Here is a 144179-nt window from a genome sequence, read left to right as displayed (position 1 = left end):
GTTCCCATTGTGGCCTGACTCTACATCGGGGAAGCCAAGCAGAGGCTTGGGGAATGCTTTGCAGAACACCTACACTCGGTTTGCACTAAACAACTGCACCTCCCAGTCACGCACCATTTCGACTTCCGCTCCCACTCCTCAGATGACATGTCCATCCTGGGCCTCCTGCAGTGCCACAATGATGCTACCGGAAGGTTGCAGGAACAGCAACTCATATTCCGCTTGGAAACCTTGCAGCCCAATGGTATCAATGTGGATTTCACAAGCTTCAAGATTTCCCCTCCCCAAAGCCAGCGCTGCTCATCCCCACCTCCCTAACCTGTACTTCCTCCCACCTATCCTCTCCTCTCACCTCAAGTCCCGACCCCCACATCTCCTACCTACTAACCTCATCCCACCCCCTTGACCTGTCCATTCTCCTTGACTGACCTATCCCCTCCCTACCTCCCCACCTACACTCCACTTTACTGGCTCCATCCCCACCTCTTTGACCTGTCTGTCTCCTCTCCACCAATCTTCTCCTCTATCCATCTTCTATCCACCTTCCCCCTCTCCCTATTTATTTCAGAACCCCCTTCCGCTCCCCTATTTCTGAAGAAGGGTCCGAAACGTCAGCTTTCCTGCTCCTCTGATGCTGCTTGGCCTGCTGTCTTCATCCAGCTCTGCACCTCGTTATCTCAGGCTAGTTTATTATATTTTTCTACAAATCTCCTGCAGTAATTATATAGTCCTAAGACTTGTGTCACCCCTTTAACAATAACTGTTTTTCTCATTTCCATTATTACAGTTTTCCTTTCTGTTGGAATGCTACAGCTCCCTTGCATCACTCTGTCATTGCCTGTTGGAATACAGCAGGGCGATTGTAGAATCCTGGTGGTGGTCTCATCCAGGTGTACTGTCGTCACCGACTGTAAAGGCAAATTTATATTGTTGTTCGGAGTCTGCAGGCATGGTTCAGAATGCACTTGCTATGTCCAGGACTGTCAAGGTCTCGGCATCTGGCCCTATGTTGTTCATTGTTGTGTTGGGTCTGCTGCTATAAGCACTATACTATCTGCATAATTGTTCAGGCTGGTGTCGTCTGTTGTCAGTCTCTTCACTACTGTTGCCGTTTAGAACTGGTTCGTAACTACTCTGTATCTGTTTGATATTGGTTTTGGTTTTTCCACTTCCAGTAAAGCCACCAGACTGAGACGACCAGAATATTATAACATTATTTTTTAGTTCATCTATTTACATGATTTTCTCTAAAATTCAGTATTTTTCAGATTCAGGTTGCTTCATTTGTGCTTGTTTTATCCAGCTCCAGCTCTCTATCCTGAGATTACTTCACCCAGTAACTACAAAATAATATCATACATTGACTCAAGATTTCTGAAAAATAAACAGTATCCATCCATTCCATGTCAAGCAGAATGGGTCAATTAGTATTGATCAAATATGGATTTAAAAGGGCTGGAGCATAAACTCCTGTCTGTAATTCCATCATTTGTCTTTCCTCCTCCTCCAACGAAATAAGCATATTATACTTGTAGCAAAGGAAAAACCTCTGTTTTTAAAACATTTACACACAGAGAATTGCATTTTCAACATTCCAGTGTCGCTATCACTTGGACATTTTTACGCCGAAGTACATTTACAATGAGGAAATCTTATCATCTGGAACTAAAGATACACTAGTGTGTTAAAACAGCGTTTACAAATCCACGCTGGCCAGGAAATAAAATTCCAAACATGATCATCTCAACACAAAATTACTGAGATTAAAGATTACCCAGGCCTCTTCCCTCCATCCAACCATTTTGGGTCAAATCCTTGATTATGGAATTCCCACAGTGTGCAAACAGGCCATTCGGCCCAGCAAGTTCTCAGCAACTATTTGAAGACATCCCACCCAGACATGTCGTCCTACCTTATACCTGAAACACTGCATTTCCCATGGCTAACGTATCTAACCTATGCATCCCTGAACACTATGAGCAGTTTGGCATGGCCAATCCACCTAAGTTGCACATCTTTGGACTGTGGGAGGAAACCAGACCACCCAGCAGAAACCCACACAGACACAGAGAGAATGTGCAAACTCCACACAGATTAGTGCTTTGCGTTTATTTTTCAAACACTGTCTACAGGATTGATCCAACAGCTCTACACTGCCAGGGTATCGGCTCAATATTTTGCTGCGCCTTTCCTTCGCACCTGGGTGGCTTTTCACCCTGGTGTCTTTTACGTGCTGTCCTCCATGCCCCTGTGGTTTTTCACCCCAGTATTTTAAGGACATCCTTTGAACTACCACACCTTTTGACTCTGCTTTCTCCATACTTGCTCCCATTTTTTTGTATTCTAATTTTAAACATGTTTACACACCGAGTGCCACACTGTCTAAAGGGTGGTACATCAAAATACTGAACCACTCTGCAGTCCATGGTATGTAGGTATCAGGCAGAACACCCTACTCACAGCAGTAAAACTTGTAGGAGTGAGTTTACGGAAGTAATAAATTTTCAGGAGACAACAGAATTCAAGCAAGTGATAATTTATTTCAAGCATCAACCAGTACAAAACAGAGAGAGGCCAAAGAATACCCCAAATTAGGCCTTAACATGAGGGTTTGATTACCCCCTTGATATTCAGCTCAGATTGGAGGAAAAGTCAATGACGCACCGATTTTAAATACAAGTAAATCGTCTTGTATACATTTTTTCTTATAACATTAACATGGCAGCCCTCCCCCTGTATACTACTGGTTAATTAGTGCTGGGTTGTTCAACTAAAATTGGGTTTCCAGTACATCATGTTAGTAATTGCTTGTTGCTGTGAATGATTGGGTCATTTTGGTATGTGGGAAATTAAAATCTCCGCGGTAGCTTGTGACCTTTTATCTCTCAACTATATTGTCTGTCTGCTATCTTGTACACGGCTATAACAGTGACTTCTTTTAGATTTCATACTGTTCCAACTGGCTTAGCAGCTGTCCTTGAGAAGATATGGGGAGGCCCCTCTCCATTACTCGTAATTTGTTCTTAAACCTTGCTTTCTAATATTTTGTTTAGTGATTTATATGTGCGTGTTAAATAATTTATTTGGTAATTGTATTTGTTAGTCCTAACAGGGTCCATAGCACTAACCTGCTCTGTCCCTACTTGTGATTCCACATGGACAGCTCTGTTCTTCATATTCATCTGCTCCAACACCATAAATGACTCCAGATCACAGCACTGTGGCTGCCACTGATCTGTTCTGTCTCTATATGTGAATAGAAGCCAACAGTGCAGTGGTTCATATTGACCTGCTCTTTCTTTACACATGACTCCAGACCCACAGTACCGCGGAACTGTTTTGTCACTGCACATGATTCCAGGCACACAACACCTTGGCTACCACTGCCTGTTCTGTCTCTACATTTGACTCCGAGCCAACAGCACTGTGTTTACCACTGACCTACTCAGTCTCTACATATAACTCCTGGGCCATAGCACTGTGGTTGACAGAGATTTGCTCTGTCTCTACATGTGACTCCTGACCACAGCAATCTGGTAAGCGTTTACCATTTCTGGGTTGATACGTGAAGCCAGGCCACAAGCAATCCAGTTCATATTGACCTGCTGTCTCTCTGCATATGAGTCCTGTCCCACAGCACTTCGTTTTCTGCTGATATGCTCCGTCTCTACATGTGACTGCAGAGCAACTGTACTGTGGTTCTTATTGACCTGCTGTTTCTCTATATGTGACTCCTGTCCAAGAGCACTGTGGTTAACACCAACCTGTTCTGTCTCATCATGCGAATCTAGAGCCACAGCACTGAGGTTACCATTGACTTGATCTATTTCTACATGTGACTCCAGGTCAACAGCGCTGGTTTTATCAGTGATCTTCTGCATGAGACTTCAGACCCACAGTGATGCAGTTACCAATGACCTACACTGTTTGGACATGTGCCTGCTGACTTAGCACTGTGCTTATCACTAACCTGTTGTGTCTGTACGTGTGGTTCCAGGCCCACTGCACTGTGGTTACCACTGACTTGTTCCATCTCTAAGCATGATTCCAGATCCACTGCACTCGTTTTATCAGCAATCTGCTCTATCTCTGCAAGTGACTCCAGACCAATAGTACTGTGATAACCACACCCACAGCACTGTGGTTACCACTGACCTGTTCTGTCTCCACCTATGATTCCAGACCAACAACATTGTGATTATTACTGATCTGCTGTGTCTCCACCTATGATTCCAGACCAACACCACAATAGTTACCACTAACCTGCTGTGTCCCTACATATGACTACAGACCTACAGCACTGTGGTCACCACTGACCTGCTCTGTCTCTAAATCTGACTCTAGGTCAACAGTACTGTTGTTATCAATGACCTGCTCTATCTCTGCATGTGACTTTAGACCTACAGAGCTGTGGTCAACATAGGTCTGCTGTCTCTGTTCAATAGATTCCAGGCCCACAACACTGTGATTGCCACTGGCCTGTTCTCTATGTGACTTCTGATCAACAGCACTGTTGCTTTCCGTGACCTGCTCTATCAATGTGCGTGACTCCGGACTCACAACATTGTGATTACCACAGACCTGCTCTGTGTCTACATGTGACTCCATGCCCACAGCACTGACCCTCTGTGTCTCTATATATGCCTCCAATCCCAAAGCACTGTGACTACCAATGTTCCGGGATGTCTCCGCACGTGACTCCAGGCCAACAGTACTGTGGTTCATATTGACCTGCTCTTCCTCTGACTTGAGATTACTGCGTTGTGGTTATCTACATGGAACGACAGATGCACAGCACTGTTGTTACCACTGAGCTGCTCTGTGTTGACATGTGACTCCTGACCCACAGTAGTGTGGTTGACAGAGACCTGCTCTGGCACTAGATTGTGACCCCAGACCCATAGCATTCTGGTTAACGCTAACCTTCTCTGCCTATAAATGTGACTCCATGCTCCCAGCACTATGGTTCATACTAACCTGCTCTGTCCTACACGTGACTCCAGGATAACAGCACAGTGGGTACCACTGACCTTCTCTGCCCTTGCCAGTGATTGCAGACCGAAGGTGGAATGGAACCCAGGTCCCTGGCACTGTGAGGCAGCAGTGCTAATCACTGAGCCACCGTGGTGCCCCTATTCTAATGGCTAATGATGGCAAGCTTCTTCACCACCCTGCCTACCCATGCCGACACCTTCAGGGAGCTATGGACTTGTACACCAAGATCACTTTGTTCCTCAGTACTCTTTGGGGCCCTACCATACATTGCGTGAATCTTTCCCTTACCAAGTCTCCCAAAATGCATCACCTCATACTTGTCGGAATTAAATTCCATTTGCCACTGCTTTGCCTAATTTAGCGGTTGTTCAATATCAGACTGCACTGAGATTACTCTCTTCTCTATCAACAACACCACAAAATTTAGACTCATTTACAAACTTACTCATTATCCCTTTTACATGCTCATCCAAGTTATGAATGCACAGCCCTTAATCAAGAAATAAGGATTCGTTATTCAAAAATAAGGAGGTGCCCATTTAAAACAGAGATGGGGAAACATTTTTCCCTCTAGAGGGCCGTGAGTCTTTGGAATTCCCTTCCTCAAAAAGCAGTGGATGCAAACACTTTCACTTTTTAAGACCGTTGTAGACAGATTCTTGGTGATTGAGGGGATGAAAGATGATCGGGGGATATGTAGGAATGTAGAGCTGAGGATAAAAATCAAAACAGCCATGATCTTATTGAATTAAAACTGAAAGAACTGCAGATGATGTAAACCAGAAATAAACGCAGAAATTGCTGGAAAAGCTTATCAGGTCTGGCAGTATCTGTGGAGAGAGATCAGAGTTAACAGTTCAGGTTGAGTGACCCTTCCTGAGTTCCCAGTCCTCAGGTGGCATAGTGGCACAGTGGTTAGCACTGCTGCCTCACAGCGCCAGGGACCGGATTCAATTTCACCCTCGGGTGACTGGAGGTGCACATTCTCCCCGTTTCTGTGCAGGTTTCCTCTGGGTGCTCTGGTCTACTCCCACAGTCTAAATATGTGCAGGTTAGGTTGATTGACCATGCTAAATTGCCCAAGGTGTTCGGGGATGTGTTGATTAGATGGATTAGACATGGGGAAATGCAGGGCTAGGGGGACAAGTTGAGGTGGGAGGCTCTTTGGAAGGGTCATGTAGAGTTCTTTGGCCAAATGGCATGTTTCCACACTGTACGGATTCTATGATCTTTGAAAGTGAACGCTGGTTTCTCTCTGTTGATGCTGCAAGACCTGCTGAGCTATTCCAGCAACTTCTGTTGCTTATGATTTAATTGGGGACTAGTAGAATCGAAAGGCTGAGTGGCCTACTCTTGTTCCTATTTAATGTGTTTGAGTGATTTCATGGAGAATGCCTGGCAGCCCCTCCTACTGATACAGGGCATTTGTCTTAGGGACCTGTGTGTTCTACCTGTTCCGTGGTTCATTCACGTCCTGACGCAAGCCAAGCCACCCGCGTAAATATTTCCCTCCATGTTTGAACAATGCAGATAAGAATTGATGCAACTGGACCACTTTTGCTCACTGGCCAACCAGCAGACTACATTTTGTCTCCTGCTCCAATCCAGTGCAGCTCATAATTTCCTTTCTCATCTTTGAGCTGGGAATGTGAGGCAATGGAGATTCTCTGTGAGATGCCCAAACCACCCTCTGAGCGGAACACATGCACCTACTCACACACTTATACTCACAGATAGACTCATATAGTCACACCACTCATACACACACACACACACACACACTCACATGTTCACACAAATGCACAAAGGAACCCTCACACTCACAGACACTCTCACTCACGGACTCTCACAAACATTCTCACGCATACTCAGACTCACAGTCACATATTTTGACACACCTCTACCTCCGAGATTACTACGACATTACTGCACTGTGAGGATTACTTATCCACTAATATACCCTCTGCACTCCTGTACCCTCTAGGCCAGTGACCACCCCATCCCATCCCCTATTGTCCATCCCTCCCTGAGGCAGAGAGCAAATGGAGGAAATTAGGATGGTCAACAAACACGAGAAGAAAGGATGGAGGGCAAAGAGTTGGCAGGGAAAGGTAGAGGAGGCAGGATGAAGAGCTGTGGGAACATAGGGAGGGAGAGAGAGAGGGGCAGAGAGAGAGGCAGTGGGTGGAAGAAAGATAGCCTGAGAGAGAGGGAAGGAGGGAGAGCCTGGGGGAGAGAGAGAGCGTGAGCAAATGGAGAGAGAAAGAGGATTAGAGAGTGGGAGAGTCAGAGTTTGGAGGAGAGAAACAGATTGAGTGAGGGAGCAATAGAGAGAGAGAGAGAGAGATACTCAAGGAGAGAAAGAGAGATACTGGGGGAGAGAACATCTGGGAGATTGAGAGAGGTGGAGAAAGGGATAAGAAGAGAGAGAGTCTGGGAGAAGAGTGAGAGAAAGTGAAAGAAAGGAAGGGAGAGGAAGAAAGGAAGGAAGAGAGAGAGGGCCAGACAGATGAGATGAAGAGACAGCGGGAGAAAAAGAGAAAGGGAGGGAAGGGGAAGGGGGGGGGAGAGGAGCTCTGTGGAGGAAATGAAGACGCGATGAACAGTTTAAGGATGAGATCTTGAACGAGGGGGTTGGGGTGTGTTCATTGTCCTAAGTCTATATGTGGCAGTGTCTGTGACTGTGGTCCAACTAGGCCTCGGGCACAGACTGCAGCCTGTCCCCAATACCATCTCCCTTGCTTCCTGCTGGAGTCTCTCCTCTCCGATCCCTCTGGAAGTATTCCCTCATCCCTGTCCCAGGAGAGCTGAAAGATTCAAGGTCAACAGCGTGGGCTTGTCTGTACTGGGAGCCAAGACAGCTTTCCCTTGGTGGCAGTGATACCCTGCCCTGCCTGGGAGGGTCATACCCTGTTCTTATGCAGGAGGCTTCAGGACGAGGATTGTGCCAAACTCCTGAGGAATGCTATCGCAGTGTTCCTTTGGGAAAGGGCTTCACATCTCTGGAGAATTAATCTCTCTCCCTTTTGGGCCAAACCTGCGATTCTGCTCAGCGAGTTCTCAGGGAATGCAGGAAAGGCCTGAGGCTCCATCAATGGCCTAGCAGGCAGAGTCGTCCACTGTGCGGCTCAAAAGGATGCAGGCTGAATCTTGGACCTAGTTTTCCTCATCTACACTCATATACTCACTCATACCCACAAACAAACTCACACACAGAGCAGGAAAGGCAGCAGGCTGCAACTCAGGCCTAGGTCAGAGTTGGCCAATTTGCACGCCCAGTGAAGGCCATGAGCCTAATGCATGGATGACACCAATCGGGGAGAGAGCCACAGTCATGGTTGTGGGGTGGTGGTGGGGTGGGGGGATGTGTGTGATGGGAGCTGGAGGATAAAGCACAGAACACCTCACTTTGATCACAAGGTGATTTTGTTCCGTTCTGATGGAAAGATCCCGCCAAACATTGAGGGACACGGAGATGGAATAGACATCTCGACCAAAATCTTCCCCATGGCATGAATGCTCTCAAAGTCAGCGACAGAGGAGTAGAAGCGGTCACTTGACCCACTGTCACTTTGTTGACGTTTTCCCTTCGGCTGGAAATCTGGTGTCGGATTCCCTGGGCGGCCACCACCCACCCCATCTCTTCAGTCAATCCTTGTCCAAGTTGCAGTGGGAATCGGTATCCTTAGATTCCGAGAGTGATACAAACAGGGCTTGGTTAGGATTGGCCTCATCCGCGGCCGACAGAAACCAATCTGGATAAACTTGAGGTAATGAAATTTGGCAGGACTGCCGTGGCAAAGGGAATCGAGGTGGGATGAATCCATAAGACCCTGGGAAAGAAGGTGGATCAAAGGGACATTGTTATGGGCACACCCAGGTACCTTTTAAGGTATCAGGACAAAGCGATGACCTGATTAAGATGGCACGTTTTTATCAGCTAGGCCTTAGTGTTTAAGAATGGGGAGATGATGCTAAGACCTTATAATGTATTGGTCAGGCCACCCAGCTGGAAGATTGTGAACTGTTCTGGCATTCACATTATAGGAAGCATCAGATGGTATTGGAGCGAGGGGGTCATGGGCAAAGCGAGATTGACCAAGATATGCCCTCGGTGCTGGAGAGTTTCAGTGATGGAGAGGGATTGGAGAGACTGGGGTCTTTTTTCTCTCATTACCCATGGGGACATGGGGATCACTGGCAACACCTGGCATAAACTGGCATTTATTGCCCGTCCCTTGTTGCCCTCCGAGAGAAGGTGATGGTGAGTTGCTTTCTTTGAACTGTTGCTGTAAGTGGACCCACAAAGCCCTTAGGGGTGGAATTTACAGGATTTTGACCCAGTGACACTGAAGGGACAGTGATATATTTCCAAGTCAGGATGATTTCCAAGCAGCTTGGATGGGAAGTTGCAGGGATGGTGTCCCCAAGTACCTGCTGCCCTTGTTCTTCTGGATGAAAGTGACCATGGGCTTGGGAGGCACTGTTGAGGGATCTCTGGTGAATTCCTGCAGTGCATCTGGCAGACAGTACACACTGCTGCTACTGAGCATCGATGTTGGAGGGAGTAGACGTTTGCGGATGTGGTGCCAATCAGCAGGCTGCTTTGTCCTGGATGGCATCAAGCTTCCCCAGTGGTGTCAGAGCTGCACCCATCCAGGAAAGTGGGGAGTATTTCATCACACTCCAGACTTGTGCCTTGTGGACAGGGGACAGGCTTTGGAAGTCAAGGGGTGAGTTATTTGGAACAAAAACTGAGGTTGATGGAAAAGCTCAGCAGGTCTGGCAGCATCCATGAAGAAAAATCAGAGTTAAAGTTTCGGCTCCCATGACCCCTCCTATTTGCTGCAGGAGTCCCAGCCTCTCACATGCCCTTGTGGCCATTGAATTGATATGGCTGGCTCCAGTTCAGTTTCTAATCAATGATAACCCCCATTGATAGCTCGGGATTCTGTGATGGTAACAGAATTGAATGTCAAAGGGGCTATGATTAGATTCTCTCTCAATACTAACCCTCAGGATATTGACAGTAGAAGATTCCATGATGATAATACCATTGAACGTCAAGGGAGCAGTGGTTAGATTCTCTCAATGGTAACCCTCAGGAAGGTGGTAGCAAAGGGATTCAGTGATGGCAACACATTGAATGTCAAGGGACAGTAGACTGTCTCTTAATGAAGATGGGCACAGCCTGGCATTTGCGTGGCATGAATGTTACTTTCCATTTGTCAACCCAAGCAGGGATGTTGCCCAGATCTCATTGCACTTGAGCGTGGACTGTTTCAGTATCGGAGCAAATGGTGCTGAACATTGTGCAAACGTTATCACACATCCCCACTTCTGACCTTAAAATGCAGGGAAAGTCCTTGGTGAAACAGCCGAAGATGGTTGGACCTAAGTCACTATCCTGAGCAACTCCTGCAGAGATATCCTGGAGTGAGATTACCGACCTCCAACGACCACAACCACCTTCTGACATTTCAGGTATGACTTCAACCAGCGGAGAGTTAGACTCTCACTGATACCTAGTGATTCCATTTTTGCCAGGGTCCTTGATGCCATATCTTGGCCAAATGTGGCCTTGACTTGAAGGCCTCTCACTCGTACCCTACCTCCTTTTCATTGGTGCAGAGGAGATTGAGGGTTGGGTAGGGGGCATTTGATGGAGATGGATAACGTGATGGGGCGGGGGGGGGGGGCGGTGAGTAGAGATAGGACCAGAGAGGAAGATATATTGCCCCCTTTTGATGGCGGGATTGACGACCAGGAGGCGTAGATCTAAGAGTAAAGAGGGCAAAAGGTTTAGAGGCGGATGGGAGGAGGAGGGAGGAGAATCTGGAACTCCCTGCAAATGAAGGGGTTAGAGGCAGAAACCCTACTGAACGTTTCAAAAAGATAGTCAGAGGCACACTGCCGTTGCTCAGGAACGAGGGCAGCATCGATGACTGAGAAAATGGAGCGATGGGCCACGGATCGAAGGTAAGGGGCAGGACGATTGGAAGAGTTGGGGGAGGAAGCGAGGGAGTGGGGGAAGGAAACGAAGCATTTTCAGATGGAGGGAGACTGGGCAGAGCATCGGGAGCGGTGATCATCTGGACGAGGCGTCTCCCCAGGGTGGGCTGAAGGGCTTTTTTTTATTTCCCTTCTTTGAAGGTTTGTGGAGAGATTGGCATCAAGATAGCCATGGCGTGGGGGGTGGTGAGGAATCGGGGGAGAGCAGAGGGTTTCGACAGGGGTGAGAGTGATGAAGGGGGAAGGAGTGGAGGATGGGGGGGTCGACTCAGGCCCAGCGGCTCCCTCTAGGGGCCAGGCAGACAGTGACGACGTAACCCAGGGAGACACCCACGTTGAGGAGGGAGGTGAAGGCCATGACGGACAGGGCCCCCAACTTATTGGCCCGGTCAACCAGGATGCATGTCAGGGGTCCCCCGCTGGCCTCATTGCAGGCACTCCCTGGGGCCATTAGGCAGCTGATGGAGGGGGGTAGAACCAGAGGCAGCTGGATCTTCAGCACGACCCAGACGAAGGCGGACTCCAGGGCCACCAGGGAGAGGCTGCAGCCGATGGAGAGCCAAGGACGACCCCGGCCTTGCGCCCGCCCTCGGGGCTCCTCCAAGGACAGGCGCCCTCTCTCCTTCTCCTCCTGGGGCAAGGGCCCGGCCTCTGGTAGGCCGGGGCGGCGCCGGGGAGCCAGCATGTAGAGGCAGATGATGGGCAGAAGTGCCAGCAGGAAGCTGAAGTGCCAGAAGATGTCGACAGGGAACTGGAAGTGGAGGTTGAAGCAAGAGGTGGTGCAGAATTCCGTGACGGAGGAGGAGGCGGCGGTGCTGTTACAGACGAAGTGGGTCCGGCTGCCGCTCCAGGTCCGATCGGCGATGAACAGGGCGAGCAGGCGCAAGCCGATAAGGCCGGACCACAGCGTCAGGCCCTGGGCCCCCGACACACAGCTCATTGCCACCGAGGCCAGGCGGCCCAGGGCAGCCACGTAGGCAGCAGCCATCTGTACAAGGTGCAGAGACCAGGGAGGGTCAGCAAGCGGAGCGACTGAGGGCACACACACTCACTCACACTCGCACACTCACTCTCGGTCACACACAGACACACTCTCGATCGCTCACACTCGCACATTCACACACTCATTTGCACTCTCATAAGCTCGCTTTTGATCACACAGACTCACTCACACACACTCTTACACTCACCCTCAATCACTCACTCTGACATGCACAATCACACTTGCACACTCACTCTCACACACATACTTTCACTCTTGATCACTCACTCAGTCTCGATCACACACACTCACTCTCACATTCACTCACTCTTGATCACACACATTCGCTCATATTCGCACACTCACACTTGATCACACACGCTCACATATTCTGACACTCGCTGTTGATCACACACTTACTCATACAATCTTGCACAATCACTTTGGATCACACACACTTACTCTTGATCACACTCCCTCACACTGACATATACTCACACACTCTCATGGTCTTAAACACGCTTGTACACACACACTCACAAGATCACACACACTCATACTTGCATATGCACTCTCAATCACACTGACTCTCATGCACACACACTCGTGCTCACAGAAACACACACTCGCTCATACTTAGACTCACACACTCGCACACACTCTCAATCACTCACACTCTCACACCCCTTGATTACACACACACATGCATTCTCGCAGTCTCACTCAATCACACACACTCTTGATTACACACACTCACACACACAAACATTCACACTCACATACTCACACACTCACTCACTGAAATGTACATTCAAATGAAAAGAGCATACTTTCTCGCACACGCACTCACACATCATACACCGACCACACAAGCTTGGACTCACACACACTCAATGACTTTCACAGTCCCTCATACACATTCACGCATAGACACACACATACACACACTCAATGATCTACACACACACACACAAACACACACACAGGGTCATAGTCACACGTGCACACATACTCACTCATGCACACACAAAATAATAGTCTCACACACACACATTCAGTCACATGCACACATTCATATATGCAGACTCACAGTCACACGCACATGTACACTCACACAAAGACTCATGTAGTTACACAGGCGCTCACAGGCACACACACACAGACTCATACATTAAGACACATACGCACACTCACTCACACATGCATATACACATAAACTCACACACACTCAGACACAGACACTCACACTCACGCAGACTAACTCACAACCACACACACACACATACAGTCACACACACTCAGACACAGTCACACAAGCTTACAGACTCACACATGCATAAACAATATACACTTCCAAAGCCTCACAAACATGCACACATTCACGTACATACACCCAAACGCACACTCAGACCACAAACACACATTCACAGACAGATATTTACTCTCACTGACACTCACTTACAGATTCACACGGACACAATAACACAGACAGACGCCCTCATACATATGCACAGACTCATAGACACATACACAGAGACACATACATGTACTCACTCACATGCACACTCACGCACATATATCACACATACATTGACACAGATATGCACACTCACAGACTTTCACTAGCAGACTCATACACTCATACGCACTCACACTCACGTATCCACATGCTATGATACATTCTAGAATTCATTGAAATTACTGTACTCTGAGGATTATTAATCCAGTAATATAACCACAACGCTGCAGTACCCTTTGGACGATGGGTCCAGTAAAACAACTTCTACACTGCTGTACCCTCTGGATTACTAATTCAAACATGTAACTTCTACATTACTGAACTCTCTAGATTACTAGCCCAGTAATATTACTTATGCACTCTTGCACCCTCTGGGTTATTAGTCCAGTAACATAACCTCTCCTGTGCCTTCTGAATTTTACCCCAGTAAAATAGCTACATGGCCATACTCTCTAACTTTCAAAATCAGTAACGTAACCTCTACTGTACTTCCAGATTACTAGTCCAACCTCTACACAACTGTAGCGATATTATTTTTGCTCATTGATTATAGAATCCCTACAGTGTGGAAGTAGGCCGTTGAGCCCATTAAGCCCACACCAACTCTCTAAAGAGCATTCCCTGACCCATCTGTAACTTTGCATTTCCTACGGCCAACCTACCTAACCTGCACAACTTAGCATAGCCAATCCACCTAACCTGCATGTCTTTTTTAACTGTGGTAGGAAACCGGAACACCTCCCACGCAGACACAGGGAAAATGTGCACACTCGACACTGCCAGTCACCCAAGGCTGGAATCAAACTTGGGTCTCTGGTGTTGCAAAGCAGCAGGGCTAACCACTGAGCCATCATGTTGCCTTTACACTAAGATACCCTCGCCATTAACAGTTCAGTAACGTAACATTGAGATTCTTGCACTCTCTGGATTTCTACTCCAGTAATAGCAACTCTACACGACCATATCATCTGGATTGCTAGGCCTGTGATATAATCTCAACATTACTATACCCTCTGGATTACGTGTCCATTAATATTACGACTATAGGACTGTACCTTGCTTTTGATGCCTGTTTGTTACTGGTGGAGTCAGTGTGATTCTTGAATCTGGATTTATATCTCTGAATAACTTTGTAATTTCCTGTTTCAGATCTAATTTGGGCCGTGTGCTGAGTCACGTAGGGGGAAGTGGCTCTTTCTGGGATCGTACTGGCATTGCCCTCCCCCATTCCGAAATCGAAATCGATCACTCAACGTGGGTGAGTGGTTCAAGTCAGGACCTTCCCTCTGGCTGCCGTTAGCCTTCAGACTCTGTCCCTCTGTAGGCCTTTAGTCAATCACCGTAAATCTGTGTGCTCCTCCAGGTCTCTTACAGATTGCCCTCAATCTGTGTCCTCTCCTGGGTCTCTCACTGATCGCCCTCAATCTCCACCAAAAATTTCACAATGCACTGCAAAACTCTCCCGACTGCTGGTCTGCCCAGGGTCAGTAGCCTAAGTATTTGTATTGAAATCTGCTGGTATCTCCCGACTGACAGCTTCAATGTGTGAGGTGTTACAAATACGCTCTGTACCTTCATGATACACAGCTCTGAATGTCGAGTACTGAGGGAGCTCTGTAGTGTCAAGAGGGTCAGCACTGAGGGAGCTACACACTGTTGGAGGGTCAGCTCTGAGGCAGCTCTGCACTGTTGGAGGGTCAATGCTGAGGGAGCGCTGCACTGTCAGAGGATCAGTGCTGAGGGTGCGCTGCACTGTCAGAGGTTCAGTGTTGAGAGAGTGCTGCACTGTCACAGGATCAGTGCTGAGGGAGCGCTGCACTGTCAGGATTAGTGCTGAGGATGCGCTGCACTGTTAGAAGTTCAGTGTTGAGAGAGCGCTGCACTGTCAGAAGGTCAGGGCTGAGGGAGTGCTGCAGTACTGGGAGGGGTCTTTGCTGAGGGAGGAGGCATTGTCATATGGTCAGCCCTAAGCAAGCAACGCACTGTGGGAGGGGGAGAGTGAGAGACGGACAGTGGTACAGAGAGAGAGAGAGAAAATCTTCCCTATCATCTGTACTGACATGAAGAATCTCAGTGACACTTACAGTGATGAAGTTGGGAAATTCCCTGTTGCGTTGGAGGTATGGAGGGCGAGATAGCACCTAGTCTGTCCGTGATCCCAGAGCAGTCGCTGTAGTGATCCAGCTCCTGGGAATGAAACTTCTGATTTGCCTGCTCTTTGCTGTATCCCTTCAAAAGGAGAAGGTCATTTCCAACACGATGAAGCAGGGGAGTGACAGAAACCTTGGCCAAGAGATAAGGAACTAGCTGAGAACTGGAGAAACTCCCCTGCTTGCGGTAACATACTGTTCCCCATCATTGCCTATTGTCCTCACTCCCTCTTCCTATCTCTGTAACCTCCTCCAGCCCCTACACCCCTCCCTACATCCGTCGTCTGAGTGACTGAGTGATTTATATGAGACAATGGTTGGCTTTTTTTACTGTTTTTTACATGCAAAATCAACTTTTTTCATAGATATGATTTGATAATTCCAACATACTTCAAAACAGATATCTCCCTGACAAAGAGGGGATTGAGAGACACCGATAAGTGCTCAGATACCTCCTTGAGAAAAAGGGGGTACTGAAGGACACCAGTTAGTGTACAGGTATCTCCCAGAGAAAGAGGGGTGACTGAAGGATACTCGTCAGTGTACAGATATCTCCCTAAGAAAGAGAGAGAGAACGAGAGTGTGGGGTGCGACTGAGGAACACCAGTCAGTGTCCAGATATCTCCCTGACAGAGAGAGAGAGGGCAAGAGGGAAGGAGGGTCATGGTGGGCAATCTTTCCAAACGTTAACAAAATAATGATCTTTCTATAAGAGGTGTTTTCTCCTGAGTCTGAAAATTCCTGTCTTTGGAGACAGTTTATTTCATCCACATTATTTTGATTCTTGCTGATCTCCTGTCAGGTGAAGACACGTGTTCCTAATCTTTTTCATCAAAATTTCCCACTATGTTCAAAGGAGGGACTGAGAACTTTATCAACAAGAAGTACAGCTAAAAAAAGGCCATTTGGTCCCACTTCCATACTAGCTTCCTCCTCTGCCCCTTCTCCCACACCTCCATCACCCTGTCCTTCTCTCCCTCCATCTTTCTATCCAGCTTCCACCCTCTAACTCCTTGTTTTCTCAATGTGGCAGAGACTTCAACATTCCCCAAACCAATCTTGGCGGGGAAAGACAGTTCTGCAGAATTCCCATTTCGATTCACTCCCAGCTCTTTCCAGTCGAATGTCTCCTGGTTCTGCTCCAACCCCAATGGAAAAGTATTCTCACCATCAAGACCGCAAACCCCCCTCCCAACTGATAATCTCAAAGACCTCGATCAGCTTTCCGAAATCAGCCTGCTCTTTCCAAGAGAGAACAGCCCCAGTCTGTTCAATCTTTGTCCGAGGATTTGTAACCTCTCGGTTCTGGAATCAATCTTTGAAATCTTCCGTGGTCACCTTCTCCAGTGTGTTTCCAGACGTTTTGGATTATAGGGACCGGAACTGTGTGGCCTATTGGAGGGATATGGAGACCACAACTGTGCACGGTACCCCCAGTGTGGTCTAACTGAGGAATATAGCGGAGAAGGATGGTAATATATAACTCACACATTTCGTCAATGTCTGTCACACTCGGAAGATTCTCATACAATCCAAGATTCTGATGAAGGAAGTAGTTGATGCCAAAATGTTGAATATATTCAATAAGCGACTAGATATAGTACTTGGGGTGAACATGATCAAAAGTTATGGGGAGAAAGCAGGATTAGCCTATTGAGTTGGACGATCAGCCTTGATCTTGATGAATAGTGGAGCAGGCTGAAAGGGCTGAACGGCCTCCTCCTGCTCCTATCTTCTATGTTTCTATGCATCACTCATTCACACTGGGCTCTGCTGGTAAAACCTCACTGGAAAAGAGAGAGGCTCTGTTTAGATATAGAGTAAAGCTTCCTCTACACTATCCCCATCAAACATTCCCAAGACAGGGACAGTGTGGGGTAGGATACAGAGTAAAATTCCCTGTACACTGTCCCGCATCAAACACTCCCAGGATAGGGACAGCACAGTGTTAGACACAGCATCAAGCTGTAACTATCGAAGGAGGCAAATTATTTTTAATAAACTAAGTTCTCACTTTCTTTCCAACGCTCATGGACTCTGTGACAGAGGGTCACACAATGTGTGTGGAGTCCAAAGCAATTGCTGAGGTGTTAAAAGAGTACTTGGTATCTATGTTCATTGAAAACAGGGATGTTGTAGGCCTGGAAATAAGTTGGAGATGGCCTGTTGTCAGGTTCGTTTTCGGAGACCCTCACAGATTTGATGCAATAACAAGACACTGACCTGTTTAGAAAAACACAAATCCTTTTATTTCCAAGCAAGTACAAGCTGTGGAGAATCGCTGTACTCAACCCGGCACAGAGTGCAGTCTCGTAAGTAACTCTCCCTGAGCAGCGGACAATCCCCGCTTTTTATACTTTACTAAGTACATAATACATAAAACAATTTCAAATTTCACAATGACATGATACATGAAACAATTATTACAACAGACAAAGACAGGATACAAAACAATTATTACATCAAGAACATAAAAGACCAGGATATAGTATCGATCGTTCGTGGAGTGGCTGCTAATGGCAGGAGGCGATTTCAAGTTGTTATCGGGACAGATTGTAATTTCAGTTGCCGGTGTGTCTGGCTGGAACAAAGTCAGTGCCCTGGCCCCTTTGTCAGCAACAGAAGTTACATGCTTCAGAAGTCTCACACCCTTACAAATGTTCCTCACTTAACCTTATTTGAGACAGTTTAACTCTAATTCTATTCAGTCAGGAAGCTTAAGGCAGTGTCTGCATACTGATGTGTAGGAAGATAAGGAGTTACAAAGTCTTAGACCAAATTCCTAGCTGGGCAGGAAGCTTCAGGGCAGTGCCTGCACACCTATGTGTAGACAGATAAAGGACATTAATTTATAGAAGTATAGAAATCAATGGGATTTTATCCCAATAACATCTCATTCCCTCCTTTTATCTTTTCATGATAACCTACATCGGGCCTGAGAAGGGAGCTGCCAGTCTGTCAAACACAAGTCTGCAGCAAGGGTTCAGGCATGCCATAAATGTACAGCAGACCGCTATGATAACTGCTAAAACGACTATGTAGCAGGTATGAGCCCCAAGAACCGCCCATAAGCCATCCTAACAAGCCCTCCCCAGTTTGGGGTCCCTCTCTGTACTGTTCCAACTGCCCCTGTATGGCTTGAACCGCCTGGGTAGTGTTATAGGACTCATTGGTTACATGGGTAATGCACTTGTCCCCTATAATAGTGCATACTCCTCCTTGCTGAGCCAGCTGATAGTCCACTGCATACCGGGTTTGCTGAGTACAGAGCCGAAGTTCAGTTAATTCTTGGTTGACTGCCTACAATACCGTCATTGTGCTGTTTCCCAGGGCGGTGAGCCCACATACAAGGTAATTTCAATTTTTTTGCGGCCACCACCCCTGGGGAGCCTCCCAAGCTGACTGTTCCCAGGAAGCCGTATTCTCAAGGAAGATCCCAAGGCAACCAGGTTCTGCCATGCAGCGCAAAACTCCTGGCTCAGGAAGCATGTGACAATTCGCCATTAAGGTTGTGCTTGTTGGGGACAAGGGACCGTGAGGGGCCCAATGGTCCCAACAGCAAACAGCACTGGCAGAGTTGAAGTGGCAGTAGTGAAACTGTCCCACCCCGTGTGGTACTACCTCACTTAGACACGCACAGACACCATACTGAAACTGACAGGTTTGCAATAGGCCCTTTAAAGTTGAATTGTAACGACCGCTTGCCTACTACTCCACTCGCGTGGACACTGTAGCTCAGGGATTACCCCCTTATTCCCAGATTCTCTCTGTGATTTATTCCTTATCTCTGCTCCACTATTAACCCAGTCACATTTCTGAGTGAACCCCCACATGACTGCCTGTTAAGGAACCAATTTCTAACTCTCCCTGCCCGGCCCTTACTGATGCCCCACTCCCTTCTCCGGACCCAGTGTGGATTTTTAACGTCCTCAGGTACACCTATCCAGGATTCCCTGTCTGTTAAAAACCTCCAGGCAATCCTCCTCCATAAACAATTGGCTATTATCAAATGCACTGTCCATGCCTCTGTTGATTCTATAGTTACTCAGGGCAACGTTCGGGCTGATCTGGCTGCTAAGCAGGCTGCTGCAGACCAAATTTTTATTATACCCTCTATGAACAAGCAGGCGGTAAATCGCATGCCTTCAGACAAGACGGGCATGCCGGATATAGTCACTGTTCGGCACTTACAGGGGGACACCCCTGCTTCTGAAAAGAATATTTGGAAGGCGCATGAATGTTTGCATTCTGCGTCCTCAGGACTTTGGGTTACCCAAGTCAGCCAAGTGTGTGTACCTGATACTTTGTTACCGATGCTTGTTGACTGTCTGCATTCTGACACCCGCCTTGGCAAGGAGGGAATGAGTGGTGTTATGCTCCGTACCTGGTGGCACCCCAGACTGGCTGAGGCAGCCCAGTCTCATAGAGCATCTTGTCTCACATGCCAGCTAAACAATGTGGGTCAGGGGGTGAGATACTCACCAGGAAAAGCACCCTTGCCAGGTGGACCGTTTGAATGCATTCAGCTAGATTTTATTGAACTGCCACGCGTAAAATGTTACAAATATTGTCTTGTCATTATAGATGTATTCAATAAGTAGATAGAGGCTTTCCCAACAACAAACAACAAAGCCTCAACAGTAGTAAAACTATTATTAACTGAAATAATACCGAGGTTTGGAGTGCTGTGACAAATTAGTTCAGACAACGGCCCTCACTTTGTAGGGAAAATTAATAAGGAACTGTGTGATACGTTACACATCCAACAACAATTCCACTGTGACTACCACCCCCGGGCGGCAGGGAGAGTGGGAAGAGCTAAAGGAACACTTAAAACTAAACTGACCAAGTTGACATTAGAAACCGGCCTTAATTGGCTAAAGGTTTTGCCACTAGCCTTGTATCACATGCGAATAACACCCCATTCTACTACTGGGCTGTCAGCAGCGGAAATAGCCTATGGCCGACCCAGCAGAACACCATGGGATGCCAATACCAGCCCACCCACCCAAACTGACCTAAGTGTGATGGGAGAAGAAATGCAAAGGTACTTCCGTCAACTAACATCATCTTTAAAGTTTCTCCATTCACAGGTAAAGTGTGCCTTCGGACCGCCTCCGCAGACACCGGAACAAGACCTCGAGATTCAGGGTTGATCTTTGTGGCCAGAGATTGGAGATTTTGTACTTGTCCGGGACTGGGATCGCCCCAAGCTTGGACCAAAGTGGAAAGGACCACACCAAGTGTTTGTTCAGACTCCAACAGCTCTTAAAGGACAGAATCGCAGGATCCACCTAAGTGACTGTAAACGATGGATTTCCTCATCAGTGTGCAATTAACCATTGGACTGAGTATTATTCCACCCATGCATGGTCAGCAGGACAATCTGTTTTATAGGACACACATCCAGCTGCACGGGAATCAGACAACATGTTACCCACTAGCACGATCTGTAGAAGTGTTATTTGTGGCAACACCTGCCTGGAACCCTAGTCAGCTTTATGAAGTAGAGTATTCTGTTAAGCCTTGCCGAGTGAAGAGGGGAACAAGACCTGTAAAACCATTTGATTTTTTTTTCATCTACCTCTTAGCAATTAGGACGAAAAAAATGGTAGTGGCATCTCCACATTCTGTAGTTTAGGCTAAAGTCCTTTGGTTTACCTCCCAAAGGTTTTGACTATAGGAATTTGTTGAGTGAATTGGTGTTTATTTTTCTTTTCCCTTACACTTGTTCTTGACTAGGTAAAATTTTTCTTTAAACGTCAGGAAGCAAACTACAGTTTTTATTTTCCCCAGCTGAGGTTGCTGGGGGAGCTTTAACCTGCAGACAATTCCCTGTAGACTACCCATTGGTCTCCAAGAAAAAAAACTCAAGTTTTTATGGGGCCTTAAATGTAGCAAGATGTTCACAAGGTAATGCAGAGATGTGAGAATGGGAAGGCGGGTTTATAGTGTGGTTATGAGAGGGTACTGCCTCGGGAGCAGTCAAATAGCATTAACCCACAATGATCTGAACCCAGGTCCATCTTGAGAGGAATTGTGCTGACCACCCTCCTGTGCAGTATTGTATTTATTTGGCACCTATGCTGTTTAATGTGTCAAGCATTTTAAAAATAATCTGGTGAGAGTATTTTGCAGTTTTTATGTTGCTTGCAGAGCTTACTTGGGTAAGAGTTGCTATGGCTACAGTTGTTGCTAGCTGCCAGCACTTTGCAATTTAAAGAAGGCGTCACAAAAGAATCAGTGATAGTGGGAACTGCAGATGCTGGAGAATCCAAGATAATAAAATGTCAGGCTGGATGAACACAGCAGGCCCAGCAGCATCTCAGGAGCACATGCTCTGATGAAGGGTCTAGGCCTGAAACATCAGCATTTGTGCTCCTGAGATGCTGCTGGGCCTGCTGTGTTCATCCAGCCTCACATTTTATTGTCACAAAAGAATAGCTGCTTCCCCTTGTAAAGGATCCACACCCTGCAGAATCTGTCACAGTGTCACATCCCTCTCCAGAAAACCCATTGAAGTGTAGGGTCCCATTGCACTTCTGTTTGCCAAGCTCCAGAAGCTAACCTGATGAAATTTTATCCATGAGTAAAATTGCTAAAGGTTTTGCCAAAGGCTGATGGGGTAGGGAGAGGTTTCTTTTATGTGTTTGGTTTTAACAGACAGTGGTTCTGTTGAGGATTGTGACCTCACAGGTGTGGAATTGTTTCTGTCGCTCATCTATTAGACAAGCAACAAAAGCGCGTTGGCCTCATGCTTTAGATGCAGAAAGCCTCATCAGTGTACCACCATACATTCGTGCAAAAATGCCTTGTAGTTTGGGGATTTGGATTTTTGAAAAGTATATTCTTCACTCACAGATGGGGATCAACACTTGCATATTCTGCAGAATCATGCAGTTATCTGGTGTTGTTAGACTAGTGTTTTGCATTGCGTTATAAATGTACATTATGTACGAATCAGTGAGCTGTGTGTTCACAGGCAATGAATCCATTCCAGCTTTGTGCACATCAGCAGAAAGATCATCTAAACTTCAGATGATCCTGAATTCTGAAATGAGCTGGGCACATTATCGCGTTCTCTCAATCCTGTCAAGTCCATGACACTGCACAAGTGCACCAGTGTCAGTGATCCTTACTCACTGCTATCCCATTGGGCAACCACGGTGAGATTAAAAACAGTCCCATTAATTTCTTTTGGAAATAACTCTGGAATCTCGTTTTAAAAGAAAACCCAATAAAGTCTAGAGAGAACTACCCTGCTTTATGCCCATTGTAAATGTTTGACTTCAATGGAATCTTCTAAAAAACGTTGGGAAATTATAAAGGGCACAATCTTCACAAATACTTTCTACAAGATAATTACTGTTCAATGTCTCTGAAAGGGGTTTTGGGATTAGGCCGCAATGCACACAAAGGTACATTGCATTCTTCTTCCTCTGCCTGTACCACCAACCAATTGGTAGGATACCATGAGCTAGCCGAGCTTTGTTCGTTGCTGAGTATATATTTCTGTGATGTGCAAAATTTGTGGAATAAAATTGGGATGCAAAGAGAAAAAGCAGCCTTCATTTGAGCTAAACTGATTCTTGATTTGTCTAATTTTATTCTTTTATACTAAGCCTTCCACAGTGTTAAAAAGCTAGAAAATTGTGAATTCTTGCCAAAACTTAAATGAACTGTGATGATTGATAAGGTAATGCCAACCATGTGTGGTATTAACTTAAAATTTATTCCGCTTTTTTGAACTAAACTTAATTCCTTCCAAGTGGCCAAGATTTTAGTGTGGTGTTTTTCCCACAATAAAACATGTCATCTTCTTGTGTCAGACAGAGTTACAATTGGAACTTTGTGTGGTGGACACAAATCTGTCTTGATTATATCTTGTCTTTTTTTTCCAACCCTGGAATTTGTAGTATGGAAAGAAAGTGGAATGAAACTAAGAGTCCCCACAGGTGAGGAGTATGGTATTAACTGAAAGAGATTAAAAATAAATGAAACATTGAAAGAGAGAAAGATAAACAACTTTGATATCTGGTCCAGTCCCTTTTCTAGGAAATTTTTTTTTAATTAATTGAGTTGTGAAAAATAAAATTGAGAGAGAAAGAGAAAACATTACATTGCTAAGGAACACCGAAGGAAGTATATTCACCAGTGATGGACCAGGGCATTACTGTGTGCTTTTACTGGACTACCTCAGGCGTTTAGTACCTCAACATTTGTTCCTTTTTTTCTTGCTGTTATTTTATATACTTATAAAGCTGATAGTCTTAAATTTTTTTTAATAAAGTAAGTAAAATTTGTTGAGCTACGTACAACAGCCAGGAAATGCGTGGAGTGGGCTGTTAGTTTTAACCCTGCTTCTAGTCATTGGAAGTGTTTAAATAATTAAAAAAGATTTGAAAATTACAGCAATTGCCTCAGATCTGAGGTACAGAGGTGCCACATTGGGAACAATTTGCATTTTTGTGTACTTAAAGGTAGTTGTGATGATGTGGCTAAATGCCACATCTTTTTATTTTTAGATATTGAAAATCACATCTAATGTCTTTTTTTCAGTTAGTGCTGTGTAAAAAGCTTGGATTTCCTACACTTACCCAGATTCTTCAGGTTTTGTCACTGATGTTGTGTTACCTACTTTCAATATAAACAACTGATATCCCTGTAATGTGTGAAAGATCTTATCTCTGCACACGAGATAATGGGAACTGCAGATGCTGGAGAATCCACGTGAACAAAGTGTGGAGCTGGATGAACGCAGCAGGACAAGCAGCATCTCAGGGGCACAAAAGCTGACGTTTCGGGCCTAGACCCTTCATCAGAGACGGGGATGGGGAGAAGGGAACTGGAATAAATAGGGAGAGAGGGAGAGGCGGACCGAAGATGGAGAGAAAAGAAGATAGGTGGGGAGGAGAGTATAGGTGGGGAGGGGATAGGTCAGTCCAGGGAGGACGGACAGGTCAAGGAGGTGGGATGAGGTTAGTAGGTAGGAGATGGAGGTGCGGCTTGGGGTGGGATGAAGGGATGGGTGAGAGGAAGAACAGGTTAGGGAGGCAGAGACAGGCTGGACTGGTTTTGGGATGCAGTGGGTGGAGGGGAAGAGCTGGGCTGGTTGTGTGGTGCAGTGGGGGGAGGAGACGAACTGAGCTGGTTTTGGGATGTGGTGGGGGAAGGGGAGATTTTGAAGCTGGTGAAGTGCACATTGATACCATTGGGCTGCAGGGTTCCCAAGCGGAATATGAGTTGCTGTTCCTGCAACCTTCGGGTGGCATCATCGTGGCACTGCAGGAGGCCCATGATGGACATGTCATCTAAACCTAACCTCTGGATACAACGCATTATCCTCCGACACTTCCGCCATCTACAATCCGACCCCACCACCCAAGACATTTTTGCATCCCCACCCTTGTCTGCTTTCCGGAGAGACCACTCTCTCCATGACTTCCTTGTTCGCTCCACACTGCCCTCCAACCCCACCACACCCGGCACCTTCCCCTGCAACCGCTGGAAATGCTACATTTGCCCCCACACCTCCTCTCTCACCCCTATCCCAGGCCCCAAGATGACTTTCCACATTAAGCAGAGGTTCACCTGCACATCTGCCAATGTGGTATACTGCATCCATTGTACCCGGTGTGGCTTCCTCTACATTGGGGAAACCAAGCGGAGGCTTGGGGACCACTTTGCAGAAGACCTCCGCTCAGTTCGCAATAAACAACCGCACCTGCCAGTCGCAAACCATTTCCACTCCCCCTCCCATTCTTTAGATGACATGTCCATCATGGGCCTCCTGCGGTGCCACAATGATGCCACCTGAAGGTTGCAGGAACAGCAACTCATATTCCGCTTGGGAACCCTGCAGCCCAATGGTATCAATGTGGCCTTCACCAGCTTCAAAATCTCCCCTTCCCCCACCGCATCCCAAAACCAGCCCAGTTCGTCCCCTCCCACCACTGCACCACACAACCAGCCCAGCTCTTCCCCTCCACCAACTGCATCCCAAAACCAGTCCAGCCTGTCTCTGCCTCCCTAACCTGTTCTTCCTCTCACCCATCCCTTCCTCCCACCCCAAGCCGCACCTCCATCTCCTACCTACTAACCTCATCCCACCTCCTTGACCTGTCCGTCTTCCCTGGACTGACCTATCTCCTCTCCACCTATCTTCTTTTCTCTCCATCTTCGGTCTGCCTTCCCCTCTCTCCCTATTTATTTCAGAACCCTCTCCCCATCCCCCTCTCTGATGAAGGGTCTAGGCCCAAAACGTCAGCTTTTGTGCTCCTGAGATGCTGCTTGGCCTGCTGTGTTCATCCACTTCACACTTTATTATCTCTGCACACAATCCTTTTCATGATTATTTCTTCTATCCACATTTTACTGAGAGTATATCCTCAAAATTGTATTAGTCTGAAAATATACCTTTCTATTCCTGTGAAACATGCATACATTTAAAATAGGGCTGTTTGACCTCTGCAAGCCCTAGATTAGTAATTATGCAGCATTAACTTCAATCTCCCTAATTCTGTCTTCATCCCTGCTCTATTATTGCTCTTGTTGTGACTTGCTGTGCACACAACTAGCATGTTAACACCACAGAATATCTGTGGGACTTGTGTCTTTTGTCACTTTATATTTATCTTCCTGCTCCTCGCTTCACCTGCCGTTATTCTTCTCAATGTATTTATTTCTAACACAAAGATTCAAAGCTGGAAACTTTCAGAGCTTCATTATTTGAAGCTCCACACTTTGTGCTTTGAACTTCTGTTTAAGAGGGTAATCTCAAAAACAAAAATTCCTAGTGCTTCTTGCAAGTTATCTCTTATTTCCTAATCTTCCAGTCAGTTTTCCCCAACTGTGAAAATGCAAATGAAACAATTTGTTGGAAATCACCAAGTGGTGAAGCTTTCCTCTAAACCCCTCCCAATAACATAAATAGATAGTTCCAAAACAAAGGGAAAGGGCAATGTAGGACAGCAGCTGTTAATGACTTTGTTGCAGCAAAGAATAAAAGTTTGGAGCATATAGCCTTCTGCATCACTATTGCCATCTTTATGTTCACAAGGAATATTAATTCGAGAACAGGCTGCATGCCTGTCAAGTCTCAGTTGCAGCTCCTGGTGAAAGTGAAATGTTAAAACAGTGAGATAAACTTCTCTTGGGGGCAAGTGCGAATGGACAATAAATGCTGGCGTTGGCAGTGATGTCTTTGCCCCATAAACAAAAATAAACAACTGGACAACACTTGGAAGATAAGTCTAATTATTATGCCTTTTTTATGAGCTTGGGCTGTCTTCCCTACCCTATCCAGGTTGCAGATCCTCAAGTCTTTACTGATGCCTACAACCCAGCTCCCTGCCCAAAATGACCTCGACACATACACACAAAGCTGTGTTGTACATGCATCCAGTCTCCTTAAAATAAAAGTGCTTTCAAGTTTATTTCTTTGCATAATAATCTGGGAAAAAATACAAGTTTTTTTGCACATGCCACCTGCTTTTGTTAAATACTTCATGTGGGAGCAAAGACTAGATTCTGAAAATGGCTATATTTGTGCAACGCCCTTTCAACCATTGCTCTATTTTGTTTTCAGGTTAAGGCATTGTCCTCTATACAACCCTTCCTTTTATTTACTGAAATCGTGAAACAGCCTATTCAGGCTTAGGCCTTTTTTTTGACCCTACAGCAAGCATCATCTCACCGACACCTGTTTGAGCCTTTTTATACCTTGAAGCTACAGTGCAGGCAAATGACACTTACAGTGGTGGATTGCTTACAGCTATTGACAGTCCTGCCATAGTCACCGTCTGCCTGGATACTAGGGTTTGATTGTGTGAGGAGACAGAACTCCATGTTAACTGAAACAAGGGCAGAAATTGATGGAGAAACTGAGTTAGAAAATTTCTTTTTTGAAATATGCATTTTTGAAGAACCATAATATAAGGCAGTTTTAATGAAGTTTAGGAAATTAATAAATTTAAAGGTCAATAAAGTTCTGTTGGAAACATTATTGTACGTCAGTTTGCTTTAGGGGCAAGGGCAAATTGCAAACCTCCAATGCACAAATACAGATGGAAAATTTTAGAAATATAAGGCAGAGTGTCAGCAGCCAATTAGAAAAATGTGCAATTTAATGTTTTGCATAGTGAAGTACACCAGGGAAGTAGATTAGATTTCTATAAGGACAAGGGTTTGTGTCTTGGAAACCTTGTCCATTTCTCACTGTGACATACTGGAAAGAAATAGCATCCAGAGGGAGGTGGTGTTATCAGTTGTAGGGAACTTGAAGGTGGACAAATTCCAGACTCAGATAAGATGTTGCCCAGGCAAGGAGAGTGATTGCCAGAGTCTCTGATTAATTTTCAAATACTCTCCAATACAGAAGAGGTGCCAAAGGACAGTCAAACCATTTGCATTTCTGAAGATAACAAAATGTGGAGCTGGATGAACACAGCAGGCCAAGCAGCATCTCAGGAGCGCAAAAGCTGATGTTTCGGGCCTAGACCCTTCATCAGAGAGGGGGATGGGGTGAGGGTTCTGAAATAAATAGGGAGAGAGGGGGAGGCGGACCGAAGATGGAGAGAAAAGAAGATAGGTGGAGAGGAGAGTATAGGTGGGGAGGTGGGGAGGGGATAGGTCAGTCCAGGGAAGATGGACAGGCCAAGGAGGCGGGATGAGGTGGTAGGTAGGAAATGGAGGTGTGGCTTGAGGTGGGACAGAGGGATGGGTGAGAGGAAGAACAGGTTAGGGAAGCAGAGACAGGCTGGGCTGGCTTTGGGATACAGTGGGGGGAGGGGATGAGCTAGGCTGGTTTTGGGATGCAGTAGGGGAAGGGGAGATTTTGAAGCTTGTGAAGTCCACGTTGATACCATTGGGCTGCAGGGTTCCCAAGCAGAATATGAGTTGCTGTTCCTGCAACCTTCGGGTGGCATCATTGTGGCACTGCAGGAGGCCCATGATGGACATGTCGTCTGAGGAATGGGAGGGGGAGTTGAAATGGTTCGTGACTGGGAGGTGCAGTTGTTTGTTGCGAACCAAGCAGAGGTGTTCTGCAAAACGGTCCCCAAGCCTCCGATTGGTTTCCCCAATGTAGAGGCAGCCACAGCGGGTGCAGTGGATACAATATACCACATTGGCAGATGTGCAGGTAAACATCTGTTTGATATGGAAGGTCATCCTGGGGCCTGGGATGGGGGTGAGGGAGGAGGTGGGCAAGTGTAGCACTTCCTGCGGTTGCAGGGGAAGGTGATGGGTGTGGTGGGGTTGGAGGGCGGTGTGGAGCGGACAAGGGAGTCGCGGAGAGAGTGGACTCTCAGGAAGGCAGACAAGGGTGGGGATGGAAAAATGTCTTGGGTGGTGGGGTCGGATTGTAGATGGCGGAAGTGTCGGAGGATGAAATGTTGTATCTGGAGGTTGGTGGGGTGGTATGTGAGGACAAGGGGGATCCTCTGGGGGCGGTTGTGGCGGGGGAGGGGTGTGAGGGATGTGTTGCGGGAAATGCGGGAGACGCGGTCAAGGGCATTCTCGACCACTGCGGGAGGAAAGTTGCGGTCCTGGAAGAACATGGACATCTAGGATGAGCGGGAGTGGAATGCCTCATCCTGGGAGCAGGTGCGGCAGAGGCAGAGGAATTGGGAATGGGGATGGAATTTTTGCAGGAGGGTGGGTGGGAGGAAGTGTATACTAGATAGCTGTGGGAGTCAGTGGGCTTGAAATGGACATCGGTTGAGGGAGCAGCAACTCATATTCCGCTTGGGAACTCTGCAGCCCAATGGTACCAAAGTGGACTTCACAAGCTTCAAAATCTCCCCTTCCCCTGCTGCATCCCACAACCAGCCCAGTTCTTCCCCTCCCCCCACTGCATCACAAAACCAGCCCAGCTCGTCCCCTCCCCCCACTGCATCCCAAAACCAGCCCAGCCTGTCTCTGCTTCCCTAACCTGTTCTTCCTCTCACCCATCCCTTCCTCCCACCTCAAGCCGCACCTCCATCTCCTACCTACCACCTCATCCTGCCTCCTTGACCTGTCCATCTTCTCTGGACTGACCTATCCCCTCCCTACCTCCCCACTTATACTCTCCTCTCTACCTATCTTGTTTTCTCTCCATCTTCGGTCCGCCTCCCCCTCTCTCCCTATTTATTCCAGTTCCCTCTCCGATGAAGGGTCTAGGCCCGAAACGTCAGATTTTGTGCTCCTGAGATGCTGCTTGGCCTGCTGTGTTCATCCAGCTCCACACTTTGTTATCTTGGATTCTCCAGCATCTGCAGTTCCCATTATCACTGATGCATTTCTGAAGAAGTGAGGACAGAAAAAAACCAAGATTATCACATTTAAAGGCATCTGGATGGGTATATGAATTGGAAAGGTTTCGAGGGAGATGCGCCAAATGCTGGCAAATGGGACTAGATTAATTTGGGATATCTGGTCAGCCTGGATGATCTTGCTGTACACCTCTATGATTCTATGACTCTATAAAGCGACAGGTAGTGAGTCTAATATCTGCAGCAGGGAAAGTGTCAGAGAAAGTTCTGAGGGATAGAATTAATCTCTACTTGGAAAGGAAAGGATTATTCAGGGATAGTCTTCATGACTTTGACAGAGGAAGATCATATTGAAAGAATTTGATTGTGTTTTTCGAGATGATGTTTGTGTGGTGGATACAGTTAATGTGAACTTCAGTCAGGCTCTTGACAAGCTATGTAGATGAGACTATTGAACAGCTATTTTGAGATGCCATAATCATAACAAGGCAAGGGTAAAAGACCTGGGAAACAGGATCAGAATGGATGGATTTCTGATGACTAGCGCAGAGATGCTGGAAAACTCCATGACACTCAGAAACAGAAAGACACTCACACAGCTATAAGCAAAGACACACTGACAGACACAGGAACACAGACACAGAATTTCAAACACTGTCACAGACAGACACACTGATTTAGACAGAGACTGACACTACCAAAGGCCTTCTCTTTCACGTACTGTCTCTCTTCCAAGCGCACAGACACCCCCTCTCTCACACCCATACACACTCCCTCTCTCTCTCACACACCAAACACATGCCCATGCTCTCTCTCATACCCACATTGTCTCACATGTACCAGTTGTAGGGTCTAGAGTTTACAAAGACAGGGAATGCAGAACTAGGTTTAAGGCATATGGAGTATGAGGTGAGGCTTACAGGGATCAAGAGTGGAGACTGAGGTGTTTGAGGATCGGGAGCAATGAGTGAGGTTTTCAGGGATGGGGAGTGGGGAGTGAGGGTAGCAGGAAAAAAGGGGGTGTAGAGCAGGGATTCAGGGATAGAGATTGGGGAGTGACATTTTCAGGGATCAGGAGTGGTGAATGAGGTTTTCAGGGATCGGGGTGGTGAGTGAGGTTTTCAGTGATAGAGAATGGGAAGTGAGATTTCCGGGTTCAGGGAGTGGGAATGGGAGTTTGTGTTACAGGGATAGGGAGTGACGTTTACAGAGTTTGGGAGTGGGCTGAGTGTTGCAGGAATAGCAAGAGAGGAGTGATGTTTACAGGGAGGGGAAATGGTGAGTGAGTTTTATAGGAGAGGTAATGGTGTGTGGTTTAGAGGGATCAGGAGCGGGGCGTGAAGGTTAGAGGGGTCGGGATTGGGGAGTATGGTTTTCAGGGATCAGGAGCGGGGAATGAGGTTTACATGGATAGGAACATGGAAACTTGGAAGATATAAACAGGACGAGGCCATTTGGCCCTTCAAGCCTCGCCATCATTCAGCATGATAATAGTTAATTGTCCAACTCAACAGCTTAATCCTGCTTCTCCCCATAACCTTTGATCCCATTTGCTCCAAGTGCTACATCTAGCTGCCTCTTTCTGTGGTAGTGAATTCTGCAGACTTAGAGAATTCTGCAGCCTTTGGGTGAAGAAATATCTCATCTCCATCCTAAATGGTCTACCCTAAATCCTCAGACTGTGACCCCTGGATCTGGACACACTCACCATCAAGAACATCCACCCTCTCTAGACCTGTTAGAATTTTATAAATCTCTATCAGATCCCCCCCATTCATCTGAACTCTAGCAAAAACAATTCCAAACCAGTCAATCTCTTCTCATACGTCAATCCTGCCGTCCCCAGAATCAGACTGGTCAACCTTTGCTGCACTCCCTCAAGAACAACAGCATCTTTCCTCGCAAAAGGAGACCAAAACTGTACACAATATTCTAGGTGTGGCCTCACCAAGGCCCTATATAAGTGCAACAACATATCCCTACTCCAGTACTCAAAACTTCTCGCAATGAAGGCCAACATACCTTTTGCCTTCTTTACCACCTGCTGTATCTGCATGCTTACATAGAACATAGAACATAGAACAGTACAGCACAGAACAGGCCCTTCAGCCCACAATGTTGTGCCGACCATTGATCCTCATGTATGCACCCTCAAATTTCTGTGACCATATACATGTCCAGCAGTCTCTTAAATGACCCCAATGACCTTGCTTCCACAACTGCTGCTGGCAACGCATTCCATGCTCTCACAACTCTCTGCGTAAAGAACCTGCCTCTGACATCCCCTCTATACTCTCCACCGACCAGCTTAAAACTATGACCCCTCGTGCTAGCCATTTCTGCCCTGGGAAATAGTCTCTGGCTATCAACTCTATCTATGCCTCTCATTATCTTGTACACCTCAATTAGGTCCCCTCTCCTCCTCCTTTTCTCCAATGAAAAGAGACCGAGCTCAGTCAACCTCTCTTCATAAGATAAGCCCTCCAGTCCAGGCAGCATCCTGGTAAACCTCCTCTGAACCCTCTCCAAAGCATCCACATCTTTCCTATAATACGGCGACCAGAACTGGACGCAGTATTCCAAGTGCGGTCTAACCAAAGTTTTATAGAGCTGCAACAAGATCTCACGACTCTTAAACTCAATCCCCCTGTTAATGAAAGCCAAAACACCATATGCTTTCTTAACAACCCTTTCCACTTGGGTGGCCATTTTAAGGGATCTATGTATCTGCACACCAAGATCCCTCTGTTCCTCCACGCTGCCAAGAATCCTATCCTTAATCCTGTACTCAGCTTTCAAATTCGTCCTTCCAAAATGCATCACCTCGCATTTATCCAGGTTGAACTCCATCTGCCACCTCTCAGCCCATCTCTGCATCCTGTCAATGTCCCGCTGCAGCCTACAACAGCCCTCTACACTGTCAACGACACCTCCGACCTTTGTGTCGTCTGCAAACTTGCTGACCCATCCTTCAATTCCCTCGTCCAAGTCATTAATAAAAATTACAAACAGTAGAGGCCCAAGGACAGAGCCCTGTGGAACTCCACTCACCACTGACTTCCAGGCAGAATATTTTCCTTCTACTACCACTCGCTGTCTTCTGTTGGCCAGCCAATTCTGTATCCAAGCAGCTAAGTTCCCCTGTATCCCATTCCTCCTGACCTTCTGAATGAGCCTACCATGGGGAACCTTATCAAATGCCTTACTGAAGTCCATATACACCACATCCACAGCTCGACCCTCATCAACTTTTCTAGTCACATCCTCAAAAAACTCGTTAAGGTTTGTAAGGCATGGCCTACCCCTCACAAAGCCGTGTTGACTGTATTTGATCAAGCCATGCTCTTCCAGATGGTCATAAATCTTATCCCTCAGAATCCTTTCTAACACCTTGCAGACGACAGACGTGAGACTTACCGGTCTATAATTGCCGGGGATTTCCCTATTTCCTTTCTTGAAGAGAGGAATTACATTTGCCTCTCTCCAGTCCTCAGGTACGACTCCAGTGGAGAGCGAGGATGCAAAGATCTTCGCAAGTGGCGAAGCAATTGCATTTCTCGCTTCCCAAAGCAGCCGAGGACAAATCTGATCCGGGCCTGGCGACTTGTCAATCTTAATGTTTGACAAAATTTTCAGCACATCAGCTTCGTCTATCTCTATCCATTCCAGCATGCACACCTGCTCTTCAAAGGTTTCATTCACTACAAAGTTCGTTTCTTTCGTAAAGACAGAAGCAAAAAACTCATTTAGGGCTTCCCTACCTCCTCAGGCTCCACACACAAGTTCCCTATGCTATCCCTGATCGGCCCTACTCTTTCTTACCTTCAGCAACTGGTGCACAAGGATCTCCAGGTCCTGCTGCACACTCCCCTCTCCAAATTTTCAGTCATTCAGGTAGTAATCTACCAATTTTTTTGCTTCCAAAATGAACAACCTCAATTAACCAAATTATACTGTATCTGGCATTGATTTGCCCACTCCCCCAATCTGTCCAGCTCATGCTGAAGGAACTCTGCATCCTCGTCACAGTTCACCTTCCCACCCAACTTGCTATTATCTGCAAACATAGAGATGTTACATTTTGTTCCCTCATCCAAATATTGCAAATATATTGGAAACAGCACCAATCCTTGTGGCACCCCACTAGTTACTGCCTGCCAATTTGAAAACGATCTATTAGGTCCTAATGTTTGCTTCATCTCTGCCAAACAGTTTTGTATCCATCTCGAATCACTTCCCCAATCCCACGCATTTTAATCTTGCACAATAATTTCTTGTACAGAACTTTGTCAAATGCTTTCCGCAAGTACAAATTTTGCAGAGTGAGTTTTACATCAAGAGCGAGTGGTGCGTGAGGTTTGGAAGGGTTGGGACTGGGCAGCAAAGTTTAGAGGAATCGGGAGTGGGGAGTGAGGTTTTCACGGACAGGGAGTGGGGAGTGAACATCACAGGGATAGGAAGCGGGGAATGATGTTTACAGAACTTGGTAGTGGAGAGTAAGGTTTATGCAGATAGGGAGTTGGATATGAAGTTTACCAGGATAGGGAATGGGGAGTGAGGTTTACAGGTACAGGGAGTTGGGAGTGAGGTTTGAGAGGTAGGCAGAGAGGTTTACAGGGATGAGAAATGGGGATTGATCATGGAAATGGGGAGAAGGGAGTGATAAGCAAAGGGATGGGGAGCGATAAGTGATATTCACAGAGAGAGGGAGTGGGGAGTAATGTTTACAGGGATAGACAGTGGGGAGTGATATGCACAGGGATAGGGAATGGAGAGCAATTGTCACATGGATAGGGAGTGGGGAGTGATGTTCACAGGGATGGGAAGTGGGGAATGATATGCATAGGGAGTAGGGAGTGATGTACACAGGAATAGAACATGAGGAGTGAGGTTCACAACAATGGGGTGTGGGGAGTGATGATTACAGATATAGAGATTGGGAAATGATGTTTACAGGGATAGTGAGTGAGGTTTGCAGGGATAGGCATTGGGGAGCAAGGAATAGATGGATTGGGAGTGGGGTGAGGGATTACAGGGTAGGGAACCGAGAGGGAGGTTTACAAGGATAGGGAGAGGAATGAGAATTACAGGATAGGGAGTGGGCAGTGATATTTACAGTGGGGTTATTTTGGCAATTTATAGAGGGCTATGGGGAGAACGCTGAATAGTGGGATAAGATTGCGGATTGATACAGGGCTATAGGGAGAGACGGGGGAAGTTGTGGGATTAGCTTGCAGTTTATATAGGACAGTGGGATTTTGGAATTGATACAGGGCATTGGGAGGGAGCAGGGTAGTGGGATTGATTGGGCTTGATATAGGGTGAAAGTGGGACACTGGGATGAGATTCATTGTTGATGAAGAGTTATGGGGAGGGACAGAGGGAGTGAGGTTAGTTTGCAGTTTGATGCAAGGCCCTTCTGATATACATTGCACACTGAGTGACTGTACACCCTCTGGCTGCTACTACAATCACAGCTCCCTCATAACATTTTAAAAAATAGTTAAATGTGCTCTTGCAATGCCAAGGGATACAAAGCTGTGGATCAAGTGCTGGAAAATTGGACTAGAATAGTTTGGGCACTGGTGGAGAAAAAATGTCGATAGTTCAGGTTATGCGATTGGAATGTGAGAATAGCAAAACAATAGTGTGTCCCCTGGCAGGTTTAAAAGGGCAGACAGTTCCACTGGATTGGTGGGGGGTGGGGGGGGGGGTGGGGAAGGGCTGGGGGGAGAGAACATGATAACAGAATGTAACAGGCTAAAAGGAAAGGGAAGAAATGAGAGTTCATTCACAATTTGTAGGCATTGAACTCAATATTAAATTCAGAATGCTGTAAAAATGTCAACATAATCGGCCACAGTGAGGTCGGAGTCAAACTTCCCCACACACCGGGGGCGTTCCGCAAAAACCCGTATCCAGTCATTTTAACACAGCGTCCTGCTCGCTCGACCACATGTCTGTCCTCGGCATGCTGCAGTGTTCCAGTGAATCACAGCCAACCTCTCATCCTTAGACCAGGCGCTTCTGGAATTAAAATTGAGTTCAATGCCTACAAATTGCGAATGAACTTTCATTTCTTCCCTTTCTTTAAGCATATTAATTCTGTTATCATGTCCTCTCTCCCCTCCCTGTAGCACGGTGTATCTTTTCAAATCTGGCAGGACACACACAGACCATTGTTCTGCCATTCTCACACACCTATCACATAATCTGAACTATTAACCTTTTCCTCTCCGCCTCCCCCAAAACTGTATCATTAATGGGCGATAGGGTTAGGGTTAGGGTTCACTTCAGCTCTGACCAAGAGTCGCCATGACTCGAAATGTTAGCTCGCTTTCTCTCCCCGTGATCTGTTTGTGATCTCCAGCATTTGGCGTTTTCAGTACAGATTCTAGGATCCGTAGCAACTTTATCCATGTTGAGATTAGTTAGGGGCTTGGTTTGACTGACGCAGAGTCGAAGGACCATTTTCTGTGCCTTCGATCTCTATGATTGTTAGCGGGGGGAAAGTCGTGGGAAAAGAGAAAACGAGTAAAGAATACGAAAGAGGAAATAGAGAAAACTGCAGGAGAGACAGGGAGAAGGATGGTTGGAAGACAGAGCGTGTAGAAGACAAAGTGAGAGAGAGAGAGAGAGATAAAAATATAGGGGGAGGGTGAGATTGCCAAAGTCACGTTTGATCAGTGAGCCTGCACTCTGACTGAATCACTCGCGACGACCTTCAGGCTATCTCCTGAAATTCACAACCCTGGCAGAGATACTGGTTAGTCCCCAAGTGACACATCACATCCCCCTTTCCTCGCCACAAAAAAAATCTCTCACACGCACAAACGAAAAGTCCACAGAAAAGCAAGCACACATTCACAAAGAACCAAAAACTGAAAGAACTGCGTACGCCGTAACTCCGGAACAAAAACGAAGTTGCTGGAAAAGCTCAGCAGGTTTGGCAGGATCAGTGACGGATGCACAGTTCTGAGAAAGGGTCACCGGACCCGAAACGTTTACTCCTCCCCGCCCCCCCCCCCCCAACGTGCTGACGGACCTGCTGAGCTTTTCCAGCAGCTTTGTTTTTGTTCACAAATAAACAGACACACACGTTCACGCAAAGACACAGTGATAATAGGAACTGCAGATGCTGTAGAATCCAAGACGTCCGTTTTTGTGCTCCTGAGATGCTGCTTGGCCTGCTGTGTTCATCCAGCTTCACACTTTGTTATCACGCAAAGACAGACTGACATACACGCACAGGTAAGCATCCCCCCAACACCACACACAGTGTGAAAGATGTGGATGCGGATGGTTTGGGGGGGGGGGGGGCGAAGGTGGAGAAGAGGGTAGGGATGGTAGAACAAAATACAAACAAAAGGGCTGTGTTCATCCAGCCTCACATTTTATTATCTTGGATTCTCCAGCATCTGCAGTTCCCATTATCACAAACAAAAGGGCTGTCCATCCCACCACAACTGCCTGGGGCCTAGATGACTTGTCAGGAATGTTGTGAATGCCAAATAAACATCACCCAAAACATTAACAAAATAAAAGGCTCTCTGATGAAGGGTCTAGGCCCGAAACGTCAGCTTTTGTGCTCCTGAGATGCTGCTTGGCCTGCTGTGTTCATCCAGCTCCACACTTGGTTATCAAAATAAAAGTCTTATCGTCAGTCCAATAAATATTAACAACCAGAGTTCAACATTTAATAAGTTAAAGGGGAGTGGCAATGTGTACAGACAGCTTTGTTCAAGGGCCAGCAAACGGAAATAAAACGCTGGTCAATGTTCGGAGATAATGGGAACTGCAGATGCTGGAGAATTCCAAGATAATAAAATGTGAGGCTGGATGAACACAGCAGGCCAAGCAGCATCTCAGGAGCACAAAAAGCTGGTCAATGTTCCTCCTCTCCCCCCAAGACTGGCTGCATCATTTCACCTACAAGATCCCAAACATGCAGCACGAGGCTCAGGATGATGCTTGGGCCTTGCCTACTCAGTGGGTCGTTGGGGATGACGGCAAGGGGCAATATCAATCCCAACTCTGGCCCTCGATCTGCGTCCTCCACAGCCGCTTCCCGTCTTGATTACCTCCTCCCCCCAGGCCCTGCACACCCTCCCTCCAGGCCCTACACCCTCTCCCTCTCTGGTTAACCCCTCCATGCCCTGCATATCCGCCCTCTCGGTGAGCCCCTCCCCCCCACCCTCCCTCTCGGTCCTGCGCACCCTCCCTGGTAAAACCCCCGCTCCCTCCAGTCCCTGCACCCCCCCCCCAAGTCCCTGCACACCCTCCGTCTCTGGTTCCTCACCCCCCAAGTCCCTGCACACCCTCCCTCCCTCTCTGGTTCCTCACCCCCCCAAGTCCCTGCACCCCCCCCCCCCAGTCCCTGCACCCCCCCCCACACCAGTCCCTGCACACCCTCCCTCTCTGGTTCATCACCACCCCCCCAACTCCAGTCCCTGCACACCCTCCCTCTCTGGTTCACCCCCCCCCCAGCACAACCTCCCCCTCTGGTTCATCACCCCCCCCCCGAGTCCCTGCACACCCTCCGTCTCTGGTTCCTCACCCCCCAAGTCCCTGCACACCCTCCCTCCCTCTCTGGTTCCTCACCCCCCCAAGTCCCTGCACCCCCCCCCCCACCCCAGTCCCTGCACACCCTCCCTCTCTGGTTCATCACCACCCCCCCCAACTCCAGTCCCTGCACACCCTCCCTCTCTGGTTCACCCCCCCCCCCCAGCACAACCTCCCCCTCTGGTTCATCACCCCCCCCCCCGAGTCCCTGCACACCCTCCCTCTCTGGTTCATCACCCCCCCCCAGTCCCTGCACACCCTCCCTCTCTAGTTCACCCGCCCCCCCCCCCGCACCCCAGTCCCTGCGCACCCTCCCTCTCTGGTTCATCACCCCTCCCCCACACCATGCACACCCTCCCTCTATAGTTCATCACCACCCCGCCCGCACCCCAGTCCCCCCCCACCCCCTCCCTGGTTCACCACCCCCCCCACACCCTCCCTCTCTGGTTCATCACCACCCCCACCCACACCCTCCCTCTCTGGTTCATCACCACCCCCCCTCCCCCCCCACACCCTCTCCCACCCCCCCCTCCCCCACCCCCACACACCCTCCTCCCCCCCCCACACACCCTCCTCCCCCCCCCCACACACCCTCCTCCCCCCCACACACCCTCCCCCCTCCCTCTCTGGTTCATCACCACCCCTCCCCACCTGGTTCATCACCACACCCCCCCACACCCCCCCTCTCTGGTTCATCACCACCACCCCCCCCGGTTCATCACCACCACCCCCCCCACACCCCCCCTCTCTGGTTCATCACCACACCCCCCCCCCTCTCTGGTTCATCACCACCCCCCCCACCTCTCTGGTTCATCACCGCCCCCCCCCACACCCCCCCCTCTCTGGTTCATCACCACCCTCCCCCCCCCACACACCCCCACTCTCTGGTTCATCACCCACCCCACACCCCCCCCCCTGGTTCATCACCACCCTCCCCCCTTCTCTGGTTCATCACCACCCCCCCACCCCAGTCTCTGCCCTTCTGCCCTCCCTGGTTACCCCCCCTTCCTTTTTTGGGTAACACCCTATAGTGCCTGCATCTCCTCCCTCTCTGGGTTACCCCTTCCTTCCGAGAACTCTGCATTCCTCCGAATCTATCCCTGATTCCTATCGCTCCACCCCGGAGGAGGTGTGTTCTTGCGCGGGGTTGGAGGTGGGGGGAAAAGAGATGGCTTGGAACCGGCGAGTATGCTGACTCTCCGACCATCCATTCGTGACGGCCGGGTCCGCCTCCTGCACGAGGGGGAATTTTTGCGGACCGGCCGAGGGTGCCTCCGAAACCTTGCCCCGCCCCATTTGACGTCACGCGATAACCACGCCCCTCCCCGAGACCCCGCCCCGACGGTTGCTTGGCCTGCTGTGTTCATCCAGCCTCACATTTTATTACCGACGGTACAAATCCCGTCCATTCCCTATGACCTCGCCCCTTTCCCCATCCCTCTCCGACAAATCCCGCCCCTTTCCACGCGACCCCACCCCCTTGCACCAATCCCCGCCTTTCCCTTTTAAGAAGGGAATAGAAAGAAATAAACACCGGATGCTGAAATCCAAGGTACAACACAACAGGCCAAGCAGCATCTCAGGAGCACAAAAGCTTTAGAGATAATGGGAACTGCAGATGCTGGAGAATTCCAAGATAATAAAATGTGAGGCTGGATGAACACAGCAGGCCAAGCAGCATCTCAGGAGCACAAAAGCTGACGTTTCGGGCCTAGACCCTTCATCAGACCCTTCATCTGCAGTTCCCATTATCTCTAAAGCTTTTGTGTTCCTGAGATGCTGCTTGGCCTGCTGTGTTCATCCAGCTTCATACTTTGTTATAATATAATAAAATGTGAAGCTGGATGAACACAGCAGGCCAAGCAGCATCTCAGGAGCACAAAAGCTGACGTTTCAGGCCTAGACCCTTCATCAGAGAGGGGGATGGGGGGAGGGAACTGGAATAAATAGGGAGAGAGGGGGAGGCGGACCGAAGATGGAGAGTAAAGAAGATAGGTGGAGAGGGTGTAGGTGGGGAGGTAGGGAGGGGATAGGTCAGTCCAGGGAAGACGGACAGGTCAAGGAGGTGGGATGAGGTTAGTAGGTAGCTGGGGGTGCGGCTTGGGGTGGGAGGAAGGGATGGGTGAGAGGAAGAACCGGTTAGGGAGGCAGAGACAGGTTGGACTGGTTTTGGGATGCAGTGGGTGGGGGGGAAGAGCTGGGCTGGTTGTGTGGTGCAGTGGGGGGAGGGGATGAACTGGGCTGGTTTAGGGATGCAGTGGGGGAAGGGGAGATTTTGAAACTGGTGAAGTCCACATTGATGCCATATGGCTGCAGGGTTCCCAGGCGGAATATGAGTTGCTGTTCCTGCAACCTTCGGGTGGCATCATTGTGGCAGTGCAGGAGGCATACTTTGTTATCTTGGATTCTCCAGCATCTGCAGTTTCCATTATCATAGGCCAAGTAGTACCTGGGTAAGAGGAGCAGTCAATGTTTCAGGCAATTGCCCTTTTTCAGGATGGGTGATACCCGAAACTTTGTCGGCTCCTTTCCTCCAGTCGCTGGCTGGCCTGCCGCGTTTTTACCAGTCTCTCCTGGCCGCGACCTCAGCCCCACCGCTCGTGCATCCGGGACGCGGTAGAGGAACTTTCTGGAAACACCCCGCCGTGACGTCACGTAGGGCGGGCGGTTCGTCCAATTGCTGGCCTCAACGCCTGTTGCTAAGCCGAAGTCGGCCAATCCCGAGCCGTCAGATTCTGGGTCCTCTCTGCGCCCCACTTCCCCGTGCTCTTCCTCTTTACCACCGCCCCCCCAACCCAAGCTCCCCAAACACTCTTGCCCCCGGGTTCGGGCTTCTCTCTTTCGGCCTGGTTTTTTTTTGGGGGGGGGTTGTTTGTGGGCTGGAGGAGTGGCAGAGATGTGATTTTTGATTTGCTAGTGGTTGGGAGGCAGGGGAACTCAGAATCGCCTGAAGGAGCCCAGGAGGGGCCGCCCTCTCCTCCTGTTAAGAGCTAGGCCCGAGGCTTTTAGCCCTTGCTCGTTCTTCCTATGGGTAATCAAAAGCTAGGCCCCAGGATTTTACACAGCAGTTGACTTTTGCTAATTCTTTGAATGGTAATTAAGTGGCTTTTAGGACATTGTTTGACTTTTGCCAGTTCTTCCTACGGAACCTGAATTGCCAGGCTCGAGACCCTTACCAAATCTTCCTATAAATAAGTAAGAGCTACGCCTCAGATTTACAGCAAATTTTGAGCTTTTTTCAGTTCTAACTGGTGGTGATTAAGAGCTAGGCCTGAGGCTTTTTGGCCACTTTCAGACCATCTGATTGCTGCAGTTAATGACTCTGTGCTAGGCCTCAGGCTTCAGGTGATCTTTCAACCTTTCCAGATCCTCGACCGTTCTGGCCACCCAGTGGGTGTAGTGGGCAATGATGTGGTAGCCGTTGACCTTGGCTTCCCAGTGTGCGGTGTCTGAGGATGGGCCAGAGAGCACATGGGATTGCCCATCGCCCTCCTCCTCGCCGGAGCCTAGTGAGGACAGGACGTGGCTCAGGTTGGCATCCAGGCCTTGGAGGCCGGTGATGGCGAGCTGTAGCTGCTGGTGGAGGTGGTGCCGGGTCTCGTTCAGCTCCCGCTGCTCACCCAGGACACGGTCCAGGAGGGTGGCTAAGAGGCGGCAGGCAGTGCGATGCTGGCAGAGGCGGCGAGTGGGCTCCCAGTCTTCGTCATCGGGGGAGGGTGGCATGGGCAGCTGGAGGTGGTCATCTGGGATCCTTGGAGGGCCATCGCGGAAACCCTGCATGTCAATCTGTGGAAAAGGAAAGGGGATGGGCATCAGGAGCTGGGGAGGTAGCACTCATCTGTGGCGCAGTAGTGACTCACAGTGAGAGTGGGGCCACGTGGAGGCCTCAGTCCCACATAGCCTGATCGGAGGCCCGAAATGGAGCCTGAGTCTAAATTTCCCTGCAGAATGGTTCGATTGATCCTGCATCGGGTGTCAGATTGGCTAACTCGGCACTAGGCCTGCTTTGCGGCCTAGTCCTAAATATCCATGCATTAAATCCACTACTGAAATTGGCTAACACAGTTGTAGACCTTTTTTGCATACTGAGCCTATAGTTCCCTGCATTGTGGAGATATTGAGGAGGGGAAGCTCGGAAGGGATGGGGGACAGTGCTCATCAACGTGAGTGAAATTGGCTACTTGACTAATTCAGCATTATGTCTGAGATGGATAGACATACATCAGGGCCAGGCAGGGCGAGTGATATGGGTCATTTGATCTACCGCTAAGAGTGACATTGGCTCATGAGGCACAGCATACAGTCCGAGCCAATTTTTCCCTGCTGTGTGTGTGTTGGCCTGCGGTGGGGATGGTCACTTAATCAATCTGGCACTGTGAGTGAGATTGGCTAACTTAGCACTCAGCACAAGATTCAGTCTGGGCTATATATTCCCTGCTCTGTGGGACTCAACTAACCGTAGATCAGCTGTAAGCACTCGGCCCAGGATCTGAATTCCAGGCATAAATTTCCCTGCTTTGTGGGTCTCGATTCATCCCACATCACTGATTATAAAATCGTTGTGGGAAAGGCCCGAGAATGGCGCTTCAGAGTCTTCTGCTCTACGTGTTCATATATCCAGCTGTGAGTGCAAGGGACCTTAGTTCCACATCATTCCATAAGGAGAACTAGCACCTAGGCCCAAGATGAAGCCTGCGTTTACATTTCATTGCAGTCTCAGATGGAATCTGTGCCTAAATTCCCTGCATGGGCCTCCAGAAGTCCCACATTGGGTGGAATTATTACATTTAGAGCCAGGCTCAATATGGAGCCTGAGATCTACATTTACCTGCATGGGGCTTGAACGGTTCTACATCAGGTGAAATTGGTTATTCGGTACTAGGCTGGAGATCAGCCTGATACCTATATTTCCCGATTATGGGGCTATATACTCAGGGTGAATTTGGAAAATTCAGTACTAGGCCCAAGGTAGTGTCTGAGCCCCATATTTCCCTGCATTAGGTTTGAGAATCCTACACCAGACGAATTTGGCAAATTCAGTGTTAGGCCTGAAATGGAGCCTAAGATCGACATGGCTTGATGCACAGGGCTCGAACAGCCCTGCACTGGGTGAAATTCAGTATTCTGCCTGAGATGGGGAAATTGCAAAACTGTGCAAGATGGGAGGATGAGGATTTAATTCCTGGGCAAGATCAAATTCCAAGAATAATATAAATTATCAAGAACAAGTTCAAAGAAACACTGGCAATGAGAGATTAACCATCATAGCTTAAAATCTGAGAGATACTTACATACAGTTCAAGGAGGGAGGAGGCCTCGTGAGCTAACCAGACTGATAGATTGTAAGATCTCTCAAGGGTCTCATTCACTGAGTCCATATTAGACATCGGCAAAAAATCTGCCAAAAAAGAAATAACATTCACAGTGAAACATGTTGTCCTTTCCTCCCTATGGGTCTGGGTGTCACAGTGCATTAGATACACTGTCCTTTCCCCCTTTGGGACTGGGTGTTACAGTGTAGGGATAGATAATGAAGCAGAAAAGGGGATAGATAATTAAACAGAAAAGGAGACAGATGGTGGAGGCGGTGTTACTGCACACAGATCAGTTTACTCAGTGGGAGCCTGTTGAAGTGTCAGTGACGGATTTAGACATGGACGGACTATTGCAGATAAAAGGAGGGAGATGAAGGAGGAAATATTGCAACTGAGGAGAGCTAATGGTATGGAAAGTGTGAGGTAATTGTAGCTAAAGAGATAGAGACTGTGAAATCAAGATAGAAGGCTAGACAGAGAATGGGAGAACCAGAAAAAGATAGGGAGTGATAAGAGCAAGAGGCAGTGGGAGGATAGGACAGACCATGAGACAGAAAGAGAGGGGAAGGGAGAAACAGAGCAACAGACATAGGAAGACAGCTACTGACAGAAAGAGAGAGGGGTACAGAAAGGAATTGTGAGAGATCAAGACAGAAACAAAGTGAGGGATAGATATCGTGAGAAAGAGACACACACGAGAAAGAGAAAGGGTCAGAGAGAGAGAGAGAGAGACAGCAATCACATACCTGTGTGTGTATTACTGCAGCCTGTTTGGTGCGTTGTCAGCTGCTGATCTCTCTGTATGAGTCTGATCATGATGAGCTATGTGATGTGACTGCCGGGGATTGGGTGGCTGGCTGCAGTTTACAGCTCACTGCACCCCCTCCCCCCCTTTCCCTTGGCTGGCACGTCTTTGCCAATGGGGGGAAGGTATGGACATGGCCAGGCACCTACACTCCAGCTCAGGTAACCTCGGGCCAGGTTTATGTCTGGACAGTTCAGGTCTCTGTCAGAGCAACTTTGCACCATGGTTCAGTGGACAGTATGGCAGCCTCCATCAGCTTGGCATCTGGAAGTTGCTTGCCACATGCATGCTCTGCAAGTTCAGCCGATGACCCTTCTGTCACTGATGGTGAGGGCTCCCAGTGGGGGATGGTGCTAAGGTTGTTATATTTAGCTCATTAGATCGGAGGAATCAGACAGTCCCGGAGCTCCCTGTCCCAGTCTATGTCAGTCCCGGAGCTTCCTGTTCCAGTCTGTGTCAGTCCTGGAGCTCACTGTCTTAGTCTGTGTCAGTCCCGGAGTTCAATGTCCCAGTCTGTGTCAGGCCTGGAACTCCGTGTCCCAGTCTCTGTCAGGCCTGGAGCTCCCTGTCTCATCCTGTGTCTGTCCTGGAGCTCCCTGTCTCAGACTGTGTCAGTCCCGGAGCTCCCTGTCCCAGACTGTGTCAGTCCCGGAGCTCCCTGTCCCAGACTGTATCAGTCTCGGAGCTCCCTGTCCCAGTCTGTGTCAGTCCCGAGCTCGCTGTCTCAGTGTCTGTTCATTCCGGTGCTGAAGGCATGTTGCACTAATGGAGGGTCATTGCTGTGCGAGCTCCACACTGATGTAGGGGTCAGTGCTGACGCAGCATCGCTCTGTCAGAAAGTGAGTTCTGAGGGAAATCTGTACTGGCAGTAGGTCAGTGCCGAAAGAGCGCCGCACTATCGGAGGGTCACTGCTGAGGGAACACTGCACAGTCAGATGCTCCGTCTTTTGTATGTGATGTTAAGGTGAAGTTACAATCTGCCTGATGAATGTACAGAAATGATTGGACGTGTACCAGTGAGCAATGAGTTGGCATGTTTACTCTGTTGTTGTGGGTCAGTATTTATATTATAACGATTGTCTCAGAGACATAAAGAGCTTGGGTGAAGAACCATCTCTGAAACAATTTGGTGATCTATTCACAGGCTACAATTACAGTGTGACCGGTGGACTCCCAGAACAATTCTGTGTCGGTCCCCAAGAGCCCTGTTTCATATCAAGTGAGATCAACGCACGAGGCCAAAAACTGATGCAAAACTATTTAAATCGGTTCAGATAAGCCACCACCGTGCCTTGAGTTGGATCGCTGTTCTGCTTTGGAAAAATTTCCATCCGAGAAGGAGATAGCCTGAGAGAATAACCTGACTGACTGAATTCAGCTCTTTACGATGGCAGGTACGGTGGGGGCTCTTCATGATCATAAAACATTGGTGATTCTCTCAGTCTCCTGTAGATGAAATGTGGCAATATGTGAATTGAAGCTCTTTGGGATAGTAAAAGCTGCAGATGCAGGACCCATAGTCAATACAGTGTGGAGCTGTAGGAACACAGCGGGTCAGGCAGCATCACTGTTTCTCTCACATACACAAACACACACAGAAAAACACATCTCTCAGTGAAGTACACCCTCACATAGTAAAACACAGATGTGCATGCAAATATAACCACCAAGGAATAAAAGCCATAAACACACAAACCCTCACAGAGAGAAACACATACTGCGCTCAGATCTCCTCCCTGAAACTTATAGGCCACAATGCAGTGTGGAACTTACTCTCAGGCAGTTACTTCAAATAAAAATACAAAAATCTGAGCTATGTGTTTAATTCCAGTCCTGGATGTTAGTATATATTTAAACCCGAAGAATGCTTGATTAGATTCCAACCTGTAACTTATTCCCAGTGTCTGTTAATCTATATAGCACCCCCTCGATTCCCAGTGTCTGTCACTGTATATTAGTCAACCCAATCCCTTTGATAATATTACAATCTGTAATTCAATCATGGGTATCTGTAGGTCTGTAAATAAACCACCCCGATCTTAATTAAATGACAATCTGTAAATGGTACCTGAGTATCTACATACAAACTACACTGAACCCCTCAATTAGATTCCATTCTGTGACTCACTGCTGGGTATTTGATATTCTATGCACAACCCACCCACCAGCTCCCCCCCCCCCCCACCAACCCCACCTCACCTACAACCCTTCAATTAATTTCCAGTCTGTAACTCAGTGAAACCTAAATGGTTGAGTGGTAAACCAGGAGCAGGAACAGAGAAAGCTGCATGAGGTTGTAAACATGCTCACTGAGTCATTGGTAATAAAATGTGAGGCTGGATGAACACAGCAGGCCAAGCAGCATCTCAGGAGCACAAAAGCTGACGTTTTGGGCCTAGACCCTTCGTCAGAGAGGGGGATGGGGAGAGGTAACTGGAATAAATAGGGAGAGAGGGGGAGGCAGACCGAAGATGGAGAGTAAAGAAGATAGGTGGAGAGAGTATAGGTGGGGAGGTAGGGAGGGGATAGGTCAGTCCAGGGAAGACGGACAGGTCAAGGAGGTGGGATGAGGTTAGTAGGTAGATGGGGGTGTGGCTTGGGGTGGGAGGAAGGGATGGGTGAGAGGAAGAACAGGTTAGGGAGGCAGAGACAGGTTGGACTGGTTTTGGGATGCAGTGGGTGGGGGGGAAGAGCTGGGCTGGTTGTGTGGTGCAGTGGGGGGAGGGGACGAACTGGGCTGGTTTAGGGATGCAGTTGGGGAAGGGGAGATTTTGAAACTGGTGAAGTCCACATTGATACCATTAGGCTGCAGGGTTCCCAGGCGGAATATGAGTTGCTGTTCCTGCAACCTTCGGGTGGCATCATTGTGGCACTGCAGGAGGCCCATGATGGATATGTCATCTAAAGAATGGGAGGGGGAGTGGAAATGGTTTGCGACTGGGAGGTGCAGTTGTTTGTTGCGAACTGAGCGGAGGTGGAAACCAAGCGGAGGCTTGGAGACCGCTTTGCAGAACACCTCCGCTCAGTTCGCAACAAACAACTGCACCACCCGGTCGCAAACCATTTCCACTCCCCCTCCCATTCTCTAGATGACATGTCCATCATGGGCCTCCTGCAGTGCCACAATGATGCCACCCGAAGGTTGCAGGAACAGCAACTCATATTCTGCCTGGGAACCCTGCAGCCTAATGGTATCAATGTGGACTTCACCAGTTTCAAAATCTCCCCTCCCCCCACTGCACCACACAACCAGCCCAGCTCTTCCCGCCCACCCACTGCATCCCAAAACCAGTCCAACCTGTCTCTGCCTCCCTAACCTGTTCTTCCTCTCACCCATCCCTTCCTCCCACCCCAAGCCGCACCCCCATCTACCTACTAACCTCATCCCACCTCCTTGACCTGTCCATCTTCCCTGGACTGACCTATCCCCTCCCTACCTCCCCACCTATACTCTCTCCACCTATCTTCTTTACTCTCCATCTTCGGTCTGCCTCCCCCTCTCTCCCTATTTATTCCAGTTCCCTCTCCCCATCCCCCTCTCTGATGAAGGGTCTAGGCCCGAAACGTCAGCTTTTGTGCTCCTGAGATGCTGCTTGGCCTGCTGTGTTCATCCAGCCTCACATTTTATTATCTTGGAATTCTCCAGCATCTGCAGTTCCCATTATCACTGAGTCATTGAGTTTGGTTGCAAATGTTTGTTCACCCTGCTAGGCAACGTTGTCAGCATGTCGGCGTTCTGCCCTGCTTGTTATTTATATGCCAAACCCACCACACGGTGAGCATGTCTAAAACCTCATCCACAACCCAAGCCACAAAACTTCTCAAACTTTAGAGAAAGCTGCAGTTTAACGCATTGGTTGTCCTCCTAATATTTGGTGACACCATCACATAAGCTTTCTGTGATTTGTGTCCAAGTATCGAGACAGTCATGTTCATTAACTTAGTAAATACAAGAGTACAAGTACATAGTTAATTGAAAACAGCGTCACAGGTAGACAGGGTGGTGAAGAAGGCATTTAGCGTGCTGGCCTTCGTCAGTCAAAGCATTCAGTAAAGGAGTTGGGATGTTATGTTACAGCTGTATAAGTTGTTGGTGAGGCTGCACTTGGGTTGTTGTGTATGGCTTTGGTCACCCTGTTATAAGAAAGATACAGTTAAGTTGGAAAGTGTGCAACAAAAATTTACAAGGATGTTGCCAGGATGAGTAGGCCTGAGTTATAGTGAGAGGTTGGCCAGGACAGGACTTTATTCCTTGGAAAGTAGAGGAATGAGGGGTGACCTTATTGAAGTGAATAAAACCATGAGGGGCATACTTCGGATGAATGCATATAGTCTTTTTTTCCCAGGGATGAGGAATTGAATACGAGGGCTTAAGTTTAAAGTGAGAGGGGGTAGATTTAAGAAGGACCTGAGGGGCAACTTCTTCACGCACAGAGTGGTGCATATATGGAATGGGCAGCCAGAGAAAGTGGTTGAGGCAAGCACAGTAGCAATATTTAAAAAATAACATTTGGATAGGCACATGGATAGGAAGGGTTTAGAGGAATATAGATCAAATATGGACAGTTGGAACTAGCTGAGCTGCGCCACGATCATCATGGACCAGTTTCGGCCGAAGGCTCTGTCTCTATGCTGTATTACTCTGTGACTCTATGACTGTGAGAGTAAAGGAGTACTTGCCCCAATGATACACAAGAAGTGTGATTCCCGGGAAAACTCGGCAGGTCTGGCATCACCTATGGAAGGAAGTCACAGTCCAGTGACCCTGGTCACTCACTCAGTCACCTCAATCACAGACATGAATGATTATCTAGTGCTGTGATTTTGAAACATTAAAGCACCATTACACAATTCCTCCCTCTCCTCCCTCAACTCTGAGAGGTTCCTGTATCACACACTTTTTGGTATCAGATGCTGTGTTTGGGAGCAGGACATGGCAAATGGGATTTGGAGACTATTCATGTGTATGTTAAGAATGAGAAATTTAATTGGGAATCAGAACAGAGAGAATCAAACAGGGAACTTGGCATAGAATTGAATTTGAGAAGTAGAATGCTGAACGAGTGATATTTTGACCCTGTAATAGCGCAGTCAAGAGTCAAGGGATGAGTCTTTATTTGTGTGTGTGTGTGTGTGTGTGTGTGTGAGCGCGCAGTGTTATATACACTCATCTAGATACACTGTGCTGTCCCTGTCCTGAGAATATTTGATGGGGACAGTGTAGAAGGACCTTTATTCTGCATCTAACCCCATTCTGTCCCTGTCCTGGGAGTGTTTGATGGAGACAATGTAGAGGGACATTTACTTTCTGCTTAAAAATATAGAGAGAACTCTACTTTGTATTTCCAACACAGTGGTAGGAACTGAGTCATGAGACCGTTAGCTGATCCTGTTCCATATATGACTTGCATCTGAATGGCAGGAAGTCCTTTTTCAGTATTGTTTAATGACAGGATATTCAGAAACATTCTTACTGTTGCACCACCACTGTGAAATGAGGAAGCCACTTATTTACGCAGATAGCCCACTCATTGTGTGTGGATCGCAATGATGTGGACAATGAAAGGGCTACTTGCTGTCTTCCTTTGCCTTTTTTGGGGTAAGTAACTTCTGTTCTTTAAAATTGGGCTTCTGTACTTCAGCAGGTGACAGCTAGACATTGTACATTCTCCCAGCTTGGGGTCTAACATTCCTGGAGTGACAGGAATGAGAAACCGATTCACTGCTGTCAGAGTACGAAGGGACAGCTTGTGAATAACAGTCCAAAGTCATCTTTGTTCTGTGTCCAAACAGCATCAGATATAGAATCTTGTATCCCAGTCTTGGACTAAAATATTCAACATAACTGCACTCTCTCCTCATATCCCTGTGTCAATCCCCAAACTGATCCTACTATCCCGTGCTCACCCCATAGCTCTGTGTCAATCCCCAGACTGATCTCACTGTCCCACACTCTCCCCAGAGTCCTGTATCAATCCCAGTACTAGTTTAATGCATGTCATTGTGTTTCTGTTATCCAATACAGGATATTCATGAGACCACTTCTCAAAAACTGTTTGCAGCATTAGTTTCGTTATTCGGAGGTAGTCAAAGCATAGAAACATGTTCCTTCAGTCCACCATGTCTCTGCCAGCCAACAAGCACCAATCTACTTGCACTTTGTCCATACCCCTACTATGCCCTAGCATTTTAAGTTTTCAACCAGATAATTTTAAAATTTTGCGACTGCCTCTACCACACTTTCAGGCAGTTTGTTCCATATATCTACAACCCTCTGGGTGAATTTCCTTTTCCAAATATATTCTAAACCACTTAGTCCTTACCTTAAAGCTATACCCTCTCATCTTATACACATCTTATACGCATCTGCCAAAGGGAAAAGATTTGCGCTATCAACTCTGACTCTACCTCTTATAATTTGATATGCACCCCTCAGCCTCCTCTACTCTGAGGGAAACAAGCCCAGCCTATCCAGTCTGTCCTCACAACTAAGACATTTTGTCCCAGGTAATATGCTGGTGAATCTTCTGTGCACACTCTCCAGCACAATCACATCCTTCCAATAGTGTGCCGATCAGAACTGCACACAGTATTCCTTTTGTGGCCCAACCAATGTTTTGTAAAATTGTAAGAAGACTTCCTTATTTCACTATCCTACATCCTGGCTAATGAAGGCAAGTGTCCTGTGCTGACACCTTTGGGTATCTGTGGACTTGTATACCAAGCACCGTTTGTGCATATGAAAGTCGAGGCAGCTACAAATTGACAAAGCCCTTGAGGAGTGCAGAGAAGTTAGGAAGGAATTTAAATGCAAAACTAGGAAGGCTAAAAGGTGCAGTGAAATGTCTTTAGCAAACCGTGTGTCAAAAGAACAAAGAACAAAGAAAATTACAGCACAGGAACGGGCCCTTCGGCCCTCCAAGCCTTCGCCGATTGAGATCCCCTGTCTATGCCTGTCATCTGTTTTCTAAGGGTCTGTATCCCTTTGCCTCCTGCCCATCCATGTACCTGTCCAGATACATCTTAAAAGACGTTATCGCACCCACCACCCTCTGCGTAAAGAACTTTCCACGCATATCTCCTATAAACCTCCCTCCTCTCACTTTAAACTCATGACCCCTAGTAATTGAGTCCCGCACTCTGGGAAAAAGCTTCTTGCTATCCACCTTATCTGTACCCCTCATGATTTTGTAGACCTCAATCAGGTCACCCCTCAATCTCCATCTTTCTAATGAAAATAATCCCAATCTACTCAACCTTTCTTCATAGCTAGCACCCTCCATACCAGGCAACATCCTGGTGAACCTCCTCCGCACCCTCTCCAAAGCATCCACATCTTTTTGGTAATGTGGCAAGCAGAACTGTACACAGTACTCTAAATGGGCCGAACCAAAGTCTTATACAACTGTAACATGACCTGACAACTATTGTACTCAATACCCTGTCCGATGCAGGAAAGCATGCCGTATACCTTCTTGACCACTGTATTGACTCGCGTTGCCACCTTCAAGGAACAATGGACCTGAACACCTAGATCTCTCTGTACATCAGTTTTCCCCAGGACTTTTCCATTTAAGGTATAGTTTGCTCTTGAATTAGATCTTCCAAAATGCATCACCTTGCATTTGCCCGATTGAACTCCCATCTGCCATTTATCTGCCCACCTCTCCAATATAGCTATATTCTGCAGTAATCTCTGACAGTCCCCTTCACTAGTTGCTAGTCTGTCAAGGGGAATCCCAAGGCTTTCAATGCATATATTGAAAAAAGAGGGTACAAAGTGAAAGAGTTGTGTGTGAAGCCACAGGAAGTGGAAGAGATCCTTAATGAGCACTTTGTATCAGTATTCACCAAGGAGGCCATGATTGATGTTGATGTGTGGGATATGTGTGTGAATACTCTAGAGAAAGTTAATATATTAAAGGAGAAAACTTTGGATATCCTAAATTGCATGAAGGTAGACAAGTCCCCAGGGTTATATGTAATCTATCACTCGTTGCTGTGAAATGCAAGAGGGAAAATAGCTGGGGCATTAGCAGATATCTTCACATCCTCTTTGACCACAAGTGAGGTTCCAGAGGACTGGAGGTGAGCCAACGTTCCCTTGTTTAAAAAAGGAAGCAGGGATAATTCAGGCAGTTATAGGCTGGTGAGTCCGACATCTGTGGAAGGAAAGCTCTTGGAGAAGATACTGAAGGACAGGATATTTGAACATTTGGAAGAAAATGGGCTAGTTGGCAAAAGGCAGCAAGTTTTAACAAGGGGAAGGATGTGTCTCACCATCCTGATTGAAATTTTTGAAGACATGACAAAGATAATTGATGAGGGAAGAGCTGTGGATGTAGTTTATGTGGACTTCAGTAAGGCATTTGATAAAGTCCCACATGGCAAATTGGTACAAAAACTAAATCACATGGGGTTCAGGGTGAGCTGGCTAGATGGACTCAAAACTGGCTAGATGGATAGAAAGAGATAATAGGAAGTATAGATGCTGGAGAATCCGAGATAACAACTTGGAGAGCTGGATGAACACAGCAGGCCAAGCAGGAAAGCTGATGTTTTGAGCCTAGACCCTTCATCAGAAATGTGGGAGGGGAAGAGGATTCTGAAATAAATAGGGAGAGAGGGGGAGGTGCATTGAAGATGGATAGAGGCAAAGATAGGTGGAGAGGAGGCAGACAAGTCAAAGAGGTGGGGATGGAGCCAGTAAAAGTGAGTGTAGGTGGGGAGGTAGGGAGGAGATAGGTCAGTCCATGGAGGATGGACAGGTCAAGGGTGCGGGATGAGGTTAGTAAGTAGGAAATGGGGGTGTGGCTTGAGGTGGGAGGAAAGGGATAGGTGAGAGGAAGGAAACAGGTTAGGGATCCAGGGACGAGCTGGGCTGGTTTTGGGATGCAGTGGGGGGAGGGGAGATTTTGAAGCTTGTGAAAGCCACATTGATACCATTGGGCTGCAGGGTTCCCAAACGGAATATGAGCTGTTGTTCCTACAACCTTCGGGTGGCATTCTTGTGGCACTACAGGAGGCCCAGGACGGACATGTTGTCTGATGAATGGGAGGGGCAGTTGAAATGGTTCGCAACTGGGAGGTGCAGTTGTTTATTGTGAACTGAGCGTAGGTGTTCTGCAAAGCGGCCCCCAAGCCTCCGCTTGGTTTCCCCGATGTAGAGGAGGCCACAATGGGTACAGCAGATGCAGTATGCCATGTTGGCAAATGTGCACGTGAACATCTGGTTGATGTGGAAAGCCTTCTTGGGGCCTGGGAAGGGAGGAGGTGTGGGGGCAAGTGTAACACTTCCTGCAGTTGCAGGGAAAAGTGCCGGCTGTGATAGGGCTAGAGGGGAGTGTGGAGCGGAAAAGGGAGTCACGGAGAGAGTGGTCCCTCCTGGAAAGCAGACAAGCGTGGGGAGGGAAAATGTCTTTGGTGGTGGGGTTGGATTGCAGATGGCAAAAGTGTCAGAGGATGATGCGTTGGATCCAGAGGTTGATGGGGTGGTACGTGAGGACCAGGGGGATTCTTTTTTGGTTGTTGTTGTGGGGACAGGGTGTGAGCGATGAGTTGCTGGAAATACAGGAGATATGGTTGAGGGCATTCTCAACCACTGACGGGTGGAACTTGCGGTCTTTGAAAAATGAGGACATCTGAGATGTACAAGAGTGGAATGCCTCATCCTGGGAGCAGATGCGGTGGAGGCGAACAAATTGGGAGTGGGGATGGCATTTTTGCAGGAAGGTGGGTGGGAGGAGGCGTATTCTAGTTAGCTGTGGGAGTTGGTGGGCTTGAAATGGATAATGGTTTCTAGGTGATTGCCCGAGATGGAGACGGAGAGGTCCAAGAAGGTGAGAGAGGTGTTACACATGGTCCAGGTGAAATTAAGGTTAGGGTGGAAGGTGTTGGTGAACTGTTCAAACTCCTCATGGGAGCACGAGGCGGCGCAGATACAGTCATCAATGTAATGGAGGAAGAGGTGGGGTTTAGGGCCAGTGTAGGTGTGGAAGAGGGATTGTTCCACATAACCTTCAAAGAGGCAGGCATAGCTTGGGCCCATGATGGTACCCATGGCCAACCCCTTTGCCTGCAGTAAGTGGGAGGAATTGGAAGAGAAGTTGTTCCGCAAGCAGATGGCCTAAAGGCCCTCCGCTTCTTCCTGTCCCGCAGGCCTGACCAGTCCCCCTCCACTAACACCCTCATCCACTTCGCCGAACTCGTCCTCACCCTCAACAGCTTCTCTTTCAAGGTAGGAGGAAGGGATAGGTGGGAGAAAGGACAGGTTCAGGAGGTGGGGACAAGCTGGGCTGGTTTTGGGATGTGGCAGGGGGAGGGGAAATTTTGAAGCTTGTGAAGTCCACATTGATACCATTGGACTGCAGGGTTCCCAAGCAGAATATGAGTTGCTGTTCCGCATCCTTTGAGTGGCATCATTGTGGCACTGCAGGAGGCCCAGGATGGACATGTCATCTGAGGAATGGGAGGGGGAGTTGACATGGTTCGCAACTGGGAGGTGCTATTGTTTAGTGTGAACTGAGTGTTGGTGTTCTGCAAAGTGATCTCGAAGCCTTCCTCCCACCTATACCCTCCTCCCATCTATCCCCTGCTCCCAACTCAAGCCCCACCCCCATCTCCTACCTACTGACCTCATCTTGTCCCCTTGACCTATCCGTCCTCCCTGGAGTGATCTATCTCATAGAACATAGAACATAGAACAGTACAGCACAGAACAGGCCCTTCAGCCCACAATGTTGTACCGACCATTGATCCTCATCTATGCACCCTCAAATTTCTGTGACCATATGCATGTCCAGCAGTCTCTTAAATCTCCTCCCTAACTCCCCACCTAGACATCTGTATGTTATCCTGGAGGGTTCTCAATTTGTGGGCAGTGAAGAAGGTAATTGGTACTTCGGCCTTCTTTGCAAGAGGATTCAAATATGGGAACAGGGATGTCCTGCTGGAATTGTAAAGGGCTTTGGTGCGACCACACTTGGAGTATTGTGTGAGCAGTTTTGGTCTCCTTATCTGAGGAAAGATGTTCTGGCAATGGAGGGAGTGCAGTGAAGGCTTAGATTTGATGAGATTCCCTCCAGTGTGGAAACAGGCCCTTCAGCCCAACAAGTCCACACTGCCCCTTGGAGCATCCCACCCAGACCTGTTCCCCGACTGGACCAATTCGTGGGATGGCAGGGCTGACATGGATTGGGTAGATCTATATTCTCTGGAGTTTAGAAAATGAGGTGGGAGATCTCATTGGCATATATAAAATTCTAACAGGACTAGACAGGGTAAATGAAGGAAGGATGTTCCAGAGAACCAAGAAGCACAGAACAAGGGATCACAGTCGACGGATGTGGGGTAGGACTAAGATGAGGAGAAATGATGAAGAGAGTAGCTGGGGGGTGGGCAATGCCTGTGGAATTCTTTGTAACAGAAAGTGGTCGAGGACAAAACATTGTGTATTTTCAAGAAGACGTTAGAAATAGCTCTGAGAGCTAAAGGGACCAAAGGGTTTATGGAGAGAGTGGGAGCAGTGAACTTGAATAAACACAGCAAGAGCAAGCAGGGAGGGCCAACTGGCCTTCTCCTGCTCCTGTTTACTCAGGCTGATCACTGTTGGCCCTGAGCGCTCCCTCATTTCTGTCCTCAAGTTGCTGTTGAGCACTGAGTGCTTTAAAGCTGTCAGTCGCCGTGCTGCCTCCCCACTCAAGTGTTGGTGACACATGTGCTAGACAGTGGGAACATACAGCCTTGGTGGAGGAGGTGGAAGGTTCTACATCAATACAGTCAACTGGTCTTCAGCACGACATTCTGATGCATTCCTTTCCATCTCTTTCCTCTACTCCAACTCTGCAAAGATTTTCTGCATAGTCATGCTTTCAACATCGAAACGGAGGGAGCACAGAGCTTCAATGGCACCAAGGATTCTCATTTCGGGCAAATGGTGGCACAGTTTCGAAGCAGCACAGAAACGTGGTAAGTACAAAGGACAAGTGTACAGATGTGTCGCTAAGAGATAGAAATGAGAGACACTAGTCTCTATATGGATATCACCCTGACAGAGAGAGAGGACTGAGAAACACCAGTCAGTGTACAGATATCTCCCTGAGATGGAATTAAGAGACACTAGCCAGTGTACAAATATTTCCCTGAGAGACTGGGGGCTGAGAGACACTAGTCAGTGTACAGATATCTCCCTGAGAGATGGGGGTGCTGAGAGACACCAGCCAATGTACAGACATCTCCCTGACAGAGAATAAGGGGACTGAGAGACACCAGTCAGTGTACAGGTATCTCCCTGAGAGACGGGGGGTGCTGAGAGACACCAGTCAGTGTACAGACATCTCCCTGACAGAGAATGAGGGGACTGAGAGACACCAGTCAGTGTACAGATACTGCCCTGAGAGATACAGAGAGGGGACTTAGAAATAATGATATGTATACCATTGACTTCCAGAGAGACAGACAGTACTGAGATAGATATATCTCTCTCAGCGAGAGGGGTAGGACTGAATGAGTCAGTGCACAGCTATCTCTCTGAAATAGAAGGGTCTGAGAGACACCAGTTGGTGCACAGATCTCTCCCTGAGAGAGTGAGGTGACTGCAAGACTCCAGATATTTTCCTTTGGACAGAAGGATGGGACTGAAACAAATATCAATATACTGATATTTACATAAAAGAGAAAATTGAAAGGTATGAGAGAGAGTGGCCTGGGGAAAGCCATTCAATGTATAGATAAAGCCTTATGAACATAGAACATAGAACATTACAGCACAGTACAGGCCCTTCGGCCCTCGATGTTGTGCTTTCCGTCATACCGATCTGAAGCCCATCTAACCTACACTATTCCATGTACGTCCATATGCTTGCCCAATGACGACTTAAATGTACTTAACGTTGGCGAATCTACTACCGTTGCAGGCAAAGCGTTCCATACCCTTACTACTCTCTGAGTAAAGAAACTACCTCTGATATCTGTCCTATATCTTTCACCCCTCAATTTAAAGCTATGCCCCCTCGTGCTCGCCGTCACCATCTTAGGAAAAAGGCTCTCCCTATCCACCCTATCTAACCCTCTGATTATTTTATATGTTTCAATTAAGTCACCTCTCAACCTTCTTCTCTCTAATGAAAACAGCCTCAAGTCCCTCAGCCTTTCCTCGTAAGACCTTCCCTCCATACCAGGCAACATCCTAGTAAATCTCCTCTGCACCCTTTCTAAAGCTTCCACATCCTTCTTATAATTCGGTGACCAGAACTGTACGCAATACTCCCAAGTGCGGCTGCACCAGAGTTTTGTACAGCTGCAGCATAACCTCTTGGTTCCGGAACTCGATCCCTCTATTAATAAAAGCTAAAACACTGTATGCCTTCTTAACAGCACTGTCAACCTGGGTGGGTGGGTGGGTATGAGAGTGGGTATTACTCAGAAATCTGAGTCAATGTATACGGAACATTTAGGGAGAGAGAGTGGACTGAGAGACAACAGTCAAGATATAGATATCTCTGTATGAGACTGCAGGGTACTGAGAAAGCCCAATGAGTGTACAGATTACTTTTAGAGAGAGTGTGGACTGAGGGTCATCAGTCAGTGAGCAAATACCTTCCTGAGAGACAAAGAGGACTGAGAGATAATCTTAGCATACAGTTATCACCTGGTGAAACAGAGGAGGGACTGAAAGTCTCCAGTCAATGTACAGACGTCATCCTTATAACCTGAGATAATGAGAGGGGCCTTAGAAAAAGTAGTTAGTGCACAGATATCTCCCTGAGAGTGAGTGGCCTGAGGGACACCAGTCAAGGCACAAGTAACTCCTTATGAGAATGGGTGTTACTGAAAATCTGAATGATTGTACAGATAACATTTAAAGAGAGAGAGAGTGGACTGAGGGACAAGTGAGGATGCAGATATCTCCCTGAAAGGGAGGGGAGAGCTGAGGGACAATGTTAGTGTACAAATAAAAACCATGTTTTTATTAGTGTACAGATATCTACCTGCAAGAGAATGACAAAACAGAGAGACACCAGTCAGTGTACAGATATCTCCCTGAGAGAGAGAGACAGAGAGACAGGCAGAGATAACAATAGACAATAGACAATAGGTGCCGGAGTAGGCCATTCAGCCCTTCGAGCCAGCACCACCATTCATTATGACCATGGCTGATCATCCACAATCAGTATCCTGTTCCTGCCATATCCCCATAACCCTTGATTCCACTATCTTTAAGAGCTCTGTCTATCTCTTTCTTGAAAGCATCCAGAGAGTTGGCCTCCACTGCCTTCTGGGGAAGAGCATTCCATACATCCACCACTCTCTGGGTGAAGAAGTTTTTCCTCAATTCTGTTCTAAATGGCCTACCCCTTATTTTTAAACTGTGTCCTCTGGTCCTGGACTCACCCATCAGCGGAAACATGCTTCCTGCCTCCACAGTGTCCAATCCCTTAATAATCTTATACATCTCAATCAGATCCCCTCTCATCCTTCTAAACTCAAGAGTAACAAAATGTGGAGCTGGATGAATACATCAGGCCAAGCAGCATCTTAGGCTCAGGAAAGCTGATGTTTTGGGCCTAGACCCTACAGGTATCCCACAGAGAGAGAGGACTAAGAGACACTTGGGTGACTGTCTGTATGGACTTTGTACATTCTCCCCATGTCTCCATGTCTTTCCTCAGGGGGAATCGCTTTCCCCCCACAGTCCAAAAATGCACAGGTTAGGTGGATTTGCCATTGCTAAATTGCTGCTAGTGTCCGGGTATGTGCAGACTAGGTGGGTTAGCCATGGGAAATGCATGGTCCCAGGGAAATGGTAGGGGGCTGCTTGGAGTGTCTGTGTGGACCCGATGGATTGAATAGCCTGTTCCACACTAGGGAATTCTGAGTATGAGATATCTCTCTGAGAGAGAGAGACAAATGAGAGACACCAGTCAGTGTACAGATATCTCCCTGAGAGCGAGAGGGGACTGAGAGACACCAGTCAGTGTACAGATATATCCCTGAGAGAGAGAGAGAGGGGACTGAGAGACACCAGTCAGTGTACAGATATCTCCCTGAGAGAGAGAGAGAGAGAGAGAGAGAGAGAGAGGGGCACTGAGAGACACCAGTCAGTGTACAGATATCTCCCTGAGAGAGAGTGGGGGTGGGGGGGTACTGAGAGACACCAGTCAGTGTACAGATATCTCCCTGAGAGCGAGAGGGGACTGAGAGATGCCGGTCAGTGTACAGATATCGCCCTAAGAGAGGGAGGGGATTGTGAGATTCCAGTCAGTGTATGGATATCTTCCTGAGAGAGGGGGGATTGACTGATAGCAACCTCTTTGCAGGGAGGTTTGTTAGTGCAACTTGGCAGGGTTTAGAACGTAGAATAGTACAGCACAGTACAGGCCCTTTGGCCCAAGATGTTGTACTCACCTATTATCCTACTAAGATCAATCTACCCTGCATACCCTACATTTTACTATGCTCCATGTACCCAACCAAGAGTCACTTAAAAGTCTCTAAAGTATCTGGCTCCACTACCACTACCGCAGCGCATTCCACACGCCCATCACTCTCTGTGTGAAGAACCCACCTCTGTCATCTCCCCATACCTTCCTCCAGTCACCTTAAAATTATGACCCCTTGTATTAGTCATTTCCGCCCTGGAAAAAAGTTTCTGACTATCCACTCTTTCTATGCGTCTCATCATCTTGTACACCTCCCACAAGTCACCTCTGATCCTTCTTCTTTCCAATGAAAAACACCCTAGTTCCCTCAACCTTGCTTCAAAAGACCTGCCCTCCAGTCCAGGCAGCATCCAGGTAAATCTCCTCTGCACCCTCTTTAAAGCTTCCATACCTTTCCTATAATGAGGTGACCAGAACTGAACACAATATTCCAGTTGTGGTCTAACTAGAGTTTGATAGAGCTGCAGCATAACCTCGCAACTCGCAAATTCAGTTCCCTGCCAATGAAAGCCAACACATCTTTTGCCTTCTTTACAACCCTATCAACTTGTGTTGCAACTTTGAGGGATCTATGGATGTTCTCCCCAAGATCTCTCTCTTCCTCCACACTGCTGAGAATCCTGCCATCAATCCTGTATTCTGCATTCAAATTTGACCTTCCAAAATGAATCACTTCACACTTTTAAATCTGATGAGGAGACATTTGTGAACCAGAGCAACAGGTCAGCAAGTGGAGGGATTGAGGGGGAAGGTAGATGTTAGGATCCGTAAATCAGAAAGGAAGGACAGGCAGAGACAGGTAAATGAACGCGATGGTGCTTATGGCTGGAGTGTCTTTATTTTAGTGCAAGGAGCATTGTAGTTAAAGCAGATGAGCTTAGAGCCTCGATCAGTACATGGGACTGTGATGCTGTGGTCATTACGGAGACTTGGTTGAGAGACGGACAAGTACTGGCTGCTCAACTTTCCAGAGTTTTGTTGTTTTCGACAAGGTAGCGGGGAAGGTAAAAGAAGTGGAGGAGTTGCATCACTAATCAGGGAGAATGTCACATCTGCACATGGTGCAGGGCTCACTCACTGAGGCAGTATGGGTAGAGCGCAAAAATAAGAAAGATGCAATCACTCTGACAGTGCTCCAGCAGCCACCGAGAGATTGAGAAACAAATATGTCAGCAGATTATGGTAGGATGCAATAACAAAAGGTTTGTCACAGTGGATGACTTTAACTTACCCAATATTGACTAGGACTCTCTTAGAGCAAGAGGCTTAGATGGGTTAGAATTTGTCAATGCATCCAAGTAGGCTTCTTGAAACAGTATGTGGATAGTCCACTGAGAGGAGGGACCATATTGGACCGTGAGTTGACTAATGAGCCTGGCCAGGTGACTATCCTTTCAGTGGGAGTGTGTTTTGGAAACAGTGATCACAACACCTTAAGTTTTAAGATAGCACTGAATAAGTCAGGACCTTGTGGGAGAGTACTCGGAGAGAGCAAATTATGTCAGTGTTAGGCAGGAGCGAAGGAGTGGTAATTGGGAGGTGCTGTTATTGGGCAAGCCCCAATTTGACATGTGGAAGTTGTTTAAAAACCTCCTGATCTGAGTTGAGGACTAGCATGTTCCAGTAAGATGGAAGGACAGGGATTGCAAGGTAAGGGACCCTTGGATAACAGGGGAGGTTGTGAATTTTGTCCAGAGGAGAAAATAAGCATGTATAAGGTTTAGGAAGCTAAAATTGGACAGGGTCCCTGAGGAGCATAAAGAAAGCAGGAAATAACTCAAGCAGGGAATTAGAAGAACAAGAAGAGGCCATGAAATGACCTTGGCAAGGAGGATTAAAGATAATCCTAAGGGATGCTATGAATACATTAAAAACAAGAGGATAACTAGAAAGAAGGTAGGACCAATCAAGGATACATTAGGGAACTTGTGCTCGGAGGCAACGGATGTAGGTGAGATCCTAAATGAGTGTTTTGCATTGGTATCCTCCCAGGAGAAGGGTATGGAAGATAGTAATGGGAAGATAAGATTGGGACCTGTAGTTATGGCCGAGTGGGTTAAGGCAATGGGTCTGCAATCCTGCGGGGTTTCCCTGCATAGGTTTGAATCCTGCTGACTCCCCTTTTGCAACAGCATGGAGGCCCAGTGGTTAGCACTGTTGCGGCACAACGCCAGGGACCTGGGTTTGATTCCACCCTCGGGAGATTGTCTATATGGAGTTTGCATATTCTCCTCGTGTCTACGTGGGTTTCCTCTGGGTGCTCCAGTTTCCTCCCATAGTCCAAAGATGTGCAGGTTAGGGGGATTGGCCATGCTAAATTGCCCATTGTGTTCAGGGATGTGTAGGTTAGGTGGATGGGTCTGGATGGGATGCTCTGTGAGTCGGGTGTGGACTTGTTGGGCCGAAGGGCCTGTTTCCACACTGCAGAGATTCTGTGATCTATGATAGTGAGATTTGAGAGGAACAAACTAATATGCTTGGGGATTTTGAGATGGAGAAAGATGTTGGGTCTCTTGAAGAGCATTATGGTACGGACGTCCGCAGACCCAATGGCATCTACCCTAGGGTATTGAGAGAGGCAAGAGAGGACATTGCTGGGGCCTTAACCAAAATCATTGTATGGTCTAATTAGGGACGGTCAACATGGCTTACTAATTTAGTTGAGTTTTTCAAAAAGGTGACACAAAGGTGATCAATGACGCTAGAGCTAGATGTTGTTTATGTGGATATTAGTAAGGCTTTCGACAAGGTCCCTCATGATAGGCTCCTTAAGAAGATGAAGCTGCATGGGATCCAAGATGCCTCGGCCACTTGGGTTCAGAATTAGTTTTCCCATAGAAGACAGAGTGCAGTGGTGAAAGGGTGTTTTCTTCAGACTGGAGGTCCGTGACCTTGTCGTAGTTTGCAGGAATCCGCACTGCTGTTGTAATATATCTGAATGACTTGAATGAAAATGTAGATACATGAGTTAGTAAGTGTGCAGACAGTACAAAGATCAGTAGAGTTGTGGATAGTGTAGAAGGTTGTCAAAGGATTCAGTGGGATATCGATCAGATGCAGATATGGGTGGAGAAATGGCAGATGGAGTTTAATCCAGGTAAGTGTGAGGTGCTGCTTTTTGAGAGATCAAATGTTAGGGAAAAATGCACAGTTAATGGCAAGATCCTGAACGGCATTGATGTACAGAAGGATCTTGGCGCCCATATCCATAGCTCCCTGAAAGTGGCCACACAAGTAAACAGGGTAGTCAAGAATGCACCTGGCATGCCTGATTTTATTGGCTGGGGAATTGAGTACTAGTGTCAGGATGTCATGTTGTAGCTTTCTACAACTTTGGTTAGGCCGCATTGAGAGTGTTACGTTTGTTTCTGGTCACCACATAACAGGAAGGATGTGGAGGTTTTGGAGATGCTGCAGAAGCGGTTTACCAGGATACTGCCTGGATTAGAGGGTATGAGCAGTAAGGCAAGTCTGTAAAAACTGGTTCAGAGACAGTAGGAACTGCAGATGCTGGAGAATCTGAGATAACAAGGTGTCGAGCTGGATGAACACAGCAGGCCAAGCAGCATCAGAGGAGCAGGAAAGCTGACATTTTGGGCCGAGACCCTTCTTCAGAAAAAAGAAGAAGAAGAAAAAAGGAAGGCCCAAAATGTCAGCTTGCCTGGTCCTATGATGCTGCTTGGCCTGCTGTGTTCATCCAGCTCTACACCTTGTTATCTCCGTTATAAAAACTGAGTTGTTTTCTCTGAAGTGGCAGAGGCTGAGGGGAGCCTTGATAGAAGTCAGTAAAATGAGGAGATCCATAGACAGGGTTGATGGCCTGAATCTTTTTCCCAGAGTTGAAGTGTAGGGGGCATGCATTGAAGGTGAGAAGGGGAAGTTCGAAAGAGACGTGAGGGGCAAATATTGTACACAGTGAATAGCAGGAGTCTGAAACATGCTGCCAGAGTGGTGGTGGAGGCAGGTAGGGAGAGGGATATTGGCCATGGTGTGGAGAGGGTTTTGTCGGCTGTGTTTCTGTCCTCTTCCTCTCCTTCCTCAACCATACTTATGTACTACTCTCCCCTCCCTTCTCCTACTCACTGCATCTCCTTTTCTCCACTTCAACTTTCCCGCTTTCCCAATCTCTTCTCCTCCTTTTCTCTCCCACTGACCCCTCCTTTCTTGCCTGTCCCTCACTCTACACGCAACCACCTTCTCTTCTCTCCCCTCCCTCTCTCTGCCCCTCCATCTCCCTTTCTCCCCATGATGCCCTCACCTCTCTCCTACTCCCTTCCCTCTCTCTGCCCCCAGTGCCACCTCTTCTCCCACCCCTTCCCCTCACCTTTCTGTCAATCCGTCTCTTCCTGTTCTTGCCCTCCCCTCTGTTTGCTCAAAACTCTCCCCTTCCCAATCTCCCCTCCTCCCTTTCTCTGTTTACCCTTCTCCCCCCTCCCGCTATGTCCTGATCTCTTTCCTCCCCCCTCCCTTCGCCCTTCCTTTCATTCCCATCCTCTTCATCAAACACCTTTCCCTCTTTTGCACTGTCCCAGTTTCACCATCCTGCAGTCTCCCTCCTGTCCCCCTTTCTTCCCATCCACCATCTTTGCATTCCTATCCCTTTCTCCTCTACTTCTCCTCCCCTCCCCCTCCACTTCACCCCTTCATTCTCCTCTCCCTTCCCCCATTCCCTGTCTCTCTCCCAAATCCACCCCATCCTCTTCTTGCTCCTTCCATCCTCCTTCATCTCCCCTGTCTCCCTCTATTTCCCCTTCATGGCCCATGTTGTTTCTTGTAACGGTGTCACATTCTGTCTCTTGTCCCGGTGCAGGATTGTAGTCAGTGCCCCGCTAGAGGTGAATGAGACAGGTACACGAACTGGGAGGATCTACAAATGCAGTTACACAGGAGGGCAGTGCCATCCCCTGCCAGTTGTTGGTGAGTTAATGTAGGGGTCCCCGGGAAACTAAATTACCACCTTCGCCTCCAAAACCAGGGAATGATTCTTCTCGGATGTGGACTCGTATCCTCCCGAAAGCCATGCAATCATCCCATTCCCGAAAACTGGCATTGAGCCCCACTCTAAACTGGGCACTGTACTCCACCCCCATTCCTTCAAAACTGTTCTCCAAAACTGCCTGTCCCATTCCCCAAACTGGGGACTGTGCCCCATCCCCAAATTGGATACTTCCCCCCAACCCTCAAACTGGACATTGAATGCCCCGCCATCAAAAAACTGGGCCCACCTATCCCTAAACCAGACACTGGCCACACCCCATCCCCATACGGGACACTGACTCCGCACACCCACTCCCCACTGTTGAGAAACAGGGCACTGCCTCCTCATCCCCAAACCTGCCAGTGTCACCCCATCCCCAACAGGATACTGACCCGCCCATGCCAAAACTGGGAGACAGTGCCCCCCATTCCCAAACTAGATGCTGTGCCCTTCCCCCCACCTCTGCTTCCCTACATCTTCAACCAGATGTGGATTCCCCCCATCCTTAAACTGGACACTGTCCACTAACCAGACACTGTGCCCCCTCCCCAACAAAACAAATACCAATCCTTTGCAAAAAGCAGTGCTTTCCCCCAACCCCTTACCAGGGGACACCTGACCCAAGTGGGACAGGATGGAAAGCCCACATGCCCCTTTGGACAGGTTACGAGAGAATCCCAAATGATTCAAGGGCTGCAGAGGGGCTTGAAACTGGCTGAGGGAGAGGGAGGCGGATGGAGGTTTACAAAGCATGAAGATGTGGTAGGATAGTTCAGGCCTGCTCTTCCACCGCACCTCTCCACACCTTCACGCCCAATAAACCTCCACCTGCCCCCATTGCTACACGATCTGTTTCCCAACCTCAGTGACTGGTCCTTATTCACCTACCTTCCTGGTCTCACCCAACTAATCTCTTCGCCATTGACTAGCCCCTCCGCCATCCACATCTCTGCAACCTGGTCTGACTACCAGCATTGACACCCCTTCTCCCTCTCTCAGTATCCCCCACAGTCATGTTGGGGTCCAAACCACATTGCTGTGTTCCACTAATCTGACATTCCTTTACTACCACAGCACCACCTGAAGCTGGAGATATCTCTCTTGGACTTTCCCTTGCACCACGGACTGTTGGAGTGCCCTCCTTACTTGTGAGTATTGTGTCCCAAACAATCGCATTACTGACTGCCCCTTCCTGTGGGAACGTCTAAACCTCAGGAATCATGATCCAGTCAATAGACATGGAGATCAGAACTGTGCACTGTACTGCAGTGTGGTCTGACCAAAGGATATCAAGACCAGATTTACGCACGGTGCTCCCAGTGTAGCCTAACCGAGGGATATGGAAACCAGAAGTGTGCATAGTGCTCGCATTGGGGTCTAACCGAGGATTAGAGACCAGAACTGTGCAGTGGAGTCTAACTGAAGGTTTTCGAGACCAAAACTGTGCATGGTGCTCCCAGTGTGTTTAACCAAAGAATGTAGACACCAGTCTGGACTGTGTACAGTGCTCCCAACAGTGTCTAAAATGACGGAGAAGATTCAATGGGCTGAATGGCCTAATTTCTGCTCCTATGTCTTATGGTCTTAAGAGGGATATAGAAACCAGAATTGTGCACAGTGCTCCCAATGTGGTCTGAGGGACATAGAGACCAGAACTGTGCAGACTGCTTCCTGTATGGTCTAAAGGATATGGAGATCAGGACTGTGATAAGGGTTCCCAATGTGGCCTAACCAAGGGATACAGAAACAAGAAGTGTGCATAGAGCTTGCAGTGAGAGACCAGAACTGAACATGGGACTCTCAATGTGGCCTAAACGTGGTATATAGAGGACAGAATTTTGCACAGTGCTCCCAATGTAGCCTAACTGAGGGATGTAGAGACCTGAACTGTGCACAGACCTTTTAAGTGTGGTCGAACATAGGGATTTAGAGATCAAATGGTAGGCAGTGTTTTACGTGTGGCCTAATCCAACCAGACTCCCAAACAGAATCAGTTGTCTGTCATTCTGATAAAACAGAGGCAAATTCCTAAATTGCTGAATTTGTTCAAGGCATTTGATGTGGTCAGAAGTCTCAGTAAACTTCAGTGCAGGAAGTATTAAACACTGTAGGGGAGCGGGGGAGGGAGACAAGACCCAGTAGCTGTGTTGAGTCAGAATTTCCCTTAGCCAGTTAACAAGGTGCCTCAGGGAAAACTTAAAGAGATCACTACAGGCACGAGAAGGGTCAGCCTCAGAGTAGATTCATTCATCCTCAGCAAACAGAGCCGTGAGACATTAAAGGGTGGCAAAAACAAGCTCGGAGAGTGCCAGAAAGGGACTGAAGGCAACACAAAAGGAAAACTCCGCAGATGCTGGAGATCCAAAATAAAAACAACAATTGCCATAAAAACTCACATAAAAAGCAGGGATGTACTAATAAGGCCACATTTGGAGTATTGTGTGCAGTTTTGGGCCCCATATCTCAGGAAGGATTTACTGGCCCTGGAGCGGGTTCAGAGGAGATTCACGAGAATGGTCCCAGAAATGAAAAGCTTAATATATGAGGAACATTTGAGCACTGTGCGACCATACTCGTTGGAGTTTAGAAGGATGGGCGTGGATCTAGTTGAAACTTTCAAAATACTGAATGGCCTGGACAAAGTGGATGTTGGGAAGCTGCTTCCTTAGGTAGGAGAGTCTAGGACCCAAGTGCATGGCCTTAGAGTAAAGGGAAGACCTTTTAGAACGGAGATAAGAAGAAATTTTTCCAGCCAGAAAGTGTTGAATTTTTGGAATTCACTGCCACAGAAGGCTGTGGAGGCCAGGTCATTGAGTACATTTAAGACCTTGAAAGATAGGTTTTTTTATTAACAAGGGGATTAAGAGTTATGGGGAGAAAGCAGGAGAATGGAGTTGAGGAACTTATCGGTCATGATTGAATGTTGGACCAGACTCGACGGGCCGAATGGCCCACTTTTCTGCGCCTGTGTCCTGTGTTCTTATGGTCTGGCAGCATCTGTAGAGACAGAGAGATACAGATACAGAGAGAAATAAACAAACAGATTAAACGTTTTGAGTGTAGTGTGACCCTTCAGAAAAAAAATGCAGCTGGAAAATGACTTGTGGTATTTTTGACAAATGGGAATGAGGAGTTGAGGGGAGGAGTGTGTGTGGAGGCCCAGTGCAAAAGATAAAGGGTTTTGTTAATTGCACTGAAGAAAGAGAGATGAGGAAAGGGGAATAAATCAAGGTGCGAAAGGGACTGAATGTGTCTCCTCTATGAAGTGCAAAGTAAAATAGACAAGGCTGTAGGATAAGCCAGGAGAGAGTGTTAGAAAAATGTTTTAAAAAGATGACGAAGATACGAGGAGGGACATGTCATCTTCAGGAGGTGGGGAGAACTTGTATGTGCTTGGAGAGTGGGAAAAGAAATGGCAGATGAAATACAATGTGGGAAGTGTGAGGTAATGCACTCTGTTAGGGAGAACAGAGGTAAGGCTGTTATTTGATTGGGAAGGAGGTTTGAAAAGTAGAAGCACAAAAGGATGTGGGAGGCTGAGTTCAGGCTTCTCTTAAGGTTAAAATGCAGGTTCAGTTGGCTGATAGGAAGGCAAACTGCAATGTTAGCATTCATGTCAAAAGGGCTAGAATACAAAAGCAGAGATGTACTGCTGAGGCTGTATAAGGCTCTGGTCAGACCAAATTTGGAATATTGTGAGCAGTTCTGGGCCCTGTATCCAAGGGAGGACATGCTGTTCTTGGAAGGTAGGAGGTTGACAAGACAGGATGAACGGCTTTGTCATATGAGGGCTGGTTGAGGACTCTGGATCTGCACTGAATGGAATTTAGAAGGATAAGGGGAGATCTGACTGAAACTGACAGGGGGCGGCACAGTGGCTCAGTGATTAGTGCAGCCTGTGTCATAGACTCAGGTTCAATGCCACCCTCGGGCAAATATCTGTGTGAAGTTTGCACATTCTCCACGTGTTTGCATGTGTTTCTGTTGGGTCCTCCAGTTTTCTCCTGTTGTCCAAAGATGTGTAGATTAGGTGGATTGGCCATGTTAAATTTCCCATATTGTCCAGGGACGTGTAGGTTGGGTAGGTTAGCCCTGGGAAGTGTAGGGTTGCTGAGATAAGGGTGGGATGCTGTCTGGGGGCTCAGTGAGGACTCAGTGGTCCAAGTGGCTGCTTTGACACTGGAGGAATTCCATGATTCTATGAGAATACTGAGAGGTGGACATGGAGAAAATGCTTCCACCAGTAGTAGAGACTAGGACCTGAGGGCACAGCCTTAGAGTGAGGTAACAACCCTTCAGAACTGAGATGAGGAGGAATTACTTCAGCCAAAGGGTGGTGACTTTGTGAAAATCATTGTTGGAGAAGCATGGAGGCCAGGTTATTGACTGCATTTAAGACTGAGATCAATAGGTCCTTAATAAGTAAAGGGATGAAATGTTAGAAACAAAGAAACAAGGAAACAAGAAGTTACAAGAAGAAGGCAGGAGAATGGGGGTTGAGAAAAATAGCAGCCATGACTGAACAGAGAATTGGTCTCAATGGGGCAAATGTTCGAATTCTGCTCCTATTTCTCATGGTTAAAATGGAGAACAGGTCAGTCTCTGAAGTTGCGAGGACCTAGATGGGAATACTAGAATGAGAGCAAGGAATGCAATTGGGATGTTGGTCTCATGCTGACTGGCACATGGAGGCGTCCCAGTGGCTGTTTGAGGATAGATTTCGGAAGGACAGATGGGTTGAACACAGGACTCAAAGTTGGCATATTGGTAGAACACGTAATTTGGCGGGCCCTTATTACACGGCTATCACAGTGAGGAAGTGTCACCACAACTGATCCTCCGACACTGCCTCGCTCCACCACTGCTGACCCTCTGACAGTGCAGAGCACCCACGGTGCTGACTGACAGTATGGAGCTTCCTCAGCACTGATCTTCTGACATTGCAGCACTGTTTCAACACTGACCATACGACGGGATGGTGTTCCCTCAGCACTGACCCTCCGACAGTGCAACGCTCCCTCAGCATTGACCCTCCGAAAGTGCAATGATCCCTCAGCACTGACCCTCTGACAGTGCAGCACTGCTTCAACACTGACCCTCTGACAATATGGCGCTCCCTCAGCACTGACCCTCCAACAGTGTAGCAATGCTTTAATTCTGACCATTCTGACCATGCAGTGTTGCCTCAGCGCTGACCCTCTGGCAGTGCCCACTCACTCAGCTCTCATCCTCAACACTGCCCACTCCTTCAGCGCTGACCCTTGACAGTGGCCACCCCCTCAGCGCTGACCCTCCCTGACAGAGCGGCGTGCCCTCAGTGCTGACCCTCCCTGACAGGGCAATGCCCCCTCAGCGCTGACCCTCCCTGACAGAGCGGTGCTCCCGTTTTGCTGTGTAGCCTTTTTGGGGATGAATCTCTTGGTGGCTCTGTGATCTTCAAATTCCCATCTGAGCCTTGGATTCAGCGAAATGAATGTGTTTCCACTGATTGTGTTATGCTTGCGAGCTTTTCATATTGCTGTTACAGCTGCCTGCCTCTCTGTTCACAGGCATGTGGACCGACTCTCTCCCATGAATGCGGCACAAACATGTACCAGAATGGTGTGTGTTACCTCTTCAATAGCAGGCTCAAACATGTTGCAAGATACCCTCCCAGAACACAAGGTGACTGCTCTACCTCTCCATAGTGTGGGATAAATAGAGGTGTAATTGCTGTGCTCAGAAAAGTGAAAGTAAAGCTCCCTCTAAATTGTCCACATCAAACACACCCAGGACAAGGAAAGCACAGGGTTAGTTGCAGAGTAAAGCTGCTTCTACACTGTCACATCATGAGCGGAGTTCCTGTGCTGGTGCCTGTGTTACAAATGAGTGTGTGTGTCACAGCAGGTCGGGGTTTACTGCGCTGGTGTCACTTACAGACAGGAGTGCATGTCACAGCGGAAGATGTCCCTGTGCCGGTGCCTGTGCTAAAGGCAAACGTGTGTGTGTCACAGCTGGGTGGGGGGGTCGGGGGTCGGGTGGGCATTGGGAGGGTTGTTGATGTGTTGGTGTCTGCTGTCTTGGCTTATTTTGTGTCCAAGGTTGCTCCTTAGATTGTGAACAAGGATAGATGACTCCTTCTGTCTCTCTCACTTTCTTTCTCGCGCTCTCTATTCTTTTTTTTCTATCCTTCTGTCTCTCCTCCTCCATCTATCTTGGCTCGCTACCTCTCTCCCTTCCTGCCTCTTTCTTTTCTTCTCTCATTCATGCTTCGCATTTTCTTTCCCTGACCATCATGCTCACACACTCTGCTCCCTCTGTCATTTTCATGCACTTTCTACCCCCCACCCCCGACACTCTCACTGCCTGCTCCGTGTCTTTCTCTTTCTCTCTCTCTCTTTCTCTATCTCTCTCTACCCCCTCTGTCACTCTCACGCTCTCTCTGCACCTCCTCTATCACTGTCACATACTGTCCACCCGCTCTGTCACACTCATATTGTCTCTGCCCTCTGTCACTATCACACAATCTCTGCCCCCCCACCTCCCTCTCTTTTTCTCTCTCTCTCTCTGTCCCTGCCCCATCTTTCACTCTCCCTCTGTCACACTCACTCTCTTTGCCCCCTCTGTAACTCACTCTTTCTCTCTCTGTATCCCCTCTGTCATTGTCACTGTCTTTCTCTCTCACTGTCCCTTCTGCCACTGTCTATCTCTGCCCCTCTATCACTATCTCTCTCTCTCACTGTCCCCTGTGTCACTCTCTCTCTCTGCCCCCTCTGTCACTGACTCTCTCTGCCCCCTCTATCACTGTCTCTCTCTCACTGCCCCCTCTGTCACGCTCTCTGTCTGTCACTGCCCCCTCTGTCACTGTCTCTTTCTGCCCCCTCTGTCACTGTCTCTCTCTCACCACCCCCTCTGTCACGGCCTCTCTCTCTCTCTCTGCCCCCTCTGTCACTCTCTCTCTCTCTCTCTCTCTCTCTGCATGTGCCCCCTCTGTCACTGACTCTCTCTCTGCCCCCTCTGTCACTGACTCTCTCTCTGCCCCCTCTGTCACTGACTCTCTCTCTCTCACTGCCCCCTCTGTCACTGTCTGTCTCTGTCTCTGCCCCCTCTGTCACTGTCACTCTCTCTCTCACTGCCCCCTCTTTCACTCTCACTCTGTCTGTCCCCTCTGTCACTCTCTCTCTCTCTCTCTCTGCCCCCTCTATCACTGTCGCCCTCTCACTGCCCCCTCTGGCACTGTCTCTCTCTCACTGCCCCCTCTGTCACTGTCTCTCTCCCTCTGTCTGTGCCCCCTCTGTCACTGACTCTCTCTCTCTCTGCCCTCCTCTGTCACTGTCTCTCTCTCTCACACTGTCCTTCTTTCACTGTCTCTCTCTCTCTCTGCCCCCACTGTGACTGTCTCTCTCTCTGCCCCCTCTGTCACTGTCTGTCTCTGTCTCTGGCCCCTCTGTCACTGTCTCCCTCTGCTACCTCCGTCACTGTCTGTCTCTTTCTCTGTGCTCCCTCTGTCATTGACTCTCTCTCTCTCTCTCTGTCCCCTCTGTCACTGTCTCTCACTGCCACTTATGTCACTGTCTGTTTCTCTCTGTGCTCCCTCTGTCACTGACTCTCTCTCTCTCTCTCTCTCTCTCTCTCTCTCTGTCCCCTCTGTCACTGTCTCTCACTGCCACTTCTGTCACTGTCTGTTTCTCTCTGTGCCCCCTCTGTCACTGACTCTCTCTCTCTGCCCCCTCTGTCACTGCCTGTCTGTCTCTCTGTCTTGCTTTTTGCCAATCTCTTCCTCTATCTCACTCTTTTTACCTCTCTCCCCTACTCTCTGTATTCTTCTCTTTTTGAAACATTCTCTGCCCCTCACTCTCCCAACCCCAAATGATATTCTCTCTTTGTCCACCTCTGCTACTCCTCTCCTTTTCTCTGTCCGTCTTTCACATTCTCTGCTTCTTTCTCTAACTTTCTCTCTCTCCTTCTCTCCCTGTACCTCCTTCACAAGCCTCTCTCCACTTCTACCCTTCATCTCCTCCACCGTCTTCTCTCTTTCTCCTTCTCTCCACGCTCCCACATCCTTACCCCTCTCTCGCCACCCCCACCTCCCTCCTACTGTCTCCACTGACCCCCCAACTGCCCCCTCTCTCTCTCTCCCCTCCACCCTTTTCTCTCTCTCTCCTTTCCACCCTTCTCTCTCTCCCCTCCACTTTTCTCGCTTTCCCCCTCCCCTCCACCTTTCTTGCTCTCCCCCTCCCCACACCCTTCTTGCTCTTGCTCTCCCCTCCCCCCTCTCTCTCTCCCTCTCCCTTCCACCAAAGACTGCTTCACAGCGAGAGTGGATTTGGCGTTTCTGATCGATGGATCCGGGAGTATTGTTGATGGAGATTTCACCGTCATGAAGAATTTCATCATCCAGATGCTGCGTCGTTTCCGACATCGGGATGTGCAGGTGAGAGCCGCGCACTCCCTCACTCTCTCCTTGACACTCCCATCCCTCACTGTCTCTCTCCTCTCTCTCTCCCCTTTGCTATGTCCCTCACTCTCTCCTTCACACTCCCCTTCATCTTGTCCCTCTGCCTCTCTCCTTCCCTCTCCCCCTCACCGTTCCTCCCCCTCTCTCCTTCACCTTCCCTCCCTCATTCTCTTCTTCACCCTTCCTCCCTCTGTCTCTTCTTCACCCTGTCCCTCCCTCACCCTCTCTGCTTCCCTCAACCTCTCTCCCTCCCTCAGCCTCTGTCTTTCAGCCTCCAAGTGTACATTAATAACAAGAGGATAACCAGGGAGAAGGTAGGACCACTCAAGGATAAAGGAGAGAACTTGTGCTTGGAGTCAGAGGATGTGGGCGAGATGAGTACTTTGCATTGGTATTCACCCAATCGATGCACATTGAACGACAGTGAGATTTGTGAGGAGCATACTAAAATGCCACAAGAAGGCCCGAAACGTCAGCTTTCCTGCTCCTCTGACACTGCTTGGCCTGCTGTGTTCATCCAGCTCTACACCTTGTTAGAAGAACAAAGTTGCTGAAAAAGCTCAGCAGGTCTGGCAGCATCGGCAACTCCCTCCCTCGTTTCGGGTCCGGTGACCCTTTCTCAGAACCGATGGTAGCTGGGAAAAACGTTGGCTTATGAGCAGAAAGAAAGGGGAGGGGGATGGGGGTTGGGAGAAAACGATAGGATAGAGCCCAAAGAGAGAGAAGAGCAGTTGAACAGACAAAGGAGTTGATAACAATTAGGCTGGGAGAGTGAATAGTTGTTAATGGGAACTGTTAGTGACTGACAACAAGGGTGTCTGTAATGGCAGGCTATGTGGTAACAAGGCTTGATGTGTGGGGTAGAGGGCTGGGATATGGGAGAGTTTAGAACCTAAGCTCATTGAACTCGATATTGAGTCCAGAGCACTGTAGGGTCCCCAAGCGGAAAATGAGGTGCTGTTCCTCCAGCTTGCATTGAGCTTCTCTAGAACTTTGCAGCCAGCCAGAGACAGAAGTGTTAGCTAGGGAACAGGGTGGTGCGTTAAAGTCTATAAAATTATGTGATGCATAGATAAGGTTGATGGTCGGCATCTTTTTCTCAGAGTTGAAGTGTCTAATACCAGGGGACATGTTTTAAGATAAGAAGGAGGAAAGTTCAAAAGAGATGTGAGGGGCAGTTTTTTTTTACACAGAATGCCAAGAGTCCGAAATGCACTGTCAGGAGTGGTGATGGAGGTTGATACGACCGGGGTGTTTAAGAGACTTGTGGATAATCATATGAATATGCAAGCAATGGACAGGCATATAGACCAAAGGCAGGCACAAGGGATTAGTATAATTTCCCTCCCTTGCCCTCTGCTCCCGCTCCCTCCCTCGCCTTCCAGCGCCCCCCGACCGCCTGCTCCATCCCTTGCTCGCTTACTCACTGTGCCCCTCATTTGCTCGCTCACTCATTCTCTCCCTTGCCCAATCCCTCATTCACTGTCTTCCTCAGTCCCTCTCTCTTGCTCACGTCACTAGCTGACTCCATTATTCCCATTTCCCACGCCATCCCTCCATCACTGTCTAACACAATTGTTCCATCACTCTTTCCATCCATTTGTCTCTCCCCATCCTCCCTTGTTGCCTCCATCCATCATTCTTAAATACAGTCTCTCAAAGTCCAGCATTCCCTTCACTATATTTTCCCACATTTTCCCTCTCCATCTTCACACAATCAGACATCATCCATTTCCGTCAACCCTCTCTCACACATTCTGTCCCTCCATCGATCACTCTCCTTGACACACTATCATTCATTCCATCTGGCTCTGTCACATTCCCCATTGAAATAACTCCCCAAAGACTGGTATCATATCACTGAGCCACCCTTTATTTACATGTGGAGAGTCCGTGAGACTGATACAGCTTCCTCAGAGTCAACAGGTTGTCTGCTACTGCTGCTTATATCTGTCAGACAGGATTCTCTGATTGGACAAGATTAAGAGCCCCAATCAGAGAACTCCTATTTTATGAAATTCACTTGGCTGACCTTGTTCCAATCACTAGACCTACCTACATTCCCTCCTCACTCATTCTCTCCCATTCTACTGCCCCCTCCTTCTGTCCATCAATCATTAACACCACACCTCCTGACTTTGCTCACTCTCTCTGCTTATCAGGAGCAAACTCCCTCCCTCTAATATTCCAATCGCTGTCCCTCCCTCCCACCACCAACATTCATTACACTGTTCACCCTTCCACACTCCCTCCCTTCAGTGGGGGGTGGTATTAAAAGGTTGGGAGAGTAGGATTAGACTTAGTGGGGTATTAAATGATGCAGGGACTGAAAAGGAGTGTGGATTCGACTGGGTGGGATATTAAATGTTGCAGGGTGTGAGGGGAAGAGTGAGATTAGACAGGGTGGGATGTAAAAGGGTGCGGGGAGTTGGGGCCTGGGTAGGATATTAAAGGGTGTGGGTAGTGAGGAGGAGAGTGGAATTAGACTGGTCGGGATATAAAAAGGCAAGGGGAGTGAGGCGAATAGCGGGATTAGACTAGTGAGATGTCGAAGGGTTAAGGAAGGGAGTGGGATTAAAATAGGTGGGATATTTTGGAGACCAGGACATGAGCGGGAGGATGGGATTAGTCTGTGTGGGATAGTAAAGGTGCAGCGAGAGGGAGAATTGGATTAGACTGGGTTCGATATTGGAGGGTGTGGGGAGTGAGGGGGGAGTTTTGGGTTAGACTGGGTTCGATATTGAAGGGTGTGGGGAGTGAGGGGGGAGAATTGGATTAGACTGGGTTCGATATTGGAGGGTGTGGGGAGTGAGGGGGGAGAATTGGATTAGACTGGGTTCGATATTGAAGGGTGTGGGGAGTGAGGGGGGAGTTTTGGATTAGACTGGGTTCGATATTGAAGGGTGTGGGGAGTGAGGGGGGAGTTTTGGATTAGACTGGGTGGGATATTGAAGGGTGTGGGGAGTGAGGGGGCAGAATTGGATTAGACTGGGTGGGATATTGAAGGTTGTGGGGAGTGAGGAGGGAGAATTGGATTAGACTGGGTTCGATATTGAAGGGTGTGGGGAGTGAGGTGGGAGTTTTGGATTAGACTGGGTGGGATATTGAAGGGTGTGGAGAGTGAGGTGGGAGAATTGGATTAGACTGGGTGGGATATTGAAGGGTGTGAGGAGTGAGGTGGGAGAATTGGATTAGACTGGGTTCGATATTGAAGGGTGTGGGGAGTGAGGTGGGAGAATTGGATTTGACTGGGTGGGATATTGAAGGTTGTGGGGTGTGAGGGGGAGGATGGGATTAGTCTGTGTGGGATAGTAAAATGTTGGGAGTGAGAGTGGGATTAGACTGTGTGGGATATTAATGGGTGTGGGGAGTGAGGGGCAGAATCTGATAGACTGGATGGGATGCGAAAGCTTGAGGGTGTAAGGGAGAATAAATAAAACTTAATTTCCAGAGGCATTTGGTCATTTTTTCTTTTCTGGGTCCTTCTCTTACTGTGGCCTGGCAAAAGACCAAAAACTGACAGAAATGCATTGTTGCACGATAGATGCGAAAGTCTGCAATATGTGCTGTGTTTTCTTTCTCACTCTCAGTTCTCCTCTCGCTGAGGAACTGAAGACAACAAATGATGTAATGTCACTCAGTTGTGACCCTCAAACAGAGTGGCGCTCCCTCAGCACTGACCGCCCAATAGTGTCGAGCCCCCTCAGTACTGACTCTCGGACAGTGTGGTACTCCCTCGGCGTCGACCCTCGCTTGGCGCCATCCCACTGACACAGGAGTACGTGGTAGTCACATAGGGAATGGAGGATGTTACAGAGTTTGGGTGGGGGGTGTAGGGGCTGGAGGAGGCTACAGGGTGTGTGGGTCCTACTGTGGTGGGGGTAACGTGTGTGAAAGTATTCCCGTGTATTTTCTGGGGGTGGTTGTTTATTCGCCAGTGTGTTGTTTCTGGGGTGTGTACACGGTATATTGTCAGTCTCACTGACCCCTGTCCTCCCCCCGTCTCTCCCTCTCACTCTCTGTCCGCTCCCTTTGCGTGGCCTTCTCCAACTCCCGTTTCTATCCATCCCCGACTCCCCTGCGTGTATCTTTCCCCAATTCCCCTCTCTGTGTCCGTCCCCCACTCCACTGCATGTATCCATCCCTGGCACCCACTCTGATATCCTTGCCCGACTGCCCTGTGTGTAGTTTGCGGTCATGCAGTTCTCAGACCTGGTGAAGAAGGAGTTTAATTTTGAAGAATACGAGCTGTCGAGCCGGAATGAGACGCTTGTGAGGCGGATCCGTCAGATTAAAGGTGACACGTACACACCCACAGCGATCAAACAGCTAGTGTAAGTACACACGTCCAGCACTGGCTCTGTCCTGGGTGTAGCCGGCAACCTGGAATGGGGTCCCAAAGGGTTCCGCCGCACAATCTTCACAGAAGCAGGAGGTTTTCTAGTTTGTACAGATTGAAGCCAATCAGTGGGAGACCCAGAGGGGAACACAGATTAATGGCGATCGGTTACAGCCTAGAGGGGGACACAGATTGAGGGAAATTGGTGAGAGTCCTAGAGCTGGGGATACAGATTGATAGCGATCAGTTATAGACCGAGAAGGTGACACGAATTGAGGGTGATTGATGACTCACAGACCCAGAGGAGGCCAAAGATTGAGGGCAATCGGTGAGACACCCAGAAGGGAACACAGATTGAGGGCGATCGGTTACAGACCTGTAGGAGGACACAGATGGAGGTTACAGGGGCAAGAGTCTTGAAATGATTTGCGAATGTGGTGAAGAGCTGTGATGGGCACATAGTTCAGCCAGAAAGACTGGTTGGGGCAGCTTGACTCTGAGCATTCCAAAGTTGCAATGGGACAATCATTGGAATTCTTGACATGATCTGGATAGAAGGGTGGAGGGCTGAGGAGAGGGCAAAGTCTGCTGATTTGGATAGCTTTACAGAAGAATCTGCACAGAGGTAAGGGACCAGAATGGAGTTCTCTACACTGCCCATTTGCATGTATCTCCGAAAGATAACAAGGTGTAGAGCTGGATGAACACAGCAGGCAAGGCAGCATCAAAGGAGCAGGAAAGCTGATGTTTCTGGTCTCCACAACTCCCTTCTCACATACCCCAACACTCCCCTGTTCCTGTCCTGCACACACACACTCCTCCACCACACACCCTCTCCCTGACTCCCTCCTCACCCCCACACTCTCTCCACCGCAGTCTATCCCCATCACCTGCACCCTGAGACAGTACCCTCAATGGCAAAGATCTTGGCCTGCAGTTGGGCCTGGATGGTTTTTAGAGCATTGAAGTTTTTGATAGAGAACACAGTGTTGCTGGTGGAGTTTGAGGCAATGATCTCCAGCTCCTGCCATCCTTCTGCATTCTGAAAGTCAGGCCCCACCTGGGAGGAAGGTGATGGGATGTGGAATCAAACAGGGTCAGTGACCAGGTTAAGCCCACCTCTCAGACCAACTCCCATCAGCTCAGCACCTTCTCTCCTCTCCCTCTGCACCTGACCCGTGGCCCAGCCATTCATCCCTTCCCAACCTGCCTCTCCTCTTCTTCTGACACGCTGTTATCTCAGGCTCCAGCATCGGCAATTCCTACTATCTCTTGAAGATAAACTGTGATGTAACTGTAAGACAGAGAGTGAGGCCTGACGAATAACAATGAGTGTCCATCTATACCTCACCATTAACTTCGCCAATAACAACATGGCAAAAACAAAAATCAGACTCAAAATACTGAGACTGAACTGGAACACGGTGACATGTTTTACACCACACTGGAAGCAGTGTGCATTGTTGTTGTCTCTCTATGAGAAAGCAAGAATTGCAGATGCTGGAGTCAGAGATAGCACAGCGTGGAGCTGAGGACCACAGCAGCCCAGGCAGCATCAGAGGAGCAGAAAAGCTGATGTTCTGGGTCGGGACCCTTCTTCAGAAATGCCAAATTTCCTGCTTCTCTGAGGCTGCCTTGCCTGCTGTGTTCCTCATGCTCCACACTGTGTTATATCTGGTCTCTGTGTCCCACATTAGACCTAGCTGAGAGCAGTATGTGGACAGACACAGGATTGCACACACACACAGAGATACAGGTACATAATTACACATAAGGGCACAGGATTATGCATGTGCAGGCATACCTCCCTTCCCTCCACACCCCCCTTCCCCGCCAACACACACACACATATGTAAATGAGGAAATCTGTGTGTGTTTTTACAGTGAGGAGATCTTTGTAGAACACAGTGGCCTGAGGACTGATTCAAAGCGGGTCATGGTGGTCATCACTGACGGAAAGTCTAATGATCCCGACACCACATTCTCCAAGGCCATTCGCCTGGCTGAGGACAAACAAATCCTACGCTTCGCTGTGGGGGTGAGGCCGGGGCTGAAACAGGGGAGGGGGGGAAATGGGACGGGCTGGCATCCTGGTCCGGATCAGCAGACTGAAGCCGGCTCACGGCTTGGGTCGGGTTAGGGGTTTGAGGACGTGTCAAGGGTACGAAACTGGTTTGGGGTCGGTGGGGGGGGGGGGGGGGAGCGGTGGTCCGAGGCTGGGTCAGGGGTCAGAGGTCCGAGCTGGTTCAGGATCTGACGCCAGGTCAGAGATGATCTGATGGTGAATGGTGGAGGCTGGGTCAGGAGGGGAGGAAGGTTGGGAAGGGGTGAATGGCTGGGCCATGGGTCAGATGCAGAGGGAGAGGAGAGAAAGTGCTGAGCTGATGGGAGTTGGTCTGATAGATGGGTTTAACCTGGTCACTGACCCTGTTTGATTCCACACCCCATCACCTCCCTCCCAGGTGGGTCCTGACTTTCAGAATGCAGAAGGACGGCAGGAGCTGGAGATCATCGCCTCAAACTCCACCAACAACACCGTGTTCTCTATCAAAAACTTCAATGCTCTCAAAACCATCCAGGACCAACTGCAGGCCAAGATCTTTGCCATTGAGGGTACTGTCTCAGGGTGCAGGTGATGGGGGGTCGAGTGCAGGGGAGAGAGTGAGACTGTGGGGGTGAGGAGGGAGTCGGGGAGAGGGTGTGTGGTGGAGGAGAGTGTATGTGGGGGATAGGAACAGGGGAGTGTTGGGGTGTGTGAGAAGAGAGGTGTGGGGAATGTGAGAAGGGGGCTGTAGAGAGCGTGAGAAGGGGCGTGTGGGAGACAGTAAGAAGGGCGTGTGGGGGAGACAGAGTGTGAGTCACGTAGAGAGACATTGGGGGTTTAAGAGAATGAAGGGGAGCAAGGGTAAAACAGAGACAAAGAAACTAAGATTGTGTAAACCGGGGAGGGTGAGAGTGAAGGAGGTGAAGTGAGAGGGAGTGTGTGAGATTTGGAGTGTGAGCAAGATCCATACCATATTGCACAAAGAACTAACTTCCAATTCTTCCTGAGTTCCACAGGGGCCCATGGATCAGCGAACCTCACATATTTTAAGAACGAAATGAGCCAAGAAGGATTCAGCTCCATCCTGACATCAGTGAGTGGATAATTACCCCTTGAAATAATCGAGAGAACTGGAGCTGTCTCAGCTCCCGCGCACCCAGACTACCGTCGGCTCCCGCGCATCTGGAGTCAAGCTTCTCTCTTGGAGTGGTTTAGACTAAGTGAGTAACTGGGAATTAGGATCAGGGATTTTGGAAGGAAATGATCAAGTACGAGCTGGAGAGCTGCGATGTCAGCATTCCCGATTAAAAGGATTCCCAGTTTCAAGTGCAAGTGAGCGTAAGAGCAGCAGGATTGAGGCGGGAGGAAAGGGTTCAGGTGGGATCTGTATGAGCTTAACTGGGACTGGGATGCTTGCAGGGAGCTTTGCTTGGTCTGTTGGGATGTGTTGAATATAGCTCCTGAGGAGGAATGGGATCCGAGAGGTCACACCAGAAATAGGACCGGGGGGTGGCCCAGACATAAAGGATAGGCTTAGTAAGAAAGGATCATAGATTGGACAAACAATGAGTGGAATCTGTTTAGGTGGGCCTCATAAACAACAAAAGACAACAGTTATTGGTTGGAATTAATTATTAACCCCCAAATTGCAGTAGGATATGGTAATAATAATCAGGAGATGGGAGAAGTTTAGAAGCTTGGAGGATGGTTAACATAGTTATTATTGGGGGACCTCAATCTTTTATTTTCTCTATTCATTTATGGGATGTGGGCATCGCTCACTGGCTAGCATTTCTTACCCATCCCTAGCTGCCCTTCAGAAGGTGGTGGTGAGCTGCCTATTTGAACCACTGCAGTCCTCCTGCTGTGGGTTGACCCGCAATGCTATTAGAGAGAGAATTCCAGGATTTTGACCCAGCGACAGTGGAGGAAGGGCGGTATATTTCCAAACCAGGATGGTGAGTGCCTTAGTGGGGATCTTGAAGGTAGTGGTGCTACCATATCTCTGATGCATTTGTCTTTCAAGATGGAAGTGGTTGTGGGTTTGGAAGGTGCTATCTGAGGATCTGCATATAAATGGGATCAACCAACCTGAGCATTAAAGCTGTGGAGGAAAGGTTTTTGGAATGCATTAGGGATGGTTTTCTGGAGCAGGAACTAACTCAAGGATGGGCTATTTTAGGTCTAGCACTCTGTATTGAAAAAGAGCTTATTAACAATCTTCGGAGATAGCAAGGACTGCAGATGCTGAAGTCAGAGAGAACACAGTGTGGAGCTGGAGGAACGCAGCAGGCCAGAGGCAGCATCAGAAGAGCAGGAAAGTTGACGTTTCGAGTTGGGACCCTTCTTCAGGGGGAAAAAAAAACCTTTAGAGGAGAGAGAAACCAGAATATGGTAAGAATATACATCAAAGTTTAGATGAGGCAGTTCAATCTGAATGAAGCGGGTTAACATGGAACATATAGAACGTAGAACAATACAGCGCAGAACAGGCCCTTCGGCCCTCGAAGTTGCGTCGACCTGTGAACTAATCTAAGTCCATCCCCCTACACTATCCCAACATCATCCAAACGCTTATCCAAGGACTATTTAAATGTCTCTGATGTGGCTGAGTTAACTACATTGGCAGGCAGGGCGTTCCACACCCTTACCACTCTCTGAGTAAAGAACCTGCCTCTGACATCTGTCTTAAATCTATCGCCCCTCAATTTGTAGCTATGCCCCTTTCTACAAGCTGATGTCATCATCCTTGGAAAAAGACTCTCACTGTCCACCCTATCTAATCCTCTGATCATTTTGTATTTCTTTATTAAATCCCCTCTTAGCCTTCTTCTCTCCAATGAGAACAGACCCAAGTTCCTCAGCCTTTCTTCATAAGACCTTCGCTCTAGACCAGGCAGCATCCTGGTAAATCTCTTCTGCACCTTTTCCAATGCTTCCACATCCTTCCTGTAGTGGGCCGACCAGAACTGCCCACAATATTGCAAGTGAGGCCGCACTAGCGTTTTGTACAGTTGCAGCATGACATCAATGCTCCAGAACAAAATCCCCCTACCAGTAAAACCTAACACACCGTAAGCCTTCTTAACAGCACTATCAACCTGGGTGGCAACTTTCAGGGATCTATGAACATGGACACCAAGATCCCTCTGCACACCCACACTACCAGGAATCTTTCCATTGACCCAGTATTCTGCCTTCCTATTATTCTTCCCAAAGTGAATCACCTCACATTTATCCGCATTGTACACCATTTGCCTACTTTCAGCCCAATTCTGCAGTTTATCCAAGTGTCCCTGCAACCTGCAATATTCTTCCACACTGTCCACCACTCCACCGACTTTAGTGTCATCTGCAAACTTGCTAACTCATCCACCTACGCCTGCATCCAAGTCATTTATAAAAATGACAAACAGCAGTGGACCCAAAACAGATCCTTGAGGCACACCGCTAGTAACCGGATTCCAGGCTGAATATTTTCCATCAACCACCACTCATTGCCTTCTTATAGAAAGCCAGTTTCTAATCCAAACTGCTAAATCTCCCTCAAACCCATGCCTCCATATTTTCTCCAATAGCCGACCATGTGGAACCTTATTGAAGGCTTTACAGAAGTCCATGTACACCATGTCAGCTGACCTACCCTCATCTACATGCTTGGCCACCTTCTCAAAAATCTCAAATAGGTTTGTGAGACATGAGCTGCCCTTGACAAATCCATGCTATCTCCAGTCAAATTGCTGCTTGCTAGATGATTATAAATCCTATCTCTTATAATCCTTTCCAAAACTTTTCCTACAACAGACGTAAGGCTCACAGGTCTATAATTACCTGGGTCATCTTTACTGCCCTTCTTGAACAAGGGCACAACATTTGCAATTCTCCAGTCCTCTGGTACTAAACGTGGAGACAATGAGGACTCAAAGATCAAGGCCAAAGGCTCCGCAACCTCCTGCTAGCTTCCCAGACAATCCTTGGAAAAATCCCATCCGGCCCAGGGATTTATCTACCTTCACACCTTCTAGAATTGATAACACCTCCTCCTTACTAACCTTAATCCTTTCAATTCTAGTAGCCCATAACTCAGTCTTCTCCTCTACAATATTTTCCTGTTGCTCATGAAAACAGATGAGAAATATTTGTTTAGCACCTCTCCGATCTCCACAGGGTCCACACACAACTTCCTACTTCTGTCTTTGACTGGCCCTTTTCCTACCCTAGACATCCTCTTATTCCTCACATACCTAGAGAAAGCATTAGGGTTCTCCTTTATTCTACCTGCTAATGACTGTTTTTGTCCCCTCCTTGCTCTTCTTAACTCTCTTTTTGAATCCTTCCTAGCTAATCTGTAACTCTCCATCGCTTCATCTGAACCATCTCGTCTCATCATCACATAAGCCTCCCTCTTCTGCTTAACAAGAGAGACAATTTCTTTAGTAAACCACGGTTCCCTTACCTTATCACTTTCTCCCTGCCTGACAGAGACGTACCTATCAAGGACACACAATATCTGCTCCTTAAACCAGCTCCACATTTCGATGGTCCCCATCCCCTGCATTTTGCTAACCCATTCTATGCCTCCTAGGTCTTGCCTAATCACATTATAATTGCCCTTCCCCCATCTATAACTCTTGCCCTGTGGCATGTTCCTGTCCCTTTCCATCACTTAACTAAATGTAACCGAATTATGGTCACTCTCTCCAAAGTGCTCACCTTCCACTAAATCAAACACCTGGCCTGGTTCATTACCAAGTACCAGATCCAGTGTGGCCTCCCCTCTTGTTGCCCCATCGACATACTGTGTCAGGAAACCCCTGCATACATTGGACAAAAACTGATCCATCCGACATACAAGAGTTATAGCATTTCCAGTCAATGTTAATGGGAAGTTAAAGTCTCCTATAATGACCACCCTGTTCCTTTCACTCCTGCCCTGATTAGTTTTGCCAATCCTCTCCTCCACATCCCTGGAACTTTGCAGAGGCCTATAAAAAACTCCCAGCAGTGTTACCTCTCCTCTCCTGTCTCTGACCTCAGCCCATACCACCTCAGTAGACGATCCTCGTCAAAAGTTCTTTCAGCCACAGTTGTACTATCCCTGACTAACAAAGCCACACTGCCCCCTCTTTTACCACCTTCCCTGATCTTAATGAAAGATCTAACCCCTGGAACCCTCAACATCCATTCCTGACCCTGCTGTATCCATGCCTCCGAAATGGCCACAACATTGAAGTCCCAGGTACCTATCAATGCTGCAAGCTCACGTACCTTATTCCGGATACTCCTGGCGTTGAAGTAGACACACTTCAAACCAGCTTGCTGTCTGCTAGCACACTCCTGTGACAGTGAGATCCTGTCCATGTCCTCCCTACTCTCTTCCTCCTGTGTACTGGAACTACACCTCAGTTTCCCATTCCCCTTCTGAGCTGGTTTAAATCCACCCGAACAGCACTAGCAAATTTCCCGCCCAGGATATTAGTGCCCCTCTGGTTCAAGTGGAGACCATCCTGTTTGTAGAGGCCCCACCTTCCCCAGAATGACCCCCAATTGTCCATGTACCTGGAGGAAGAATGAAGGCTGGAGGCATAGATTAGTGGGGGTGGATTGGGAAAATACTTAAGAAGGCATGACTTCACATAGGAAAACCAAAATTCCATGACTTACAGCAACTATCCATTCCTTCAATGTGCAAAAACTGAAAAGCAAATGTGGCTAACAAAGAATTTTCAGGATAGTGTAAAGTTAGAAGAAATACTGTACAAAGTGGCTAGACATAACAGGAACTCTGGGGTATGGAAGGTGCTGCAAAGATGTAGAAATGAAGACCAAGAATCTGATGTGGAAAGGAGAATAGAAAGTGATTGGAAATTACTAGAAACAAAAGTAGACTTTAAAAGCTTCTGCAAGCACATTTAATTTAAAAAAAAAGCTTTGGCTAAAACAACTGTGGGTTTGATAAATGCAGAATGAGGTGAGAGTACATGTCATTAATGGGTGACTTTAACTTCCCCAGTATTGACTGGGACTCCTTCAGAGTAAGAGGATTAGGCAGGGTGGAATTTGTTGAGTGCATCCAAGAGGGTTTCTTGAAACAATACGCATGTGGATAGTCCCAGTTAGAGGAAGGGCCATACTGAACCCTGTAATAGCTGATGAGCCTGTCCAGGTGACAATTCTTTCAGTGAAAGAGTATTTTGGAAACCGTGATCACAACTCCGCAAGTTTTAAGATAGCTATGAACAAGAATAAGCCGGGTCTTGCGAGAAGGTACTAAATTGGGAGAGGGCAAATTATGTCAATATTAGGCAGGAGCTCGGCAGTGTTAATTGGGAGGAGCTGTTATTGGGCAAGTCCCACTTTGACGCATGGAAACTGTTTAAAAACCGGCTGAAGAGAGTTCAAGTCCAGCATGTTCCAGTAAGGAGGAAGGACAAGAATGGCAAGGTAAGGAACCCTTGGATAATGAGTCAGGCGGTGAATTTAGTCACAAGGGAAAAAAGAAGCATATGTCAGATTTAGTAAGCTAAATATAAGGAATTTCAAGAAAGCAGGAAAGAACTCAAGCAGGGAATTAGGATAGCAAGAAGAGGCCATGAAATGACCTTGGCTTTCGGGTTAAGGAGAATCCCAAGACATTCTACAGATTCATTAAAAACAAGAGGATAACAAGGGGGAAGGTAAGATCACTCAAGGATAAAGGAGGGAACTTGTGCTTGGAGGCAGAGAATGTTGTTGAGATCCCAAATGAGTATTTTGCATTGGTATTCATGCAATAGAAGTATATAAAGGATAGTGGGATTTGTGCGGAGCATTCTAATATGCTAGGGCATTTTGAGATGAAGAAAGAAGTGGTGTTGGATCTCTTGAAGAGCATTAAGGTGGGTAAGAACCCAGGGCCAGATGGTATCTACCCCAGATTAGAAAGGCAAGAGAGGAGATTGCTGCGGCACTTGGCCAAGATCTTTGCATCCTCGCCAGCCACTGGAGAGGTCCTGGAGGACTGGCGAGTAGGTGATGTTGCTCCTCTGTTCAAGAAGGGAAATAGGAAGAATCCAGTACACTGCAGAGCTGAGAGTCTCGCATCAGTGGGTGGCAAGCTATTGGAGAGAATTCTTCGGGATAGGATTTAATCCTATTTGGAAAAGCACTGCCTAATCAGGGTCAGTCAGCATGGCTTTGTGCAGGGCAGGTTATGTCTTACTAACTTGATCAAATTTTTCAAGCAGATGACAAAGATGATCAATGAAGGTAGATCAGTGAATGTTGTCTGAATGTATTTTAGTAAGGCTTTTGACAGGGTCCCTTGTGGTAGGTTCATCAAGAAGATTAGGATACATGGGATTGACGGTGACTTAGCCAGGTGAATTCAGAATTGGCCTGCTCATAGAAAACAGAAGGCAATTGTGAGTGTTTCTCAGGTTGGAGGACCCTGACTCGTGGCCTTCCACAGGGACCTGTACTGGGACCTCTCCTGTTTGTGATATGTGTAAATGACATGGATGAAGTTGTAGATAGGTGGGTTAGTAAGTCTGCAGACGATACAAAAATTGGTGGAATTGTGGATAGTGGAGGAGGTTGTCAAAGAATACAGTGGGATATAGATCAATTGCACTTATGGGCTGAGAAATGGCAGATGGAGTTTAAGCTGGGTAAGTGTGAGGTGCTGCATTTTGGGAGAGCAAATGTTCAAGAAAGGTATATAGTTAATGGCAGGACCCTGAGCAGCATTGATGTACAGAAGGATCTTGGGGTTCAGGCCCGTGCTCCCTGAAAGTGGCCACGCAAATAGATCGGGTGATAAAGAAGACATACGGCATGGTCAGGGAATTGAGTCCAAGCATCAAGATGCCATGTTGAGGCTTTGGAGAGGGTGCAAAAGTGCTTTACCAGGATGCTGCCTGGTATAGAGGGCATGACCTATAAGGAGAGGCTAGAAAAATTCAGATTGTTTTTTCAGGAGTGGTGGATGCTGAGGGGAGAATTGATAGACGTCTACAAAATTATGAGATGCATAGATAGGGTTGACGGCCAGAATCTCTTTCCTGCAGTTGAAATGTCTAATACTAAGGGCATGCATTTAAGGTGAGAGGGGAAAAGTTCAAAGGTTCAAAGGAGACATCAGGGGCAAGTTTTTTACACAGAGAGTGGGAGCAGTGTGAAATTCAGGGCTGTTGGTGGAGGCAAATACCACAACAGCACTTAAGGGACATTTAGATAGGCACATAAATATACAAGGAATGGAGGGATATGGACCAAGGCCAGTCAGAAGTGACTTGTTTAATTTGCTGTCATGCTTGGTGCAACATGGTGGGCCGAAGTGCTCATTCCTGTACTCCGCTATTCTATATGTTCTACAACAGTGAATAAAGAAATAGCAGATTCCAAACTCTGTTCCATGTGCAGTCTAACTGAGGGATATACAGACCAGAACTGTGAGCAGTGCTCCCAGTGTGGGGTCTAACTGAGGGATATACAGACCAGAACTGTGAGCAGTGCTCCCAGTGTGGTCTAACTGAAGGATATAGAGATTGGAACTACATGTAGCGCTCCCAGTGTGGGGTCTAACTGACTGATATAGAGACCAGAACTGTGCACAGTGCTCCCAGTGTGGTCTAACTGAAGGATATAGAGATTGGAACTACATGTAGCGCTCCCAGTGTGGGGTCTAACTGACTGATATAGAGACCAGAACTGTGCACAGTGCTCCCAGTGTGGTCTAATTGAAGGATATAGAGATTGGAACTACATGTAGCGCTCCCAGTGTGGGGCCTAACTGACTGATATAGAGACCAGAACTGTGCACAGTGCTCCCAGTGTGGTCTAACTGAAGGATATAGAGATTGGAACTACATGTAGCGCTCCCAGTGTGGGGTCTAACTGACTGATATAGAGACCAGAACTGTGAGCAGTGCTCCCAGTGTGGTCTAACTGAAGGATATAGAGATTGGAACTACATGTAGCGCTCCCAGTGTGGGGTCTAACTGACTGATATAGAGACCAGAACTGTGCACAGTGCTCCCAGTGTGGTCTAATTGAATGATATAGAGATCTGAACTGTGGACTGTGCTCAAGTGTGGCCTAACCAAGGAAAATATGTAACAGTTCAAAGGAACACTGGCCAGACACAGCATTTATTGCCTATCCCTGGTTGTCCTGTTGAGAAGGCGCTGTAGAGCTACCTTCCTAAACTGCTGCAGCCCACATGCTGTAGGTAGATGCACAACGCTTCTAGAGACGGAATTCCAGAATTTTGATCCAGTGGCACTGAAGGGATTTCAATATATTTCCAAGTCAGGATAGTGAGCGGTCTGGCGGGGTCTTGCAGGGAATGGTATTCCTATGTGTCTGCTGCCGTGTCCTTTTGGGTGGTGCAGTTCCAGGGTTACCCTCGCACTCATTCTCACACTCTCTCAAACACGTACACAAGCATATACACGCACATGCACACACCCTCATACACATACACATGCACACACATATATGGTGTGAGGGCTTCCTGACTTGCCCAACAGGAGGGAATAACATGGCTGTTAGGTACAAGGCCTCAGCGAGAGCTGTGGATCACACTCAAGTGTCTGTTCGAAGTAAGATCTGTGTGCAACCATTAAGTTTCTATTCTCGGAGAGAGCTCAGGGTGACAATTGAGTTTCTGTTTCAGGATACAGTGGTCCTTGGATCACCAGGGGCTTACGGATGGAGTGGAGGAGTGTTACTTTATCGAGGAGACAACGAGACTTTTGTCAACATTTCCATGACGGATGAAGACCTCAGAAACAGCTATTTGGGTAAAAGTTACATAAAAACCATCCCCACTGACCCCCAACAAATACTCCCAGGACAGCTTGGAGTTAGAGAGTAAAGTCCCCTCTACTCTTTTAAAATGCAAGCTAAGGCATCTCTAATATTTTAAACTGAAATTTAAGTTGCCTCTAGGCTTTTAAACTCAAAGTAAAGCTACCTGTACACTCTCCTCTTCAGACACTCCCAGAACAGGGAGAACATGGGGTTAGACACAGACTAAAGCTCTCTCTACTATTTTAAACATGTAAGTGAAGCTACCTCTATTCTTGAACTAAACTCAGTTGGTTAGATAGCTGTGATAATGGGAACTGCAGATGCTGGAGAATCCAAGATAACAAAGTGTGAAGCTGGATGAACACAGCAGGCCAAGCAGCATCTCTGATGAAGGGTCTAGGCCCGAAATGTCAGCTTTTGTGCTCCTGAGATGCTGCTTGGCCTGCTGTGTTCATCCAGCTTCACACTTTGTTATCTTGGTTAGATAGCTGATAAGCGATGCGGAGTGACACCAACTGTGTGTGTTCAAAGACCATGTTAGCTGCGGTTACGATGAAGGAATGCAACCCGCAAGTTAAATCACCACCATTTGTCGCCCAGCAGTCTGATGGTCCCCTGGGAGCCAATAATACCTTAACTGGTGAATTTTTGACAATAATTCCAAATCTTTCCTTTAGATGAGAGTCAAACACTTAGCTGTTTATCACAAATACCTCAACTCCGTTTCAATTGCCCTCAACACTGTCCACTCCAACCTACCCACAGGATACTCAGTGCAAAAGGCCACACGGGCAGGGCTGGATTACTATATTGCGGGAGCTCCTCGTTACCGGCACACAGGAGCGGTGGTCATCTTCCAGCGAGGGAGAAATGGCACTTGGGAGAACCGGCAGCACATTCCAGGAGAGCAGGTAGGACAGCTGACTGAGCTCAGAACTGTCAGTCACAGATCAGTGCAGCAGTGTCGGAGGGTCGGTGCTGTGGGAGCACTGCACTGTCAGAGGGTCAATGCTGATGGACCGCTGCACCATCAGAGGATCTTTGGTGAATTTCTTTGTAGATGGTAGGACTGTTGCTACTGAGTCATGGCAGTGGGGGGAGTGGATGCTTGTGGATGTGGTGCCAGTCAAGCAGGCAGCTTTGGCCTGAATGGTGTCAAACCTTTTGAGTGTTATTGGAGTTGTGTCAATTCAGGCAAGTGGGGAGTATACCATTGCACTCCTGATTGTGCCTTGTTGATGGTGAACAGGCTTTGGGGAGTCAGGCGGTGAGTTACAACTCCCTGCATGATTCCCAGGCTCTGAGCTGTTCTGGTACAGATGATAAACAGCTGGCTGTCTCTGTATTGGAGAAATTTTCATGTCATCAGTAACATTGCACCAACCTGTCTTCCAGCTTGGCTCATACTTTGGCTCCGAGCTTTGTACCATGGACGTGAATGGGGATGGAGAGACCGACCTTCTGTTGATTGGAGCTCCTCTCCATCAATATCAACGTTTCGGGGGCATGGTTCTCGTCTGCACAATGTCTCCACAGGTAAGCAATGAGGATTAACCCTTCCCATTCCCTGCCACTGTACACAATCCCAATGGATCCAAGTGCCTTCCCTTTCACTCCTGCTATACACAATCCCAATGGACCTAATTCATTTCCCATTCACTGCCACTCTAGACAATCCCAATGGACCCAAACCCCTTTCCATCCAATCTGACTTAACACAATTGCAATGGGCATAAGCCAATTCCTGTTCACTCCCACTCTACATTAGGCGAATGGAACGGGAGTGGAAAGTGAGGGAACCAGGGAGGAATGGATGAGATGTAGACAGAGCAAAGGGCCAGGGGTGGGCTGGATGGATGAGTGAAAGGGTGAGGATGGGAACCTGTGAGAAAGGTAAGTGGTGAGTGAGGGAATTGGCAAGGGTAGACGGGAGGGGCAGTGGGTTTTGGGAAAAATGGAGTAAGGAATGAGTGAGGAAGAGTTGAAGGGAGGCAATGGGAGAGTGAAGGAGACTGTGTGCAGATGACAGGATGGAGGGAGACACAGAAGGAGGTAAAGAGAGAGGAGGAAATTGAGAGCCAGGGAGTATAAAATTCCTGTTAGCCCATCTCTGACTCCCTTTATCTCCTTGTTTCTACTACCCCACTGCTTTATTCTCTCCTTCTCCCCTCCTCTTTCCTGCTCTCATTTCTACCTCTTTCTCTTTTCTCTCGCTCTCTCTTTTTTTCTCTTTCTATCTATCTCTCTTTTACCATTCCTTTCTTATTCTATCATTCTATCTGTCCTTCCCTGTCTCCCATCTCATTCTCTCTCTTCCTCCAACTCTAAATCTCTAATCCTTTCCACCTCCATTGCCTTGCTTCCCTGGTCTGCTCACACTCTCCATCTCTCACTGTCTATCTCTGCCATCCATCTGTCCACCTTTGTCTACTTTTCTCACCCCATCTCCCTATTCACTCTGTCTTGCCACTCTTTTAATGTGTCTTTTCCACAATCCGTCTCTTCCTGATATTCTCGTGCTCTCCTCTCTTTCATTTTTCCCCTTTCCCTCTGTGCCTCTGTCCTCCTCACTGTCTATCACCCCTTTTCTCTCTTCCGTGATTTCTTTCGATCTCCCTCCTCCATACTTTTATTTCTGTCTCGCCTCACCCTCCTTCCCTATATCTCTCTTATTCTACCCTGACATGTACTGTCTCTCTCTTGCCTCCACACCTTCTCTCTCCTCAACCCTCCCTCCTGCCATCCTTTCTCATACTCAATCCTCTCTCTGTCCCCCACTCTCTGTTCCCCCACTCTTTATCTCCCCTATTCTCTATCTCCCCCACTCTCTGTCTCCCTCACTTTCTCTTTCCTTCTCTCTTGTCTCGAACTCTCCAACTTTCTCTTTTGTCCCATTCAATCTCCTCCCCTCCAACATCTCCCTCTGTCTCATCTCCGCTTTCTGCCACCCCACCGTGTTTCTCACATCCATCCTCTCTCCCTCCCTTCCCATCTCCCCAAAATGTCTTCCTATCTTTCTTGCTTTCTCCTTCCCTTCTCTCTCTCTCTTTTTGCCCCCAATCCTCCTTCTCTCTCTCTCTCTCTCTCTCTCTCTCTCTCTCTCTCGCTCCCCTATTCTCACCTCCCTCTCTCCCTCCTGTTGCCCTCCCACCCCGACCCGACCTCCTCTGTCTTTTTCCTCCTGGTTGCACTCATCCCTTCCCTCCATCTCTCTCCCTCTCCTTCTGCTCCTTCTCTCTCTACCCCACCCATCCCCTGTCTCACTCCCTCCCATTCCTCCTCACTACCACTCCCCCCCCTTACTTACTGCTCCCTCTGGTGGCCTCTGTCTTCCTTCCATCCCCACCCTTCCCTCTTTCCCACTTGCCCCACCCCACCTCCGGCCTGTCCACCTCCCTCTGCCCCTTCCCTCCCTCGTGCAGGGTAATTTCTCGTGTGGACACCCCCTCCGAGGAGCTGAAGAGAGTGGTCTGGGTCGTTTCGGAAGCTCCGTGGCGGCGCTGAGTGACCTGAACGGGGACGGACTAGGTGATGTGGCGGTCGGAGCCCCTTTGGAGGATGAGCATCGTGGAAGGGTCTATATCTTCCATGGGGAGAGCGGAGGAATCAAACTGCAATACAGCCAGGTCAGAGATCAGAATGACCTGATATAGCCATGTCAGAGGTTGGAGGGACTGGATAGACACTGAGAGGTTAGAGGAGCAAGAAACAGTTGGGTCAGATGTCAGGGTAATTGGATACAAAGGGGGGAAAAGGCCAAGTGACCGCAAATGAACAGGCAAGAGTGTCCAGATACACGCATCAGTGGTCAGAGTGACCATGATCAACAGGTCAGAGATATTCATGACACAATCAAGTTAGAGTGTGGGAAACAGAGAGGACAGAGAGTTGGGGGGGCTACAAGGGAGTCAGATGTCAGATTACCAGAACGTAATGTCAGTGTTCTGCTTAAAGGACGATAGGAAAGTAAAGTGTGAGGAAAATGTTTTCACAAGGGCCTTCAGAAGGTCAGAGACAATATGCCTATGCATTGTGAATGGAGGAGTTTGCAGAGATGGGGAGGACTGCAGACGCTGTAGGAGGTTATAGAGATAGGGAGGGAATGTATTGGCTGGAGGAGGCTACAGAGATAGGGAGGGAATGTATTGGCTGGAGGAAGTTGCAGAGATGGGGAGGGAATATATTGGCTGGAAGAAGTTATAGATGGGAAGGGGATGTATTAGCTGGAGGATGTTACCGAGATAGGGAGGGGATGTATTTGTTGGAGAGGTTACAGAGATAGGGAGGATTGTATTGGCTGCAGGAGGCTACAGGGTTAGTGCATGGCATAGCATTGTGAAAGTTGTAAAATTAGATGGAGTGAAGGTAACGGGTTTTGGGCATTGGGTTCTGTGATAAATGATGAGAGGTTGACCCTACGTTTTATTCCTCAGCCTTCTCATCTGCCTGAATCTTTCCCTACTCCCTTGTCCCCTTTCTCCTTTGTTCAAGGTCAGTTTGTCTGCATTCCTCCTGCTCAATATTCCCCCTCTACCTACTGCTGTGTCCTTCTTACCTCCCTCCCTGTTTCCAGCCCAATTTCCCTCCCTGTTGTCTCATACCTTCCCATTGCCATCTCCCCGTTTAGCCTCCTGTTGTTCTTCCACAGTGTCTCGAGGGGGTGAAGCAGTCTCCGTCGCTGACCTACTTTGGCCAGTCTGTCAGTGGCATGATGGATGTCAGCGGTGACTTGCTGACTGACCTTGTGATTGGTTCTCTCGGCACAGTGACTGTTTTTCGGTAGGAGCCCTGCTTGACGAGCAGCATATCGTAATATCCTGTACAATTTATACACAGCATCCAGACGTCCACATCGAACCACTCCTCCCCCGACATACAGACACTCTCTCACACACACAATTTCTCTCTCTCTCTCACACACACACGCACATACACTATTGCACATGTACTGACACATGGCTGCACACGCATGCACTATTGCATCGCGAAACACACGTAGAATCCCTCACTCAAACACACACCACACACACGGACACAAGCATTCACACACACAGTCTCACGTACTCATGGTCTGTCACATGCATGCGCGCATGCACACAAAAGTTGGGGTGGGGTATGGGTGGGTGTGGAGAATGCTCGTGCGTGGGAGTAGAAGAGTAGGGATCAGGGGTGCAGGGGCTTTTGGGGATTGGGGGAGGTGGTAAGGGATGAGTGCTGGGGTTGGCGGGTGGTTTGGGGCCTGCGGACGGACTCTGGCTCGGTTACTGTCCAGTCCACTCTGGATTAGCATTTGAATGTAGCAGTCTGTCTGTCTGACATGTCTTCCCTCCATCCTCTCCAACTCCCCCGCGCCCCCGTCGCTTCACAAACCCCTCTGCCCGTCTCTCCTCTCTCCCCATGTCCGCCTTTCCTCCCTCCCAATGCCCATCTCTCCTATTCCGACTCCACCCCTTTCTTCTATCCCCCTTCCCACCCCGTCATCTCTCTCCCCTCACCCCATCACCCCTCCGCTCCACTTTTTGCCTCTCTCCCCCCTTTCCCCACATCTTCTATCTTTCTCCCCACCCTGTCACCTCTCTTCCCCCTCCCTGTCACCTTTCTCCTCCTCGCCCGCCTCTTCTATCCCTCTCCCCACCCCATTGCGTCTCTTCCCCTCCCCCCATTGCTTCTCCACGTCACTTGTCACCTCTCTCCCCCATTCTCCCTTCTATCCTATCCCCTCTCCCATCATGTCCCTCTGTCCTACCCCCGCCCGCCCCTCCCTTCCCTCCCCTCCCTCAAACCTCCCACAACCCCCTCCCCTCCACTACCCACCATCCCCTCACCACCCCCACTCTCCCATCACCTCTTCTATCCCCCTCTCCCCCTTTTCTCCTCTCCACCTCGTGCCCTCCGTTCTCATCCTCTGCAGCACCCGGCCAGTTGTAAACTTCTCTGCTAGTGCAGTGTTCCATCCTCAGCCAATCCCACTGGCTCTGTACCGGTGTCACCGCGTAGTGGAGACCGGCTCGCTGATCAGCAACGTCACTGTGTGTCTCCGGATGGCAAGCCTGGCACCAGGGAACTTGGGTGAGTGGCTGGAGTGATGGGGTACGTGGAGGCCAGAAATGGGTATAGCAGGACTAGTGGGTGGTGCCAATTTCCTTCCCTGGTGGGTTCACCAATGTAGCAAGTGGGATTTTCAGACAATCGATGACAGAGACATGGTCGCCATTGTAAACGAGATTTGTCATTCCAAACTTGCTCATTGATAAGTTGATGGAGTAGGCACATAGGGGCCTGATACAGTTTAATGTAGGGATAAGTGTCAGGTGATGAACTTGGAAGAATACTGAAAGACTATATTAAAAAAAAGTGTACGATTCTACATGGGGTGTAGGAACAGAGGGACCTGCGGGTATATGTACACAGGTCATTGAAGATGGCAGGACAGGGGGAGAGAGCAGGAAATAAAGCATACAGTGCTCCTAGCTTTATTATTAATAAAGGCATAGATTACAAGAACAAGGAGGTGATGTTGGAATTATCTAAGACCATTATTAGCGTATTCTGTACTGTTGTGGGTGCTACATTATAGGAAAGATGTGAATGTTTCAGAGCGAGATTATAGAAGGCATTTGCAAAAATGGTTCTAGAAATGAGAATCTTAGGTCCAGAGGATCATTGAACAAATTAGGTCTGTTCTCCTTGGAGAGAAGAAGGCGGAGATGAAATCTGATGAAGGTTTTCAAAATCATGGAGCGGGGCAGTGTTTGGGAAATTTTTGGAAAAGACTCTGTGGGACAAGAGCTATGAGTGTTTAGAAGCAAGAGGATTTATTAGCAATAAACAGTTTTGTGCCAGGGAGGTTGTCTCACTAAACATCATCGGGTTTTTTGAGGAGGTTAAGACAATTGATGAGGAAAAAAGCAGTTGATGTTGTCTACATCAGTAACGCCTTTGACAAAGTCCCTCAGGGCAGTGTGGTACAAAAGGTGAATCACATGGTATCGGGGTGAGCAGGCAAGACAGATAGAGGACTGGCTTAGTCATAGGAGACAGAGGGTAGCGGTGGGAGGATGCTTTTCAGAATGGAGGGCTGTGACTAATGTTGTTTCACAGGGATCAGTGCTGGGGCTTCTGCTGTTTGTGGTTTACATAAATGACTCGAAGGAAAACATAACTGGTCTAATTAGCAAATTTGCAGGCGTCACAGAGATTGCTGAAGTTGTGGGTAGTCAGGAGGACTGGTAGATGAAACAGCAGGCTATGGATCAGTCGGAGGCATGGGTGGAAAAATGTTAGATGGAGTTTAATCCGGACAAATGTGAGGTGATGCATTTTGGAAGATCATATACAGGTGGAAATTATACAGTGAATGGCAGAACGCTGAGGAGCATTGATATGCAGAGAGATCCGAATGTGCAAGTCCACAGATCACCGAAGGTGCAACGCAGGTAGATAAGGTAGTAAAAAAGGCTTATAGCTCACTTGTCTTCATTGGAAAGCACACTGAATCTAAGGGTAGACAAATTAGGCTGCAGCTTTATAGAACTTCTGTTAATGCCACATTTATGTTACGTACAGTTCTGGTCACCACACTACCAGAGAGGGTACAGAAAAGGTTTACCAGGTTGTTGTCTAGAATGGGAGATTTTGGCTATGAAGAAAGGGTTGAATAGGCTGGATTTGTTTTCTTTGAGGGCGACCTGATAGAAGTTTATAAAATTGTGAATGACATGGCTAGGGTGGAAAGTGTGGGGCATTTACCAAGGGTGGAAGCGTCAATTACTAGGGAACACAGGTTTGAAGGTGCGAGGTGGGGGCAAGTTTAAAAGAGATCTGCGAGGCATGCTTTTCACATAAAGGATGGTGAGTGCCTGGATCACGCTGCCAGAGGAGGTGGTGGAAGCAAACACAGTAGCAGCATTCAAGAAGCACCTGAATGAATACACGAATAGGAAGAGAGTGGAGGGATATGGGTCCCGTAAGTGAAGACCATTTTAGTATGGAAGGGAAAAAAAATGTGTAGATACAGGCTTGGAGGACCAGGGGTCCTGTTCCTGTGCTGTATTGTTCTTTGTACTTTGTGGCTGGTCAGAGGAGATTGGGAGAAGCTGTTCCCACTTAGTGAAGGAACAAGAATGAGAAGGATGTAGATTTAAAGTGATGTGCAAATGAAGCAAGAGCGAACCAAGGAAAAACCTTTTTCAGCAAGTAAGTAGTTAGGCTGTCAAATCCCCTATCTGGAAATGTAGCAGAGACAGAATATTTCAGGTATCCAAGAGGAGTATTGAGTTGTTGTTTTGATTGAAATGATGTGCAGCAATATGGGAAAAAGCATGAGATTGGCACTGGTGCAGGTTTCAAAGATAGGGAGGAGTGTGGAGCTAGAGCAAATTAGAGGTAAGAAGGGGGTGCATTGGCTGGAGGAGGTTGCAGAGATAGGGAGGAGTGTAGGGGCTGAAGTTGTTACAGAGATTGGAAGGAGTGTAGGAGCTAGAGGAGGTTACAAGGTAGGGAGAGCTGTAGAGGATGGAGGAGGATACAGAAATATGGAGGGGATGAAAGGGATTGAGGAGGTTACAGTGATGGGGAGGAGATGTTGGGGACTGGAATAAGTTGCAGAATTAGGGAAGGGTGCAGGGACAGGAGGAGGTCACAGATAGGGAAGAGTGCAGAAGTTTGAAGAGGTTACAGAGATAGAAAGCTGAGTCCTGTCCAGCCACTGGGAATAATTTCCACTCATCAACTCGATTGCAACCACCTTCATAATCTCGAACACCTTGATACAACATCCCCCTCCACATCCTACAATCCGAGGTGATAGATCTGAGTGTCTCGTGGTCTTGGCACATGATCTGATGAATCTAACCCCCTGAACTTCCTGGTGAATCTCCCTAAGCAGCTTCTCTGGGCCAGGACCGAAATCCTTAAGAGCAAATTGCAGAATTATTGATGGAGTGAGTGAGTGAGCTGAGTGAGTGTGCATTCAAATGGAAATGGAGTCATGCTCCTCTTTAAGGACTTTAATCTCCATAGGTGCCCCATGTCTTTACAGGCAAACTTAAAGCAAATGTCACGTATAATTTGTTCCTGGACTTCCAACGGCAACAGGGCCGAGCAACATTCTCGAGCTTTGCCCGGAAATTAACCACCAATAGACTGCTCTCCACGAAGACGACGCTGTGTGAGCAATACACCATTCATCTGTTGGTGAGACACGTTTCTCTTCCATTCCCAGAATCAGACACCCAATTACCATCTCAAAATCACTAGTGTCAGTTCCACTGAGGGTCAGTCCTGAGGGAATACCACACTTTTAGAGAGAATCCGAGAGATGTTGCAATGTTGGAGGATTTGTGCTGAGGAGGCGCCGCACTATCAGTGGGTCAGTGATGAGGGAGTGCCGCACTGTTGTGGGTCAGTGCTGAGGGATGTTGAGGTGTAAGGGAGTAATTTGCAGCAGAGTCGGGTGTACCTTCATATAGAGCTACAGAGTCATACAGAGCAGAAACAGACTCCTTGGTCCAACCAGTCCATGCCGAACATAATTCCAAACTGAACTAGTCCTACCTGCCTGCTTCGGGCCCATGTCCTTCTAAGCCTTTCCTATTCTTGTACTTATCCAAGTATCATTTAAATGTGCTCACATTATGTTCACGTCTACCACTTCCTCGCGAAGTCCAATCCACACGTGAACCACCCACTGTGTAAAAAAAACGATGCCCCACATGTCTTTTAAAAATCTCTCTACTCACCTTAAAAGTGTGCCCAAAATCTCCCATCTTAGGGGACAGAAAACAACTACAATTAACTATGTATACCCCTCATTATTTTATGAATTTCTATCAGGTCACCTCTCAACTTCCCATGCTCCAGGGAAAAAAGTCCTCGGCTATCCAGCCTTTCTTTATAATTCAAACCTTCCATGCTCAGCAACATCCTAGTTAATCGCTTCTGAACCCTCTCCAGCTTAATAGTGTCCTTCCTATAACTGGGTGACCAGAACTGGACACAATACTCCAGAAGAGGCCAGAGCTGTGGAGACTCTGCCATCGAGCAGTGTGAAGACTGGGAACAATAGTTTGTAGCAGATGAAGAAATCACAGCCCTTGAGACATTGCAGGAAATGGAGACCAGCCATGAATTCATTGAATTGGGGTAGGATTAAGGGTAATGTGGCATTTGTCTGCATAGATTGAGTATTCAGTCTGGACCCGCCACAAACTGCGAACTGCTGACAAGTTGGACAAGTTTGCGATCTCCCTCAACCACTTGTTGTAATTAAAAATCTCTATGTCTCTCTCTCTCTCTCTCACACACGCACAGGCATGTGTCAAAGATTATTTGGAGCCAATTAATCTGTTGCTGAACTTCACACTAGCTGGCGAGTTGATTCCTGCGAGCAATGGCCTGAGGCCAATTCTTAATCAGTACAGCCAAACATCATACAACTACAAGGTACCGGGTTATAGAGAAAACAACTGGGATACTGTCCATAATATATGGCGGTGTGGGGAGACGTGTTACTGAGTGGCAGTGTGAGCTGGATTAACATCAGCCAGTAACACTGCAGGAGAGGAATTTCTGGGTGACAGAGTTGTGACCTTCAATGTTATATTGTTTATGAGGAACAAGCTCACTAAGTCTCATTCTTGTCCTCAGAACATCTCTTTTTTTTCTCACAGCTTCCTTTCGAGCTGGATTGTGGAGTGGACAATCAATGTGTCGACTTCCTCAAGGTTTTATACAACTTCTCCAGGTAGGAGCAGGACGCCAGGTACCAGTCCCCTGCCAATATTAAAAGGTTAATTAAAACCGTGAACTTGGTGTCTGCAAAATAAACATTTAAACTGGCCTCTCAGGTATGTCAGCAAAAGGTTGTTGCATTTTGAAAACTCTAGCTTCCCAGCAATGCAGCCTCACTACTTCCTTCCCGTCCTCCACCCTCCCCGTCTCACTTCCTGCAGTCTGTTCTCACTTCTGCAATGCTCCGCTCATCCACAAACTGGGGAACGCTTTCCTTGAGATCGTGTTCCACACGGGCAGGAGAGGGTCATTCAGCCCCCCCTCGAGACTGTCCTGCAATAACTGGAGGATCCCATTCGGACCCCTCTCCAGACTGTTACACAGGAACATAAGATTAGATTAGATTAGATTAGATTCCCTACAGTGTGGAAACAGGCCCTTCGGCCCAACAAGTCCACACCGCCCTTTGAATCATCCCACCCAGACCCATGCCCCTGTAACCCACACACCTCTGAACACTACGAGCAATTTAGCATGGCCGATCTACCTAGCCTGCACATTTTTGGACTGTGGGAGGAATCCGGAGCACCCGGAGGAAACCCACGCAGACACGGGGAGAATGTGCAAACTCCACACAGACAGTCACCCGAGGCTGGAATCAAACCTCGGTCCCTGGTACTGTGAGGCTGCAGTGCTAACCACTGAGCCACCGTGCCGTGGGGAGACCATTCAGCTGCCTCTCAAGACTGATATGCAGGAACTGGAGGATCCCATTCAGACCCCTTTCCAACCCTCAAAACAGGAACAGGAAAAGGCCATTTAGACCCTGTCAAGCAACGAGTCAGGAACAGGAGGAGGAGATAGTAGGAACTGCAGATGCTGGAGAATCTGAGATAACAAGGTGTAGAGCTGGATAAAATCAGCAGGCCAAGCAGCATCAGAGAAGCAGGAAGGCTGACGTTTCAGGCCTAGACTCAGAAATAGGGGAGAAGAAGGGAGTTCTAAAATAAATAGGGAGAGAACGGTCTAGACCCGAAACATCAGCATTCCTGCTCCTCTGATGCTGCTTGGTCTGCTATATTCATCCAGCTCTACACTTGTTATCTCAGGAACAGGAGGAGGCCACACAGCCTTCCCTCAAACCTGTTACACAGGAATAGGAAGAGACGATTTAGCTTCCCCTCAAGCCTGTTTCACAAGATGAGGAGGCCATTTTTGATTAAGTTCTTGCAAAAATTATGTTATGGACACTGCTCGACTGTCTCGCAGGTACAAAATAAATTATGCTGTCATCCATAGGAATGTGATCTGTCATAGGAGAGGAGTTACGCTATTGTTTGATCTCTACCTTAGGGGCAACACACTGCTAATAGGGCAGGACCAAGTTCTGACGGCGATGGTGAGTGTGGAGAATGCGCATGAAGACTCGGACAAACCTCAGCTGCACTTCTACTACCCGAGCTGTCTCAACTTCAGGAAGATCAGCTCCGTGCAGGTGAGGAGGCAGGAACTCAGCTCCCAGCCTGAAAAACACAGACCTGTACGCAGGATCTACCCCTTGCTGTCCCTGTCCTGGGACCGTTTGAGTGTCGAAGAATCTCTACTGTGTATCTAACACCATGTTATCTGTGTGCTAGGTATAGTGTAGAGGAGGCTTTACTCTATCTAACCCCATGCGGCCCCTGCCCTGGGAGTATTTGATGAGGATAGTGTAGAGAGAGCTTTACATTGTATCTCACCCTGCTGTATCTCACCCAGTGGTGTCCCTGTCCTGAGAGTGTTTGACGGGGACAGTGTAGAAGAAGCTTTACTCTGTACCTAACACCATGCTGCCTATGTCCTGGGAAAGTTTGATGGGGACAATGTATTGACAGCTTTACAGTGTATCTGACCCCATCCTGCCTCTGGTGTACGAATGGGGGACAGTGCAGAGGAAGGCTGACTGTGCTCCTAACCCTGTCCTATCTATGTTAGTAAAGCAGGAGAAGCTTTACTCTGTATTTAACCCTGTGGTGTCTCTGCCCTGGGAGTGTTTGATGGAGACAGTGTAGAGGAGCTTTACACTGTATCTAACATCGTGATGTCCTTGTACTGGGTGTGTTTGACGGGGCAGTGCAGAGGGAGCGTTACTCTGTTGTTCCTGTGTGGGCATGTTCGATAGGAACAGTGTAGAGGAAGCTTTACTCAGGATCTAATCCCATGATGTCCCTGTGTGGATGTTTTTAATGGAGCACAGTGGAGAGGGAGATTTGCTCTGTATCCTCCAGTGGTATCCTTGTCCTGAGAATGTTCGATCGGGACAGTGCAGAGGGAGCAGTAATGTGTTTCTAACTCTATATAGTCCTTGGCCTGGAGTGTCTGATGGGGAAAGTGTAGAGGAGGCATTAATCCATACCTCACCCTGTGCTGCCCCTCAGCTGACAGTGTTTGACGGGAGAATGGTGCAGAGAGCTTCACTCTGCATCTAACCCCGCACTGTCCGTGTCCTGGGAGTCACTGGGAGCAGTGTAAAGTGAGTTTTATTCTATATCTGACATCGTGAAGTACATGCCCTGGGAGTGTTTGATGTCAACAGCGTAAAACGAACTGCACTCTATCTATCTCTGTGCTGTCCCTGTCCTTGGACTGTTTGACGGGGACAGTAAAGAAGGAGGTTTGCACTGTATCTAACCCCATGTTGTCCCTATCCTGGGAGTGTTTGATGAGGACAGTGTACAGGGAGCTCTACTCTAAATCTAACCCTATGCTGGCCCTGTTGTGGTTGTGTCTAATGGAAACAACGTAGAGTGTACATAAATGATTTGGAGGAAAAGGTGGCTGGATAATTGGTGAAATTGCAGATAGCGAGGACAATTGTCAGAGAATACAGCAGGATATAGATCAGTTGGTGACATGGGTGGAAAAATGGCAGATGGAGTTTAATCCGGACAAATGTGAGGTGATGCATTTTGGAATGTCAAGTACAGTGAATAGCAAAGCCCTTGAGAGTATTAATGTGCAGAAGGATCTGGGAGTGCAGGTTCGTACATCACTGAAAGTGGCAGCGCAGGTAGTTAACTTAGTTAAAAGGCCAATGGCATGCTTGCCTTCTTTGGAAAGCACATTGAGTCTTAAGATAGACAAGTTATGCTGCAGCTTTATATAGAACATAGAACATTACAGCACAGTACAGGCCCTTCGGCCCTCGATGTTGTGCCGACCTGTCATACCGATCTGAAGCCCATCTAACCTACACTATTCCATGTATGTCCATATGCTTATCCAATGACGACTTAAATGTACCTAAAGTTGGCGAATCTATAACCATTGCAGGCAAAGTGTTCCATTCCCTTACTACTCTCTGAGTAAAGAAACTACCTCTGACATCTGTCCTCTATCTTTCATCCCTCAATGTAAAGCTATGCCCCCTCGTGCTCGCCGTCACCATCCTAGGAAAAAGACTCTCCCTATCCACCCTATCTAACCCTCAGATTATTTTATATGTCTCAATTAAGTCACCTCTCAACCTTCTTCTCTCTAACGAAAACAGCCTCAAGTCCCTCAGCCTTTCCTCGTAAGACCTTCCCTCCATACCAGGCAACATCCTAGTAAATCTCCTCTGCACCCTTTCCAAAGCTTCCACATCCTTCTTATAATTCGGTGACCAGAACTGTACGCAATACTCCCAAGTGCGGCCGCACCAGAGTTTTGTACAGCTTCACCATAACCTCTTGGTTCCGGAACTCGATCCCTCTGTTAATAAAAGCTAAAACACTGTATGCCTTCTTAACAGCCCTGTCAACCTGGGTTGCAGAAGTTATGGAACTTCTGTTAGGCCACACTTGAAATATCGCATACAGTTCTGATCATCACACTACCGGATGTTTTGGAGAGGGTACAGAAAAGGTTTACCAGGTTGTTGCCTGGTATGCAGGATTATGAAGAAGGCTTGGATAGACTGGGGTTGTGTTCACTAGAATATGGAAGGTCGAGGGGGCGACCTGATAGATGTTGATAAGATTGTGGGATGGATAAAGTGGAAAGCGTGGGGCCTTTTCCCAGGGTGGAGAGGTCAATTACTAGGGGTGTCAGGATCAAGGTGTGAGGGGGAAAGTTTTAAAAGAGATGTGTGAGGCAAGTTTGTCACACAAGGAATGGAGAGTGTAGGAATGCGTTGCCAGAGGAGGTGGTAGAATCAGACACAATAGCAGCACTCAGACACATCTGGACGAACACATAATTAGCAAGGGAATGGTGGCATACGGATCCTGTAAGTGAAGACAGTTTTCGTATGGAAGGGAAAAATATGACGGCAGAGGACTGGAGGGCTGAAGGACCTGTTCCTGTGCTGTTTTGTTCTTTGATCTAGTGGGCTTTACTCAGGATCTAAGCCAGTACTGTTCCTGTGTTGGGTGTGATTAGAGGTGCGTATACCGTGCTGTCCTTTTGTGGATATGTTTAATGTGAGACAGTGTACAAGGAACACTACTCTTCATCTAACCCTGAGCTGTCCCTGTCATGAGCGTGTTTGATGGGAACAGTGCAGAGGGAGGTTTACTCTGTACCTAACCTGTGTTGTCCCTGTCCTGGGGGTTTTTGTTGAGGACAAGGGTACTCAGTATCTGATCGCACACTGTCCCGGTCAGCAGAGTGCCACAGGGATCAGTGCTGGGACCCCAGCTATGGGGATAGTGCAGAGGGAGTAGTACTCAGTATCAAACCCCGAGTGAAGACAGAAACGGGGCATTTATACTGGTGCCAAAGAAATGGCTGAGCCACTGACCACATACTTTAGTTCTGCCTTGACAAAAAGAGAACACAAATCAGATCGCAAAAATGCTTGAGAATGCAAGATTTAATGAGAAGGAAGAATTAAGGGAAATTAATATTAATCGAGAAATGGTGGTGGAAAATTAATAGGATTGAAGATGGATAAATCCCTAGGGCCTGATAATCTACATCTTCGAGTACTTAAGGAAGTGGCTCCAGAAATATTGGATGCATTGGTGATCATCTTCCAGGATTCTACAGACTCTGGAACGGTCCCTCCAGATTGGAAATGGCTAATGTCACTGCAATATTCATAAAGGGTGGTAGAGAGAAAACAGGGACTGATAGACCGATAAGTGGGGAAAACTCTCAAATCCATTATCAAGGACTTCATGGTGGAGCATTTAGAAAGCAGTTGTAGAATCAGACAGAGTCAGCATGAATTTATAAAGGGAAAATCATGTTTGACAAAGCTGTTGGAATTCAACGATGATTTAGTTCATAGAATTGACAAGGGGAAGCCAGTTGGTGTAATGTATTTGGACTTTCAGAAAGCAATTGACAAAGTCTCACAGCGGAAATTATAGTGGAAGATTAAAGCGCACGGGATTGCGAAGTGTATTGAGATGGATAGAAAACTGGTTGGCAGAGAGGAAACAAACTGTAGGAATTAATGATAATAAAATGTGAGGCTGGATGAACACAGCAGGCCAAGCAGCATCTCAGGAGCACAAAAGCTGACGTTTCGGGCCTAGACCCTTCATCAGACCCTCTCTGATGAAGGGTCTAGGCCCGAAACGTCAGCTTTTGTGCTCCTGAGATGCTGCTTGGCCTGCTGTGTTCATCCAGCCTCACATTTTATTATCTTGGAATTCTCCAGCATCTGCAGTTCCCATTATCTCTGTAGGAATTAATGGGTCCTTTTCAAATTGGTAAAGAGTAACTTGTGGGGTGCATAGGAATCGATGCTGGGACCCCAGCAATTGTGAATATATATTAATGATTTTGAAGAGGGAGCAAAATGTAACATCTCCAAGTTTGCAGATACCAAGTGTGGTGAGAGGGTGAATTGTGACGAGGATGCAGTGATCCTTCAGCATGATCTGGACAGGTTGGGTGAGTCAGCAGATCAATGGCAGATGCAGTATAATTTGGATAAATGTGAAGTTATTCACTTTGGAAGCAAAAACAAGAAAGCAGATCACTACCTGAAATGGCTGTAAATTTGGAGAGGGGAGTATGCAGCAGGACCTGGGTGTCCTTGTACGTCAGTCGCTGAAGGTAAGTATGCAGGTGCAGCAGGCAGTAAAGAAGGCAAAAGGTATGTTGGCCTTCATTGCGAGAGGTTCCTTTATTCTTTATTCATCGATGGGATGAGGGTGTTGCTGGCTACGCAGCATTTATTTCCCTTCCCTAATTGCTTCTAGGGCAGTTAAGAGTCAACCACATTGCTGTAGGTCTGGAGTCACGAGTAGGCCAGACCAGGTAAGGATGGCAGTTTCCTTCTCTAAAGGGCAGTTGTGAACAAGATGGGTTTTTTTCTGACAATGGATTCAAAGTTATTTTTATTTTCTTAATCCCAGATACTTATTGAATTCAAATTCCACCATTTTGCTGTGGCAGGATTCAAACTTAAGTCTCCAGAATGTTATCTGGTATTAACCATCCAGCGATAATACCACTAGGCCATCGCCTCCATGTAGGTTTCAAGTACAGGAGCAGGGATGTGTTGTTGCAGTTTTACAGGGCCTTGGTGACACAACACCTAGAATATTGTGTGCAGTTTTGGCCTCCTTTTCTGAGGAAAGACACTCTTGCTGTCAAGGGAGTGCAGCTAAGGTTCACCAGGCTGATCCCTGGGAAGGCAGGACTAACTAAGAGGAGAGATTAACTAGGTTATGATTGTCTTCGCTGGAGTTCAGACGAATGAGATGGGGAATCTCATTGAAACTTATAAAATTCCAACAGGACTAGACAAGGTAGATGGAGAGAAGAAGTTCTCGAAAAGGCAGTCTGAGGATTCACGGTAGATCATTTAGGATGGAGATGAGGAGACATTTCTTCACCCAAAGAGTGGTGAGTCTGTGGATTTCATTACCGCAGGAAGCAGTTGATGTCAAAACATTGAATGTATTCAAGAGGCAACTAGATTTAGAACTTGGGGAAAATGAGATCAAAGGTTTGTGGAGAAAAGCAGGGTAAGGCTGTTGAGTTGGATGATCATCCATGATCGTGATGAATGGGGGAGTAGTCTTGAAGGGCCGAATGGCCTCCACTTGCTCCTATCTTCTATGTTTCTATGAGCTGTCCCTGTCATGGGTCTTTTTTATGGTAACAATGTCGAGGAAGCTTTACTCCTAGCCTAATCCCATGCTGAGTATGTTTGATGGGGGACACGTAGAGGAAGACTTACACAGTTCCCTAACCCGTTGCTGCCCTGTCCTGGGAGTATTGATGGAGAGATTGTAGAGGAAGATTTACTGTGTATCTCGTCCTCTGCTGTCCCTGTGTGGTTCTGTATGATGGTGGACCATGTAGTGGGTACTTTACTCTGCATCTGACCTTCTGCAATGCCTGTGCTGAGAGTGTTTGATGGGGACAGTGTAGAGGAAGTACTGCTGTGTATCTACCCCTGTGCTTTCCTTGCCATGGGGGTGCTCAATGAGGTTCACAACTCTCTTGAGTGAATAAATTCTTCCCCATCTCAGTCTTGAATGGCTTAACCCTTATTCTTAGACTGTGACCCCTTGATCTGGACTTCCCCAACATCAGGAACATTCTTTCTGCATCTAGCCTGTCTAGTCCCATCAGGATTTTGTGCGCTTCTGTGAGATCCCTACCTCATTCTTCTAAATTCCAACAAAACCAAACCTAGCTAATCCAGTCTTTCCTCATATGTCAGTCCTGCCATCCCAGGAATTGGTCTGATGAACCTTTGCTGGACTCCCTCAATAGCAACAACGTCTGTCCTCAGACTAAGAGTCTAAAACTGCACACAATACTCAAGCTTTGGCCTCACCATGGCCCTGTATAACTGCAGCAAGCCATTCTTACTCTGATATTGCAATCCTCTGACTATGAAGGCCAGCATAGCATTAGCTTTCCTCACCACCTGCTACACTTGCATACCAGCCTTCCGTGATTGTTCCAGCATGACACCTAGGTCTCATTGCACCTCGCCTTTTCCTAAACTGCCACCGTTCAGATCATAATCTGCCTTCCTGCTTTTGCGACCAAAGCGGATAACTTCACATTTATCCATATTGTATTGCATTTGCCAAGTATTTGCTCGCTTAGCCAATCTGTCCAAGTCACCCTGCAGTTTCTTAGCATCCTCCTCACTGCACACACTGCTACCCAGTTTAGTGTGATCTGTAAGTTAAGAGATATGGTATTTCAATTCCTTCATCCAAATTGTTAATGCATATTGCAAACTGCTGAGGTCCCAGCACTGAACCCTGCGGGACCCCGTTCATCACTGCTGGTCACTCTGAAAAGGAGGAAGACATGGATGGACACATTATCAGGGGAGTTAAAATCTATGGGAACTGGAAGGTTGGGTTACTTGATGCGTGCAGAGCACAGATGCTCCGCGAACTGGGAGAAACTGAGGCTACTCTTAAACTGGAGGAACAACAGCTTATATTTCACCTTGGAAGCTTACAGCCCAATGACCTTAACATTGACTTCACCAGCTTCAAAATCTGTCCACCACCAGCCTTATCCCATGTCCAACACTCCCCCTCCAGACCTGACCTTCCTACTCACCTATCTGTTCCACCTTCCCACAGACCAGTGCAATAGCCCCCCTTATCTACATCCACTTATCACCATCTCTCCTACCCCAACCCCCCTCCTTCTATTTATTTCTGGGCTCCCCTCCCCCTCCCCAGTTCTGACTAAGGGGTTCGGCCCGAAACATTGACTTCCCTGCTCCTCTGATGCTGTCTGACCTGCTGTGCTGTTCCAGCCTCTTATAAACTCTGGCTTCCAGCATCTACAGTCCTTATTATTTCCTCTGTTCTGCAGCATTTCCTGAAGGTTATTTGTGTCCTTCCTAGTGAAGACAGATCCAAAGTATTTGTGTTCAACTGGTCTGCCATCTCTTTGCTGTCCATTATGAATTCACCTGATTCTACTGCAAGGGGACCTTCATTTGTCTTTGCCAAACTCTTTCTCTCTACATATCTATAGAAGCTTTTGCAGTCAGTTTTTTAAAAAATGTGCAGAGCTTTACTCAATATCTGAGCCCTTACTGTACCATCCTGGGAATGTTTGAAGGGAACAGTGTAGAAGGATCTTTATTCTGTATCTCTCCCCGAGCTGTCCCTGTGTGGGCGTGTTTGAGGGGGAACAGTGTCAAGGGATATTTGCACTGTATCTGCAGCATGTTGTCTCTGTTTTGAGAATGTTTGGTGCCGGCATTGCTTTACCCTGTATCTAACCCCATGCCGTCCCTGTCCTGGGAATGTTTGTTGGGCATTGAATAGAGCAGATTACTCTGTATCTAATCCTGTGCTGTCCCCAGTTCTAGCAGTCTTCAATGGGGATTATGTACAGAGAGCTTGATTCTGCATCAATGATAGACAATGTACAGGCAGCTTTACTCTGTATCTAACCCCGTTCTGTTCCTGTCCTCAGTGTTTGCTGGGGACGGTGCAGAGGGAGGTTTCGTCTGCATTTAACCTTGTGCTCTACCTGACCTGGGAGTGTTTTGATGTGGACATTCTGGAGAGAGTTTTACTTGTTTCTAACCCTGTGCTGTCCCTGTCCTGGGAGTGTGTGATGGGGACATTGCAGAGGAAGATACACTATATCTAACCCATTCTTGTACTGATCTTGAGAGTGATAATAGCAACAGTGTGCTTTACTCTGCCTCTAACCCCATGCAGTTGCTGTCATGAGCATGTTTGACAGGGACAGTATAGTGAGAGCTTTACTCCTCTTCTAATCCCATGGTGTCCCGATTCCAGAAGTGTTCGGTGGGCAGAGTGTGGAGAGCGCTTTACTTCTGTATTTAACACCTTGTTGTGCTTGTGCTGGGAGTGTTTGATGGGGACAATGGAGAGGGAGCTGTTCTCTCTATCTATCCTCATGCACTCCCTGTCCAGGAAGTGTTTCATGGGGACAGTGTAGCGAGAGCTGTGCTCTGTATCATCCCGTGTAGTCCTGGTCCTGGGACTATGTTAAGAGGATGGTGTTGAAGCTTCTTTACTCTAGATGTAACCACATGCTGTCCCTGTCCTGGAAGTATTTGGTAGGATATTGTTTAAGGTGCTGTGGAAGGATATGGGTCAAGTGCAAGTCAATGGAACTAGTTTAGTTTGGGATTATAATCGGCATGGACTGATTGAACTGAACTGTCTGTTTTTGTGGTATATGACTCAATGATTCTCTTACTGACTGCTGGAGTTATTTTGTAGCCGGCCAATGTTCTCGTTCTGTGCAATGATGTGGACAATTCCAGACGGCTCGATTTGGGAAGTTTAACCTGTGATATAGATCATCCTATCTTCCCAAAACATTCCCATGTAAGTGAGCAATGTCAACCAATTCTCTCACCTTTCTTGCTAGTATCTTTCTCTCTCTCGTGCTCTCCATCTCTCTTTCTCATGGTCTCTCTCTCCATCTCTCTTTCTCGCAGTCTCTTGGCCTCTCTCTCCTCGTACCCTTGCTTGCTCCTTTCTCTCTTCTGTCCATCTCTCTCCCTCTCTCCCCCCGCTCTTTCTGTGTCTTTCTCTTTCGCTCACTGTCTGTTCCTTGATGTTTTTGTTGTAAGTATTCAGAGTTTGCCCAGCTCTCACAGCATCAGATTTGGATGGGCTGTTTCACAAGATCCCGTCACCCTCTCCTCTCTCTCTATCTCTCCCCTCCCCACCCTCCAGGTAACATTCAGTGCAGAGTTCGACATCTCTGATTCTGAGACAGAAGAAAGGACGGCAAATTTTACCATCACCGCAACCAGGTAAAAGCTTTGTTATCAGACAGGCCCAGCACTCCCAGGACAGGGACAGAATGGGATTACATACAGAGCAAAGCATCCTTTACACAGTCCCCATCAAACCCTTGCAGACAGGGACAGCTTGGGGTTAGATGCAGATTAAAACTTCCTCAATATGTTGTTCTATGAACCTCTTCCCATCTTGGGTTCTGAGTTGAGCAGTGAATTTTGTGACTTGTTGCTGAGGAAGGGGCTTTCTGTGAAAGAGCTGCTCACTTGTTATTTCTCTCCCTCCTTTTCCCTCTCCTTCCACAGCGGAAACTCTGTCCGGATCACAAATGAGAGCACCCTGTCTCAGACTCTGTTCCTCCGTTACACAGTCAATGTGGTAACCTCAGGGTGAGTGCCTGGTGGTAGTTGCGGGGCATGGAAGGAGGGTATGTGATGTGGATGATGCGCGAAGTGGGATTCAAGGCAGACCCTCACCCTCTAACTGGGGCCACCCATCGGACACCAATTCTCCATCCAGTGCATTTCTGCCAGACGCGTCTTTCCCAACTCGCTGCTCCCTTCACAGACAACCGTGTCTCACGTCTCTTCCTGCTTCCCTTCCCCTATTCAATCTCTCTGTCTTGGCCGGGGTGATGGGGTAGGGACGGGGTGCACTGCGTGGCATGGTGGCTCAGTGGTTAGCATTGCTGCCTCTCAACACCAGAGGCCCAGGTTCGATTCCATGCTCAGGCAACTATCTGCAGAGTTTGTGCATTCTCCTGTGTTTGAGTGGGTTTCCTCCAGGTGCCTCCATCTCCTCCCACTCCAAAGATCCACAGTTTAGATGAATTGGCCATGCTAAATTGCCCATAGTGCCCATTGTGGATGAGCCATGGGAAATGTAGGGCTATAGGGATAGGGTAGAGGGCATAGGTCAGAGTGGGATGCTCTTTGGAGGGTTGGTGTTGACTCGATGAGCCGAATGGCAAAATTCCACACGATAGGGATTCTATGAACTCAGAGCAGAATGAGGAGCCTGTGCCTTCCTCACCCAGAAATCCATGGTATGACTCGGCCATTGAAGAAGAGGAGGCAGCCACTCTGACCCACATCTCTATGCTGGTCCTCTTGCCAGTCTGTACAATTCTACCAGTGCCCCCCTGCTCCTTTCCCCGGTGAGGAATGTTTCCTTCCCGTCGAGCACCACACCTGCACATCGTCCCTCAGACAACAAATCTGATTTCCTCTGCTCCTATCCCCTAGGGAACAGGCTGTCCTCATTGCCTCAATGGACTCCAGCCCTCTCCTCACCTCCCCCCATCCTGACCTTATCTCAAAAATCTCGATACTATCTGCCCCCACTCACCCCTGCACATTTATCTGGAGTGTAACATACATCAGGACCAAGAAAACCAGGCCACCCGGCCCTTCAACTCTGTTTCCTCCATTGAACACGACTTCAGCTTGTACAAGGGGACATAGCTACAAATTGAGGGGCAATAGATTTAAGACAGATGTCAGAGGCAGGTTCTTTGCTCAGAGAGTGGTAAGGGTGTGGAACGCCCTGCCTGCCAATGTAGTTAACTCAGCCACATTAGGGGCATTTAAACAGTCCTTGGATAAGCATATGGATAATGATGGGATAGTGTGGGGGAGGGGCTTAGATTAGCTCACAGATCGGCGCAACATTGAGGGCCAAAGGGCTTGTTCTGCGCTGTATTGTTCTATAAAAAATGCCTTCTATTCTATAATATGATTATGGCTGATCTAATTTTTGACGCTGCCCCAACATTGTCTTCTCTCCCCCCTTCATTCGCCACTGCCCTGTTACTCATCACACTTCTATCTCCTCTGCCTTCAAAATATGTACAGATTCCATATCTATTGCCATTTCAAGAAGGCAATTTCAACGTATCTCAACCCTCATGGTAAAATAAAACAGTTTCCTGATTTCTGTTTTAAACCCTGTATTCCCTTGGTCTAGTCTCTCCCATGAGAGGATGCATCCTTTTCCACAACCACCTGTACAAGTCACCTCAGGATCTTGTAACTTACAATCATAGAATCCCTACCATATGGAAAAAGACCATTCAGCCCTTCAAGTCCACACCGACTGCAGAAGTGCATCCCACCCAGATTCACCTCCTTCCTATCCCTGGAACCCTGCATTTCCAATGGCTAATCCACCTAGCCTGTACGTCCCTGGACACTATGGGCAATTTAGCACAGCAATTCTAACTAACCTGCACATTTCTGGACTGTGAGTGGAAACTGGAGGAAAACCACCCAGATAATTGCCCGAGGGCAGAATCGGACCCGGGTGCTTCACACTGTGAAACAGAAATACTAACCACTGAGCCACGCTACTGCCCCCGGGTGAGGTTATATGTTTAAATTCCATCACTTCTGAGTGTTAAACTCCCAGAGGATACAGGCCTAGCCCTGGCTAGCCTTTTTCATAAGGCAGTCAGCTCATTCCAGGTATTTGTCCAGTAAACCGTTTTATGAATAGCTTCCAATGCATTAACATCCTTCTGTAAGTATGGCAGTGTTGTACACAGTACTCTGGGTGAAAAAATACCCAATGCCTCCTCCCTCCTGTCACAATAAAACAGAACATCCCACTAGCTTTCCTTGCTACTCGTTGTAGCTGCACACTGATCTTCTATGATTCATGCACTGGAAAACCCAGATCCCTCTGCATCTCCAAGCTCTCACCATTTAGATAGTTTATGGACCAGACCAGACCCCCTCAAAATATGTTAAGAAGGTAGCATAGACTCTATTTTTTTCTTATGTTAAAGGTAGATGCGAGGTGCTAAGTTCCAGATGCAATTCAATTGGTCAAACTACTCAAACACAATAAAACACAATTTATCCAAACACAATAATAAAAATGCAACAATAGGAAGAGGAACGTAGAATAACAACTCTGTCAGAAAGCTTAACAGAATTTTCGATTATTTTACTCCTAAATAGTAACTGTTTTAAGATAGCAACATCCCATAAACACACCCTTGGCAAAAACGGAAGTTCAGAGAAATAGATAGGACTGCATTGAGACAATCAGCAAGAAAGAGATACATGCAGCAGCTTACCAGAAAAGAGAGAGAGAGAGTTTAGCAGCTGAGAGAGATTCACTAACTTTGAACCCTGCTTGAAGCCACAGCATCATTGGAGAACACAATAATTTTAATTCTATCTGCCAAAATGGACAATTTCAGTTTCCCACATTGTGCTCCATTTGCCAGATTTTTTGCCCACTCTCTGTACCCATCAATGTCCCGTCGTAGGCTCCTTATGCCCTGTTCACAAATCACTTTCTCTTCCATCTTTGTGTCATCAGTAAATTTAGCTGCAATACTTTCGATCCCTTTGTCCAAATCATTAATCTCCATTGTAAAGAGTAGAGATCCTGGTGCCAATTCCCTGTGGTACATTCCTTGTAATATAAAACCAGCTTTGAAAAAAATGATCACAGTATTTGCAGCACCATCCCCTGCTTCCTACCCTCTCCACACCTTCTCCCATTTCGCTGATAAGCCATTCAGCCCATCTCTGACTCCCTCTCTCTTTCTAGGATCGAGTACACACGGCACATCAATGTCACGGCTGGAACACAGGAGGTCCGGCTAGTCAAACATTCCTATCAGGTAAGGCCTCATTTTCATCGGTCTGGATCTCGTGGTTGTTTGCACCCCTCCCATGTGCCAGCAGACTGGTGTAGGGGGTGGGAGGGGTGCAAGACTGAGTCCTGGGTCCCCTGGTCCACAAAGGAGCTGGTTTTGATGCTCACACCACGAGCAGGCCCCATCTCTATGTGTCGGCAGTTGTTCGAGAGAGTGTTACAGGTTGGGCCACTGTGCAGTGACACTCTTTGGTCCTCAGGCTCCATTTGGGAACAGGGCTAGGCCTGGCAGCTCAGTTTCAGGACACCGACACTTTGGGGACACATGTGGGCCCTTGGCCCTCCAACATAGGATTTCATGAGGCCCTGGGCCCCTGTTTTGGGATGCTGGTGTGCATGTTTTCATCTTAGGGATTAGCTTAGACCTCAGAGACTTTGATGTGTCTTTAAGCCTTGGGCCCCATTTTTGTGAAACTGGGCCTCTACTTTACGACACCGATTTAGCTATGACACTTCAGCTTTGGGCCTCAGACTCTGAATCTTGAGGTTCATACAATGCAGCAAAGGCCCATTGAGTCTGCACCAACATAATTACCACTAAAGGTACTCTAACACCAATTTCCGACACTTGTTCCAGACCATAGGGTCATAGATCTGTGCAGCATGGAAACAGGACCTTCATAGATATCATAAATTAATTTAGTTTTATTTGCCAGCATTTGGCTCATATCTCTCTGGACCCATTCTATTTATATACCTCTCCGAATGCCTTTTAAATGTTGTAATTGTACCAGCTTCCGCCTTTTCCTTTGGCAGCTCATTCTGTACACGCACCACTGCCTGCGTGAAAAAGTTTCCCCTTATGTTCCTTTTATATCTTTCCCCTCTCATATCATTGAATGTTATGGTATTTGAAGTGCTCTGCTGACTTCAGGGATCTGTGAATAATTACCCCAAGATCACTGTGTTCTTACGAGCTACTCTGTATCTTGTCATTCATTCAAAAACTGCCTCATCTTGTTTCTTCTTCATCTCACACTTATAGGGGTTAAATACAATCTGCCACTGGCCTACCCTTCTGACCAGCCCATCTATATCATCCTGTAATGTACAACCATCTTCTTTGCTATTAACCATCCTGTTAATCTTGGTGTCATCTGCAAATTTGCTTAACATTCCCCCACAATTTCATCCAAATCATTTACGTATGTAGCAAACAATAAGGGTGCCATTGCTGATCCTTGTGGTATACCACTGGACGCTAGGCTCCAGTCACCCGAACACCTTTCTACCACTTTCAGGAATACTGTATACTGGGCTAATGGTAAGATTCTTGTTAGTGTGAATGAGCAGAGAGATCTCGGTGTCCATGTACATAGATCCCTGAAAGTTGCCATCCAAGTTGATAGGGTTGTTCAGAAGGCGTACGGTGTGTTAGGTTTCATTGGTAGAGGGATTGAGTTTCAGAGCCATGAGGTCATGTTGCAGCTGTACAAAACTCTGGTGCGACCGCACTTGGAGTGTTGTGTACAGTCTGGTCGTCGCATTATAGAAGGATGTGGAAGCATTGGAAAGGGTGCAGAGGAGATTTACTAGGATGTTGCCTGGTATGGAGGGAAGGTCTTTTGAGTAAAGGCTGAGGGACCTGAGGCTGATTTCGTTAGAGAGAAGAAGGTTAAGAGGTGACTTAATAGAGACATACAAGATGATCAGAGGATTAGATAGTGTGGACAGTGAGAGCCTTTTTCCTTGGATGGTGATGGCTAGCAGGAGGAGGCATAGCTTTAAATTGAGTGGTGATAGATATAGGACAGATGTCAGAGGTAGATTCTTCACTCAGAGTAGTAAGGTCATGGAATGCCCTGCCTACAACAATAGTAAACTCGCCAACTTTAAGGGCATGTGAAGGGTCATTGGATGATAATGGAATAGTGTAAGTTAGATGGGCTTCAGATTGGTTTCACAGGTTGGTGCAACATCAAGGGCCAAAGGGCCTGTACTGCGCTGTAATGTTCTATGTTCTGTGAAGAGCATAATACCCAGACTCCCCATTTATCACCATAACTTCACATTTCCCATGGCTAGTCTACATAGCCTGTACATTCCTCGACAGAATGGGGCAATTTAGCATGGCCATTCCACAAATGAAGAAATCTTCTAGTTCCAGTCAAGACCTAATGATCCAGCTACCAAATTGAGAACCAGTGTACTCAGATACGTGATACCATCACCAAAACTCAAAGCAAAAAAAAACTGAGAACAATAATTTCATCCTACCCCTTTCTGCTTAGACTTTGACCTGCAAATGTTTTGTCATTTTTTGTGCCTATATTCTCCACCCACAAGTTTTCTCTAATGGTTAACCACTTCCCTTTAATATATTTATAAAATTCTTAGGATTCTCCCTAGCCCTGTTTGCAAATCCTTCTTCATGCCACCTTTTTGTCTTTCAACTGCTATCTTAAGTTCCCTCCTGCACTTCCTGTCTTCTTCTAGAGCTGCAGCTGAATTGCTCTTCTGGACTTGCTGAAAAAAAGCCCTTCTTTTTCCAGTCCTGAATCATCTTCAACATCCAGGGTTCTCTGAACTTATTGCTCCTATATTTCCACTAAAACTGCACATGTTGGACCTTTCCTCTCCCCAGCGCCTTTTTCAATGCCCTCCCACTGCTACACTGTAGACTTAATCGCAAGTAGATGTTCTCACAAACTGTGGCAAGATATTACTTTATTTTAATAAAATCTGCCTCCCCTCCCCCCCCCCCCCCCCCCCCCCAACCCAATGCAAAGCCATCTTTTGCAGGTCACCTTTTTGCTTATCCAGAAGAAATTTGAACCTTATCATGCTATGGTCACTATTGCCTAAATATTTCTCCACTGCCACATTGAAAACTTGTAGGGCTTCTTTGCCCAGAACCAGACCCAGCACTGCACTGCACCGACTCTTGTCGGGCCTTCTACATATTGATACAAAACATTCCCCTGGATATGTTTCAAGAAATCCGCCCTTTAACACTATGACCAGTTTATTGTTGGGAAGGTTGAAATTCTCTAGTGTAGTTACCCAGTTGTTATGCTCACACGCCTCTGTGGACTGTCTACATATTTGTTTCACTGATTCCTGCTTACTCTTAGCGGCCCTATATCTCACACTCAGTAATGTAGCTGCCACTTTAACATTACTAATTTCTACACCCAAAGCCCTGTTAGAGAACCCTTCTACAATATCATCTCTCCTTATTACAGTAATTGACTCCTTGATTAACATTGCCACACCACAACCCTTTTCACACCTTCCTCTGTCTCTACTAAAAATTCTATACCTCAGAATATTGAGTTGCCAGTCCAGACTTCCCCTCAACCATGGCAACAAACTCAGACTTCCACTGATTAATCAGTCTTACCTATTAAAGAGCTGCCAGAGGAAGTAGTCGAGGCTGGTACAATTATAACATGTAAAAAGGCATCTGGAAGGGTATATATATAGGATCGGATTAGACGGGTATGGGTCAAATTCTGGCAAATTGGACAAGATTTATATGGGATATCTGGTCAGCATGGACAAGTTGGATCGAAGGGCCTGTTTCTGTGCTGTATATCCCTATGACTCTCTTATGTTCCTAGCATAAAAGACATCCAGTTAAGGACGTAAAGGATCTCTGGCTTATTGTTGGTTTTCAGCCTTCAGTTTTGGGCCACTGTTGATCCCACAGCCTCATTTTGGGCAACTGTTCTGCTTTGGGCCTCCATTTTAGGACACTGTTGCATATATTTCCTCTATTTTAGAAACTGTTGTGCCTTGTCACTCCATTTACACTACATTTCTGAGCCTCCCCGCATGGTAGACCAACAGCCTCTATTTTGTAGCACTGTTCTGCCTCTGACCCCCTTTACCGGAAATCTGAACTCACCAGTCCTCTATTTTGAGATACTGCTGGCCCCCAGCTCCATTTTATAGCTCTGTTTTGTTTCTGACTTTTCTATCAATGGGATAGTGTTGAGTGCAGGCTTCTCTGGAGGGACACCGTTGGGCTTGAATTTGGAGCCACTGTTCACATTCAAACCTCCAATTTGGGATGTCGTTGCATTGCTGACCTCCACTGTGACCCCCATCCTCCATTTTATAACACAATGGTGCCTTTAGTTGCCATCTATTGAGACTGTTAGGGCTATGGCCTCCTTTTGGAGGAGACCATGAGACATTGGGTCTCTGTTTAGGCGACAATGCTGACCCAGAGGGGGAAAACCAGGAGCATTGATCGTGCATATGCCCAGTATACTTTGGTATTTGGTACTGGCCGTAATGACATTGGTCATATTTGGACATTACAATATCCAAATTACCAGGTGTTTAGTATTGATAAAGTCGTCATTGTCCCAGAGGACTTTCTATCTCATTAGAAAAAGACAACTGGTGGTATTGAACCTGAGGGTCTCCACACCTCAGACAAGTGGAGAGGTTGAGAAGGCGGAACGTTCGTGCGACCTCAGCTGGTGTAAGAAATGAACCCACCCTGCATTGCAAACCAGCTGACTGAGCTAAACTCATCGCCCCCTACTACTGTGGGGGTCTGGGGGATGGAGGTGCGTTCTCCTCCAGTTTCCCTCCCTCTCCCATTGCCCGCTGCTGCTGTGGAGGTCTGAGGTGGGTGGGGCTAGGGTGTCTCCTCCAGTTGTCTCACCTCATCATCGTTCCCTGTTGGTGTGCAGGCCTCGTAGAGCTTGGAAACATACTCTTCAGTCAAACTCACCTGTGACAACCAGACATCCCATCTGACCTGATTTCATTTGTCAGCATTTGTCCCGTAATCTGTAAACCCTTCCCATTGGGATAGCCATCCAGGAGCCTTTTAAACATTGTGTTTTTACATGGCTTCTCTATTTCCTCTGGCAGCTAGTTCGATACACACCACACATTCTGCATGAACAAGCGATGGCAGTGAAAGTATTGCTTTGGGTGCTAACCAGACAAATCATACCTTGCATAAGTACATCGCGGTAACAGAACAAAATGCACAATATATTGTCAGTGTTAATAATGTCTTCCATTTAAGAGAGTGGTGAAAGGAATCATTTTCTCTCAGTGGTTTGTTAGTGTTTCGAAGTAATTGGGGATGGGCTGTTGAATCTGTTCAAGACTAAGAGACTGAAAGATAGAGTCATAGAACTATACAGCTTGGAAACAGGCCCTTCGGTCCAGTTTGTCCACGCCGACCAGATATCCTAAATTTAATTAGTCCCATTTGCCAGCATTTGGCCTATATCCCTCTAAACTCTTCTTATTCATATACCCATTCAGATGCCTTGTAAATGTTGTAATTGCGCCTGCCCCCTCTGGCTACTCATTGCATGCATGCAGCACCCTTTGCATAAAAAGATTTCCCTTTAGGTCCCTTTCAAATCTTTCCCCTCTTATCTAAAACCTATGTCTTGTAGTTTTGGATTTGCCCCAAACTAGGAAAAAGATTTTGACTATTCACCCTATCCATGCCTCTCATGGTTTTATAAACCTCTACAAGGTCGCCCTAGATCCTCCAACGCTCCAGGGAAAAGAGCCGTAGCCTGTTCAGCCTCTCTCTATAGCTCAAACTCTCTAGTCCTGGCAATATACTTGTAGATTTTTTCTGCACTCTCTCAAGTTTATCAACATCCTTACAATAGAAGGGCAACCAGAATTGTACCCAGTATTCTAAAAGTGGTCTCAAAAATGTCCTGTACAGCCACTCCATGTACTCAACTCCCAACTCCTGTACTCAATGTTGTGACCACTGGAGGCAAGTGTATGAAACGGCATCTTCACCACCCTGTCCATCTGTGAATCCACTTTCAAGGCTCTATGAGCCTGTACCATGTCTGTTTATTCAGCACACTCTCCAGTGCCCTACCATTAACTGTGTAAGTCCTACCCTGGTTTGCCTATGCAACATATCACATTTATATAAGTTAAATTTGATCTGCCATTCCTCAATCCTTTGGCCCATCTGATCACTGCCTCGGGGGATTCCTTCAGCTGTCCTCCTGTCATCTCCTGCTGCTGTGGAGCTTCTGGGGACTGGACCAACTACACTCCCTCAACATCGCCCCCTGTTGTTTTGGAGGTCCCAGGGAACTCCCCCAGTTGCCCTCTGTCACCTTCACTCCTAATGCTGCTGTGAAGGATGGGTCACACGGTTCTCCCTGGGTGGTTCATGGTGATCCCCAGATGGATCACGGAGACACGGAGGAAGGAATGTCCATGGGAATCCATGGTGAATAAGTCTGAGCAGGAGCCAACCTCCAGATGCATGTGTTAGGTTTGTGGAAGGGTGTACGATGAGCCAAATGATATTATTGCTGGATTGCAGTAACTAGTGGGGTAACACAGGGATCAGTGCTGGGACCCAAGTCATTCACAATATGTATTAATGATTTGGCTGAGGGAACAAAATGTAACATCTCCAAGTTTGCAGATGATCCCAAGTTGGGTGGGAGGGTGAAATGTGACTTGGACACAGAGATCCTTCCGCATCCTCTCGACAGGTTGGGTGAGTGCGCAATTCAATGGCTGATGCAGTTTAATTTGGATAAATGTGAGATTAATCACTTCAGAAGCCAAAACAAGAAGGCAGATTACTACCTGAATGGCAGTAAATTGGGAGAGGGGAGTGTGCAGCAGGACCTGGGAATCCTTGTGCACCAGTCGCTGAAGGTGAGGCCACACTGAGAATATTGTGTACAGTTTCGGTCTCCTTTTCCGAAGAAGGATGCTGTTATTTTTGAGGGAGTGCAGTGAAGGTTTACCAGGCTGATACTGGGAATAGCGGGTCTGACAAATGAGGAGAGATTGACTAGGTTGGGATTGCTTTCGCTGGAGTTCAGGTGAATGAAGCAGGATCTGATAGAAACTTATAAAATTTGGACAGGGTAGATGCAGGGAGGATGTTTCTGATGGTGGGTGTGTTCAGACCAGGAGTCACAGTCTGAGGATTTGGGGTAGACAATTTTTGACAGAGATGTCTAGATTCATTACCACAGAAAATAGTTGATGCCAAAACATTGAGTGTATTCAGTGACTAGATATAGCAGTTGGGGCAAATGGGATCAAAGGTTATGGGGAGAAAGCAGGATTAGGCTATTGAGTTGGATGATCAGCCGTGATCGTGAAGAATGGTGGGGCAGGCTGGAATGGCCTTTCCCTGCTCCTGTCTTTTATGTTTCTATGATTGTCAATCCAGAGACCCCAGTAATGTTCTGTGGAGCCAGGTTCAAGTCCCATCGTGGCAGACTGTGGAGCTTGAATCCAATAAAAATCTGGAATCTGATGATGAATCTATTGTCGATTGTCAGAAAAGACCATCCAGTTCACTAGAGCCATAGTCATATCACATGGAAACAAACCTTTCAGCCCTCTGTGTCGACCAGGTTGTCCAAACTGAACTTGACTGCATTTGGTCCAAATCCCTCTAAACCCTTCCTATCCATGTATGTGTCCAAATGTCTTAAATGTTATAGATGTACTCGCCCCTACCACTTCCTCATTCCACCTACACACCACCGCCTGCGTGAAAAAGTTACCTTTGGCGGCACAGTAGCTCAGTGGTTAGCACTGCTCCCTCATAGTGCCTAGGGACCTGGGTTTAATTCCAGTCTCAGTCTGTCAACTCTTTCTGTGTAGAGTTTGTACATTCTCCCTGTGTCTGCATGGATTTCTGCTGGGTGCTCCAATTTCCTCCCACAGTCCAAAGATGTGCAAGATTGGCCATGCTAAATTACCCATAGTGTTCAGGGATGTGTAGGTTAGGTGCATAAGCCACATGAAATACAGGGATAGGCAGAAGGATGAGTCAAAGTGGGATTCTCTCCGGAGGGTTGGTGTGGGATTTTTGGGCCGAATGGCCTGTTTCCACATGGTGGGGATTATTTCCCCTCACCTTAAACTTATGCCCTGTAGTTTTTGCCTCCTCTGCCCTGGGTATCGTTTCGGGCAGGAAACGGCGGCCCGTACCTGATCTGGTCTACATGTGACTCCAGGCTCACAGCAATGCGGTCGACTCCTAAGTGCTCTGTGTGCAATTACAGATGGGCAATAAATGCTGGCCTAGCCAGCAAGGCACACATCCTGTGAATGAATTAAAATAAAGATAGTCTTGGTACAGACTGAGTCAAACACTCGGAAGTACGACAAAAGTAATCAGGGTGGATAAGAAGGAGGGTGAGAGTGGAAATCCTAATGGAGAACAGGGTCTAAAGGAGCAGTCACTTTACTCAAGACATTAACTCTGCTTTCTTTCTCTCTCGCTCTCTGTCTCTCTCTCTTCATGGTAGCGCCAGACCCGCTGAGGCTGTGCAGCAACTTCTGCTTTTGTTTCAGATTTTCAGCATCAGCATTATTTTTCTCTGTGAGATCTTTAAGGTTTATTCTGCCCCGTGTCTATGTCTGGGCGCTGTACGATCCTGGCAAGTGTGTAGGAGCTGGGGAATGCTCTCTCTGTCTCTCCCTTTGCTATCTTTCCCCTAGCACTTCCTGCACAGTATCAATACAGAACACCACCCACACCATACACCCAACAATATACCCCTCTGCTCCCCGCCATCACCCCCCAGCATTTGTTTCCAATCCACTGAGGGACTGTAATCCCAGAAATGTGGCTTTGGCTGCAGCTCAGGGATTCATTGTTTCCCTCAGCCATGTTTGGATATGTGAGCCGTCACTTCTGTGGAGTTTCACAATTCTCTGTTCTGCAATTACACAAAAGAGCAACAATGACCATGATGTGTCGTGATTTGGAGTTTACTGCTACAAATGCCTTTTTGGGGACACTGTTCTGGCATTGGGCCTCCACTGTGGCAATGCTGTGGGCCTGAAGTATCCCTTTTTGGGAAACTTTTGAGGTCTGGGTTTCAATTTTGGAGACACTATGGTCTGTAGACCGCCACTTTGGAGGCACAGTTGTCCCTCGGGCCTGAATTTCAGAGATAAGGTGAAGCTACAGGCATCCATTCTCGGAAAACGGTTGGGGTATGGCCTTCCATTTTGGGGCTATCGTGGGCTTGAAGCCTCCATTTTGAAGTCACAGTTGGGCTCTGGGTCTCTATTTAAGGGGCACTGTTGTGTCAATTTTCAGTGTGCTTTTTGGACCCTGGCCCTTCGCTATGGTTACGCCGTGGGCCTCAGCCCTTCATTTTTGAGAAAGAGTTAGGGCATAGTTTTCCATTTTTGGGGACACTGCACGCTTTAGGGTTCCAGTTTTGGGGACACTGTTACAATTGAGGCCTCCATTTCAAGGACATGGTTGGGTCTCAGGCTTCCATTTCTGCCCCATAATCAGGCTCCTTCCTTATTTAGTGTGGTTCAGCGGGAAAGGGAGGAGGGAGCGTAGCGATGGCCCAGCAGGGCAGGTTGTGGAGGGGATGTTACTGGTTTCTGAGCTTGACTGCCATCTCTATTGGCCGTAGGTGGAGAACTTGGGTGACCGCAGCCTGCCCATCGGAGTGACACTCGCAGTTCCGGACCTTCTCAGCGGGCAACCGTTCTGGAACATCACAGTATCCTCACAAAACCAGGTGAGTGGGCCCACAGCAGGAGACAGTGTGAATGTGGGTAGATCCAGGAACCCTAGCTAAACTGGAATCAATGGGTATCAGGGGTCAAACTCTCCGGTGGTTGGAATCATATCTGATTCATAGGAAAATGGTTGTGGCTGTTGGAAATCAGTCATCTTGGTTCCAGGACATCTCTGCAGGAGTTCCTCAGGATATTGTCCCAGGCCCAATCATCTTCAGCAGCTTCATCAAGAGCCTTCCCTCCATCATAAGGTCAGAAGTGGGGATGTTCACCGATAATTGCACAATGTTCAAGAACATTTGTGACTCTTCAGATACTGGAGCAGTCCATGTTCAAATGCAGCAAGGTCTGGACAACATCCAGGTTTTTGCTGACAGGTGGCAAGTAACATTTGCGCCACATAAATGCCAGGCTATAACCATCACCAGTAAAAGACAATCTAGCCATTATCTCTCATCATTTAGTGGTGTTATCATGACTGAATCCCCCACTGTCAACATCCTGGGTGTTACTATTGACCAGAAACTGAACTGGACTAGCATTATCAATATTTTGGCTATCAGAGCCTCGGGCGACTGTCTGTGTGGAGTTTGCGCATTCTCCCCATGTCTGCGTGGATTTCCTCCGGGTGCTCTGGTTTCCTCCCACAGTCCAAAGATGTGCAGGTTAGGTGAATTGGCCATGCTAACTTGCCCTAGATTAGGTGGGTTATGGGGTGGAAGAGTGGGATGATCCGAGGTTCAATGTGGAGTTGTTGGGCTGAAGGGCCTGCTTCCACACTGCAGGGATTCTATGATTCTAAGACCAGGTCAGAGGCTAGGAATACTGCAGCTACTAACTCACCGCCTGGCCTGCACCAAAGTCTGTCCATCATCTACAAGTCACAAGTCAGCTGTGTGATGGACTATTCCCCACTTGTCTGGATGAGTGCAGCTCCAATGACACTCAAGAAGCTTCCCACCATTCAGAACAAAGCAGCCCGCTGGACTGGCACCACATCCACACCATCCACTTTGTCTGCCACTGACATTCAGTAGCAACAGTCTATACTGTGTACAAGTGACAATGAAATTCACTGAAGATCCCCAGGCAGCACCTTCCAAACCAACAACCACTTCCATCTAGAATGTTAAGGACTTATGATGGAGAGAAGGTCAGTTTGCATAAGGGGGAGTTGAGAAAGAGGTTTCCAGTTTGATCTAGTCATGTTAAATGCGATGAGATACTTGTACATAGTGCAAGAAATATGGTCCGTGCTTTCTGACTATCTGGATGTCAAAAGTTGTGCATATTTTATAAATATCATCATTTATGATGACTCTTGCTGTATCTACAGTGTATTACCCCATTGAGGGGTAGCATTCTTGATGGTGAGAGGTGTTCCAAGAACAGACGGGTGGGAGTTTGCATTGCACAATGTTGATATGAATTTGTGACTTTGTCTCCTGTCTGCCCCCACACTGCCCGCTTGCCAGACGAGCCATTCTGTCTGCCCACCGCCTGTCGAGAGAGGCTCATGGCTGGGGAGGATGTCAGTTCAAGACAGACGAGACAATGTCAGTGAGGTAAGAATGTGAAAACAGCATTTGGGAAACCAAGAATTGTCCCTTCACTCTGCTGAGATGTCTGGGACATCGTCCAATATGTCTTCCTGCTCTGTCCTGCACTGTGAATTAGCCCCTTCAAGTGTTCCGCTCTGGGTCTCTTACCAATCGCCCTCAATCTGTGTCCCCCTCCGGGTCTTTAGCCGATTGCCCTCAATCTTTGTCCCTTTATTTTATACGGTCTTTCAATATTTTTCCAAGCAAAACGCATCACCTCACACTTTTCTCTGAATTGAATTGTATCTGCCCCTATCTGCCCACTCCTCCAACTTGTCAATATTCTTTTGGAGTTCCAAACTGTCCTTTCCCACAGTTTGCAATTCTCCCAAGTTTGGTATCCCATCTGCAAATTTTGAAATTATGCACCACATGCCAAGATCCAGAGCATTTATCAGGAAAAATAAGGGGTCTGATGATTCTGTCACAAAATAGTCATTGAGCAAGGAAACAAACCCTTTGATCCAACCAGTCCACGCTGACCGTGATCCTAGCCTAAACTAGCCCTACCTGCTTGTGCTTGGCCCATATCCCTCCAAACCTTTCCTGTTCAGGAACTTATCCAAATGTCTTTTAAATATTGTAACTGTACCTGAATCCACCACTCTCTGGCAGTTCATTCCACACAAGAACCATTCTCTGGGTAAAAAAGTTGTCTCTCATATCCTTCTAAACTCTTTTTCCTCTCATTTTAAAATATGCCCCCTAGTTTTGAACTCCCCTACCCCAGGGAGAAGACTCTTGTTATTTACTGTATCTATGCACCTCGTGATTTTATAAACTTCAATAAAGTCACCACTCAATCTCCGATGAAAACTGTCCCAGCCTTTCCTGTCTATTTTTATATTTGAAACCCTCCATTTCCGCAACACCCTTGTAAATCTTATCAGAAACCTCTCCAGTTTAATAGTACCCTTCAGAACAGCGTGACCAGAACTGCACATAATACTCCAGAAGAGGCCACACCAATGTCCTATACAACTGCAACCCGACATTCCAACCTCTACATGCAAAGGTCTGAGAACGAAGGCAAACGTGCTAAATGCCTTCTTAACCACTCCATCTAACCGTGACACAAATTTCAAAGAATCATGTACCTGAGCCTCCTGGGCCTCTCTGTTCTACAACAGAACCGAGGGCTCTACCATTAATTGCCCTGTCCTCACATTTAGAACATGGAACAGTACAGCACTGGGACAGGCCCTTAAACCCAAGACATTGTGCCAATCGTGACACCAAATTAAACTAATCCCTTCTGCTTGCCCTTTGTCCGTATCTCTCAATTCCCTTTTTATTCATATGATTATCTAAAAGCACCTTAAACACCCCTATCATTTCTGACTCCACCACCACCCCTGGCAATACGTTCTAGGAACCTACCACTCTCTATGTAAAAAGAAATTTACCTCATCTCCTTTGAACTTACCCCTCTCACCTTAAATGCATGCTGTCTACTATTAGACATTTCAACTCTGTGGAAATAGATTCTGACTATCAACCCAATCTATGCCTCTCATAATTTTATAAATTTCTGTCAGGTCTCCCCTCAGCCTCAGCCTCTGCTGATCCAGCGAAAACAGCCCTAGTTTGTCTCACCTGTCCTTATAGCTCATACCCTATATTACTTGGGTGTCTTAGGAGATCGAGCACGCAGTACCCATCAATGCTCTCAATGCCTTTAGGGAGAGGTGGGCAGCACGGGGGAGTGGAGTGCTTTATTTCCCCCTCTAACTTTATTCTGATTTGAATCCCCATCCTCCCCCTTCATATTTTTCACATAAGCAATGCCCCTATCAGGTTTTGCTTATAACACGTTCCCTGGCCACGTGGGTGTTTTTTTAAACTAGCAGTGGAGTATTGAATAAAATTACTTATAGAAATGGTGTTTTCACTGAGTCCCTGCACAACACACACAGCACAGGTGCTGGGGGAAAACAAGTAAGCATTACTGCTGTATGGCAGTAGTATGGGCAAAAAAATATAAACAGGAGATTTAGAATCTCCTATGTTCAGGCAACTGACAAGAAAAGGACATTAGAATCTTCTAAGTTCAGCGGTCTGACTCTGAGCTGGCTGGCCAAGCCAGTGTACCATGCACAAAAATGATAGCTCGTACTCTCTAACCCAGGCAGCATCCTGGTAAACCTCTTCTGCACCCTCTCCAAAGCCTCCTGTAATGTCCTTCCTGTAATGTAGTGGCCAGAGTTGAATGCAAAAAGTGTCACCTAATCAAAGTCTTATAAAGCCGCATCATGATATCTTGACTCATTACTCAGGTCCCTGACCAATAAAGGCAAGCATGCTATATGCCTTCTTTACCACCCTGTCTACTTGTGTGGCCACTTTCAGGGAGCTATAGACTATGACCTCAAAATCTCTGTACATCAATGCTGTTAACAGTCCTGCCACTAACTTATCATTTGGTCTCCCAAACTGCAAAACCTTATACTTGTCTGGATTAAACTCTGTCTGCCATATCTCTGCTCATACTTGGAACTAATCTATATCCTGCTGTATCCTTTGACAACCTTCTACACTATCCACGACTCCTCAAATTTTTGTGTCGTCTGCAAATTTATGAACTCACCCTCTGCGTTTTCATCCAAGTCATTTATATATATCACAAACAGCAGAGGTCCCAGTATGGATCACCACTAGTCACAGACTTCCAGCCAGATAAACGCCCTTCCACCACTACCCTTCAATGGGCGAGTCAATTCTGAATCCATTCGGCAAGTCACTGTGGATCCCATGCATCTTAATCTTTTCAACGAGCCTACCATGACAGGGACTTTGTTGAAAACCTTACAAAAAACCACATAAACAACATCCATTGCTCTACGATCATCGATCATTCTCATCATCTCCTCAAAATAGTCAATAAAATTAGTAGGACATGACCTGCCCCACCAAAGCTGTGCTGACTGTTCCTATTTAGGCCATGTTTTTCCAAATACACATAAATCCACTATCTAAGAATCCTCTCCAGTAGCTTCCCAACCACCGATGTGATACTCACCACCTATAATTTCCTGGATTATCCCAATTTCACTTCGTGAACAGAGAATGACTCACTAGTCCTCAGGGACTGCTCCAGTGACTAGAGAGGATGCAAAGATGAAAATCCAAATGTAATTATCCAAATTAAACTCCATCTGCCAGTCCTCAGCCAATTGATCTAATTGATCAAGATCTCTTTTAATCATAGATAACCTTCTTTACTGTTCAGTAGACTACCAGTTTTGGTGTCATCTGCGAACTTACTAACCATGCCACCTGTATTCCCAACTAATGTTCTGTCTGTTCCAGGACTGTGGGATTGCACCATGCGTTCTGCTGAGGTGTCGTGTTTCAGAACTGCAGGGGCACAAGAGGCTGATCGTTAACATCCAAGGGGAGCTGAGGACAGAGGCAATTACCCAGGTAGGAGTCTCATCTCTGACCAGCATTTCAATCAGTGTCTTGATGTCAATACTGTAAATTATCCTGTATTTCCACTGAGACTAATCAGTGCTGATGGAGCATGGCACTATCAGAGGGTTGGGCTTAGGAAGCTCCAGAATGCTGGATGCACTGTTGGAGGTCAGTACCAAGGGAATATCTCATTGTCGGAAGGTCTATGCTGAGGGAGTGTTGTACTGTCAGAGGAGCAGTACTGAGCGAGTCCTGTACTGTGCGAAGGTGAGTACCGCGCTGTCGGACCGTCAGTGCTGAGGGAACGCCGCGCTGTCGGATCGTCAGTGCTGAGGGAGTGTCACAGAGTGAGGCATGCTGCAGTTAATATGGTAATTGTTCTAAACATGTTATTATAATTGTCACTGTGTGGGTTCTGGGCTGTTTTGACATTCATATTGTTCCAGATTTTCATTTTGTAACTCTGTTCGGTACCATAGCTGAACGTTAAGGAGCTGAGGCTTGTAACCAAGTTACGACTCAATTACGACGGGGATAAATACGTGGATGTATCAAATCGCTCAAAGGAAGCTGTGGTGAGTACTCTCACCTGACAGAACTCTGAGCCAAATTCCTAATCTTTAACATCTAACTTTCCCCCGAAGCACAACTATTCCACATATGAATGCTTGTGAATTGACCCAACTAACACCCGACTGGACACACTGCAGTGCCTCAGAATCTGGGCAGACTCTCAGCTTACCAATTTCCCATTTACAGGGAGTGTGTTTCCAAAAGCACCATGCCCCATTGACAAGGTATCGTGATCTGGATTCCAGGTAAAAGGACACTGTGGTGCCTAGACTCATTCAAAACCAGACCCATTTCACCAGGAATCCAGATCCCATTTACCAAGAGTCCAGGCACTTACAGGGTCCCCTTTGCCAGGCTTCCAGGTCCTGTTTACTGGGATTCTGCGTCCCCTTACTGGGAGAAGAGGTAGTATTTCCCCAGAAGCTAGTTCCCAAATACCAAGAGTCTGGGCACCTACAGGGTCTTGTTTAGTAGGAATCCAGATCCCATTTACTAGGAGTTTGGGCACCTATAGGGTCCCTTTCACCAGGAATCCAAGTCCCATTTACCAAGAGTCCAGACACCACAGGGTCCTGTTTACCAGGAAACCAGATCCCATTTACCAGAAGTCCAAGGACCCGCAGGTTCCCATTTACCAGGTCCCCTTTACTAGAAGACTGGTGATGTTCATCAGGAGGCTAGGTCCCAGTTACAAGGTTAAAATTGTTCAGGGAGAAGGGTCTAGGCCCAAAATGTCAGCTTTGCTGCTCCTAAGATGCTGCTTGCCCTGCTGTGTTCATCCAGCTCTACACCTTGTTACCCTAGTTATGAGGAGTTTGGTACCTATATTGTCCCATTTAACAGGAGTCCAGAACCCTCTTGGTCCCTTTTACCAGGAATCCAGGCACCTGCAGGCTCCCACTTCCCACTAGTCCAGGTCCCATTTAATAGGAAGCACGGGTGGCATTCTCTGGGAGTCCAAGTCCCATTCAGGAAGATTCTGGGTCCCTTTTATGAAGAGACTGGTCCAGTTTATTGGATGTCTGGGTCCTGTTTGGTGAGACTCAGGGCCTTGTTTAAAGGTGGTCTGTGTCCCAACTGGTAGGTGTTTTGATCCTATTTACAGGGAGCTCATGTGCTGTTTACAGGCAACACGCCTCCCGTTTGCAGGTTTCTTGTGTCCTGTTCCTGTTCCTCACCTCCCCAGTCACCTCTCTGTCCCATGTCCCTGCTTCCACTCCTGGGACACCCTGCGAACAGCATCGCCTCCCCCACCCAAGCCTCCAGTGTATTGCCATCTGTATTGACTCTCTCCCCTCTCCTCCTCCAGATCGTGACAGAGGTGGATGTGGTGGTGACAGCAGACCACTTGACAGCGATCATTTCTGGGACTTTATTGGGGCTATTGCTGCTCCTGATCTGTGGCGCCATCCTTTACAAGGTGGTAAAGTTAATTGAACTCAACATGCAGCACATGGTCACGGTGGAGCGTGCTGAGTCGGGGAGGGATGGGGGTCACTGCAGAAATTCTGACCAATCTCTTAGCCTCTTGGACTCAGGGTTGTTTTGGAGTGTGCTGAGGACACCATCTTGCAGTCAGAGGGTGGTGAACATTTGAAAATCCTTCAACCCCAGGGATATGCCTGCCCTATCACTGAGAGCGAGATCTGAGCCTGTAGTTTTTGAAGGGCAGAATGAAGCGAGTTGGAGGGCAGCAAGCTGCAGGCAAGAGAGGACGACAGACAGGAGCTAATTGAAGGGGATAGCCGGTGGGAAAGGTGAGCCCTTACTCTGAGGTGATGCCCTCTGGTTTCAGACATTCACACAAGAGGAAACAACCTCTCCACATCTTATCCTGTCAAGCAGCCACAGTGAATCTTGTACACTTCAATAAGGTCACCTGTTATTCTTCTAAACTCCAATGATTTCGGGCATGGAGGGACTGACTTAGCAGGAGTGGTTATGTCGGTTGGGCCTGTATTTGTTGGAGTTAGATTAGATTAGATTAGATTCCCTACAGTGTGGAAACAGGCTGTTTTGCCCAACAAGTCCACACCGCCACTTGAAGCATCCCACCCAGACCCATCCCCCTATAACCCACACACCCCTAAACACTATGGGCAATTTAGCATGGCCGATCCACCTAACCTGCACATCTTTGGACTGTGGGAGGAAACCGGAGCAGCCGGAAGAAACCCACGCAGACACGGGGAGAATGTGCAAATTCCACGCAGACAGTCACCCGAGGCTGGAATCGAACCTGGGTCCCTGGCGCTGTGAGGCTGCAGTGCTAACCACTGAGCCAAGTTGCCTTTTTGGAGCAGATGCAGGCATTTTGAGCCAGGACCCCGTCCCCATTCTGTCTCCATCAGATCCCTGTCTCTGTCGTCACTCAACCAAAGACCTGAATTTTGTGTTTTTCTTTGGGAGGGGAACAGTCTGGGGAGAAGGAAGATTGAACTCCGGAGAGACTGGCTTGCTCAGAACCAGCACGCTGTCAACAGCAACACGTTGCCTTTATGTAGCTTCCCCTGCAACAGACTGGCTCCCCAATTCATTCTCAATCACCATCCTCACTGATTTCGAGGTCAGATTCTAGAGCAGCAGCCAATCGGTGCAGGCTTTTGGTGCAACTGGTTCCCACACTGAGATTGAGAAACCGATGAAACTCCAAACAGCACCCCGGGGTCAGGTCAAATAATTGCCAGCCCGCTCAGCATAGTGTCATGTAGGAGGGGTCTGAAGCAAGGGGGTTTTGGGGTGGGTAATCCAAACCTCAGGAACCTCCCTTCCTTTTCCCCCACCCCCATCACGTGCCTCCTCACCTCGGGCAACTGAGGGAACGACCCCAGAAAGTGGAACAATGGGACGGAGAGGGGTTTACCTGCGATGTCACTATTGGGAGAGACACAGAGGGTCTCAGAATGCAGCAGAGATAGGGACATGTGGGCCTGGAGGAGGTTACAGGGATGAGGGAGGGCATACAGAGAGGTGGAAGTGAGTAGGGAGGTTGGAGAGACTTGAATATGAAGATAAGGAAGAACACAATTGGAGGCCTTGTCAGGACCTTGAACAAATATAATTCAGCACGTGGCCTAAGGGGTCTCCGATGGTTGAGCAGGACATGGTGTGAACTATTAAATGTGGGTTGAATTCCTTGAGTGCTCCATTAAGCTGAGGGAAAGGCCCCAGCCTCTGTCATTCCGTGACGTTCTTTATTATTTGCTAATAAACTCAATTCCTTACCTCTTAGCCTGCCTTGCTCTGGCAGGTGCAGTGTTGATGATCTGACCCTTAAACTTTGGGCTTTTGCAGCTCGGATTCTTCAGGCGGAACAAAGTGGCTGAAGACCACGACCAGCTCCAGGCTGACTCCCCACCTGCAGCCGAGGGAGCAACGACACAATGTTGAGGAGAAATGTCAGGGTTATCTGCTCATCCTACCATGTCTATTTGGAATAATTCAAGTTCAGCACCTATCTGAGTGATCCACACCCAAGTCTGAGTCCAAAATCAATAAAGTGACTGCAATGAAGGGAGAGTGGGGACTCTGAATAATTGATCAGAACAGTATGTTTTTCTCTCTCTCTCTCTCGAAGATAACACTGAGTTTGTGTGATATCTTCCTTTATCTCCACTGCCTGACAAGTACCTTCAGCACTTTAAGTACACACAGCACACGTCCCCCCCAACCCCAGCCACAACAACACAATCCCTCTTTTCTAAGGAATGCATTATCCTCACTTATTGTATTTTATGTTGAGTTTCTTAAGCAGATCAATCTCTTCCCTGACGGTATACTAATGGGCATTGTGTCCGTATGCTTGTGTGTCTGTGCCTTTTTTTGTTTCTCTGTGTGTCTGTCTAACTGTGTGTGTGTGTGTCAGAGAGAGAGATATCAACTCTGTATCCTCTGCCTGCAATGGGACACATTTTGAATGAATTAAAATGTGACAAATCAAAGACTGATAATCTTTTTCTCTCTCACACTCTGTGTCTTTGTATCACTTGAAATACAAGACGGGCAATGTCACACTCTGCTCACATCTGCACGTCACATCACGAGCACCAGGTTTTTAATTCGATGAAAGCATCAAAACCTGACTCTCTCTCAGGTTGCTAATGCTGATCACCAGTCCTCCAGAGGGATCCCTGATCACATACCATTTTAGCCTCGTTACCTGAAGAAGGAAGTAGTTGCATTGGAGGCAGGTCAGAGAGGGCTCACTGGATAATTTCCCAAGATGAATTCACCTCCTTCCTCTGCCTGAGATCTCAAATACAGAATGAAGCAGGATTTTACACAATGTGGTTTTCATGGCAGTGTGACCAAACATAGACTGTAACTGTGACAATGGCTACTTCTTTATTGTCTGTGGGAATCAGCCTGACCATCTTGTTGCTTGCTATTTCAATAAACCACGTTTTTCCCATGTGAATATTTCAGTCCTGGGCCTTTTCCAATGAAGCGTCTCGCAAGCTTAAGGCACAACAGCTCATATTCAGCTCTCTCCCTATTTATTTCAGAATCCTCTCCCCATCCCCCTTTTCTGATGAAGGGTCTAGGCCTGAAATGTCAGATTTTGTGCTCCTAAGATGCTGCTTGGCCTGCTGTGCTCATCCAGCTTCACACTTTATTACCTCATATTCAGCTTTGGTGGTTTGCAGCCTCTAACTCTCATTCTTCAATTTCATAACTTCAGAAACTGACTGCACAGTGTCTCAACTCCATTTTTCTTATGGCACCCAACCCCACTCATTCACAAAGGTTTGGCTTGTGTCTTGTTTACTTTGCCCTCAGTAGAGAGGACTCTGTGTCCCTTTCAAACCTGAAACTTTAAATAAAAAACACATCTCTTTTTCATAACCACAGGCAATTGCCTGGTTGTTTTGCACTGGGCCTCTACACCAACCATAGCCTGTTGTCTGTCCTTATCCACATAAAATAAAAATCCATTTCCTAACATCTTAGCGATAGTAAGAACTGATGATGCTGGAGTCAGAGATAACACAGTTTGGAGCTGGAGAAACAAGAAAGTCATGCAGCATCAGAGGAGCAGAAAAGCTGACATTTCGGGTTAGAACCCTTCTTCAGAAATGGGGGAGGGATGGGACTGGGAAGGTAGGTGGGATGGTGATAGGAGATTGCACATAGGCACTGGTGGAGATTGGTCAGTGAGATGGGAAATGCAGATATGTGGGAGAGAAGATGGACAGGTTGTGTCAGGTCAAGGAGATGGGGATGAGAGGAGGCAGAATGCAGGTGGCGTACAGAAAGCCAGAATCCCCTTGTCCTCACATATCACCCCACTAACCTCTGAATTCAACGCATCATTCTCTGCCACTTCCACCACCTGCAATCTGACCCTACAACTAAGGATATATTTCCCTCCCCACCCATATCTGCCTTCCGTAGGGACTGCTCTCTCCGTGTCTCCTTCGTCCACTTCAGACTCCCCGTTAGCCTCATGACCTCTGGCAGCTTTACCTGCAACCACAGGAAGTGTTACACCTGACCCTACGCCTCCCCATGTCACCTCCATCCAAGGAACCAAAAACAACGTCCACATCAGACAGATGTTCATTTGCACATCTGCCAATGTGGTCTACTGCATCTGCTGCTCCCACTGTGGCCTTCTCTACATCAGTGAGACCAAGCAGAGGCTTAGAGACCGCTTTGTGGAGCACCTGTGCTCTGTTCGCGACAAATGACAACACCTCCCAGTCGAAAACCACTTCAACTCCCTCTTCCACTCCCTGGATGACATGTCCACCCTGGGCCTCTTCTAATGCCATCATGATGCCACCCAGAAACTGGAGGAGCATCACCTCATATACTGCCTTGGGATCCTTCAACCCAATGGTCTCTACGTGGACTTTGCTAGTTTCAAAATCTCCCCACCCCCGGCCTTATCCCATGACCAACCCTCCCTCTCATCCTTGCCTCCTTGACCTGTCTGTCTTCTTTCCCACCTATCTGCTCGTCCCAACTCACTGACCAATCCTCACCACTGCCTATCTGCACTCACCTATCACCATCCCACCTACTGTCCCCAGCCACACCCCTTCTCTCTATTTATATCAGAGCTCCCTTCCCCCTCCCCCATTTCTGAAGAAGGGTCCCGACCTGAAGCATTAGCTTTCCTGCTCCTTTGATGCTGCCTGGCCTTCTGTGTTCCTCCAGCTCCACACTTCATTACACCTTACTCCCAATGTCTTTCAGTTTTGAAAAAGTCATGCTGGATTCTAAACATTATCTCTACTTTTCACTCCACAGATGCTGCCAGACCAGCTCAGGTTTTCCACCAGTTTCTGTTATTTGATTTCTAGCATACACAGCATTTTGCTTTTATTTTAGTAAATACTTCTTCAGATCTCAGACCTAAGCGGTGCCTGTCTTATTTTTAAAAACAAAACAGGAACTTGAAAAAAAGACTATTTGACCGGGCAAATTCAAGAGCAAAAATGCAGAAGTTGAATTTACAGGAAAGAAATACCAGCAGAGAGAAAATCAGGGGAAATTGTAGATCAGTGTAGGAATGATTCCGGGTGGGAATAATCACATGGCAACTACTACAGTATGGAGAAATATGAAAGGTGCGATAATTGGAATGGTAGATGTGGAATGAGAGAAATAATGATTAATAAACATGGGACTGGCAGTGGTAAAATGGGAAAAGCTCGCTAACTCCCCCTCAGAGTCCATCCAATGGGCAATTGAAGAACAATTTGGATTTTGTTTGTAAATCAGGAGAGCATGAGCGCCATACCACAAATGTTGTAGCCACGTATCCCAAATCTGGGGACATTGCAGTTGTCAGCACCCCTGAACTAGGATGCCCTCATCCTGAGAGATCTTCTGTTATTTCATTCCTAAAAGTCTTTATAGTTGCTAGATCAGTTTAATCCTATATATTGCCTGTAGGACGTAGGACAAGAAACACAAGGCACTTCTTACTTATACAAGATTAGACTTACATGCACCAGGAGGGCCTGATAACTGAACATCTCCATTGTACTTCAGCAGAAAAACCTTTGACAGTCATCTTTGCCCACTGGGCCTTGACAGCAGCAGCCCAAAGCATTAGTGCGTCCCTCAGCACGTAGTCCTGGATCTGCCAGTTTGCAGCACTCAGTCGATGTCATCTCCTTGCACTGGAAAGCTAACAAGTTTCGGGCAGACCAAGGAGCATTTGTCACTGAGTTGATGGCCCTCCAGATGTATTTGATATATGTGTCAGTTGGCATCCCAGGGAACAGATCATAAAGCACAGAGTCCTGCATCATGGAGCTGCTTGGGACAAACCTCAACAAAAACCATTGCATCTTTCTCTTGACTTCCTGTGCATAGGCACATTCTAGCGGGTCTCTATCCCCTCGCAGCTGCTTTGGAGGCAGTTTGCAATGCAGCAGACAGTCTGGCTGTACACGATGGATAACATAGGTGGCGTGCCCAGCCAAGCAATGTTGGAAAGTTCTGGTGATGAGGCATTCTGAAATTGATTGCACACTTGGAACAACCCAACAGGATCCACCATCTCCTTTACTTGCAGGTTCTCATGGACTGTGCGTGTTGACCACTTCTCTTGGACTTGTGGTCAATGGTATTTTTCTTTGCAAATACCTCCCCAAATGACAGGTGTTACTGCATGTCCAACTACTTAAAACATTCCATTGCAATGAGACCAGCCCTATCCTTCTCAACAAAAGGGACAGGTAGAACTTCAGTTCATAAGGCCCCTTGGTGTTTGCGTACTGGAGGGAGTACATACAGCTTGATACAGCCACACAGAAACTTGACCATCAGAATGAGGGCAGCATTGTATACATTCTTCCACCACTACCCCCTTCTCTATCCAGAGCTTCTGCACTGTGTTCCTACATCTTTTCCCTCCAGATAAAACGGAAGATGGCTCGGGCAACTGCAATGGCACAAGTTCTGGGAATGGGCGCGGCCTACTCCATGTACAATAACAGCGAATGTACCCACACCTGATGACCAAGTTTGATTTTTACCAACAGTGGAGAGGGAGCGTTTTTCTTTTTTATTCATTCATGGGATGAGGGCATCACTGGCCAGGCAGCACTCATTGCCAATTAGAGACGGGCAATCAGGCAGTTAAGAGTCAACCACTTTGCTGTCAGTCTGGAGACACATGTAGACCAGACCAGGTAAGGATGGTAGTTTCCTTCCCTAAAAGGCATTAGTGAACCAGATGGGGTTTTTCCTGACAATTGACAATGGATTCATGGTCATCATTAGATTTGGAATTCCACATATTCATTGAATTCAAATTCCAGCATCTGCCATGGTGGGATTCAAGCCCGGCTCCCCAGATCATTATCCGGGTCTCTTGATTAACAGACCAGTGATAATACCACTAGGTCATTGCCTCCCCTAAAGGCCCTGAGTCTGCCTCACCTTGGGGATATGCTTCTCCCAAGGTTTTGCACATGCCCTGGCTCCTCGAACTATATTCCCATCACCTTCAGGTAATCTCTCCTCTTTGTGTAGAAGTAAAGAATCAGTTGGCCCAGTTTCTTAAGAAGAGAGCTTCACCCTTGCTTTGATTTACGTTGCTCCCAAGGCCAGCGCAAATTGGTCACAGATGCTTATGAGTCTGCACGCTGCGGATCCAAGCAGAAAATGGTGACATCAACCATGTACAGGAAGGCTTCAACTTGCAGGCCTCCGCCGACTGGAATAGCCAGCCACCTCAGGCTCACACCCTTCCTGATGGACCCAGCAAAATCGTCTATATAACACACAAATGAGAAAGTGGGCAACCCTGCTTTACTCCGCATCTGATTGAGAATCTTGCTTATTCCCATCCATTGGTTGAGACTGCACTGGTGATGTTAGTGTACAGCAGTCAGATACAATTGCAGATTCCCTCCCCAAAGCCCATTTTGGGCACTCTCTCTCACATGTAGCTCAGCAATATCCTGTCAAAGGCCTTCTCCCAGTCCAGGCTTAGGAGGGAGGCATCCAGCTCCACGTCCTGCACATGAGCAATCATATCTCTGAGGAGTGCAAGACTCTCAGAGATCATTCTGCCTGGTACAGTACACGTTTGGTCAGGGGTGAATCACCAGTTCCAGAGCAGTTCTCACCTGGTCAGTGATGACCTTAAAGACTATTTTGTAGTTTGCATTCAGCAGTCGGCACTTTCAGCAAGTCCTGGCCTATCAAATCCCTCAGAGATGAATACAACTTGACCGATCAGCCATTACTTCCAGGAGTTTTGTTCTTTTTGAAGAACTCAAGGGCCTTTGTCAGGTCATCCAGAGATAGCAGCTGGTCCAGCCTCTTTGCCACATGCTGATGTCTAAAACCTTCATGATAGAAGACAGGAAATGATTTGGAGACCATGCAGTCTGTGGATTTTATGTCATACAGCCCAGCATAAAAGGATTTGCTGATCCTCAGGATGTCAGATTGAGATGACATTACCAAGCCATTTTTCTCCATAAGACGGTCCACAGAGCGCTCCCTGTGCACCTTCTGAAAGAAAAAAAATGTAAGCACATCTCATCCTGCTCCACAATGTGGACTCTGGATTGGAAGAAGAGCTTTGAGGCATCTTACTGTCCTTTGGGCGTCCACAGCTTGCATTGCCAATTCTGGCCAGCTGAGCATAGGTGGTACCCCCACCACAACCCTCCTATCATGAGATGCCTTTTACAGACGGCCTGTTTCCCACAGAGCTTGCAGCTCTTGGACTCTTTGAAGCCCTTAGGTCGGGCATTCCCCCTGTTAGCAATTCCTGCAGAGGGTCACTTTGCAGTCTGACCGCCCACAGGTTCAGCTCAATCTAGGCTAACCTGTGTATAGCCTTGGCTGCACCCACTGGTGTAGCTGGAGGGCAGGTGGACGATTTTCCTGCCAGCAACCAGCTAAGGTGCAGCATGTGCCCATTTACCTCATCCATCCCCACTATCCAAGGGCCAAAACATACCTTCCAGGTGAAGCAACACTTCACCTGCACTTCCCAGAATCTACTCTACTGCATTCGCTGCTCACAATGCGGTCTCCTCTACATTGGGGAAACGGAATGTAGACTGGGTGACCGCTTTGCAGAACATCTACATTCTGCTCACACAAAAGACCCTAAACTACCTATTGCCTGCCATTTTAACACATCACCCTGTTCTCGGGCCAACATTTCTGTCTCTGGCTTGCTGTAGTGTTCCGGCGAAGCCCAACGCAAGCTGCAAGACCAACATCTCATTTTCCGCTTGGGGACCCTGCAGCCCTCTGGACTCAATATCGTGGTCAATAATTTTAGGGCCTAAACTCTCCTGTATCTAGCCCCCTTTCCTACATATCAGGCCTTGTTATAACATATCCTGTCATTACACACACGCTGTTTTTAGTCATTAACAGTCCCCATTAACAACTATTCACCCTCCCAGCCTAATCATTACCAACTCTTTTGTCTATCCAACCGCTCTTCTCTCTCTTTCGGCTATATCCTATCGTTTACTCCCTATCCCATCTCCTCCCTTTTTTCTGCATATAAACATTTCCCAGCCACCATCAGTCCTGAAGAAGGATCATCAGACCCGAAATGTCAATGCTGTTTTTTCTTTCACAGGTGCTGCCAGACCCCCTGAGTTTTTCAAGCAACCTTGTTTTTGTTCCTGATTCACAGCATCAGCAGTTCTTTTGGTTTTTAATCAGTCAGGGCATTGAGCATAGAAGTTGGAAAGTTATGTTGCAGTTCTACAGGACATTGGCTCTGCTTACCATGGTGTAACGGTGAGTGCGCTGGCTTCTGAACTCCGTGTTCAGAGTTCAACTAAGTGTTGCCTTCTTCCTGGTGAAGTGAGTGGCGAGCCTTGGAAAGTCTCGTTCCCTGAAAGCTGCCACTCAGGTGGACAGAGTTGTTAAGAAGGCTTATGGTATGTTAGCTTTCATCAATAGAGGGATTGAGTTCAAGAGCCGGCAAGTTATGCTCCAGCTATACAAAAGCCTGGTTCGGCCACATCTGGAATTTTGTGTCCAGTTCTGGTCACCGCATTACAGGAAAGATGTGGAAGTGTTAGAAAAGGTGCAGCGGAGATTTACCAGGATGTTGCCTGGAATGGGGGGAAGGTCTTACGAGGAAAAGTTGAGAGAGCTAGGGTTTTCTGTTTCAAACAACGGAGGATGACAGGTGACTCGATAGAGGTGTACAAAATGAACAGAGGTATAGATAGAGTAGACAGCCAGAGACTTTTCCTAGGGTGGAGGTAGCTTTTATGAGGGGACACAGTTTTAAAGTGAGTGGAGGTAGATATTGGGGAGACATCAGAGGAAGGTTCTTTACTCAGAGAGTGGTAGGGATGTGGAATGGATTGTTGGAACGGGTAGTTGAGTCGGCCTCATTAGGGGCATTTAAGCGGCTATTAGATAGGCATATGGATGGTATTGTAAGGTAGCGGTGGAGGTTAGATAGACCTTAGGTTTCGGGTAAAAGCTCAGCACAACATTGTGGGCTGAAGGTCCTGTACTGTGCTGACTGTTCTATATTCTATTTCTATGATGTTGGTGAGGCTGCACTTGGAGTATTGTGTTTAGTTTTCATCATCTCGCTAATAGGAAGGATGTTATTAAACTGGAAAGAGTACAAAAGAAATTTACAAGGATGTTCCTAGGGCTCGAGGTGCTGAGTTATAGGGAGAGGTTGAACAAACTTGGACTTTTTTCTTTCGTGTACTGGAGACTGAGGGGGGAGTCTTATGGAAGTGTATAAGATCATGAGATGCATAGATAGGGTGAATGCACTCGGTCTTTTTCCCAGGTTTGGGGAATCGAGGACTGGAGGGCATCAGTTTAAAATGAGAGACAAAAGAATAAATGGGAATCTGAGGGGCACTTTTTTTTTATAAAGAGAGTGGTACACATATGGAATGAGCAGCCAGCAGAAGTGGTTGAGGCAGGTGCATTAACAACATTTAAAAGGCATTTGGAAAAAATACATGGATAAGATAGATTTTGAAGGATATGGGCCACATGCAGGGAGGTGGGGTTAGTGCGGATGGACATTTTGGTTGGCAATGGGCATGTTTAGGCTGAAGGGCCAGTCTCCATGTGGTAGGGCTCTATGACCTAAGAGACCGCACATTTAAGGTGAAAGTGGGAAAGTTCAAAGGAGATGGGGGGGGGGGGGGGCGCAATGTTTTTTCTTACACAGAGAGTGATAGGAGAGTGGAATACCAGAGGTAGTGGTGGAAGCTGATATGATGGAACATTTAAGAATATGCAAGGAATGGAGGGTGTTCACCAAGGGCAAACAGAAGGGGTTAGTTTAATTTGGCATCATGGCTCAACATCATGGGCCAAAGGGCCTGTTCTATGTTCTATGTTGCAGGTCTGATGTCAAGGGTGGCACAGTGTCTCAGTGGTTAACACTGCTGCTTCACAGCATCAGGGACCTGGGTTCAAGTCCAGCCTCAGGTGACTGTTTGTGTGGAGTTTGTACATTCTCCCCGTGTCTGCGTGGTTTTCCTCCGGGTGCTTCGGTTTCCTCCCACAGTCCAGAGATGTGCAGGCTAGGTGGATTGGCCATGTTAAATAGCCCATAGTGTTCAGGGAGGTGAAGATTAGATGGGTTGTAGGGGGATGGGTCGAGGTGGGATGGTCTGAGGTTCAGTGTGGACTTCTTGGGCCGAAGGGCCTGTTTCTACACTGTAGGGATTCTATAATCTAAAAATGCATGACAACCTTATCTTATCAATCTTGAGTCAAATGCATTCGGAACTGCTACAGGCACAGTAATGATGAACTGAAATGCATTTAAGTGGGCAAATTAGAGTGGATAAATATGGTCCAATTTGCAGACATTTAAATGGGTTTAAAGCTATTACATTTTTATGTTAACATCCACAACAGCTGTTACTTACAATATTAGATGAATTAGGGGGGTAATCTCACACAGACTTGTAAAATTCTTAACAGGACTGGACAGGGTAGTTGCAGGGAGAATGTTCCCAATGGTGGGTGTGTCCAGAACCAGGGGTCTCAGTCTGAGGATTCAGGGTAGACAATTTAGGAAGGAGATGTGGAGACATTTCTTCAACCAAAAAGTGGTGACCCTGTGGAATTTATTACCACAGGAAATAGTTGCTGCCAACACATTGAATGTATTCAAGAGGTGACTAGATATAGCAGTTGGGGCGAATGGGATGAAAGATTATGGGGAGAAAGCAGGATTAGGCTATTAAATTGGACTATCAGCCAATTGTGAAGAAGATGGAGCAGGCTCAAAGGGCCGAATGGCCTCCTCTTGCTCCTATCTTCTATGCTTCTATAATCAGCGTTATACAAGAACATGAAAAACGAGAAACAGAGTTTTACCTGACTCAATCGAGATTGAAAACTCGCTTTACACTAATTAATGGGAAACTGGAAACAGTAAAAAAAAGTAAAACACTTAATGGGATTGCTTCTACAGGAAGTTTTTATAGACATGTTTTTGCCTTGTTATTTTAATTGATCACTTTCCACTTTTAACACCAAAGTCCCAGTCATTAGTGCATGATTTTAAGTTTACAAGATCTCGGGCTTGTCCTTCGTCTGAATTTAAATTGACTTTCTTGAGGTGTTTCATATAGTTCGGAACGCTAATGCATTTTGTCAGGAATTAGGGCAAGGCAAATCTTCACCCATTGCTGTAAATAAATGGACTACTTAAAGTACAAACATTGCAAGTGACGAGAAGGATAAAAAGAATACTGATCAATTCAACTAAGAGCTGGTTACTTCTATAATTTGGGAGCCGAATTGAGTATGGGAGGAGATGGGTGGACAGTGGTTTTGAACAGATGTTAGTATCTGACTTCAAAGTTAGAGAGGCAAACAAAAATAAAATGCCAGCAATAGCAGACGGGCGGGGAGAAGGGTAAAATAATCACCATCAACAGGAAAGCAAAAAATGTTCGAGGTCTTGCTTTCCTGCCAAACCGTGAAGCATGAGCACTGATGGTGCAGTTGCAGCAGTCATCCAAGCCTTCAATCGAGATCTAACGGATTGATGGTGCCAGCAGTAACCCTTCTGGCATCACAATGTAAAGATGCAGAAATATGATTCTGTTTCCAGGTTTGACCTTTCCATACAGGCAGCTAATCATCCTACCATGCTCAGATATCACAGCAAATCCATGAACTCTTATGCCACAACTTCTGTTTCTGAAGCATTTCATCAATAGTCTTACCTAGTGAGCTTTGAGAAGATTTGTAGCTCAGGTTGAGGTTCTGGATGTGAGTTTGCTCGCTGAGCTGGAAGGTTCGTCTCAGACGTTTCGTCACCATTCTAGGTAACATCATCAGTGAGCCTCCGACAAAGCGCTGGTGTTATGTCCCGCTTTCTATTTATCTGGTTAAGTTTCCTTGGGTTGGTGGTGTCATTTCCTGTGTT

At 47.5% G+C, this 144179-nt stretch overlaps 3 protein-coding genes across 12 annotated transcripts; 1 reads left to right on the top strand and 2 right to left on the bottom strand.

Annotated features, from left to right (window-relative positions):
* Positions 1-10795: 10795 nt before the first annotated feature.
* gjz1 (gap junction protein zeta 1) lies at positions 10796-14581 on the bottom strand. The gene is made up of 2 exons (XM_048526162.2): positions 14564-14581; positions 10796-11995 (listed from the first exon to the last, which is right to left on the bottom strand). The coding sequence occupies exon 2, from the start codon at positions 11993-11995 to the stop codon at positions 11276-11278; it is 720 nt and encodes a 239-aa protein (XP_048382119.1). The 5' UTR covers positions 14564-14581; the 3' UTR covers positions 10796-11275.
* Positions 14582-41385: 26804 nt separating this feature from the next.
* LOC125450101 (cardiotrophin-1-like) lies at positions 41386-44687 on the bottom strand. 2 transcript variants are annotated; one of them, XM_048526078.2, is made up of 3 exons: positions 44537-44687; positions 43767-43873; positions 41386-42261 (listed from the first exon to the last, which is right to left on the bottom strand). In XM_048526078.2, the coding sequence occupies exons 1-3, from the start codon at positions 44604-44606 to the stop codon at positions 41803-41805; spliced, it is 636 nt and encodes a 211-aa protein (XP_048382035.2). In that variant the 5' UTR covers positions 44607-44687; the 3' UTR covers positions 41386-41802. The 2 variants fall into 2 exon arrangements, with proteins under 2 accessions (XP_048382035.2, XP_048382034.1); XM_048526077.2 differs by lacking the exon at positions 44537-44687 and having other exon boundaries at positions 43767-43991.
* LOC125450099 (integrin alpha-X-like) lies at positions 44107-133966 on the top strand. 9 transcript variants are annotated; one of them, XM_048526071.2, is made up of 31 exons: positions 44107-44197; positions 45740-45989; positions 56445-56562; positions 64846-64952; positions 66088-66161; positions 70563-70677; positions 73296-73426; positions 77639-77784; positions 79674-79827; positions 80252-80402; positions 80850-80926; positions 89492-89618; positions 90394-90539; positions 91024-91164; positions 93051-93254; positions 94277-94407; positions 95540-95697; positions 98669-98823; positions 99940-100071; positions 100299-100372; positions 101713-101854; positions 110532-110639; positions 110994-111073; positions 111365-111448; positions 114621-114693; positions 124103-124210; positions 125687-125776; positions 129122-129235; positions 129706-129801; positions 131109-131219; positions 133094-133965. In XM_048526071.2, exons 2-31 carry the CDS (start codon positions 45983-45985, stop codon positions 133187-133189), a joined length of 3450 nt encoding a protein of 1149 aa, XP_048382028.1. In that variant the 5' UTR covers positions 44107-44197; positions 45740-45982; the 3' UTR covers positions 133190-133965. The 9 variants fall into 9 exon arrangements, with proteins under 9 accessions (XP_048382028.1, XP_059499104.1, XP_048382029.1 ...); XM_048526072.2 differs by lacking the exon at positions 44107-44197 and adding an exon at positions 44697-44756; XM_059643119.1 differs by lacking the exons at positions 44107-44197; positions 45740-45989 and adding exons at positions 50117-50194; positions 52050-52172 and having other exon boundaries at positions 133094-133964.
* Positions 133967-144179: the final 10213 nt, after the last annotated feature.

The sequence above is a fragment of the Stegostoma tigrinum genome, chromosome 48 (assembly GCF_030684315.1).
Source record: "Stegostoma tigrinum isolate sSteTig4 chromosome 48, sSteTig4.hap1, whole genome shotgun sequence".
Lineage (NCBI taxonomy): Eukaryota > Metazoa > Chordata > Chondrichthyes > Orectolobiformes > Stegostomatidae > Stegostoma > Stegostoma tigrinum.
Note: the sequence above shows the minus strand (reverse complement) of the source record. Positions and strands in the feature narration are given on the sequence as shown.

Coding starts and splice junctions, on each gene's coding strand:
- gjz1 (XM_048526162.2), bottom strand. CDS start 11,995: ATGGCTGCTGCCTACGTGGCTGCCCTGGGCCGCCTGGCCTCGGTGGCA.
- LOC125450101 (XM_048526077.2), bottom strand. CDS start 43,949: ATGCACTGTGACACCCAGACCCATAGGGAGGAAAGGACAACATGTTTC. Junction 42,262..43,766: donor CCTCCCTCCTTGAACTGTAT/GTAAGTATCTCT, acceptor CCTTTTCCACAG/ATTGACATGCAGGGTTTCCG.
- LOC125450099 (XM_048526070.2), top strand. CDS start 50,143: ATGATGTGGACAATGAAAGGGCTACTTGCTGTCTTCCTTTGCCTTTTT. Junction 73,427..77,638: donor TCCGACATCGGGATGTGCAG/GTGAGAGCCGCG, acceptor CCCTGTGTGTAG/TTTGCGGTCATGCAGTTCTC. Junction 100,373..101,712: donor GTTTTATACAACTTCTCCAG/GTAGGAGCAGGA, acceptor TCTCTACCTTAG/GGGCAACACACTGCTAATAG.